Below are 114300 nucleotides of genomic sequence, written 5' to 3' on the forward strand. Positions count from 1 at the left end.
GGTTTACGGCCGTGAATCTATATTTACGAGCGTGAACCTACGTTTACGAACGTTAACCCAAGTTTACGAGCGTGAGCCTAGGTTGATGATCGTGAACCATAGTTTATGGACATGGCATGTATAGCAATTGTCCAATAATTACATGAACCCAGGTTCACGGTCGAAAAACTAGGATTAACGATAGATAAGCTAGATTTTTCGAACGCAAACGCATGTTAACCTATTCTTTCGAGCGAAAACATAGGATAACGTCGTAAACCATAGTTCACGCTCGTAAATGTAGGTTCACGTTCGTAAACCCAAGTTAAAGTTCAATCGAGAAACCTAGTTTATCGAACGTAAACATGGGTTCAAGAGCATAAACTATGGTTTACGCCAGTTATCCTATGTTTTCGCTCGAAAATATATGTTAGTATTCGATAATCCTAGTTTTTCGACCAAGAACGTAATTATTGGATAATTGGATTGCCGAGAACCATTGTTTACGTACGTGAACCTATTTTTACGACCGTGAACTTGGGTTTACGAGCGTGAATCACAGTTTACGAACGGTAACCTAGGTTTGCGCTCGATAAACTTATAAACTTGGTTTCTCGAACAAAACTGTGATTTTCGGTCGTTATCCTATGTTCACGAGCGTGAACCTATGTTTACGGTCGTAAACCCATGTTCACGGTAGTAAACCGAAGTTCACGGTCGTTAACATAGGTTCACGTTCGTAAACTATGGTTTACGCTTGTAAACCCTGATTTACGCTCGTGAACTTAGAATAACAATGAACCGTGATACTAGTGTACCTCCTTTTCTGAAGAGTATTCAATTCCTACCATAAGACTACTTCAACTAATTTTTCAGGAGGGCGTAGGTTTAAGCCCTACTAAGACCAAACTTTTTTTATTATATTTCTTTTATCTAGAAAGATAAACTGTTGTTTTTTTCAAGACTTATTATCATTGATTTGTAGTACAAAAGCTGAAATTTTTCATTTGATTAGCCATTTCTTGCTGTTTAAAATGAATTTAACCTCTGATACAGAAGGGTGACGGTTTAGAAATCTTTGAAAATACTTTGTTACATTTTGTAAAAGTTCTTGATTTTGCATTTATTTTTTAGTTTACAAAGTTTGGAAGAAATGTAGGTAGGTTTTACTTCTGCCCTATGGTTCTTTTTGAATGCAGAGAGCAAGGCCATCATTTTTCAGTGTTGGAGCTTAATTTCTGTCCGATTAAATCCTTTTACTTGAGGCTCCCAAGAAACGTTGTCATCGACAGTTTTATTTTGTGTTTTATAATTGTAACGCAATACTGTAAGGTTTCTTTTAGCAAAATATTTGGTAAAATGAATTCTCTGCGATCGTTTTGCGCAATGGTTATCACTTTGAAATTTGTCTCTGTTTGAGCTGGAGTGAAAAACATAATTTATACAAAATTATAAAAAAGGAAGAAAAAAAATCGACACGGTAATTTAAGTTGTTTAAAAATGCAACATAGTGCGAAACAATGTTAACATCAAGACTGTATCAAGTTAATGCAATTGTTAAACATTACCATTACGGGTCCACTATCTTAATATAACCTGAAATACAGTTGAAAACGTGTGTTTGAACAAAAATCGCTTACATCTACGCACCCACCACTTAAGCAAATTGGAGGCAAAGCACTTTTTACAATATATCTTTCAGCATTCGTCAGAATGTTTCTAAAATAAATTTAGAATAAAAATAGCCAAAAAAAACAACAAACAAACAAACTGCCGTTAAATCAAATAATATTATAGTTTCTATTGTAAATGTAAACATTATTTCTGTAGGAAAATATAACATGTGCGCCATTTCGGTATACAAATCGTAGAATGTGGTCATTTGTTTCTTCCCACGTTACAGTGGCAATTCCACGCAGCGATTACTGTGGCAATTCCACGCAGCGATTACGTCCCGTAGAACTTAGTCCTAAATATAAGACCTGACTTAACTCATATCACTTTATAAGTTCGTTTTAATTGATATTTTTTTATTTTCCATTTTATGTCAGGTCGTCGAATAATGCGCAGTATAACTCATATCGACATTTGTTTTACGGAACCAGCGTTTGTTTAATGAGCTATTTATAGACCGAGGTCTTAATATATAACGAAGCGGTCAACAGTGTTGAGTTTTACATTACCAAAGACGAAAAAGTTCCATTCATACGGACATTTCATTCATAGGGGGCGAAGTAATTTACTATCATTATGTGATAATTTCTAATGTTATCTTTCAAGTATTTTCCGTTAGTAAAATAAAACATTATTATAACATGTTTAAGCAAAAAGATTTATTGAAACAGGTAAATCTAACAATCTTAATACAACTCTATAGCAAAACTGATAAACGTGGCGAACTATTTGAATTGCGCATGAAATGATATTTTCTGTTGTCAGTCTCAGCACATGTTGATCTTTGTGGCATCTCGATTTATGGTTATAATAGTCTGGCGAATAAATCGCCAGCCAAAAAAATGGTGAACTGTTCAAAACTTCTCCATTTTAAGCTGATATTTGAAACTCTTTTACTGTCTTTGTGATTGAAAAAGATCTATCAGACAAAATCAATATTGGTTCAACGTTGCCTTTCCCTTTATAGAAGCAAAAGTCTTTAACTCGTTTTAGTGCTACTTTCAGACTGCTGGTTGCTTTCTTCGTCATCTGATAATTCTTCAGATTGTGATAAAAAGAATGCTGTAACATCTTTAAATACAGCTTGGTATCAGTATTTTTCATATTTCTGTAACGAAATTCTTCATTTAAAGTGAGTTTGGTGATATATTTGTTCTCTAATTGATCAAGATAAAGGTAGGACTTTAAAAAATAGCCATCGAATACACTTTTTTAAAATATAAAAAAAACAGCTAATTTTCGCAGTCGGAGATCTTCACTCAATATTAGTGATATAAAGGTAAGATTTATCCTATGTTGAGGACTAATAAAGGGTGCAGAGAAATCAAACGCTTGTATTTAGTCGGTATATAGCGCCTAGTTAAAAAGGTGTATTACTCCAAACAATTTATATAAGAATGATACCATAGCAGCAAAAACTGCCCACGATTGTTCTCTCAATAAAGGAAACTGTATAAAGATGGAAGAGAAAGCCAACACTTTATGGCGATTGAAAAATCTCGCTGTTTCTGTAAATGATTAGAGGCATGAATCAGTACCTTAGATTAGAAATTATATTCACTCTTATATCAATGAGTTACCAAACCACAAAATAATTTTTCTTGAAATCCGAGACAATCACCTCGATATTCGCATTAGCAAAAATTATTATGAATAATCAAAGAATTTAAGTGATTTGTGATTTTATTCTTTTAAATTATCATTGAAGCATATTTTATTATTTAGTCAAAGATACCAATTCATCAAAAAAATGATAACAAAGAATAAGTGTATTTTGATTTTTTCTTTTGATTCCTTAAAATTTATTGGGTTTTTTGTGTGTGTGTATATTTCATGTAATTATACATGATAACTAGCTTGGCCTCCAAACACGAAAAACACCTATTGACATCTGACCTCCAAATGTGACCTTGACCTTTAAGCTAGGGGTTCGGGTCTTGCGCATGACATCTCGTCTAATCATGGGGAACATTTTTCCAGATAATATTACAATCCCTTAATGAATGAGTTATAGACCGGGTACGAAATTGCGACAGACGAATGGAATGACGGGCGCACAGCCGGGAGGGTGCAGTTCTATAGTCCCCGAATCAGGCCATCATGCATGCCCCTATATATTTCTGGTAAGTCCACCTACCGTTAATATTTTTCCTTACTTCAAGAAACCCTTCTTGGCGTTACGAAAAGACAGCCAATGCATTATTTTTGATATCTATGCATGTATAGAATTTTGTTTTGTATGAAAGCGTAACGTTTTATCTTATCATGATTTTCTGTTTAATATGCATTTAGAAATGTGTTATGAAAAGTTGGTTACTGAATATGCTGAGTTTTCTGCTGCAGGAGCTATATAAAAGAAAAAAGAACGAGACGATCGGACTTTTCATCACAGTTACTGCCTAGCTTTCAGTAAAATCTGTGAACAATTAGTTTTCCTTCTCTATTTTTCATATCCATCCCTGATCAAGTACAAGATGAAAGCTATCCGGTTTTTTTTGTCTACTTGTCATACTAGATCCCTGTTCATTTTTAGATATACTCGAAGACATAGAACAAGACGATCAGATATGTTTAATACAGTTATACATTTTATATATCATTGACCAGGTCGGTAAAGAATTGAAAACAATCGAACAAAATCCATTTCTGTTGCTGTTTGCATTACAGCTCTATTCCATATTTTGTTTGCCAACTCGGAGTACACTAGCTCTGAAAACAATCCGAATTTTGTGATCTATTTGTCATACTCTATCCCTGTTCTTGCGTGTTCTCGGTTCTATCTTATTGGCAGGTTCACTACAACATCTAGCCTATTTCGAATGCCATTTAATCTTGACTAGTTTTCTTTTTAATTTCGAAATAATACAAATGTTGAGCTACTTCCAAGATGGCATTAATTCGACATCCTTGTAGGTAGGACTGGTAGCAAGTAAACTGAGGACTTAAAATACAAGTGTTAGATTTTGATAGTCCTCACTGTTAAGATGTCATTCAGATTTACCTTAAAATATATCTCTAGCGTTGTCGTATATAACGCGGTTGTGTTTCAGGTTAATCGAAATGTGATTATAAAGTAAAATGCTTCACTGCACGTCAACTTTGAGCAATTAATCTCGCATTACTTACTGTTGCTAACTGTATCTTCATAGACGAATGCATCAACACGATCAGCATTAAACGCTAGACAACCATTCCCACTTGATTTAAAGCAATTATTCAAAAACAAAGATATAAATCATCAAGAATAGGTACATCGATAATTCTTGAGTATTTCAAAGAAGTGTACAAAACATATATTAATAAACAATTAATCATATTTTTGTTTCCATCGTGACTTAAGTCCGTTTTTTTTCAGTCTGTAACTTTTAATTGTCTTTCTGATCGAATGGGTTTGGTTTGTAAAACGCTCATACAGTTCGACTATTTGTGGAGGTTTATATTCTAATAGTTTTATTTTTAAGTATTGTCTATACGTGTATTTCGTCAGTGGCAGAATAAAAGCATTATTATCGTTTGTCATTTTATTCCGAAACGTGTTGTTTTATGTTATGCACATGTGTAAAGCACCCGTGTAAGCCAAAATTCACGTGACAAAGATATGCAGTCATTTTTTTGTTCTTAAGTCATTACTCTCGTTCTTGGACATCAAAATATGTTGTAGACGAGCATGGTTCGTATATTAGTATAATACCGTGTTCAGACTACGTTTTTAATCCTACATTAACTTGGGTTTATTTTTTAAACTCGTTTGCGTCCACACTATATGTGGTGTAAAACGTGAATTTTGTAAAGGTCAAGTGGTTTCTGTAATGTAGCATTAAAACTACCTCGGGAGGTGGTTTTAATACTACATTAAAAAGTAATGCTACATTATTTTACAAATGTGAACGCAAATGTGGGTTATAACTGGTTTTACAATCCCAAATCCACAGATCTTACCTTTTGGAGGAAGAATACCATGTGTTTCTCTTTTGTATCAAACAATTGATGCTGTGGCTGGCAAAAGTAATTGGACTGTTGTTGAAACAAAAACATTAAATTGCGATATGGAGTCATGCTGACGCTCAAAATGGACAATAGATGGAATGAACAGAAATTCTTAGATGAACACAGAAATTTAAATATTGATGACCCCTTCTTGTTTCTGTTAGCCTCAATTCTTTGTAACCTTTTTTGCTTATTGCAAGATATTTGTTAACTTCCAACATTACATGTATATATTTAAACCACATTTCTTTGCCAAGTGTGGACGCAAACTAGATTATATTTTGATGGGTTTTGAATGTCAAATACCAATTATAGCCAATTAGTGCCTAATAAAAATAAAACCATTCTGCTAGTGTGAACACGGTATTATAGAGATATCATAGGAATATATGGCATGCTGTCGAGGAATTTGTCTGACAAATAGATCCATGACATACATAGACCAGTTACCTTCAATATAGGTTATAGATATATCTGTAATATTTTCATCTTATATTTGCCCAAACTAAAAAGCCTGAAGCAAGTATACAGTATGTTTAAACAAAATGTGAAACAGCAGGTTTATACGATTTTATTCTCTTCCGATCAAATCAACAGGAAGAGCTGACTTGAAACAAAAGCAATGACAATTTGATGTATGGTTCCAGACATACCGAAAATGTCATTATATCAGACATCTCTCATTTAACACTTGATAAACATTTTTCATAATGATAAAGTGTGTCTGCTTTTCAAGATAAAGAGATGAATTCGATTACGCTGACGTGCTTTCTAAAGGGAGTAAACAAATGGAAGTAAGTACATAAATAGCGCAGGTTTAAATCTTATGTTCGATGTACTAGACGGTACCTCAGTGATGTTGAAGGCATATCATGGGATGAAATATGTCTGCATCCAGTGAAAAATACTTTTAGCGTTTCTAACATGGTCATATGTTCATATGTCTCTACGAAATCTTAGAGACATAGATTTTCAATCTTAGTAGAATATGTTTGATTCTAATTAAACATGTAAATGGAAGAGAATGCAGCATTGCTATCAGACACAGTTATATGACTACCTGGGCATATTAATACGTCGATAGTATAACACTAACTCGTACTACGGCTCCCTACACCAGAAAATACAACATATTGCCTATAATGATCAATACTGTTTGGATACCGTACAGTTTGGATACCGGTTTTAATGATCAATACTGTTTGGATACCGATTTTAATGATCAATACTGTTTGGATACCGGTTTTAATGATCAATACTGTTTGGATACCGGTTTATATACATTCTATGTAAAACGACAATGATAGAAATCGTTGAAGATTATAACCTCAAATAGCGTTTGGCGCTGAGAAACAAGAGTTAAGACCAATCAACACTTTTCATAGAAATACCTCCGGAATTCTGATATATGTATTAACTTGTTACCAGACATTGATTGTGGTGATAAACTAATTTTCACCATACTTGGTAAAGTTGGCATTGATACTGAACTTAGATGTATGTGATAAACAACTTACTGTATCAATTTTGTAATGCCACCCTCAACTCCAAAGCGACAGGTTCCGAATACACAGAACCTAACAACTTAATTATGGATCCATTTCCCGGATAATAGTTTTTCATATAAATAGTATCTTTTGAACAAGCACTTTACATTTTCGTCTGTTACAACATCAAATTAATACATTTTATTTCACAATATCTTGAGTCGTACATTTGTTAGAGATATTGTTTGTTTTTGTTTGATTTCGATTTTGTTAATTGTTTTTGTGATTCTAAGACATTCGTTAATTCGATTTATTATATAGTACAATAAATTTTTCAGCAGGTCTTTCGTTGTTTTAAATTGAATTGCTCTGACCCGTTTCGTCGGGCACTTATTGGTATTTCTCTGTACGCTCTTTCTTCTGTTAGGGTATTGAGTATACTCGTTTTTGATTTTGAACGTTTTCTTTTTATACAAAACAAAAGGATTTACGCCATCTGTTGCAATTGTGCGTAAAGAGATTCCCCTTGAGAAGATAACTCTTATTTACAATGTCGTTGACTTTGGAACACATTGGTGTGTGGGTGGGGGGCGATAAAAGTGCGGTATGATGCGCACCATAAGCCGGTTTGAGTTCCCCAGTGGTGCTTCTGCTGTTGGCCGTTCCATGGCGGTGCCCCCTTGTGTTCCTTGAGTTGTTTGTTTTTGTCCTCGTTGTATATGTGTTTTGCTTTTTCTACGTCTTTCTGTGCAAGCCAATATGACATTTGTACCTTTGTGTGTTGGTTGTGTGCGCGTCGGCGCTGTATGTGAGTCCATGCGTGTACTACTGTGGATTGTAGTTTGAACAGGCTGCGTTTTTGGAACTTGTCTTTTCCTTTAAGGTATTTATCAGTTTTTCTTTTATTAGACGACCACCGTTACATAATAAATATATTACGTTCGATTGAAATCCTCCACATGACTACAGGCTCTGTGAATAAATATGTAACCTGAGTACATCCCCATCTAAATTGGGGGAATATACTGTAAAGTACTAAAATTAAAATTGCATCCATCGTCTAATAAATTTTGATATTAATAATTTTGTTATATATAGATATAGTCTAGTCCAGATTTCAATAAATGTGAGAGGTACAGGCATTTTGTTAGTATTTGGTCCCGTATACTTTTTTTAGTATAATTTGGGTATGCTGAATTCAAAAATATATGTAGGCCATCTGACAAATGATTTTTGTAGGTCAAAATGGCGGAAAACAAAATGGCTGCCAAATTAAGATATTTCTAATATAAGTATGTAATAGTACTACAATTATCAAAAAATATCTGGGGTTCTTTATCAAAGTTATGTGCAACATAGTAACATATTAAATGCACAACACTTTTTTCAAAGATAAATAACTTTTAATCCAATTGTGTGCTCAATTAGGAGAAAAAAAAGCATTTAAAAACCCACTCTAACTTGACTATTTTGCCAAAAAGATGATTATTAAATAATTCATGTTGGTTATAATTGCAAAGCTATTGCCGAATACAGTACACTAATTATCATTCCAAATATAAAATTATTCTATATTTGGAATGATTTTATAGCACAGCAGCTAAATTCATAATCTGTTTATCATATAATTATTTCAAAATAATATAGATTGAAATATTTGCATTCACAGTCCCATTTCATGTCAATGTCATGTTCATTTCATGCCTCGAGTTCATACAGCTGGTAATGCTTTTATCGCATATACATAATTTATATATGTGCTTAAGAGCCCAGTCTTTTACATTTACAACTGAGGGTCCTACATCCAGGTGTACCCTTGCAAGCAATGAACTCAATACAAGCTTGAAGAATTGGACCACGGGAAATAAGAACTGGCTTAAGTGTGTCATCTGCAACCTTCCATCCCATGTCGGAAGGTGCAGGCAGGTCTGCATTGAGGACAGTTGATTGGTTCCATACCTGGGCTTGATAATGAGCTCTTCTAATGTGAAATGAGCAAGCATCATTGGTTGGAGGTATGTGTTCAGGACTTATAGACCTGCCAAACATTAACATTTTGAGCACTGTCAGTACTTACAGCATCTTGGCCATACATTTTGCAAATAAAATATTCACAGTTTTTCATTACTTCATCAGACAGTTGTCCATATCCAATACCTTCTATCAGTTTTTCACTGGCTGTAAACACTTCAAATACAGATTTTTAGAGATTCCACTGAAATTTGACGCTGTTCCAGCCATCATCCATACTGTTGCATTTATTTCCTGCAAGTGGCATAGTCAGAGCAAATACGTCAGTATCTCTGGCAGAAACAACAACAGTGTTACAATTTGATCGTTTACTGCAGTGAACAGCATGGAGAATGATTCTTGTGTCAGCTTCTTTGCGTTTAGCCTTTAATTCTTCCAAATTAAGTTCAATGACAGTGGTTTTAACAGTTTCTTCTTCCTAAAAGCCGACGCAAAGAACCAACGTCCTTTCTGTAGGCGATTGCATGATCAGCTTCTGATAAAAATCTATTATGTCAGTTTTATTTGCAGGAAGTCCTAAAAAAGTCACACCAGATTTCAAATAATTCATTAAAATTTAAAAAACACCCATTCCAGGGCACTGCCCATTTCAAATCTACAAGCTTAAAGTAAAGAGCCTGGTCAACAGTTATAACTGAATGCGATTGTCCCAGTCTTTCTGATATATGCATACATTTTTGAACCACAGTGTTTAATGTGTCTATATGTCATTCTCAGTAAGATTCAGCGGAATAACATGACCAGTTTCAGGATCCATTAATTCCATGTTGTTGTTTTTTTTTTTTCAGCTAAAGATGTATCTACTCTTAGTATGTCTTGATAGCTCTATGTGTGTCCTGCACTTTAAAATAGATTAATTAAGTGTTTTAACCTAGTCATCTAGTGCAATGTACTTGCAAGATCTATGTGTTTAGGGTTCCATTTTTTACCATCACTCACTCCATAAACAATATCTTGTGCTACACTTATTATTTTTGTTTGCCTATCAGATTCAGGACCTTTGTGGTCATATTATTCATCTAGAAGCTCTTGGCCACAATACGTTAAAACAGAAACATGAACAGACACTCCTGAACACAAACACAGTTTACTGAATCATTTTCAGTCACAGAATGTCCTTCTAGAGAGAACAACTTAGCCATTAATTTAAGTGCTACGTGTACTAATGACAAGAAGTCGTCACCGGAATTATATTTCTGTACTGTCAGCCGTTCATCACTATTACCAGTAATATTATAATAGGCATCTCTAAGCACTGACGCAGCACATTCATATAGAACAAGAAATGCATTCCTTTCATCAGAAGATATATGTAGTGGAGTTACAAACTAAATCTGGCTTCTCAGTTTACGTTGTAGGGCTTCTTTGGAAGTTGATATTCTAGAATTAAATGACAAAGAATTGTTGAAGAAGTCTCTTCAGTACGTATGCGGTATCTGTTCCAACTGTCTGAAAGCTGCAGTATTTGCGATTTCATTGCAGCATACCCACGTTCATGTATAAGAAACATTGTGGCAAGATCTGTATTTGAGTTGTCCGACTTGGTTTTGCGAACTCCGTTTCTAAAAGAATTTAAATATTTTTTTATGTTATTTGCCCTCTGTTGACCTCAGAGAGTCATAATCGCATCCTTTAAATACTATCACTGACTAGTTATGCTTTTCATGTTTATTTTTTTGTTGTTGTTTTTTTTTGTCCCGATAGAACATACCCATTTCCCAATTTAGTAGGGGTATATGATACGTTTGATGAGGATGCAGTTTTATCTGATGTTTGTTCTATATTAAACTTAGCTTTGACTGAATAGTATGCATTAGTTCTTTGTGGACAAAATTAGAATAACACTTTCTATGGCAACGTATTTTGTCATTTTCATCTATTTTTTTCAATTCTACCAATGGCTTCATATTTAGAAAAAAATCTCTAAAAGAAATCTTGATTCAGCAAACTCTTTTAGAGATGTTATGCCTTGAGACTGTTTAGTTTCAAGTTTTGTCAGATTTTGCCTCCTGACAAATGATGCACCATTCTGTGCTATCTTGAAATGGTCTCTTGAGATGTAAAGTCTTGTCCATTCTTACTTTGGAATATTTTAACACCTATGAAAACAAAATAATATTCATTACTTATCATTCACAAGCAATTATAGTATATAAAAAGCTAGCTTTAACAGATTCTTACAAATGAACTTATCACAGGTACTAAAAGTCAAAATAAATACAATTTCACCAAATTTTAAAATATAAAGAAGTATATGTATAAAGCAAAGCATCTCTAAAAATTTTAGAAATAAAATATACATGTAAATTTGTCCTACCTGTAAATAATCCTTCGAAAAGTCCTGATTTCATGAAGTATTCTTGACACCTCTAAAACCTTAATGATCATGAAAGATTGTGTTCTTGTCAGAGTTAATTTGCGTTAAATAACAGGTAAAACACAAGAGTTCAGATAAGGACTTTAACAAAAAAATGATTTGACTCAGATTGTTATTGAGATCATAGAGACCTGGTTTGTTTATACTAATTAAGTTCACATTAGCCCTGTCACACTTAATTTTCATCAATTATTATGATGCTAAAGTATTAAAAAGTTGATTACTAAATAAAATGATCTTACTAGGATAAAATACGTTCTAGACGGTATTTTGTTCATTACAGACAATGTCATGTTAATTAAGTTTTAACTTCCCCATTGTTTATTTTTTCTTAAATGACTATTTTAAAACTGCAAAAACCATTTCATCAAAAATATCATTTTCTTTTTGACATTAAAATTTCAGCGGAAGTTTTCAATCTAATACTTAGTCTCATTTTTCTATTCTATAAATGATGTTGGATATTTCTTTTTCTAAATTGTCTTCAAATCCCCTTTTTTGAACCCGTTTTATTGATAAATATTTACTCAATCATACTAATAACATGAAATAATTTGTTGAAACATATCTATAGATAAAGATCTGTATTATAAAGTAACACCGATGGAAATTTTTTGTTAAATACAGTGGTCATTTTTGCCCCCATTTTTAACCCTTTCAGAGGCATTTGCCAGATTGCCAACATACATTTTTGGATTCCGCATACCCAAAATATGTTAAAAAAGTATGTTGGACCAAATACTTACAAAATGCTTGTAACTTCTTAAATAAGCTTATGTCTGCAAAATCGTACTAGACTAATAGGTGTAAATCTAAAAATGTTGCAGTGGTATCCGAATTGATAGTTTTATTTCACTGGAGATCCCGGAAATCAATAGTATTTATCATATGAGCTAAAATATGTTATCTATATTACAAATATCATCCAGACTGTTGAAGTAATCCTGTGTATTTGGAAAATATCCTCGGCAAAAATATTTTCCATAACAATATCAGGCACAAACGTTCAATTAATTTCCCATAGAGTTACATACAAATACATCAATGCAATGCTTTGACACAATAGCAAATATCTTCTAAGAAATCTATCTGAGAGAAACACAAAAATCCCTATTAAGTGATATGATGACCTGCTTCTTTTCTCCTCACATCTGTCAGAATGTATTGCATTTAACCAGAGTGAAGCGGTTAAACCTACTTTTTGTACAAATCCACAGACAGTCATTTGCAAAAGAAATCTTTTTTTTTTCTAGCAATTTCTTACCCCTTTCTCTTCATTCACATCGGCTCTATAAAATGTGGTTACTTTCAGAAGCTCGGGATATCTATTTTCAAACAAATCTATCGTGAAATGTGAGACCTCATTTCTCCCGGATACACTTCCTTTAACGAGGGGCAGATAGCTGTACCTTATTACCTATTAGAGCAAATCTACGCCATGGAGTGAGTTGAACAATTTGTTTCATTGAGAATACCAAATGCTTGTTGAAAAACTGCATTCCCAAATCTGAAGGACTTTACAAACTTCCTCATATGTCCATATCGCAATTTTGAACATTGGAACTAGTTAGAAAACGTTTACAAAAATTGCATGTGACAAATATAGCATCCTCACTGGCAAAGTTTTTCGGCGTCGCTGTATATGCCAACATTTGACCTACTTAAAGAACCAATGAAAGTTGTAAATTTATACTTCTTCAATCAATAAAAACAGCAGGTCTGGACAGAAATGAATACATGCATACTTTTCATTGGCTGAAATTAATAAACTGTTTCACAAAATGTTTCGTTACATTTCAATAGATTATTACATAGTATGTATGTGTATAGGTTGGCGTGGCACTTAAAAAAGTGTTCTTTGCAGCTGTATTCATGAGTCACGCAACATCAAGCTGTATTAATGAAATGAATGAACAGGCATGCAGAAAAGTGCCATTCAAATATTCCACAAAACTACTGTGTTCAAAATGAAGTAGGGATAATTTCATTTCAGTTGAACACAATCACACACATACATTAAGCCCCACCACAATCCGACAAATATTAATTTAAAATAAAATGAACAGTTCCATCATGTCTATGTTTACTGTATTCTTCAAGATTTTAAAGGTGTATTCATATATCATTGAAAACATTTTTAAAAGCCTATCATGGTAAAACGGATTTTCTTCATACTTTTACAATTAGATTTTACCTTATTAATATTTTCAGGTAGTTGTTTAATTTCTAAGGTAGCAGTCCTAAGGCAGCGACTTGTATATATTTTTAGGTATTAACCTTAATATAAATTGAAAATAAGGTGACATACATCCTTAGCAAGCATTACAGACATTATCTATCGGTTTAGCCTGTGCTGGGACAACTCAAGCATATATCACATTATACATTCCTTGTGAAAATGTACTGGCACCTTAAACATGTTTTATTCAGCTGAAACACGCGGCACTCTAATGTCACATATTCCAAAATGCAGCCAGCACACCAGACATCACTGACTAAGGAGAAGACACAAACAAAGGATAATGGAATATTTTATTTCAAAGATTTAAGCTGACGAAAATATATATGTTACTAATATAGACAGTTTGGTGGCAGAAGTACAACAGCGATGAAACGAAATTTATATGGTTGTTTGTGTAGTTTAGAATCCAATACACGGTTGGAGGCTTATACTACTGGGTCATCTATAAGAACTTTGAATTAGAAACTTCCATCATGGGATTAGCAAAATATTGTTCAACACAAGCCTTTCGCTTCATAAAACATTTATATAGTGTAGGCGTCAAATGATTCCGCCTTGTCTGCTTGAAAGAATGAAATTCTTGGATTTCCTTTTGAGAGGTCTAAAAGTAACCTAAGATAAGGTGGAAGTAGGTGTTCATTTGTTACGAGAACTGACAATGTCAAAAATATCACGTTTCCAAAATAGTCAATATCTGAAGGAAGTTAGGTCTTGTAAAGAATTAATTACAAATAAGTTTGTATTTCTTGAGCTGAGTTCTGTTCATCCCAGGGCTAGGGGCCGTAGACGGTAGCATGTATTCCCAGTTCACCCGACAAAGAGGCTCAATCAAACCGAGCCTGTGACATTTTACTTTTTCTAGTGTTTAGCAACGTGTGGAGTTTCAACATTTTCTATTTTGATAATAATAAAACAACTAATGATGTCATGACCTAAATCTGAATAGCAAAATTTTGAGATATTTTATAGTCACAGTAAATAGATGTATTTAGTTTATTTTAGGTCGACTGTGAAACAAGTTCTGCAACTTATATTAATCACTCTCGACACCTCATTCCTGATGTATTTCATCGCTACGAGGGTATGAGAGAAGACGCCAGTTTCCCTTTTAATGCTGAGCGCCTAGCAAGAGAGCTACTAGTACCATTTTTCACGTCTTTGGTATGACACGGCCGAGGATCGAACCCACGATCTCCCGCACTCGAAGCGGACGCTCTACCACTAGGCTATCGAGGCGGTGTATTTGACATTATTTTATGGTCAATTTTATGAATTGAATATAACAGTCCTTACATGTATTTATCTTGGTAACAGTTATTTGCAACTTGCTGAAATATTAAGGCACAGAATCATTGACACGTTTATCCAAACAAAAACAGTTGTGTCAGTGTTCTGTTAAATCAGTGCTCTGGTTTCTACGAGTAAATGACACTATTCTAGGTTCATGCTGAACGGCGTCACATCTTTTTCTTCAGTCAATTCATCGCACAGAACAGTGTCTCGCTCCGACCTCTTGAGTGGTTGATTTTGTCTCTAAATACTGAACGAACCAGGCTGAAAGTAAGAGATACAGATACCGCAATATCTGATTTAGAATTAAGACTCTATTTGTCACTGTCGAAAGAGGTCATCAGACTCGAGTTTGTACACATACATCCTTAGCAAGCATTACAGACATTATCTATCGGTTTAGCCTGTTCTGGGACAACTCAAGCATATATCACATTATACATTCCTTGTGAAAATGTACTGGCACCTTAAACATGTTTTATTCAGCTGGAACACGCGGCACTCTAATGTCACATATTCCAAAATGCAACCTGCACACCAGACATCACTGACTAAGGAGAAGACACAAACAAAGGATAATGGAATATTTTATTTCAAAGATTTAAGCTGACGAAAATATATATGTTACTAATATAGACAGTTTGGTGGCAGAAGTACAACAGCGATGAAACGAAATTTATATGGTTGTTTGTGTAGTTTAGAATCCAATACACGGTTGGAGGCTTATACTACTGGGTCATCTATAAGAACTTTGAAATAGAAACTTCCATCGTGGGATTAGCAAAATATTGTTCAACACAAGCCTTTCGCTTCATAAAACATTTATATAGTGTAGGCGTCAAATGATTCCGCCTTGTCTGCTTGAAAGAATGAAATTCTTGGATTTCCTTTTGAGAGGTCTAAAAGTAACCTAAGGTAAGGTGGAAGTAGGTGTTCATTTGTTACGAGAACTGACAATGTCAAAAATATCACGTTTCCAAAATAGTCAATATCTGAAGGAAGTTAGGTCTTGTAAAGAATTAATTACAAATAAGTTTGTATTTCTTGAGCTGAGTTCTGTTCATCCCAGGGCTAGGGGCCGTAGACGGTAGCATGTATTCCCAGTTCACCCGACAAAGAGGCTCAATCAAACCGAGCCTGTGACATTTTAATTTTTCTAGTGTTTAGCAACGTGTGGAGTTTCAACATTTTCTATTTTGATAATAATAAAACAACTAATGATGTCATGACCTAAATCTGAATAGCAAAATTTTGAGATTTTTATAGTCACAGTAAATAGATGTATTTAGTTTATTTTAGGTCGGCTGTGAAACAAGTTCTGCAACTTATATTAATCACTCTCGACACCTCATTCCTGATGTATTTCATCGCCACGAGGGTATGAGAGAAGACGCCAGTTTCCCTTTTAATGCTGAGCGCCTAGCAAGAGAGCTACTAGTACCATTTTTCACGTCTTTGGTATGACACGGCCGAGGATCGAACCCACGATCTCCCGCACTCGAAGCGGACACTCTACCACTAGGCTATCGAGGCGGTGTATTTGACATTATTTTATGGTCAATTTTATGAATTGAATATAACAGTCCTTACAGGTATTTATCTTGGTAACAGCTATTTGCAACTTGCTGAAATATTAAGGCACAGAATCATTGACACGTTTATCCAAACAAAAACAGTTGTGTCAGTGTTCTGTTAAATCAGTGCTCTGGTTTCTACGAGTAAATGACACTATTCTAGGTTCATGCTGAATGGCGTCACATCTTTTTCTTCAGTCAATTCAACGCACAGAACAGTGTCTCGCTCCGACCTCTTGAGTGGTTGATTTTGTTTCTAAATACTGAACGAACCAGGCTGAAAGTAAGAGATACAGATACCGCAATATCTAATTTAGAATTAAGACTCTATTTGTCACTGTCGAAACAGGTCATCAGACTCGAGTTTGTACTTTGGTGAATGTCAGGTCGATGCCACTGAAAAACATTGGTAAACGATCGTTAAATCCAGCATTTCTGTTTAAGTATGAAAACGCCATGTGTTAAATGAACTCTGCCTTGTTTTATTGGGAACAAAAACAAATAGTGTGATCAAACCAACGGTCAAAACAGAATGTGGCGTCACGCTTATTATGATGTAACATTTGTAAAAGGCGCACAAAAACAAAAGTGTTTCGTACTTTATTCGGTTTTCACATGATTTTATAAATGTTACACATGCATAAATCCAAGAAAAACAAAAAGCAATCATAAAATTCAGTCTTATTATCAAATATAGAATACGTAACTAAACAAAATCAATTCTTTGGTGACCTTGGTTATAACAGTTAAAATAATTTGATTTCGTTTTTTATTTATTTTTTTTTTTATTTTTATTTATTTTTTATTTTTTTTTTTTTTTGGAACGTGACTTTACCTTTTGGATATTTATCCTTGTTTTTAGTTTAAAAAGAATACTTTTTGTGTAAGTGCAACCAAGTATGAATTGACCATACTCTAAGTTCAACAACAACAGCAACAACAAATCAAGTGCAATACTGAAGCACATATCGCTTATTTAACGATAGCAAGATATTAGCGATAAGGTCGGAAAAGTTTGACAGCGACACTGGCTTCTCTGTTTTTGGAGGGTTTGTCACAGAAAAGTGACATTTTTAACTAACATTAACCATTTGTTTGCATTGCATTATCAGAAGTTCCTATTACTGAAGTATCGCAAGATCGATATGCAAAAAAGGTACATTTGTACAAACAAAATACCTTCTTTCATGTTTTGTTGTGGGCCAACTTTGCAAATGCGTGGCTCTCGGGCTGTGTTTGTGGCACTCTGTGCTCCCGAGAAATCTACCCTTACCTATTATCTTTTGAACAACAGGTGTAAAGATTGGTATTGACCGGCTAAGCGGTTGATGTTAGCAAAATATTTCTGCAAGACATTTTACAATTTCCAGCATCAGACATTCAATTGTCACGAAGTTAAAACTTGCAGTCTGTTTAATATGACTAAACACTGTGCTTGTAATACACTCAATAATTTATAAGAATTTTTATACAAGTTTTGCTTTTATAGAATTGAATTTACAGTGTAATACTATCCAACGTCTGTGCGTGTTTAGCGATGTGTGTGCTTAGATTTGCTTTAAAATGTTAAAGCTTTAAGGAAATGACAATTTGCAAGTGTAATCATGTAAATATAGGGTTCGGTCGCGCGACTTCCATTCATACCATGTCCTAATACTTTGGTCCGTACCGAGGTAGCACGGCTTTGCTTTTCAGATCTAAGCCTACAAAATTACCTCTTACTTTTACAAGAAGTTGGAATTCAATCTTTAAATTTTACAAGTTGTATGGTAGCTGCAAAATAGATCTTGGGTAGTGTCGGCAATGTTTGAAAGAAAAGGCCACAACACGGAAAGCGGTTACTATATTTAGCAACTTCTTAAAAAACATAATATTTGAAAATACTTCCTTCCTTATCTGTCGGTTAACAGTCATAGTCCAAATATACCGTTAAAATGATCCACGTTACGGTACATGTACGTATAAAACCAGTATATCGGTGAAAACTTCACATCCATATTGTAAGAGTTTAAGAAAATGATTTAAAAGTCCCGCATAACAGATACTATCACATGTTCTCTAGTCTAGATACTTTCGGAGATAAGATATCAAAGAAATCAGCATTTTTCGGCTGTTCATTAAAAAGGTTATTTCATGAATGTCCGGAGTCTTTTAAGAGGTATTCGATTTTCATTTACATTGTATCTAAGGAAGGTAGTTCTTTCTTCCCAGTTTCAATCCGTTTTTACTTTCTTGTCTCCATTCTGTCAGCAGATAAGCGGAAATATCGAATGAAATATATACATGTTAACAAAAATCAATGGCAAAAGTCATGTAGGAAAAAACCAAAAGCAGACAAAAATAAATGAAACACTGCATGTCGGTATTGAGCGATTAATCAAAATTGCATAACCATTAAATGTGTTGTCAGTCACGTAGATTTGCTATAATGACCTTCAAAGTTCTATGTTTGTAATCTTTTATCGTTGCTGATTTCAATCTTCTTATAGGAACTTGATAACCCCGATATGTCCTCATTAGAAGGTAAATTATCTTACAGTTTGAAAACGACAAACTGCGCAAAATAATGTGACGTTGGTCAACAACAGCAGGTACATAGATAAATCTCGATAATTCCTCGGAAGCGCATTAAGGAATTATTAATGACTGATTAATCATAATGTTATTTCGAATCTCAGTTAAAAGGTTGTCAGTTTCTTTTTCCTCTCTGTAACCTTTTCTGATGAAAGAGCCTGATCACGCCCATTATATTTCTAAATATATGTTAACATTATTTAATTTTGAGAAGAGTCTTCAGTGTCAAGGGAAACAGTGACAACATTTGTAATTGTATTTATTATAAATTATCATGCTGTCTTAATAAGTCTTAGTCCATAGCATGCTGGGCACGATTGGTTCTGCCTTTGCGACCAGTGTAGAGATCCGTGCAGTCTAATCATGATCTGTTCGCCATTCAGTCAGTTTCATTTTGGTAAGCATCCATTTTTACAGTTAATCGTGTTGTCCAAATTGAAAAAAATAGCAGGGTAAGGGTTAAACTGAAATAAAGATTGTGGAGAGGGAGAATTTATCTACAGAGAAGTCAGAATCTTGCGCTTGAGATTTAATTTCAGTAAAATCTTTGTTAAGTATCATTAATTTATTTCGATTTGTATTATAATGTGATTTAAGAAAACATCTAAACACGTGCTATATTGCTTACTTAGATATGTAATTTTTAGTCTCAACAGACGATTTCGACATGAGTGATATTTTTATGTATTTTCCATTAACAAATATCATAAACCGCGCCTAGAATAATATTTTAAGTAATTTTGACTTACCCTGGTTCAAGATGTTTTTTACAGCATGCGTTACACTTATTGGAAATGCACACAAGGTCTGAAATATCAGTGGATATCTAATATCATAAGTAATAGTTTCGTACTCTAACGGTTATTACGAAAGACCTGTGGTGACATTTCAAATTCAATATTTCACGATTTCAACTTCACGATTGTTCAGTTTCACTGATGATAGAAACACTGATGATAGAAACTTCTCAAATTTTGAAGATATCTCTAACAGTTCGAGAAAAATATAAAAAGATATTTTGATATGGACACTTCAGGCCTTTTGAGCTTAAAAAATCATATAAATCTGACATTGTTTCCGGATCCTTAAACGCATTCATGTCTGCATAAAAGCAATTTTATTAATATGATCCTATAAAAATGTGTAAACTTTTGAAAACTGCTCTCGTTTAGGAACTTCCAAATATGTGGTTATTGACCATACCTCTCATATGAACATATCGCAATTATACATCTTTTCTGTAAATGATGACACATTACTAAGATAGGTCTGCATGGCGTGGTGTCGAGGAACGTCTCCGATACAAACCCAGGTATTAACTCGCTGATAAATATGACATATGAACTAGTCACAACCTAAATGCAAAACTGCCTCCAATATAGATAAATAAATCCTTGTAATGTTTTCATTAAATATTTGCCCAAACGACACATTTCTTTTTTTATTATCATTAATATGATTGTTGTTCTTTTTCCTCGTCAAAGAAACAGGCTGTGGTGTCTAGAAGCAATATCAATGGTCTGTTGTACAGTTAATATACACTTTTTTCCTCATTCTTGATGTCAGAAGACAACAGGACAAGTATCAAAGAAGACGCGCTGCACATCAGTTTTAATAATACATACAGCTAGGTAATAAGTAAAATATAGACGTTTTATTAAACATTACCTTAGTTTCATTCCGATGTTCCCAACAATATCAGCCCAGTTTGATACATCGTTGTATAATGGGTTTTGTTTCTCAACTTCAGTTAAACTTTATTTCAACAAAATGTATACAATGCACGTTGGCCCTGAGCAATCAATAAAAACTGCATTGGCATTGAAATACACATTTGTAAATGTGGATACAGACAGTGATATTTTTGAAATTTCCTGTCCGCTATAACTTTCTGTTGGCGAGTTTTATCGTCTAATAGAAACAGGATTACACGATTCATAATGAAATACCATCATTAGAAGATAGACAATATGGGGTAATTATTGTAAACCTATGATCTAGCCAACAAAAAAATGAAACATTGATAGTCAATAGTTCTTCGGCACGTATTAAAAAACTATTTGTAAATGATAAATCATATTGTAATTTTCGACGGCAGTATAAACAAGGTACATAAATGTACGTTAATTTTCCTGTCATGAAAGAGCTTGAATATGTAAAACGCCCGTAATAGTTCTAAATATAATTCAACAGTATCTATTTTTGAGGAACTGTGTATTCTTATAGTATTACTGTAAGTCTTATCTGTCATATTTCTTCCTTCAATGTCAACCGATTTGTCCTTTTATCTCAAAAGATTGTGCTACGTTCATACTAGACTATATATTATGTGTGCGCATGCGTAATTCATACGTTTAGAAATAAGTGACAACGCTATTTTGCGGTCCATGTGATCAATTGTTAAGTTTTTGTTCTTGTTCTGGGACATGCAAATATGTTGTCAAGGACCATACTTATTGGACTGAACAGTCATTTATTAATAACTAAAGAAAAAATATTGAGTATTTGGACAATAATATTCATTTCCGGATGACAAAAAGAAGTGACGCATATACACTACAAGCTACAAATGCATTGGATAATATAATGCTTCCTTCTTTGAATGTACATTATCTTATTTTTTCTTCTATTTCTGTTATTAATTTTGTGTATCAACAACTGCCGTTAGAACGATGCTATCAGTATAATTATATGTCTTCTGAAGATGTTAATAGGCAAGATGTTAATAGGCATACAACTTTACATAGATGATAATTTCATGAACTACTATTTATCATTCTGTTGTTATGGGAACAGTCAACACGTAGATATTAAAAAGGAGGGCACACATATAAACAGCAATTTCAAATGCATATATTCAATATTTATAACGAAACAAACGTAACAGTACTTTAGAAGTACAAAAGGTATCTGGCTATTTGGCTAACTGCCCACTTTTTGTAACAGTTGAATTCTGACTGATACACCAATTATCAAGAACAAGTTACCTAACCAAACAACAATGACATGTACTTTAATTACAACAAAGTGTTGTATCAAGATATAATAGTATCTTGTGAATTATAACAGGAAAGATGAGAAAAATATCAGAATTAAATACACTCTGTTAACTAAATATTGCTGCTAGGCATCACGCTTGCCACATAATGCTTTCATATCTGTAATTAATAGCTTTGCTATTATAATTGTCACGATTCTGGTATAACAACCTGTTTATTTTGCTTGAAGACCTATATGGTTTCATGATTGTTGTCTTGAAATTACGTCTAATGCTCAGAAAAATAACACTGCTCTTCTGCTTTCAACGCTTTCAAATGTGAATCGGGCAGGCAGTCTTCACTTGCTGTTAACAAAACATTCGAATACCTTTTCTCTTCTTTAGACATGAACTGGATTCGGCAGATCACACTTTATACAAACAAAAAAAATACCATTTCTCATTTAGATATGAATTGAGTTCATTTTATTACACTTTCTGTAAACAGCAGCTTGGATTCTGAACTGAATTGAATTCGTAAGCTTATAGTTATCCAATGACTAGCTCTTGTAACTGTTTCGGCAGTAGCAAAGCTCTGCCGAGTTACCGCCAAAATCAGTTTCCCTCGAACCGGATAGTCCCATCCGCATCAACAACCAGTGACAGATTATCATAAGAAAAATACTTTTGTTATTATATCTGATTTTTGTTTTACACGTATTTCTTTATTTCCAGTCTTTATCCTGTGTATTTTTTTTCGTTATATAAGCACGCAACAACGTCTGAAATTTTATTTTGTGCAAAAAAGATAATCAAGTTTAAAACAACTTGTACACAGGTTATCTGTGATTCAGCTTGACTGTCACGACAGCAAAAGCAGAATTCAATCTCATTTATGGACAGATATATTGAAGCCGCATTCCAACAACAAACAATTATCAAAATATGTCTGCAATTAAAAATACGAGGCCTGTAAAAATAACGCAGACTTTGCCTATCAAAAACCTCCTCTTGTGTGTAATGCATTGTAAAATACGTCATTATTATTCGCAGTTTTTGTATCATTCAGTCATGCATTTTTCTCAACATTTTACTTATACCAGTACGGTCGCTGTTAAATCTCACCTAATTACAATTCGCCTTGTAATGTTCTCACTGATAGTTAACCAGACACTACAGCAACATATCCAGGCGACATAAACGGAAAATATGCCGTCATTCGGACCTTTGCGGCGTAGTTAAACAACGTTTAAGAAAACAAAAATCAGCGAATCAACGTTAACGTCAATATATCATGTCTTGGATAAAAAATCATAACGACTACTTACGGCGTGGAACCAGGCTGAGATGTAGAATATAAGGATTGATATTGCTTACAGTTTTCTTACCGAAAAACAGACTATGGCTTATGTATTGCTCAACAAAATGAAAAGACATAATGGCTATGCAATTTAAAACAAATCTATCGCCCAGCAAGAAAAGTCCGCTGTCGGAAAGGGCATTTTGTCATATTTGTTACCATAGGAACCACATTTTTTAAAATTTAAACTTATTTGAAAAAAATGTATATTCTCCGGATAACCTACCATGTGTAAGTAATGTTTTATGAAGTTATCTTTCGTGACCGGCGGATGGGCAGACAGACGGACGAATGAACGAATATCGTGACTGGCGGATGGGCCGACAGACGGACGAATAGACGAATAAAACGACAAAATAAAATGATCTGTATATTCTGCATATTGCTTTCTATGCATGTTCTAGGTTTCATGAACATATCTCTTGTACTTTTAAAATTATAATAGAATCCATCTTTTGTGACTGGCAGAAAGACAGACAGGTGGGCGAACAGATAGACAAACAGGGAAAATAAAAGATCTCCTACCTACTTACGATGCTTCACGAGAAAATCACCGATAGTGTTGGCTTAAAGGTAATGAAAATATATTTTGTTCTTTTTAAGTTATCATAGGATCCTTCTCTGACACTTTTTCTCGTATTTTCATTATTTGTTCCCCAAGCAAGCACATTTTGCCATAGGAACACAAAGGACAATAGAAAACATTGCTAACTAACAATATAAAATTATATTTTACTTTGTAAGGTATCATAGGTTCCCACTTTGTGTGAAGCACCGGTAGAGAGCTAATAAGTGCAAAATAAACGGAAGCATGCTACTGTAGTAACGACGCTGAAATATGATGACCAGGCGCCTGGTTCGTGTTTTGTGAATATTTGCGAAAAGGATTAACTTTAAAGGTAAGGTATTATTTTCTTAAAATACATTAAAATCAGAGGCAAAGTCTAATGATCCTCGTATAACGAAATGCAAGAACGACATAACGTAATTAAGCTTGCCATTTAGTATTCGTATATTATTTCACAATCGGCGGTTTCAGTTAATGAGCATTTTCTATACATTTGCTTAATAATCACAGAAATATTATGTACGTGTCGCATTACTGAATACAAGTTTTCTGTGATTTATATTTACGATTTTGAGTTTGAGTTTAACACTGTGGTTATTACATTCCTTGCTGTCAATTTCCGAATAGTAAATAATTGTACATAGTTCAAGCGTAATTATCGATGATTTTTTTACCAAGTAAAGTACAGTATAATGTCTTAGCGTACACATGTATATCCTAGCAAAAAATATGTACACATACCAGGCTTTATTTGTCATTTCAGTGATAAAATTCCATGTCACGTAGTAACTATTGTCTTGTGTATCTTGTATTTTTATTGATTATTCGTTTGTATCTGATTTACCTCCCTTTCTAAACAAAGTAAAACAACTTTTAGATCTGTTCTAGATATGTATAGCATTTTCTCTGTTTGTTTATGTAACTATTTACGAGTCCTTAGAATTCTTCTAGTAACTATTTCTTGTGTAAATTCGATGAACTTATTACCAATTAAAGTACAGTATACTGTCTTAGCGTACACATGTATATGCTAGCAAAATATGTATACATACCAGGCTTTATTTGTCATTTCAGTGATAAAATACCGTGTCACGTAGTAGCTATTGTTTTGTGTATCTTGTATTTTTGTTGATTAATCGTTTATGTCTGATTTACCTCCTTTCCTAAACAAAGTAGTACAACTTTTAGATCTGTTCTAGGAATGTATGTTTGTTTATGTAACTATTTACGAGTCCTTAGAATTCTTCTCGGAAGGCATTACTATATCCGCCTTTGATTTTTTTTTGTCTTCTCGCTCTAGACCTTTTTCTCATCAATTGCAACTATCTCAGCATAAAATTGTGCACTAACATCAAATGATAAGTTATTTCTATTTACGTTTGCAGCCTTCATAGTTGTATATTACTCGAATCATTATCACATTTTTAACTACTGTGTAACATCACGTATTTTACCAAATGTAAGGAATATTCATCACATCATAACTTAACATGAACAGTAAATCATTACGGTAACGCCACATCTGTCCGTATTCATTTATTTAAAACATTGTCAAATGAACTTTTTAATGTAATTTTGTTGAATCTGTCCCTCGTAAAATCCCTTCATCTATTTGATACCAATGCTTTTCTATTTTTCTTTCTCACTATATTTTCTCTATTCCATCACGATCACACCTGTCTCGTTTTCTCAGCCCAAACCTTGCTGGCAATTCCTTCTCACGTAACATAGTATTCCTGGTTTAGTTGTAATGCTTGTGGCGGCTTCTCAAGTCTTCCTACTGTTTGGACTGTTAATTACTTAGTTACATGAATAACAAAATCTCAAAAGAAGCCGTCATGCATTCATATAGATTCCAAGGGCGCTTCCCAATGTTTATGCATATCTTGTTTTTGATGCATTTTTCTAGTTTACCTGAAAATTCGTTCTCACTTTACACGTATATAATATATTTTCAAAAGCAGAAACACAACAAGTATCACCTAAGAAAAGTCTCTGTGTACACTAAGAATTTTTATACTAACCTTCGTTTTACACAATTCCTTCTCAAGGTTTTGTTTGTAGTAAACTTTTACACATGGTTATCTCTACTTCTGATAACTGCTGGAGATGTTCCTCTTACTCATCGGTGTCTTCCACATCAACAGAAATGATAAACATTCCAAATCATCTCTCTTTTATCCACCTCAATGTTCAAAGTATACAGCACAAACTTGATATCCTTTACACAGAACTATGCGACTTTGACATTCTCCCCTTTTCAGAAACTTCGCTTAACAATTCTGTTCCTACCGAAGACCTGCTATTATCATCTTTACATACGCCTGAACGCATAGAGCGGGTGGGTGATACCCACGGCGGTGTTATCTTGTATATTAAAGACAGTCTTCACTATCGGAGAAGGCTTGATTTAGAGTTGAATCGTTTGGAATGTATATGGGTGGAAATAACGTTATACAGTAACAGACATATTCTCTTCGGAGTGTTTTATCGTCCTCCAAATTCTGATACTATTTACAACAATCTTGTTGAGGATTCTATCGGTCTTGCAATTGATACAAATATATCTGATGTCATAATAACCGGTGACTTCAACTACAATGTATTCAGTCCGATAACAAATCGCAAAATTACTTCAATCACACAACAATTTAATCTTGAGCAACTAATTGATCAGCCAACTCATTTTACCGAACACTCCGAATCTTTGATTGATCTTATTTTTGTTTCCAACAAGAACAACGTTCTCTATTCTGGTGTTGGTGAACACTTTCTTGACCAAGAACAAAGATATCACACTCATGTATTTGGACTTCTTAAATTTCAAAAACCAAAACGCCACTGCTTTGACAGACTTATTTGGGAATACGGCCGCGGTGACTATGATAGTTTGAGAGATGCTGTTAAAAATCATCCATGGGATAACTACATTGATGTAGATATCAACACATATGCCAATAAAGTAATAACAATTATATCTGACCTTGCAAAACAAAACATTCCTAACAAGACTATTAAAGTAAGACCCCTTGATGTACCTTGGATGACAAATGACATTCGAAGAAATATACGTATACGCAAACGTTTATACAGAAAGGCCAGAATAACATCAACACAACACTACTGGCAAAAATTTAGAACAGTTCGAAACGAAATAATCCTAATGATACGCGAGGCCAAATCAAATTATTTTCTTAAACTTTCTGACGAACTCAAACGCGGTTCTCTATCATCCAAGGATTGGTGGAAAACTCTTAAATCCTTTATTTCTAAACCAAATAAGATAAACATTCCCCCTCTTCAAGACCTTATCACCACCCAAACAATATACTCTGACCTTGATAAGGCTAATCTTCTTAACGACTACTTTGTTCAACAAACAAATATTGACGACGACAATAGAGAAGCACCTGACCTTGACCCTCCCAACTCCTTGTCTTTTCTATCTGATCTAATTCTACGCCCAGTCGAAGTTGAAGATGTCCTCAAATCATTACAAGTTGACAAAGCAGCTGGACCAGATGGTATCAGTAACAGACTCCTACGAGAAATTTCACATGAGCTCTCCTTCCCTCTTTGTAAATTATTCAATGCATCTTTACAATCTTGTACACTGCCGTCAGCTTGGAAAGAGGCCCATATAACTGCTATTCACAAGAAAGGCGATGCATCACTTCCAAGCAATTATCGGCCAATTTCTCTTTTAAACACAACTGAAAAGGTGTTCGAACGATTGGTTTTTAAGCACGTCTTTAATCATCTTCAAGATATCAACTTTCTAACTACAGCTCAGTCCGGTTTCATTCCTGGTGACTCTACTGTCAATCAACTGGTCCTCATTTACGAAACACTTTGCAAAGCTCTTGATGATGGGCTGGAAGTTCGTGTCGTTTTCTTTGACATAAGTAAAGCCTTTGACAAAGTATGGCACAAAGGTCTTTTATCCAGACTAGAATATGCAGGTATTACTGGACCCTTGCTCTCTTGGTTTCAAAGTTATCTATCAGATAGGCGTCAACGAGTTATACTTCCTGGCACTCAGTCATCATGGGCTCACATTAAAGCAGGAGTTCCCCAGGGGTCAATCTTGGGTCCTCTGCTATTTCTTATCTTTATTAATGATATTGTACATGAAATACGATCTTGTATAAATCTCTTCGCAGATGACACTAGCCTCTATGTAATAGTAGAACAGCCTGATTCAGCCGCAACTCTTCTCCAGTCAGATATCCAGACAATCTCGTCCTGGGCCAACAAATGGTTAGTAACATTCAATCCATCTAAATCTGAATCTCTTCTTGTAACCAGAAAACGTAACCGTCCGCAACATTCGCCTCTACATATGTTTAACCAAGAAATACCTGGGGTCCTTGAGCATAAACACCTTGGTGTTTTTCTTTCTAGTGATTGTACATGGCATAAACATATCGACTACATCACAGACAAAGCATGGAAACGTGTTAATATCATGCGTAAATTAAAGTACTCACTAGAACCGTAAATCCCTAGAAGTTATATATACATCTTTTATTCGGCCAATATTAGAGTATGCTGACGTTGTTTGGAGCAATTGTGCCCAGTACGAATTCGATCAACTTGACAAAATTCAAAACGAGTGTGCACGTATTGCTTCTGGGACAACAAAACTCATCTCTTTGGAAAATCTACACCAGGAAATCAATTGGGAACCCCTATCGGAAAGAAGATATAAGCACAAACTCTTTATATTCTATAAAATGCAGGCAAATCAAACACCCAATTATCTCTCATCTTTGATTCCCGACGCTGGTAACCCACGATACTCACTAAGAAACTCTGATGACATACATAATATACATGGCAAATCTGCTTTATATTACAACTCCTTTTTACCTTCAGTCATTCGTGATTGGAACCAACTACCAGCAGACGTTCGCAACTGCTCAACTTTGTCAGCCTTTTAAAGTCAAATTTACAAGAACAAAACGAAAACGCCACAGTATTATTACGTTGGTAGCAGAAAACTCCAAATTCTTCACATACGACTTCGCACTAAATGCAGTTCCCTCAACCATCACCTCTTTATGAAAAACATTTCTCCGTCTCCTTTATGCACGTGTGGAAAAATTGAATCAAACTTCCATTTCCTTTTCGAATGTAGATTATACAGTGCTTGCCGTAACGTCTTACTTCTTAATCTACAAAACTATGAGATTGATCTCAACACATTGCTCTTTGGAAACCCATTCCTTTCAGACCAGGATAATACTATAATATTCACGCATGTTCAGAATTACATATCTGAGAGTAAGAGATTTTCGTGATGCCTTTCCTTTCATTCCGAGACAATACTCCCCTCTACCTTTCTCTGCCTTTCCTCTTTCTGATTACTTCAGTCTTTAGTACTTAACGTTGTTCTATTTTCTATTTTTAATTATCATTATCATTTTACACTATACAGATACTTGTATCACGACCTATTCCCACTACGAGTATAATATGATATAATGCTCTTTTGTGTTTACATACAAACTTTATTGTCCGCCTAATGAGAAGAATTCTATAAGACATGTCTTTCATGTTTATCCTTTCCTTAGTATCATGTTAACTTGTTGTTGTAAATATACAAATCTATGTTATGTACTCTTGGGAATAAATATGTTTAAACTAAACTAATTAAGCTTCACCACATACTGTCGTCATCCGGCGCAAAAACATGACAAAACGAAATACGCTAGACTACAAATATTGTCTTTTATATGTTCTATCACGGACGCCAGAACTATGAAAGCGAAGTCGGCGAAATTAGCCACCATAGCTCAGTAAGAAGACAGCGCACTATCGGGAGTGAAAGTAAAATGACTAGGGTTTCAACCGCTAAACAACTGTAACCTATATGGGGTAGGTTCTAAATTATTTTCTAACCAGTTTGTCTTAAAGAAGAATTAGATATTTTCTGCTAAAGTTTGCTCAGTGTTAAGTTCGAAATTAAAATCTTTGAAATCAATATTCTTTGCGCTGGATATCCCGTCTGTTTACTTGGAGTAAATCCTTCAATACACATTCAAAATGTTCTTTTAAAACCTATCCTTGTCATTTTGAACGTTAGAGAGACGAAAACTATCAGCGGACAATTACTACTACATATAGGGTATTTCTACACGAAGACGTCTTGAAATATCAATATCACTTTTAAATAGTACAATAATGTTCACTTCTGTGAATCTTCGCTGCTTCGGTTGGTTAATGATCTTCTTAGTGGTATGGAGAAACAGGAAGTCACGGCCCTTATTGCAACGACATTCTGCTACATGTCCTAAAACACAGTATGGTGTTTTTGAAACAGCTCTTCAATGGGTAGACTCCTACTTAAGGCCTCGTACTTGTAAGGATAATATCAACAGCGACTTACTATTCTTAAAGCCACCATCCAAAGAGAAATACGCAAATCTTATTGGGAATATTTAGAATCGGTAATCTTTTCTAATGACTCAGAATCTGGTAAAAAACAAAAAAATCTATTCTTTTGTAAAACATAAAAAACAGACAATCATGGTGTAGCACCTTTAAAATCTGAAGGTAAAACTTATACCAAACCATATGATAAAGCAACAATTCTTAACAAACAATTTGAATCTGTTTTCTCAAAACCTAAACCAGTCAGTCTTAAACAACTTTGTGAATTAAACCTCTTTGAAAGTGACAAATTTCAACAAGTTAATAAAATGTTTGACATTGATATACCTGTAGAAGGTGTTTTGAAAATGCTCAAGGATCTAAATCCAAACAAGGCGTCTGGTCCGGATCAGCTTAAAGAACTTTCTCTCGAAACAGCTCCTTTTCTCACTAAAGTCTTCCAGAACTCCCTGAGAACTGGTATAGTTCCAGAGGACTGGAAAACTGCTATTGTTGCACCTGTATATAAAAAGGGTCCTAAATATAAAGCCAGCAACTATCGACCAATTTCTTTGACTTGCATAGCTTCCAAACTAATGGAGCATATCATGGTCTCAAACATCATGCGCCATCTCGACAATAACAATCTTCTCACACCTTTCCAACATGGCTTCCGTTCTAAACATAGCTGTGAGACTCAATTTTTATACTTCACACAGGAAATTTTCGACAATCTCCAATCTGGAAAACAAACAGATCTCATTGTAATGGATTTCTCGAAAGCTTTCGATAAAGTCGATCATCAACTTCTTCTCTATAAACTTATGAAAGTTGGTGTCAACAAAACATCTTTATCTTGGATTCAGTCTTTCCTTAGTAATCGTTTTCAGTATGTAGTAGTTGAAGGCTCACACTCTGATTCTTTACCAGTTCTTTCAGGGGTTCCCCAAGGTTCAGTGTTGGGTCCTTGTCTCTTCCTTTGCTTCATCAATGACCTTCCCGACTCTGTTAAAAGTAGAATACGCTTATTTGCTGATGACACCATCATATACCTCACTATCGACTCATTACTAGACTCCTATAAATTTCAAGATGATCTGACAAAATTAGAAGAATGGGAACGTAAATGGTTTATGGAATTTAATCCTGATAAATGCGAAAACATAAGATTCTCCAAGAAAAAGAAAAAATATCATCTTTCCATATAAATTACATAATCAAGAACTAAAAACCATAGAAAATGCTAAATATCTTGGGATTACTATTAGTGATGACTTTAGTTGGAAGAAACATATTGAATTTACATCTTCAAAAGCTAGTAACACCCTCAGATTTATAAAAAGAAATGTACAATGTAATAACCGTAATATCAAAGAAACTGCCTACAAAACATACGTTCGCCCACAACTAGAATACTGTAACACCATATGGCATCCATGGCAGAAAAACTTAACATATGAAATAGAAAAGGTACAAAGAGCTGCAGCCAGATATGTTATGAATGACTACTCATACCAAAGCAGCGTAACATCAATGCTTGAAACTCTTAAATGGCAGACATTAGAACAAAGAAGAATACATGCATCTTTAATTATGTTGTATAAAATATCACACAACCTCGTCTCTGTAGATCATAACCACCTGACAACCTCTAGAAATTTAAACTTTATCATTCCATCTTCAAGAACACAGTATCATATGAACTCCTTCTTTCCCCGCACAATCAGATACTGGAACGCCTGCTGTGTGGCGGCCGTAAAGAGTCGCCCCGACTTCATCTCAGTGTTGTTATATTTTCTGGTCCTTCGGGATCACTGATTTCAACTCATTTAGATTTGAAGATTGAATACTGCTTAAGCCGGTGCTAGGGGCGTGGGCAGTGTTGCATTTTCAATTACTGCTCATGAACAGACTCAGTCAAACCGAGTCTGCAATTTTCACTGTTTGTCTTGTTTTCGATGCTTCCGAGGGATCTACTTTTCAGATTTTATTACCTTATAACATAAGGGACAGAGTGAACCTTCAGTGCTTCACATCTGACCTAGATTCGTATATGTACTAATGTCATCATCCTGTTTTTATTTTTAACAAGCTGTATATTTTACTGCTCTCACTCTTTTAACAACATGAATATCATGTATCATGTAATATAGCAACATGCTTTTAACAACTGCCCCGACCTCCCAGTTATGATCAGAGATTGATTGTTGGGAGTATCTCCGTAGATGTAGATGAACAATGCACATTCATCAGCCCGCCATCTTGAATGCAGTGTGCCCCAAGGCAGTTGCCTTGGTCCGTGGCTGTATCTCACCTATGCTTGAACTATTTTTGATGTCATTCCCTAATCCATATCAGTATACTTTTTGCTGATGATCATATAGCAAATAAAAGCTTTCGTCTCACATCTGCTTCCGTAGAATCACAAGCGGTCGAAGACCTCGAACGATGCGCAGTTATAATCAATGACTGGATGTATAGAAGCAAACTGAAAATGAACACTTCAAAAACTGAATTCATTATGTTTATGTAGCAGACCTCAATTGAACAAATGTTTTACAATTCGATTAACATTGCGGGTGATGATATCAAACGTGAAAGCACAATTAGATATCTTGGTGCATTTCTTAAGATCATGTAAATCGCAAATGTCGTACAGCCATATTGACTTACCTACGAAATAAGAACATCCGAAAATATTTAACAAAAGCAGCCACTGAAATTTTAGTTTTGTCTTTAGTTATTTCATATCTGGCTTATTGCAATGTTATACTGTATGGTGTAGCTAACGGTGAGGTTCGTAAGATGCAACGTATTCAAAACATGTGCGCAAAACTTGTCCTGAACAGGAGGAGATTTGACAGTTCCAAACAAGCATTGCATGACTTACACTGGTTGCCGGTGAAAGCAAGGATTGATTTTAGGGTTCTTTCATGTATAGCTGTCACATTGGCAGAGTACCTATGCATTTAAAAGAATTGCTTACAGAGTATGTTCCTAGTAGACAAGGTTTGATCGTCAGAAAATTCTGAATGTCGTTAAGTTGTCCCATACAACAACTGCAAAACATTTAATGACAGAAGTTTCTGTGCTATTGGTCCAAAAACTGTGGAATGAACGGCCGTTAGAATTACGCAAAAGTAAATCACGATACATTAAAATAAATGACACTGCATTTTAGAGACTTCATGGGATTGTTTTAAATTGTTTGATAATTGTTTTATATGCGATGACATAAGGTGTTAGTCTTTAAATTTGTTCGAGTTTTTACGTTTCATCATTTATACAGTTAAGATTTGTTAAATCAAATGTACAACGTCATTGAGTGTCATTGTACAGAAATAGTGTTTAATCAAATTAATCAGTTTCAGTTTCAATATTGTGTTTTGTCAATTACGTTTTATTTAGATTTTTCATGATCGCAGTTGGAAGTTAGAATGAAAATCGTTCGTGCCAACTTCTTTTTTAAATAATTATTTTCAACCTTGTAATATAGGGCAACAATACAGGTAAATTAATATTTTATTATCAGATTTTGTATTCATTGATGTAGAAGAAACAAACATGTTTATGGCTTTGTGACTTTATTTTAATTTCTACTATAAATGTTGGCAGTGCTTTGTAGATTCTAGATATGTCTATTAATTTCCCTGTCTACACAGCCATTTCCCTGTCCGCAACAATTACAAGGAAACTCAGACAAATTGTAACATAATGTTCTAAATATGGAGAAAGCCAACTACCTTAATTAATTGTTTTGTGAGAAAATGTTGTTATATCAGCTCATATATTTCAAGGCATGAAACGTTAAAAGCAAAAGCTAAAACTAATAACAATACACTGTTGTATAAATTTTGCTTATAAAGCTTTTAGGTAAATTTTATGCAAAAGTGTTAATTAGGCCTAGAATACAGTTGTTTGTTTCCGCCGACCGACCGACCCTGTCTTTTTACCACTGTCCCTAAAGTTTTAATTGAAGAAACGTATCGGATAAAAATGTAGATTTATCTTAAACTAGATTATTAGTGAGTAAATCCAAGGCACGTCCCTAATGTCGGCCCTTAAGTAAACAGAGAAAAGTTGGTGAAGCGCGACAGTGCGATGGCGAAGCGCGACTGTACGATGGTGACAGTACGATGGTGAAGCGTGACAGTGCGATGGCGAAGCCTGACAGTACGATGGTGACACTACGATGGTGAATTGCGACAGTGCGATGGCGAAGCGCGACAGTACGATGGCGAAGCGCGACAGTACGATGGTGAAACTACGATGGTGAAGCGTGACAGTGCGATGGTTAAGTGCGACAGTACGATGGCGAAGCGCGACAGTAGGCATACAGACACTAAAAAGAAAAATGGCGCGAAAAAAAATGGTAGTCGCATAATGGCGGATACAAATAGTCCTCAAATTTTTTGCTCTGTAGAGCTATTTTCCTTATTCTCTTTGCAATTTTTTTGCTAAAATCACATGACAGATCTATGCTTGACATGTAGGTAGCATTTTTCATAATGAAATAACAACATTACAAAATTTTTCATGGAAACTTAGATCATACACCACCAGTATAATTTGGGGTCTCTTTTTTAGCTGATTTTGCAGTTTATGTGTTTGACTGAAATTATTTTTCTTGCATCAAACATGACCCCCACTTTTCTTTTGATTTTTAGTTAGTACTGACAATATTCTTCAAGAAAATGTAGGTTACAGACATTTAAAATGGGTCCTGATGTGTGCTGCGGTCATTGGAATTAGATCAGTTTTATATAGAATAAAGAACAACAATTATTTAGTGTGTTATAACCTATAAGATGACATTGGTGAAAATTGAGATCTGGCCAGATAATGGTGGAAATGGGTTACTTTGATTAGAATTTGATAGAAAATGACAAATCTATTGCAATTTCGTTGAAAATGAGGATAAAACCAAAAAATATCACATTTTCACTGTTTTAAGTGTATTTTTTTCAAAAACTGCATATCTATAGCCTACTGATTGCTATTTTCTGGCCATCAGAGGTATAAGTGAACATATTTAACAGTTTAAATGTGTAATTTGCATGCAGATCAGAGCAGAAAATGTCAAAACAGGGCAAAACAAGGCTGCATTTAGGGTAACTGCTTCAAAATTATGTCGCGACAGCTATTTTTGACAAAAGCTGACGCTTTGTCTTATGGTATTTAAAATGCCCTAAAAACTTGGAAACTGTTGATATCAAGCTAAAACCTTGTATTTTTTCATGCATTTGGGTTTCTTGTACATTTCAAATGAAACTGGCATAGTGTCAGAGAAAAAAGTTTTTCTTATAAGATGACATTGGTAAAAATTGAAATCTGGCCAGATAATGGTGGAAATGGGTTACTTTGATTAGAATTTGATAGAAAATGACAAATCTATTGCAATTTCGTTGAAAATGAGGATAAAACCAAAAACAATATCACATTTTCACTGTTTTAAGTGTATTTTTTTTCAAAAACTGCATATCTATAGCCTACTGATTGCTATTTTCTGGCCATCAGAGGTATAAGTAAACATATTTAACAGTTTAAATGTGTAATTCGCATGCAGATCAGAGCAGAAAATGTCAAAACAGGGCAAAACAAGGCTGCATTTAGGGTAACTGCTTCAAAATTATGTCGCGACAGCTACTTTTGACAAAATCTGACGCTTTGTCTTATGGTATTGAAAATGCCCTTAAAACTTGGAAACTGTTGATATCAAGCTAAATCCTTGTATCTTTTCATGCATTTGGGTTTCTTGTACATTTCAAATGAAACTGGCATAGTGTCAGAGAAAAAAGTTTTTCTTATAGGCATACAGACACTAAAAAGAAAAATGGCGCGAAAAAAAATGGTAGTCGCATAATGGCGGATACAAATAGTCCTCAGTTTTTTTGCTCTGTAGAGCTATTTTCCTTATTTTCTTTGCAATGTTTTTGCTAAAATCACATGACAAATCTATGCTTGACATGTAGGTAGCATTTTCATAATGAAATAACAACATTACAAAAATTTTCATGGAAACTTAGATCATACACCACCAGCATAATTTGGGGTCTCATTTTTAGCTGATTTTGCAGTTTATGTGTTTGACTGAAATTATTTTTCTTGCATCAAACATGATCCCCACTTTTCTTTTGATTTTTAGTTAGTACTGACAATATTCTTCAAGAAAATGTAGGTTACAGACATTTAAAATGGGTCCTGATGTGTGCTGCGGTCATTGGAATTAGATCAGTTTTATAAAGAATAAAGAACAACAACTATTTAGTGTGTTATAACCAGTACGACGGACTGTCACCATCGTACTGTCGCGCTTCGCCATCGTACCGTCGCACGTCACCATCGCACTGTCGTGTTGTCACCATCGTACTTTCGCGCTTCGCCATCGTACCGTCGTACCTTCGCGCTTCGCATTCTCAGGGAACAGGCGCTGGCCCTAACGGAACACCGTACTTGTGCGCGAACGCAGAATTAGGTGGCATCTTATAAAAGCCCAACCAAGTTTTTGTTCTTAGTCTATATTATTGCAAAAAATATATAAATACAGCAAATCTTAGAAGAAACAAGCATATAGAAACACAACAGATCATGCCTATCTTAAAGACAAATATTCGAATACCATTTGAACTTTGTCGGGTCTTCGGACTTTTGAATAATGGAAATGAACCAGTTTGACGTTAGATTTTAATCTGTAATTCACGCCGGTATGTAATCAGTAAAATGAGGATTTAATGTATGGATGTATGATAATTCGGCGTGGCATAAAGTTCCCTTCGTGCTTTAAATGAGTTTGATAAGAATGTGTTATCATATTTGATATTGTTTTTAGGGTCGAGTTCAATGTAACTACATAAAAAATCGTTCTGCAAACAGAAAATGACTGAAACGCTGCACGACAATCCTGAGCGATCAATCAAACTGTATTGTCGTTAATATAGATTTAGTTATCATTACGCTCAGAGTTCTATTTTTGAAATTTTCTATCCCCTATAATTACTATTGCTGATTTCCATCTTCTTACTCGAATATGATAACCCGATTTGTCTTTAAAAGCTAGACAGCCGTTCCTATGTCTTAAAAACCTTACGTAATGAAAGAGGTCAGTCAAAAAAAGAAGATACACTAATACATTTCTAAGACGATTCCTCGGAAGCGCATTTTTGTTATTATTTTCAATTATTCTTATATGTACTAAAATGAGCTGCCTCAAACCTTTAATTAGAAATTTCTGTTGACAAAGTTTAACTTCTACTCAAAAGTGGAAGAATAAAAAACTGAACATAATAATAAGTTAAAGTAGAGACAAGAAAGCAAATTCATTGAATTTATATACACCCGCCAAATATTTTGAAAGATGCAATAATCAAAGGGCAATAACTCTGCAGTTAGTGAAGAGATTCTGAGCAAGTTGTGCGTATACCACCACTCTATAGTGTCCTATATTTGAATTGAATTTCATGAAGATCAATCAATGGATTACTTTGTGTGGGATTTTATGGATTGTAAAACAGTTAAAGGGCAATAACTCTGGAATTACTGAAGTGATCCTATCAAAAGTAGTGATCTACATTCCCTTAAGTTTCATGAAGATCCATCTACAGGTTACTTACATACACTCAAAATCTATTTTTTTTTTTACCAAATCAAAGGGAAACTATGTTAAAGTTTACCGGTTGAAGTGGGATAATACTATGTCTGTGCAAAGGTCATGTGATAATTAATAATTAGTTAGGTTTGATGATTCTAGCTAAAATACCTTTTGCATTAAAAGTTTAAAGTCGAAGTCGATTACAAGAATTATTACAATATACTCTGAGCAGCAAATACATATTTTTTATAAACAACAATTCTCTTCATGTTTATTTCAAAGAAACGTGTAAATAGAGATTGCACTGACAAAGTTGTAAAAAGTCTCCCAGCTCTTGGACTTCAAACATGTTTTTGTGCTTTTGGATCATGAAGTCCATAAAAGGTTCGAAGAATTCCGCTCAGGCCCCATGAGCATGTTGCACTTTCCATTACCTCTCATAAACAGACTTTATCGAATCGAGACTGCTGGTGGCAAGTGATTCTGCCTTTGCGACAAGCGCAAACCAAGATCAGCCTGCACAGTAAATTTTCAGTGAACATCCCTTCAAATAATAAATGATATTGCCCAAATTGAATGATGGACCAGTCCATTTTAGAAATTTAGCAGGCTAAAGGTTAATCAAATCAAGACTGCTATTAGTGTTTGGCTGCGTACTATGCTACTTACAGATTTTATTAACTATCATAACAGCAGTTTTAAGTGCTATGCTATGCTATGCTGCTTGCCTTCCCGATTTTGGAGTCAGTGTTGTTATATTTTCTGATTCGATGTTATTGTAGAGTCCAAACAGTGCTCCCTTAAGCCGGTGCTAGGGGACGTGAGGGCTGTTGCACTTTCCTTTACCTCTCATGAACAAACTTGGTCGCATTCCGTGCTTCTTCAGGTACCTCTTATAGATTGAATTATAGTTTAAACAAAGATGAAAGTCTACCGTTATCCTCTAAGACACTGAAAGCATTGAATGTATACAACATTGCGAGTGTTAGATCGAAGGCGAAAGTATAGAATTCTCTTATACTGAATAAAGCAGTAATAAATCAGCAATCGTTGTCTTAGCAATCGTGATATAGCTTAACCTTTGCCTAATTTCTGGGTTACGACTTTCTGTTTTTTTTTTTTGGGGGGGGGGGGGGGCCGACAGACCTACACTTACACCAGATTTCCTTGTCTATTAGACGGAAAGGCAAAATACCTTTGCAGGTGTTCCCTCGGGGGAACAATAGCTGCTTTGTTTCAGCGGATAATCGTGTTATAAAATAAAATTATTCTCTGGTGTTATGGTGTTACTTTGAATATTTTAATGAGAGATCAGCACAGAAGTTATGAATACCTCAGAGATCCACACACTTAATAGATCTACAAATGCAACAATTAGGGTTTTGCCAATATCTTTTAATTTACTCAGTTAACTCTTTTGAAAATTTGCAAATGTTTAAAAACGTATACTGTTGATAATAAAATGTCTGTCACAATTGCAGCAAAATCTTTTAATGCAGTCACATTATTTTATTTATTTTAATACCTCGGTCTATTTTGCAGATGTCGCAAATTATGAAAGAATAAAGACATTGCATTATTTAACTTGCTCCTACATCACAGATCGTGTATGGTAATTTGTAGTCTTCGAAAATGCATTTTGAAAGCAACATGCGAGATAGTTCTTCAATTTGTCCCCGTTAACGTTAAAATATTTCGAAAGGGTGATAACTCATCCCCAGACACTTTTGAAAGCATGAATAAAATGAACATTTGCGTAGGATTAATTTCACAATTTGACATCTTTTGTTATTTTCTAATGTCAGCTATACATTCTACATCGTATTACGAGTATATGAAGATTTTCACAATAGTACCCGAAAGTGTACTCGAGCAGTTCTAAATGAACGAACCTTTACTAGATGTTACGGAGACTTGATGACATTCATGGCGAATTTGTTTTCTCTCAAACATCTACAACATGTGGGTACTGTGAAAATGACCAGTGGTGCAAACTTACTGGCATATGATTTTTGCAAGATATCCTACCAAATATATTGTGCAAAAGGGAGTAAACCGTTGCCACAGCAATAAATGAGCAAATCGTCATTTTTTCTTGCCAATTACCTATATTTTCACCAATATCTAACACTTATTACATACTCGTTTCTATTCCCCGTTAAATTACACTGGTATCGGAAACGTCAATATTTTTCCATACACTGACGCCTGAATTTCATATCGGGTGCGTGACGTAATTCCGTGTGTGTTGTTGCACTAGTTTTTCTATTTAGTTCAGTATTGTTAGTCCTATTCAGGCTATTGAACAAATTTATGATACTTACATTATATTTATACGTGTAGATGCGTATGTAATAAAAAGGTTATTATCTTTGCATCGGGAAATATGCACTCGTTCTTCAGCGGAAGAATATTGCGCTCCTAAAGTCGCGCAATATTTCCGCTGAAGAACTCGTGCATATTTCCCGAAACAAAGCTAATAACCTATAATTATTTTCACTCTTAATCATTTTTAGCGTAATATATACACCCAATGCCAAACTTGGTAGATATGAGCATGTTAAAATATTTCAGCCAAACTGTGAGCAAGTAGTTTTAAATAAGTAAAATTGTGAAACAGCTTTAGTAAACGGATTTAAAGTATTTATTGAAATATCTGTATGACATTCACACTACACTTGTCAAAACGTATACCAAATGTAAGAAACTCACTTTAGACGACTTTTCAACATATTGACAAAAACTAAGTGATGCGTTAGATTTGTTAAGTGTAGATTTTATTTCAGCCTTATTTATAAAGTGGAACAAAATAATTAGACATTCTATTTGTATCTTATTTGTATCATTTACTTAGGTTGTCAAAATATGAATACTCACTCTGTGCATTGTCGTTCGTCTGCATTATATGCTCCTCGCGTATGGTAAAATTTTAACTAAATGCTATTGCTTGTCATAAAACGGCAGTGTTCCTCTTGCTTTTATATATTTAACTTGTCATTAATACTGGATTTATGGTATGTATTATATAACAAATTCTAGATTGTACACTTTTTACACTGTCAATAAGAGTTATAGTATTTTGATAGATATATCTATGAGTTTTTTTCACGCAAACTAACTGAACTTCAGTTAAAACAAACACTTTAGTAGTAGTTACTGTAACGAATGTCACATTTTTAGCAATTTACAGCTAATGTTAATTTTTGCATTATTATTTTGCAGTACATCTAAAAAATTAGTTAGGTATTGAGTAAAAGCAAAAAAAAAAAAAAAAAAAACATTCATATTTTTTTTGTCTTAAACAGTGTCACGCATATTATCAATAGCTAAAAGTCGGAGAACAGACTATTATCTATTTCTGACCTCCGAAACAGTATTTTAAATTATAATAGTTTGATGTCCACCACTGTTTCCCTATGTCTTGTATTATGTAAATGGTACGTTATCATGGTTTTTGTAGCTATTTTTGAAAGTAATAAAATCTATATGTATATATGCATTTGTTGCAATCTTTCATACAATTAAAAGAACATAATTTGACTATGTTTGTGTGAAACCACATACCACTTCGAGTTTGCAATCTATCAACGTTTTTAAAATAGTGTCATAATAGAATGCAACCAAGCAGAATAACAGGTCACGGCAAAAAATCTTCTAAAGGACTGTTTTCACCACTCTCATTGTTACATTTAAAGTAGTCCAAATGTAGTTCCATGTTGTTGATAAAAAATATGGTGTTATTAGACATATAAGGATGTTGCAGTTTTATTTTTTAGTTTTATTGTTTATTGTATTGCGAAAACATCCAGACCACTTTCAGTGTGAATTTGCACGTTTTAGAAATAATAAGTTCCCAAACGTGGTTTATCGCAGAATAACTCGAGTTTTGAGTAAGAATATATCACGAAGGCCGTAGGCCTGAGTGATATATTGTTTCGCATAAGAACGAAAAACACGGGTTATTCTATGATAAATCACACTTGGGAACTTATTATTTCGATTCTAACACGACATACTAGTATCAACAGTGTTAGAAAAAATGGTATCTACTTTAAACGTGGATCGGATGACGTCATTGCACGCGAGTGGTTTATTGCAGAATAACCCGAGATAGATTTTGTTCTAGATGTATGTAGGTTATTTGCTGGTCGTGTTTAGAATAAAGGATAAAATGTCTACATACGCTTAATTGCTGAACAGCAAATTTTATAGACGCATTTTCAGATGGTGTAGTTTTTCAAATCCGATTATTTTCTTAAAACCTTTGCAATATTAGTGAAACTGTATCTAAATAAAACAAGTAATTGATCAAAGTAAGAATGTCGTTTGATATAAAATTGTGCTATGATATATTTTCTATTGTCTTTATCCCAGTTTAAAACGTTTTTATCACTCTGCCAGGCAAAATGAGAAAAGTATACTTTCTGCCAGCCAAAACGCACGTATACACTTAATTACTCATTTATGGACACTACAAAAGTATTAGACAGACACGTCAATGCAAATTTAGTTATCACGACATTCAAGGTTCTATTTTTGAAAGTCTTTTATTAGTTTCAAGCTTCATTATCTCGCACGAACAACATGAATTACAACATGAAAACATCATTGGCAAAGAAAGTTCGTCAACCGCTCCCATTTCACTTTATGCAATAATTTCAAACTTTATAACACAGGATGATGTCATGTAACTGTAAAAAGCTTATATAGTTATTAGATTATTTCTCATTATAGCATAAACTTCTCTTTCTTTTTGTTTTCAGGTAGAGTAAACGTATATTAACAAGGAAATGCCCGTTCCATTGCCACACGTGAAAAGCCCTGTAACGTATTATTAAAACAATCGTAAGAAAAAATGTACGCTTAGAAACATAACATTCATGTAGCTCTAATTTAGCTTTTTGAAACGTTTTTGCCAGAATACCATTTACGCAAGTTTTTTTCTGTAATAGCACCACGGGTAAATGGGTATCGGGTATGTTGGTTTTGGTGCAACTACAAATCCCGAAGTAATCAGCAGAAGTTATATAATAACAAGAGGGTCGAGATGACCCTGGATCGCCCACCTGACCTGAGTAATATGAGCTGTGTACATGTTTCAAATGTCAAACTGATGCTAAAATATTAAGAAAGTATGTCAAATTCATGGTCACTGAAAGTCAGTGTAAAGATCGGTGTGCAAAACTGTATATGTCATCCAATTTCAAAGCTGTATCTTAAAAAAGCAACAAGAAAATAGGTCAGTAGGTCAAGGTCACAATCAAGTTACCCTTAATTACTTGGGGTCATCAGGTAATTATAGTTAAACAGTCTAGAAAATATAATCAGATAATTTTTGAAGTATTTTTTCCTATATAACTCGTATACAAGTGATCCCCGGGACAGGGCCTCTTTCACCCCAGGGGCATAATTTGAACAATCTTGTTACAACTTTCAGACAAGAAGATTTTTAAGGGTTTTTCCTATATAAGTCTATGTAAAACTTGGGACCCACAGGACAGGGTCTCTTTTCGCCCGAGGGATATAATTTGAATAATTTTGGTAGAGGACCATAAGGCAATGCTACATACCAAATATCAAAGGCCTAAGTCTTGTGGTTTCCGACAAGATGATTTTTAAAGTGTTTTCCTATTTAAGTCTATGTAAAACTTGGGACATCCGGGGCGGGGCCTTTTTTCACCTCAGGGGCATAATTTGGACAGATGATGTCACATGCCAAATATCGAGGCTCTACGCCCTGTAGTTTTGGACAAGAATTTTTTCATTTCGGTTGCCATGGCAACCAGAGTTCCGTGTAGAAATTAATTCTTTGAACACTTTTGAAAGGAGCTACCCAAAAATCATTCCTGTGAAGTTTGGTGTAAATCTGCGCAGTGGTTTTGAAGAATAATTTTTTTTTAGAAATGGTTGACGGACGGACGACGCACCACGGACGACGGACATCGAGCGGTCACAAAAGCTCACCATGAGCCTTTGGCTCAGGTGAGCTAGAGAATACTTGCATTATCGCTATAACATAAAGCATTTACAAATATTATACGATGGTGTTTTCAATATCAATGGCATAAGCCATTAGGGGATCCGTTAATGTCAGAATATATTACTGTCTGTGATCTCTTTACTCTTAATTTAACAGTCAAAATGTTAAATGGGAAGAAGTCTGCTAGGCTTTTAAATGTGTTCCAGTATATAATTTCAAAGATATTAATACCATAATTGGGGCTGATGTAACTTCCGATTTGTATATTTTTATCCTCCATGTCAGTATAGGCATTAAGATCGTTTGCTATTTGAAGCTGCTTTGCATTTGTATTTTATGATCTTTTCAAAACCGAATTTATTTAACAATGTAGTACGGTGTTCCGTTAGGACCATCGTGGTTTCGCGCTGTCGTCCTAAGGGCGAACCCTCGATCTCCCATCGTGTTTTCGTGTCATCACTTTCATGGTGAGTAGGGCGAAACGCGAAAACACAATATCAATAGCGCGAAAACGCGATATTTCCCTCTCAACCGCGAAGGCGAAACCGCGAAAACACGATATTAGAACTTTACAGGCACCCTAAATGTATGATATGATATGCAGAGTGATTGCCGATTTGTCGTAGGTAGTATGATTTATGGCTCTATTGTTTTCAACCTATAGCGTAAGTCTCATTGTATGCTTGAGTATGATAATCAGAATCACGTATTGTCGAACCTTAGTTAAAAGGTATATACCTTCCTTTGATACATATCATTTGGCACATTGTACCACTCAGCCCTTGATATGCGAATGATTCAGGGTATGGGATCACGTGATTAATGTAATGTTAGAATTTGGATACCATACACGGATACAGATGTACTGATACGGAAATACACTAAGCTAAAAATGATGCATGTAAAAGATGCATTTACTCAGATGAGCGCAGGACCAATAGGTCCTCTTAATTATTTATTGCGTGGCGTTTATTCTTTCAGATAAACCGAAGTCTGGAGCTGTTTTATGCTGTTTCTTTAGGTATATCGCTTTTTAGTTTAAACGTCCTACTTAGTCCAAACACCTCAAATAATGTAGAGGCGATGACTATAATGTGTTTGAACGAAGTAGAAAGATTTAGCCAAAAAGATATATCATCAGAAACAGCATAAAATAACTCCAGACTGGGACATGTCTGAAAGAAATTTAAAAAAGCCAAGCAACAAAATTTCGACTTTTACCTCTGTGTATTTCGGTATCTGTATCTGTGCATTTTCATCACGTGATCCCATATCCTGGAATTAAGTCCAGTCAAATACAGGAGGAGAATATTTGATGTTTGACCTTAATCAGGTGATATTCCAAGACAGAAGACAAACAGGATCCAGTTTGCAGATTTAATGAACTAAAATCTCCTAATTCCTAATTAAAATTCATCATTGCTCTGCTAAATCGATGCATGTGCGTCAGTGTTTTAACATATGCATATACTGTTTAATATGGAAGTTAAGCAAAATATCCCAGGATCTCTTGAAGAGAAGACGACAAAACCGGCTGAAAAATACTCCCTGATACCATGGATACGCGAGTCTAATTCGTCTTCCATGTTTATGCACCAGAAGGCGAAAGGGCGATGTAAAAATATCGTGTTTTCGCGTTTTCGCCCTCGATCTCCCTTCGTGTTTTCGTTCTAGGATTTGTCGGTGTTTGTCGAGGAACACTTATGTTTTTGAATGTTTACTGAAAACATGTTTTGTTTGCAAAAGATATTTCTGTCATCTGCATACTTTCCACAAAATTGGAATGAGTATCATTGAAGAAAACTTTTTCTAGTATGGGATTGTTCTTACCAAATTTTGCTTTGATAATACACCCATGCAAAGCAAAATCACAGGACCAGTTCTGGCAGATGGCAGAATTTATATATCAGAAAACAGTGATAACTGTTCTTTTTTACATTCAGGCATGATTAAAGGAGCATCTCTGATGAAATACTACGCTATATACATATGTGGCGGTTCATGCAGCGATAAAATGAAAACGTATAATCCGAATAGAACACTATTTGAAATTTGGCCGGAAACGTCAGGAGCTCCATTAATATATCGTTATGGATTTACGAGGTAAATCTTCGAGACTGCCAAAAGGAGTACTGTACGACCAGAAATAACACTTTGTGATTCAATATAGAATTTAGGTATTAAGCTTCATTTGAGTTAAAACGGCATGAAAAAAATATCCAGAATCTAAGTTTTTGATACTATTTTAACTCGACTTTTCGAAGAGAAATGTAGAGCTATTGCACTTGCCCCGGCGTCGGCGACGGCGTCGCCGTTGGTTAAAGTTTTTAATAAAGTCAAATATCTCTGTTACTATCAAAGCTTTTGACTTAAAACGTAAAATGATTATTTACTTTCGAAGTCTTCACCAGGAGAAACAATCCCCATAACTCGGATTTTAATTTTGACAGAGTTATGTCCCTTTTTAACTTAGAATATTTGGTTAAAGTTTTTGATGAAGTCAAATATCTCTGTTACTATCAAAGCTTTTGACTTGAAACTTAAAATTCGCTATTTAGCGGGGCCGCGGAGCGGAAAAACCGATAATTAGTGCTGCTTAAACGTCGAGTTTTCGCACCGCGCCCCCGACATTCCAGTTTTTAAATCTCGACTTTTCGTCCCGCGACCCCGCTAATTATCGTGTTTTCGCTCCGCGTCCCCGCTAAATATCGAGTTTTCGCCCCGCGCCCTGCTATTTTAACCATCTTAATCTTCGTGTTTTCGCTCGGCGAGATCGCGAAATGGCACAAATCAGCCACATAGATAATTGCAACACGTAGCACCATAGGTAGCACAAAACGAAAATGCAAAAAGTCGCGCTGCGAAATGTCGAAATTAGAGAAATAAAACGGCGGGGTCGCGGGGCGACAACCCTCTAATTACTAAAATGGCGAGGGCGCGGGGCGAAAACACGATAAGTAGTGCTCTTCAAATATTGAGTTTTCGCACCACGACCCCGCCATCAGAGTTACTAAATGTCGACTTTTCGCTCCGCGACCCCGCTAATTATCGTGTTTTCGCTCCGCGCCCCCGCTAAATCGCGAGTTTTTGCCCCGCGCCCTAGTCATTTTAACTTGTTAATTCTCGTGTTTTCGCCCGGCGTGATCGAGGGGCGAAAACGCGAAATAGCAGAAATCAGCCACCATATATTTGTCTATATTCGTTTGACAACAATCGTAGCAATTCCTGATAAAATGCCAGCTTCTGTACTCGGAAGAGGAAGTTGAAATTCAAATGAAATTCAATGCAGAGACATTACCAATAACAAGGACAAAGGTATCATAAATAAAAAATCTAACAACGCATGTCAACCATAGCTGTGCATATAACTGACATGTCCTTACAGACAATGAGAACAACGCAAAGAAATGCCTTGGAATGGTTGGAACAATATATTTTCTATCTAAAATATCTGTAGTCCATTGTCCGTATCTTTATGTTTGTTCCATTTGGAAAAAAAAATAGTTCATTTTTGTGTATGCTAATGATACGGTGCGATGATTAGGAATAGTGACGAAATGAATTAAGTCAGACGCACATTTAAAAAGAAAAAAGAAAAAAAATCTATAACGAACCATACTCAATGATTTTGAATAACGGTCAGGGGAGAAAAGGAAAAAACAAAACAAAGATTAAAGTGTCTTTTTTATAACCACTCATAGAACTCTCTCCCTGTTTTGTCAGGTACAATCAATGACACCTTACTGTAAAAGAACAGAACGTAGATTGCCCGGTGATCTAGTGGAATCACGCTAGACATTTGAACTATGTAAAGCGCCTTTGAACGTGAAATTGATCATGAAAATGGCGCTATATAAATCTGGTATAATAATAATAATAATAATAATAATAGACTCTCAATCCAGAGGTCCGGGTTCAAATCCCGGTCCAGGCACTGGAAATTTCTGAGATGCTCTTAAGTGTCTCCCCCAGTACTGGTGTTTCCCAGGTAAGACGGCTTAGCGTGTATCGGCGCTGTTCACCTGACACGTTAAAGAACCAGAATGTCTATTCGCAAAGAGCTAGGCTAAGTTAGCCGGACAAGCCTGCATCTAAAAGAATTTCTCTCTCTGTACTTGGGACTTTATCTCACCCTGTCCCTCTGGTCAGATCACTATGTGTCTGTTCTAGTAGAGGATGAATTTGGAGCCCTGGGTGACTGTCTTTGTGCTTTTGTGCTATGTTAAGCGCCTTTGAACGTGTTTATCATGAAATCGGCGCTTTATAGATCTGGTATAATTAATAAGATAAGATTAACAACACACATGTAGTATGTCCCGTAACCTCTTTAAATAACCATTTACAAGTTTATCGAATAAACATAAGGTAATTACAATGACTTAAAGTCTTGCCAAATTTAGAGAAATAAAAAAGACACCATGAAAGTTATACCGAATACAATAGGAAATTTGCAATGACTTAAGGTTTCGATGGAGGCCTTGAGAAACAAAAATCAAACAACACCAAATCATAGAAAGAAAGAGTTGTTTAACATGAAAATTGAACAGCATGTAAAACATGTATATTATTTTACGAAACAAGTGTCAGTATACTGATATAAACATTGAATTCCGGAAAAGGGCTGCCTAAAGGGGCTCCACTTCCGGACAGTTAAACGCCTTTAAAAACTCACCATTTTCAAAGAACAGTTACACATGTTCGTTTTGATGCATTTGCAATAGCGTGCGAGTGGTGAAATTTCGCATAACAAGGTGGAACACAGTTTTCAGCAATTGTTTATCTTTATTTATTTACAAATGACATTCATTTTCAAAGGGAGACAACTGTTCCCGATTATTTTAAGTACAAATGACATTCATTTTCAAAGGGAAACAACTTTTTCCGATTATTTTAAGTAATCTTTGAGAAAAAGTCGTCTCCCTTTGAAAATGAATGCCATTTGTAAAGAAAAAAAGATAAACAATTGCTGAAAACTATGTTCCACCTTGTTACGTGAAATTTCACCACTCGCACGCTATTGCAAATGCATCAAAACAAACATGTGTAACAGTTCTTTGAAAATGGTGAGTTTTTCAAGGCGTTTAACTGTCCGGAAGTGGAGCCCCTTAAGGCAGCCCTTTTCCGGAATTCAATGTTTATATCAGTATACTGACACTTGTTTCGTAAAGTAATATACATGTTTTACATGCTGTTCAATTTTCATGTCAAATAACTGTTTCTTTCTATGATTTGGTGTTGTTTGATTTTTGTTTCTCAAGGCCTCCATCGAAACCTTAAAATCTTACATAGTTTGTAAAAATCAAGGTAACGCTTATAAGTCCCCTATACTGGTTGTATGTGCAGATGAGAATATCCGGTAATTGTTTATGCGGTAATGAGACCCCAAGAGCCGAATGTTCCCGTCTGAACCTACAACCAGTGAATCGTATTTTCTTGCATACATTATTGAAAAAAAAGTAGTGAAAGACTCATATTACAAATGTAGCGTAGCATTTTTGCATTTTATATAATATAACTTTTCATGAATTGAGAAATAAGACACGTTTGCGGCAAATGTTTTCCTGCATACTGGAGACGAGTTCAATTGTTTTCATCAGTTCTAGATATTAAACTCTTTCCTACAGTACGATGACTCTCTTGCTGTAAACGAATTTTCATTCTTTTTTGTGTAGGTGTATGTGGGACAGAGGGGAAAGGCGGCGGGGTCTTCATCCATATGAAACTATTAACAGCATAACAAATTCAAATGTATCATACTAGGATTTTAAAATTAGTATAGATAACAATTAAACATTCATTCACATGTAGCAATGCATCAGGAATTTCTTGAACATTGAAAATGGAAATATATAAAACTAATAAAAATTGTTGTCTTTGTTTTATTCTCAGAATTTCTAGGTCTCTAAAATTAAATGTTAATCAAGACGCTTGCTATGATAATATCACTCCATATATAGTAATTCTGCAAATAGCATAATATCAGACACTGACCGTAGCAGTGTTTTGAAAATAACTCATTATCTTTATTCTGTGGTGCCATCAAAGCTTAAGACAGCAGGTCTTGATACGCCTGTACTATTAATTTAGAAATAATACAGCTTTAACCCTTAGCCTGCTAAATTTCTAAAATGGAATGGTCCATCATTCAATTTGGGCAATACCATTTAATATTCGAAGGGGTGTTCACTGAAAATCTACTGACTGAATAGCGAACAGTGCAGACCATGATCAACCTGCACAGATGTGCAGGCTGATCTTGGTCTGCACTGGTCGCAAGGGCAGAATAACTTGCCGCAAGCAGGCTAAAGGTTAATAGATTCCACGAGATATCAAAATGAAAATTCAAAGAAATGCATTATATTGGATCTATTTTGTACCTTTTTCTTAAATTTCTTTTTATCCCTTTTCTCGCCAAAAGAGACATGTTTTTACGCTATGCATTATAACTAAATTGAAAACAAATTGATGTAAGAGGAATGCAAATGTTTCTTGTCACATATATCCTCTCCGCTTTTATTTTATTATTATTTCTCTTTTGGCATTTGAAAGAGATAGTGCAGCTCTGTAAAACTATTCAACTATCAGCATCTAATAACGAAGTATATCTAATCGTATCGCCAAGTGATCAGTGTTTTTTGTCAGATTACTTATGACTTCAAACCAAATGTATAAAAATGTGTCGTTGACGCCAGATCAACAGTTAACGTTTTGTCTTTTTTCTGGAATTGTGTCGGGGCATTCCTTGTTCCCTGTCTATTGTATCTTCTTAATATTTTGGAAATAATATTCGTTAAACAAATGATCAGATATATACTTGGATCATTTTTAAACTAAGTTATAACCATTGAACATTTTATCAAGTTTTTTGTTCTGTACAGATAAATGTAACATTATTTTGCTGTAGTGTTGCATCAGTTCCACCAAAGCATTAGGTGTGCTATTCACTTATATTCTGAACATAGTCATGGTCGTTGGATCGCTCTGTTTCAGTCAAGTGTTGCTACATGTACAAACGCAATCTTGAACAACTGCACGTAGGCCACGTGTATTTAAAAAAGTAGGGATTAAATTATGGTATTTAAGTGCCTGTTCTGTGTCATGTTATCACTTCATGATATTACCAGACCATCAGCTTTTCCACATGAAAAGCTTTTTGTATTGCCTTGAACTTCTCGTCTTAACAGTTTTTTGCAAAACGCATTTCGATATTACTGCTTGGAATTTAAAACGTTAGTTAACAAAACAGAAATTTGTCATTTATAATAATAATAATAATAATAATAATAATAATAATTAATCATTGCGTCAAAACGTCATTAAGAAATAGTTTCTATACATTTTCTCTGCCAATGTCAACAGCGATCTCGTGTCTCCTAATATCAGAATGATAAGAGCTTGAAATGTTCATCAGTTGTCTTAAGACAGAAATCCAAGATTATCGAAGCTGTAATCATTACTGACATTTTTCTTTGTTAAGCCGTTTTTGTACGTGTTTGTAACCTTATTTTGCCTTGCCCTTGCAATAAAACGTTCAGCGGTTCAAGAACGGAGAATTTTCATGGTCATCTGCTTGAAATGTCATCTTGAGAAATATGTTTCAGGTGATTGATCCAGTTTTGAGCCATATCTGTTACTGTTGAAGAGCATTCACGTGTTCTGACACACAGAAAAACTGTTTCTCTGTTATGCAAGCAGAATTTCTGTACATTAGGCTTTGTCGCGTTTTCTTTAAGAACAGTTGAGAACTATATTATCATATTGCCGTTGATCGGTACAGCTTGCATGAACTGCCTAATCTTGTACGTGTCTAAATGAAATACTGACTAATGACACTCATTTTCACCAGGACTGGCATCCTTAAATGATTGATCCTAGATAATATTATATAATACTCTCAGAAGCCAGCTTGCTCTGTGTGAGCACGGCATAAATTAGTTTTAGAGCTACTTGAATTAGTAAGCTATGCGAGAACTTGATTTTTAGAAACTTTAAAACTGTTACTTATTCTTGAGTTATTTCAATGTTGTTGGTAAAAAGTAATTATTACTCGAACTCCGCGTAATTTTTTTTCACATAATTTTATACGTTTTACTTATGTATGTTGTTTTATGCCAGTTAAGACATTGTTTCATATTAGTGTTAACCAGATGATTCCAACAATCTATATAAAAAGACCTTGAATGTCGGTGAATGTTTCACCTTGGTTGCCAACAGGTCTTTTCAATAACTGCATCCAAATGCCTTATCCATCGAGTGTTACCTTTTTCATCACAATAATTTGTAATATCCTCAAATGTTTTGGACAAGTAAGATAAGTAAATTAACTTATTTTTCTACATATGGTTTTGTAGTGCTTTATTTTATATTAGAATGAACATTATATTTAATATTTCTAACTTGATCTGTAATTTGTACTTCAAGTTGACAGGAAGTGGCTTTCATATCTAGTCTTGTGATGGTATGTAATTCAGAAATGCGTCACTCTACAAAACTTTGTGTTTCTTTTTGTTTCATCCCCAGTCTATGATATGCGGGGTTTGATAATTGCAATATTTTGAAATTCGCACTTGAATTTCAACATATTTGGCTCACCAGTTGTTGAGATATGGATTGGTACACGTGTACTGCATTGCTTACAATGATCCATGTTGGTCAATAGCTATACACTGCTATTGTTTTCTAGTTCTATACTCCCGATTTTAATTAAGATCTGTATCGGTATCACTCTCCGTAATTAAATGGTAACAGATGATTAAAAGCTAGTATGGATGTTGATTATGTTAGTTCATCTATGTCCTTCACTTAATTATTTTGCGTATTATTCTGTTTTTCGTCGATAATTTCGCAAACGTATCGTTGCTTTTTTCTAAAATTCTTATAAAATTATATTCTATTGTTTGTTTAATTTGTGTTCTATGAGAATGAAATAAAATCTAGCCCGCATCTTTGATAAGATGGGGAGTATGCTTATAAATGAACTGTTTCATCCACCCACTGACCTGAGAACGGAAACGCCTTAAAATCAGCTGGCCTGTCCACTCTATCATCACCACAAGTGTCATAAACAAGTACTTGATACTTATATGACTTAATAAGAAATAAATTTGCATAGATTAAATGAAGACGCAGTTTGAATATCAATTATAAGTACAAAGTTTCTATTCAGTGTTAAAAATTGCACCTCAAGTTCTCATAATTATGCATGACCTCAACAAAACAACGTTGAAAGCATGAGAAGGTTAAGAAACATATTTCTGCTATTTACTTTATAGAAAAAATACATATAATCAAATGAACTCCACAAAGTATATGTCCATATTTGTAAAAGTTGTACAGCCGTCATGCATCCTGCTGTAACTTTTAATTTTGCACAAGTGGTTGGCCATAAAATTAAAATCAAAGTGTATAAACATGTTAATGAAATCAGCGGTTTTTTTTTATATTAAACGTTCATGTAGAATGTTCAGTAGAAATGTCTATTATTGTAGCTTGTGTCAACTTTTTAATTTCAAGCAGTGTGCATTCTAATTTTCGCAGAAGTGATACATATAATAAAAATTAATGACAAGTACATTGGAACATAATAATTTCTGTATTTTATTGTAAATATTTGTGTGTATAATATAGTGTGCAATTCATACGTATGTGTAATGCATAGATCTATATTCTCCTTATCTAAAGGAAATATGTTCATATTTATACTTCTAAGCTGAGATGTTATGTCCATAGATGAAACATGTTTTTCTCTTAACAGCCATTGATGCCACTTAATTTAGACAATAACTATATACCATATTTTGTTGACATAACAAATATACATGTATATGTAAGCTTTATTTTGTTGACATAATAACCACATATTCTTCAAATTGTTGATATAACACATTTATACATCGTAGATGCTATACTTTGTTGACATATCAGACAAATGTACTATATATTCTTTACATTTACTCCATATGTGCAACATTTTGTTAATATAATATCCCTGGGTGTTATATTTTGAAGATGCTACAGTTTAAAAGTGGATACATTTTGTTTCTGAGACAATGCACTGGGACTTCTATCAGCAGATACAAAATAATAGGATCCTGTTTGATTGAGTCTCGTTTTAACAAACAACCGTGGAAGCTACAGTTTTCCCTTCATACCGCTGGCCTAAACGTTTCAATTTTTATACTCCTCGTTAAGAAGTATCATCCATGCATAAATTAACCTCAACCTCAGTATCAGCAACCATTCTTGAATCATCGACCACAGTCTCTGATTCGTCTACCTCCGCTTTTGAATCATCAATAACTGTTGATTCATCGTCTTCAATGTGTTTACACAATTCTTCCTGAATAAACTCGTACAGAAGTTTGTAATTGTTTTCAGTTGTTTCAGTAAACCTGTCTGATCCCAAATGTAATCTGATCGTTTCCATAAACGCTCCTTGGTAGTCCTGAAATTAATAGGGTGCAGAATGAAGTCTTAATAAGTCGAACATTATAAACCGCCATATCTTTTAAACATGTCACATTTTATTCTTTGCTCATTTTATTTTCTGAAGCATTTACCTTGCCATAAAGAACACAGAAGTTGAAAGTTTATATCCCAAGTCGGCCATAAGTTCCCCGTGACAATTTGACTAATGACACTGCACACGTATGTGCTTCCGACATTGCATATGTGCTGTTTCCCTGCGTGAAGATTTGTCATTATTTACGTGATTAAACATGTTTGGTATTGAAACACGGGCGATTTCACAGACGTAAAGACGCCAGTTCAGTTTAGAGTGGTTTCCGGGTTAGAGGGGTTCGTATTAAGGAGGTTCCATTGTATATTAAGAAAGGTCAACAAATACCAAATGCATATCTTTTTTGACATGTTACAGAGGCCAGTTTTTAAAACAAAACAGTTTGTCTCCGTGTCTAAACAAAATATTTCATGTACAATTTTATATAACAGAACTAATAGCTTTTGTGGTTGTAACAAAAATATCTGAGGGTCATATTTCAGTGAAAATAAAACCACAAGGAGACAGTGACATTGACACTGAAATGTGATGATAACTGTGACAAAGTCACCTTTGTCGTTCTCATGTGGTGTAAAGTGTCACGTTTCTTATCAGGTTCAGAAATTCCTCTTTGGAACTTCAGTTTTATAACTATAAATGTCATATTTATCGGAAAAGTTATCACCTCACATAGATTTTCATACGAAACCAATGATTTAAACTTTTTGTAAAGTAATTATCTAAGTAGACCTAGACGTTATTGTTATTCTTGAAATATTTATGTATTTCACAATTGGTAAAGACAGCATGTCGAAGGTTATTAAGCAAACAGAAGCAATACATGTGCAATAAAATCAGTAAGAAGATCCTAAAACGTAAAAATGTAAATTGACATGTTTTTAACAGCTGAATGTCGTTGTAGATTATGTTCGTTTCACTGACCCTATGAAATGGTTAATTCAGCGGCAGTTGAAGGGCTTTTTTGCAACTTTCATATTGATTGTTTTCGTCTCAAAAACGCAAAACAAATGCATTACTTCCGCTTTTTTCTTCTCAAAAGAAAAAGAGAAGCAAACGCAGGAAAATCTCGAATACAATGCAACAGCAATATATCATTAAAATGCATTATTCATTACCTCTCTTTTCTCTTTTCATACAAATAAATTGTGATTAATGAACAAAACCAGATTTGAAATCGAAATCAATTAAATTTGAATGGTCGACCCTCTAATGTTGCAACAAATTGTGGCCAAACTCTTTTGCTTTTGATATCATGTTGTTAACAAAATTGAATGTGCGTTATATTTATAATTATTGTAATAATTGTATAGATATGTAAATATTTTATATTGACATGTATTATGGGAAAGTTATTAAATATCATTGAATCACGCACGTTATGAATTTATTATTCTTTTTCAAATGCGTCGACTTTCATGAATGGTCGATTCATGTTAAATTTCTAGGTTTTTTCAAACTGTTATATATCCTTTCCGCAGCCTTAACGTACTAAAACGTATTAGCGTCTGACGGCCCTTTCACGCTTCCGTAGAAACAACATTTATTACACGAAACTTATTTTGAAAATATTTCTGAAATGTCTAGGTCTGCAGCTCTTAAATACGGTTATATCTTACATCTGAGGCATATACTGACACTCTCAGACAACATCAAAAATGACATTTTGAGCGATTTGATGAAGTTCCAAAATTATCAATGTACCCTTGATCCATTACGGACCACTGTGGGATTTCTGTTTATCCAGACCTCAAATATTTTTTCATAGATTAAAAGTTGACATGCTGTACTAAAGCCCAGGTAATTTCAATTCGTAATAAATTGCTGAAAATTGGCTCCCCAATAGCAAAAAAGAAGTCCACGCGCATACATTTAGACGGGGTGACCCCTGCGCGTGACCCCTGACAATCTACGAATCAAAATGCGGCTTTCGTTTTCAAGTTTAGCATTTCTACTTTCATTTTATTTACTTCCGGAAATAGCTGAAGGTCGAGTGACGTCATTTTCTGTGTTGTCAAAAACATACATATGCCTGGCGAGATTGCATAAATATGTGCTGGCCGTCCTAAGGTTATATACACAAAATATATGCTTTAACTGCCTGTTGTATGAGATAAGCAGGCGTCTGTGCCCAACCCACAGATACTCGGTGTTTGGACCAGCTACGACCCTGTCCTGGTCTACAATTTGGCCAAATGCAACAAAGATCATTGCACAACAAAATAACAGCTCCAAAATGACAGTTTAATCAAAACCAATCTACTTTTTTTAAAATCATAGAAGTACCTGCTGACCTCTAATCTAATCTTCTACTAAAAGATGTAAGCATGTGTAAATGATAGACATATAAGTAATACGGTATGCAGGTATCAGACAATCATTTTAGAGTTAGATACGTTCTTGCTCCTTATAGTCGAAGATTATGTATGTTTCAGTAACTTTTTGCAAGAAATATTACACAAAAACTATACAAAGATTTTATGAACAGCATATGTAACATGCTTAAATTGTAAGATCAAAATCTGACTTTCTTACTTGATTAGGAGTGAATCACAAACCATGTCTATTATTTTGTTTAGTTTTTTAGCTGAACGAAATTCATGGACTCTTTGTTAAACAGTTAGTTTGAGATTTTTGTATGAAAACTGGAGTTGTGATTAAACTTATCTTATGGTAGAAAAACTCTGAGATTACCTACTTTGACCATTTTGTGTGAAAACTGTGTAGCAGGAGCCCCATATTGTATCTCTTGCAAGGCTTTATCAACGTCTTCTAGATTTGCTATGACGCCATCAAATATAACATAGATATCCATTGCTTTATCTTCAAAATCCTGATTCTTCCTCAGTTCTTCGAGGTCTCCATCTTGAATCCCACTTATACTTGCATACTTCTCCTTGTAATTTGTATGGTTGTTTAAGAATCTGAAATTAAAAACAAGTAAAAAATACCAGTTATGCTTTTGTAACTATGCTTGTAATTTGTATGGTTGTTTAAAAGTCTGAATTTACATGTCAGTAATAAATACCAGCTATGCTTTTGTATTAAAAGTATGCTTGTAATTTGCACGGTTGTTTAAATGTCTGATTTGACATGCCAGTAAAAAATACCAGTTATGCTTTTGTAATTATGCTTGTAATTTGTATGGTTGTTTAAAAGTCTGATTTGACATGCCAGTAAAAAATACCAGTTATGATTTTTGTAATTATGCTTGTAATTTGTATGGTTGTTTAAAAGTCTGAATTTACATGTCAGTAAAAATTACCAGTTATGCTTTTGTAATTATGCTTGTAATTTGTATAGTTGTTTAAAAGTCTGAATTTACATGCCAGTAAATATACCAGTTATGCTTTTGTAATTATGCTAGTAATTTGCACGGTTGTTTAAAAGTCTGAATTTACATGTCAGTAAAAATACCAGTTATGCTTTTGTAATTATGCTAGTAATTTGCACGGTTGTTTAAAAGTCTGAATTTACATGTCAGTAAAAATACCAGTTATGCTTTTGTAATTATGCTTGTAATTTGTACGGTTGTTTAAAAGTCTGAATTTACCTGCCAGTAAATAATACCAGTTATGCTTTTGTAATTATGCTTGTAATTTGAAAGGTTGTTTAAAAGTCTGAATTTACCTGCCAGTAAAAATACCAGTTATGCTTTTGTAATTATGCTTGTAATTTGAAAGGTTGTTTAAAAGTCTGAATTTACCTGCCAGTAAATAATACCAGTTATGCTTTTGTAATTATGCTTGTAATTTGAAAGGTTGTTTAAAAGTCTGAATTTACATGTCAGTTAAAAATACCAGTTATGCTTTTGTAATTATGTTTGTAATTTGTATCGTTGTTTAAAAGTCTGAATTCACATGTCAGTAAAAAATACCAGTTATGCTTTTGTAATTATGCTTGTAATTTGTATGGTTGTTTAAAAGTCTGAATTCACATGTCAGTAAAATATACCAGTTATGCTTTTGTAATTATGTTTGTAATTTGTATGGTTGTTTAAAAGTCTGAATTTACATGCCAGTAAATAATACCAGTTATGCTTTTGTAATTATGCTTGTAATTTGAAAGGTTGTTTAAAAGTCTGAAATTACAAACTAGCAAAAAGTACCAGTTATACTTTTATACTTCTACTTGTAATTTGTATAGCTGTTTAAAAAATCTGAAATTACTAACTAGTAAAATGCCACTCATGTTTTTATACTTCTGTTTGCAATTTGGTATCTGAAATTGCAAGCCAATTGGAATACCACTCATGTTTGTGTACTTGGATACCTGTTTTAAAATATAAAATAACGAAACACAGCAAAAAAAGATGGTTATACATGTAATTCCAAGTGTGAAATAGTACAACAAGGGCGCTTTCAGAATGACCATTGTAAGTCTGATGTTCGGAAGCAAAGACTTCTTGAATGTGACCAAAATTGCAAGTCTTATGAAATAGAAACACGGTCATATTGAATATGTTCATTAATTATATTGTAAGTAAAAGAGGAGCATGATCACTAAAGCCATTGCATGATGATATAATAAAGGCATTGACATCTCGAAGATGATTACTGCAGAAACAGGAAGATATTGAAGGCGATCATTGAAAGTCTTTTGTAGCAGCAACAATGCCTTCTTGAAGTTGGTCATTGCACATCTGATACACATGTTGAAGGTGATCACTGCATGCCTGATGTAGTAGAAATATAGGAGAAACAATGACCATATTGTAGGTGGTCATTGATTTTTTTTATTATAATAATAATAATAATAAAGAGGATACTGTAGGTAGTTATTAAATGTATGATGTAATAGGAACAATGACGTAATGAACAAGCTTATTGCTTGTCTGGTGTAGTACAAACAAACACTGTTGGAAGTTGTCATTACTACAAGGGCGTATTGAATAAGATCATTAAATAATACCTGATGTAGTAGAAACAATAGAATATTGCATTACTGTTGTATTAGAAAAAAAACACCTACTGAACAAGAGGGCCATGATGGCCCTATATCGCTCACCTGAGTTTAATTGCTTTCTTGAAAAAAATCTTTGCTAAAGCTAAACAAATAACCCCATGGGGTGGGGTCAATTTGACTCCGGAGGTAATGATTTGAACAAATTTTGTAGAAGTCTACTAGGCAATGCTACATGTCAAATATCTAAGATCTAAGCCTTCTGGTTTATTTTTAGATTTTTTTTGAAGATTTTCCTATGTAAAATCAAGTGACCCCTGGGGTGGGGTCAATTTTAACCCCGGGGGTCATGATTTGAACAAATTTTGTAGAGGTCCACTAGGCAATGCTACATATGAAATATCTAAGCTCTAGGCCTTCTGGTTTATTTTGAAGATTTTTCTATGTACAATCTAGTAATCCCATGGGGCGGGGTCAATTTGACCCCGGGGATCATGATTTGAATAAATTTTGTAGAAGTCTACTAGGCAATGCTACATGTCAAATATCTAAAACCTAGGCCTTCTGGTTTATTTTTAGAAAATTTTTGAAGATTTTCCTATGTAAAATCAAGTGACCCCTGGGGTGGGGTCAATTTTGACCCGGGGGTCATGATTTGAATAAATTTTGTAGAGGTCCACTAGGCAATGCTACATGTCAAATATCTAAGCTCTAAGCCTCCTGGTTTATTTTTAGAAATTTTTTGAAGATTTTCCTATGTAAAATCAAGTGACCCCTGGGGCGAGGTCAATTTTGACCCCGGGGTCATGATTTGAACAATTTTAGTAGAGGTCCACTAGGCAATGCTACAAGTCAAATATCTAAGCTCTAGGGCTTCTGGTTTTTGAGAAGAAGATTTTTTAAGATTTTCCTATGTAAAATCAAGTGACCCCCAGGGCGGGGTCAATTTTGACCCTGGGGTCATGATTTGAACAAACTTGGTAGAGGTCCACTAGGCAATGCTTCACACCAAATATCTAAGCTCTAGGGCTTCTGGTTTTTGAGAAGAAGATTTTTAAAGTTTTTACTTTTGGTTGCCATGGCAACCAGAATTCTGTATGGAATTCAATTCTTTGAACAATTTTTAAAGAAGACCATCCAAGGAACAACCCTGTGAAGTTTCATCAAAATTGGCCTGTTGGTTTAGGAGGAGATGTTGTTTAAAGGAAAGTGTGGACGGACGGACGGACGACGGACGGACGGACGGACGGACGCCGGACGGTGAGTGATCACAATACCTCACCCTGAGCACTCTGTGCTCAGGTGAGCTAAAAATGTAATTGCATATCTGACAGGGTTGGCGTCTACCCGCTCAGGGTGGGTAAACCCGCCCGAGAAAACCCGAGTTTTCCCGGGTTGGGCAATACTCCTAAAAATGAATGAAGTGGGCAATACTGGGCAATAAGAAGTGTTTTCTAAAAAAAAATTACCGAAACAACTGAGTTTCTATATCATAAAATGTGAGCTAATTAACTTACTTTGAAATCATTGTTGAAGTGATAGGTAGCTGACAGATCAGTTTTATTAACAAAATTGTGGTTTATTTTCACAACAAAATATTTTTATGTGAAAGTAAACCCCCTTCAACATTTATAGTTACAAATACATGAATTTATAAATGACACAGTATTACTTTGTATATATAATCTAGACACTGTCAATGATCACATACTGAATGATCTTTCTAGGTCACAACTAGATTTTGCGTAACATATGATAGTCTACCAGTCTAGTTCTTCTGTATCACGAAGCATTCTGTAACAGAACACAAGTTTTGCAGTTTTTTCGATCCCAAGTCTGTTTCTGAGTTTTGTCTGAATAATGACAAAATTTGAAAACACTCTTTCAATTGACGCAGGAAATGCCGGCATATCTAGTTGTCTTTTTTTGGCTACCCTACAGAGTGGTTCCCTAACTGCCTTTGTTCTCTCTACACAGCACCATCCCACAACATATTTTGTATTCTCAATTGTTACAGCATTTTACTTATACAAATTAATTTTGTCACTTAGAAATGATGACAAGTCCGGCACTGCAGCTGGAGTCTCCTCAAAAAGTAGGTTCTGTGCTTCAGTAATTTGATCTAGTAACAGTTTCTTCCCACGATACTTGGGGTAGAGTATATTTTCTAAATAATGGCATGGTTCTATGGCTTGGTAAAAACATTTTTCCAGTTTTTCTTAATAAGGCTCTAACTCCTTCAAATTAAGCAGATCTTACCATATTTCACATGCATCTGCAATGGTGGTAGAATCTCGGTAATTGAACAGTCATCATCATAGTAATGTCTATTCGATAGATTTTATAGATAATATAGCATTAGGCATACAGGGGTCACTGCATGGTTGTAAGTCAACTAAATTGTTGACATATGTATTGAAGTATGAACTGAAATATCATATTGCCCAGTATTGTCCAGTCATACCCGGGTTTTCCCAGTATTAGCCTCTGGGCTGGGCAATATGCTTAAAACCTGGGGTTCAATGTAGTAGAAACAAGCACCTATTGAAAGTGATCATTGCAGTTCGAATATAGTAGAAAAAGGGACATGTTGGAGACATTGCGAGTGGTTTGTTGTTGAAACAAGCACCTATTGATGTGATCATCGCAGTTCGAATGTAGTAGAAAAGGGACATATTGGAGACATTGCAAGTGGTTTGTTGAAGAAACAAGCACCTTCAGAAAATGATCATTGCATATATTTGTTGTGATGTAATTGAAACAAGGGCCTATTATATATCTGTTGTGATGTAATTGAAACAAGGGCCTATTATATTACAAGTGACCGCTACACATGGAGATCTGTTGAAATAGAAACAAACACCAAGTGAGGTTCCCGCAGTAAACATGGCTTAGTAGAGATGCTAGTAAACTGGCGGGTTCTGGTTTTTTTTCCTTGCAAATATAACATATAGCACTGTTACATATCTTAAGAAGTTGTTGTTAACATTTTAGATCAATAACATATATATGGCCTGTGATCTTCCACAAATGGCACGTTTTATTTTCATCCTCAAATGAACATTTTATTTTTCTTGTGGACTATTCATATTAAGTAACAGAAAGATTGTCCATTACTGTCCTATGTTTCAAAGTCTTTAATGAAACACACAAAATTATTCAAAATTAGAAATATATATATACAATTATATAAAAGTAGTAAACCACCATTTGTCCTATACTGCAAATACAGCGGCTTTGCTTGACATCGTGACAGTAGATTATTCACTTTTGTATTATATACTAAAGCAACCTGCAAAATGCTTTAAAAGAATGGCGAGTTGAGACCTGTTCAAATCAATAATCAATTGATGAATTCGACTTGACTGACACAAAAATGATATATACATGCTTTAATAACAATTATTTTATGATAACTTAAATAACGCCGATTTTATTATTTAAAGATGAATTGCGCTGTCACAAGTGTCACAAGTGCCCCAAATTTATCATATTTGATAGGGAATACTAAGGTATTATTCTGCTGTAATGGAAAAAAATCTAAACTTTGCTATTGAATTATCATAGATCCATTCATTTTAACTTTAATAAATACTTTGTATACATATTGCGTACATCAGCGTATAGTGTTGGATCAATAAATGTATATATACATTTGTTCATATACTTAAGTTATAATACGCCAATGCCCGTTATAATACAATGTAAACCACAATAACAATACGGGCTAAATCTAAGACGAACCTATATAAACTAATTAAATATTAACTTTAATCTTATTATTGTCTTGCATATAAGTAGAAGAAACGGGTAATGCGTGACCTTAAAACTTGGACAGTTTACATATAATGTTCGTCAATAAACCTGCTGGAATTAAAATATGAAGCGTGTCAGGTGATTATTAGAACAAGAGAGGTCAGTTGCGACCATGGATGCATCATACACTTACTTCTTCAAGCCCTGACTGTGGCCAATAAAAAAAAAGAACAGAGTTGTCTTTCTTTACCTGATAAATGTTTCTGTAGCACATTCTTCCATGGATCGCTGAATGGCCTTCCATGCATTGCGTATACTAAAAATCTGCCTATAGTTGGAGAAGGGCAGTCTAGGGTCCACAATCTTCCTCGCAGAATGGGAGTCTGGAAGATTAACTGTTTTCTTTTGCTTCTTTTCTTTCACCTTTTTATCTCCCTTTTCCTTTCTGGATCCTGATTTAGACCGAAAGAATTTTGATTTTATTGCACCCATTATGTCTCTAATCCAAAAAAGAACACTTTCAAATTTATTTCAATTGGAACAGCAAAATTTATTTGCAAACATGCATTCCATACAAAGTCACTTTTCCCTTAAACGTTTTAAAAACTTTTTCTCACCGAATTTCCATTTAAGTATCTATTTAGTACCAGTGTTCCTTTTGATATGCCAAAATTGGAAATTAAGAATGCTTTTCATATAAGAAACTTTTGCCGTTCCGCACTTTTCAACAAAATAAATATACGGTGTATAAAATGGTGGCTTTAAAATCCTATTGATCTACCTATAGTAAATATACATTAGAATTACAAAAGTGAGATTTAATGAATGCAAATTGACAGTCGCAGGTAAGGTGGATTAAACATATCGAGTTCGCTTTTGTATTCAACTTAAGAATTATTTACTTATATCGGCTCGTAAATTTTATCTTATTTTGAAAAAGAAAGTCTTAAAGTCTGGGAGACGGTTTAACGGGTATGGCCTTTAAGGCTTTTCGGATGAACATATAACATGTTTAAACAGCGGAGTGATATATATGATGTGGTTTTTAGTTCTTGTACATTTATATCTTGCTATAAACTGCAGTAAGTTTTGAAATTTATGTTTGTAAAGAATAGGAAACTATAATTATTCAGACAGCAAAAATGTATGCATCGCTAGTCAGTTATAATTCAAGTGTATTTTCCGATATCGTGTGTCGTTTTTGTATTTTTAACAATTAAATATTTGAAAATACTCCGGATATATATATATGAATGCCAAGTTCGGTATTTTATGTTTTGGCTCTTAACCTGCTAAATTTCTATAATGAACGTGTCCATCTTTCAATTTGGACAGTACCATTAACTGTTAAAAGGGGTGCCAAAATTATACTGACTGAATGGCGAACAGTGCAGATCTTGATCAGACTGCACGGATGTGCAGGCTGATCATGAGCTACACTGGCCGCAAAGCCAGGTTCAGTCATGTCCAGCATGTGAAGGGTTAACATGAAATTGTTCAGAGCGGACACAGTGGTCCAATGGTAACTCTGTTTGACTACGAAACCAGGGCTCGTGAGTTCGAGCCCCCGCTCCTCCAACTAAAAATTACTAACATTGGGATAAGAGTCCCGTGTATAGGTGCTTTGCACCTGGCACGCTAAAGAACCAGGGAAGCTTCTGGAATTGGAGCGTATTCTGTATCTTATACTATCCTCCTACTAACATTACTAACAGTCTTCTGGAGGAGTCGCCCATATGCGTTACTGGTGGCGACTATAAATAAGCTTACATACACACACACACACAATGAAATTGTTCAGACGTCAGAAATGAATGCTTGGCCAGTCAGACAGTAGAAAGTTGTTTCCGAATGTGTTGTTCTATAAAATATGTCATTTTAAAGTTTATAATAAATTTTGAATTTAATGAGACAATGAAACAGAATTTCTAATGTCACTCGTACTATATACTCATTTAAAGGATTGGCCAGTTTCTTGGTACTGCTTTTATGGAAAAAAACTGTATAAGCTATCAGTTACGACATATCGAGATAAAAGTTTCATGACCATGAAGTACTAGGGAGTGTTGACTCTATCCCCAGTCGTTATCTTTGATTCACTAGACCATAATAATTACTACAGTTAAAGTTCCATAAAGCTATAAATTTTATGTTAAAAAGGGATAAAACAGCTGTTCAAATAGATGTTATTCAAACTTATTAGTTTTAATACTGCAAATGAGAATGTACAGTTAGACGTACAAAGGGAGGAAATCACAGCCCACAAATTCAATAAAGCCTTCTACTATATGCATCAATATGCAAACTTTTGTCAAATATTATAGAAAACAATTATCATATGTAGGATTTAACAAGAAATTAACATACCTTATGTTGATAACGAAAAAGGTGGCAGCGACATTTGAAACAAAGGCATAATGAGCCTTTAATGTCGACTTTATTTCACTGCGTTTCAACTTTTCATTATCCCAACAGAAGGAAATACTAAAATTACCATATTGTAGCACACTTATTATTGAAAATAACTACAAAAATTCAGAACAGTCGGTGAGCATATTGTGGCGTTTTGTGCAGAATAGTGCTTACATAATCTGTTGTACTTTTATCATACTTACTGCGTTCCATCTCCTTATAGCCGCTTTATATCTTAAGATTAGATGCGGCGACGAACTGCACCGTATTCTGCAGGTCGCTGGCATCTCCCTACAGCTTGGTCTCAAATGTGATGTCTGTGGGCCAAACTTTCTGGCGTGCTTCTTCCAGATAGGAACTGCTCTGCAAGATGTGGAATGGTGTTTGTTCCTCTGATCCGCACTGACACTTAGCTGTCTCTGCAAGACCTAGCTTCTTCATATGTTTTCTCAGGCTACAGTGTCCAGTGCGCAGACGGAAGATAATTTTTTTGACTGTGCCTGTTTAGCTTGTATAGACTGTCATGATTGGGCAGGTAGCCCCCATTTATGTTCTTCCAGTCTGACGCAAAGCTGTTCTTCAGCAGAGTCTAAGCTTCTCTGTATGATGTTGGAGGTTGGGGCTGTATTTGCTTGGTTGCTTCCTTTGCAAGTTTGTCCGCAGCTTCATTTCCAGCTACGCCCACGTGTGCAGGAATCCATTGTAATGCTACATTGTTGTTCTCAGACAGGAGATTGATGTTTTCCAGCAGCTGTCTGGTTGAGTTGTCTGCTGGACCTGCTGAGAGAGTCTGAAGAGCTGACTTGGAGTCTGTTAGAAAAACAATATTTTGTCCCTTTTCTCCTCGCTCAAACAGTTGGAGTATGGCCGATGTGAGGGCTTGCATCTCCGCCGCTCTGTAGTTGGAGCATCTCTTGCCGACTGAATGAGAGAGAGTGAGAGTGGAGTTGACTGGAAATTTGATGTAGACACCATTCCCAGCATTCTGAACTGCCTTTACGGCTGATCCATCGGTGTATGCTTGGATCCAAGAGTGTGCTGGATAGCGGTCATGGATCATTTCTAGCGTAAGAGATTGTTGGTGAGCCTGATGTTGTTTTCCCTTTTCTTCTACTCCTGGCACCTCCAATCTGATCTTGGGAGCACATGGCTAGGAACCCAATCATCGGGCACATGCGGCTCTGCCTCTGTGTCCAGAGCTGCTGCTTTCCCTCTTTGTAGTTCTTTTACGATGTGGTTGAGACTCTGTCGTTTCAGTCTGTTCTTGGTTCTGCTCTCGAGTTTTGAGTGGAGTGGGTGGGGTGGTAGACTCTTTGCCTTCTCTGCCTGCACAAGGGCTTTATACTCTCGTCTTGTGTGTAATGACTCAAGGTTGGCTGTCTTTTCCATTTCTTTTATTGGAGTGGTTTTCATGGCTCCGAGAATTATCCTCAGGCCCGAATTTTGAATCTTGTCCAGTTTATCTTTACTGGTTTTGGAAGCAGTTACCCATGAGATGGAGGTATACTCTGCTATGGGCCGTCCGGTGCCTGTGTAGACTTGCCGTAGGATCTTTGCATTTGCTCCCCAACTTGTTCCGGCCAGTTTTTTTCATAATTGTGAGTTTCTTGAAGGCCCTCTCATGCAGGTTTTCTATGTGTGGTTTCCACGTTGGGCGAGAGTCAAGTGTTGTGCCAAGGAAGGTTGGTGTCTCTACCCGGGGCACAGGATGTTCGTCCAGTTTCAGGTTGACTCTCTCCTTTGAAGTGGACAAAGAGAAGAGTGTGGAGACAGTTTTTGTCTTGTTGATGTTGAGCGCCCACATTTCCATCCACTTAACTACATTTTGGATGGTGGTCTGGATTCTAAGCTTGACTGTGGCTGTGCTTGTCTCGGAACACCAAATGGCAAGATCATCAGCATGGAGGGTATTTTAGACATGTCTTGGAAGGCTGGACACTAGGTCGTTGATGTATACTAAGAACAAGGTGGGCGAGATAACTCCGCCTTGTGGAACACCTCCTCTCATTTTAACCAAGTTGCTGAGAGTGTCATCTAGCTTGACTCTTGGCGTTCTGTGGAAGAGGAAGTTCTTGAACCAGCTGAACATATTTCCTGTGACATCATTTTGTAGAAGCTTTAGAAGTAGATCCTCTTTCCAGACTCTGTCAAAAGCTTTGGACAAGTCAAAGAAAACTGCCAGAACCTTTTTCTTCTCTTGGAAAGCGTCTTTAATATCTTGGGTGAAGTATGCCAGTTGGTCTTCTATGCTGCGATTCTAGCGGTACCCAGTCTGTGTGGGAACTATAAAATTGTTGGACTCCAGGTGCCAGGTCAGTCTCTTGTTAATAATTCTCTCTAGGAGCTTTCCAGTGCAACTTTTATCTTAGGCAGAGAATATCATTTCATTTCCGATGCCCCTGTGCAATAAAGTTATAAGTTGTAGATAAAACTTTTACACGTTTACCGTGCACTGGGTAATATTCTCAATAGTTTTAGTTTTGCTAATATTAGCGAATTGAGCGACGCGGGAACTCAAACACGAATATGTTTGTTGTCTGTCAAAAACGCGAATTATAATTGACGCGAAAAGCATCCAGTCTAGTAATATATTTAGAAACTAAATCGCAAACGCATGTCTCTCCAAGGGTAACCTTAACTATTTTTTGTTTTAAACGGGAAAAATATGTTTTTTACTTTGTATTTCTATTCTTACCATGTGTTAGCAGGTGCGCTCTAAAATTAACATAATTATGTTAAGAGTTCAACAACCCTTTCGTGTTTATAAAGTCATAATTGATAAAAGGATTTTATATGGATGTCGAGTTCTCGTATACTGTATGCCAGTTACGACTTTCTTTTCAGTACCTCTCAATTAAAGGTTCCAAACATTTTTTATAAAAAACGTTATCAAAAGAAAAGTCTTTTTGCTGGTATTACTCCTAGTCTATACCATCTTTAAAACTTTAATGATGAAAATATACCATATCATGTGCGATGTTTCCAGGCACTGTTGACGGTAGGGAAACCTAATCTGACAATTTTTACAGGAAAGTCTTCTGATAGGATCTTTAATTGGAACTTGTGTTATTTCTTTAAGTCAGGTTTCAAATTATTTTACCTAGATCTTAGTCAGGTTTTTAAATCATTTTCACTTAGATCTAAGTCAGATTTTAAATTCTTTTTAGCAACTGAATTCCCCTAAATAAATATCTTAAGGAATATCAAGGCAAAATCTATTGTTAAGACTTTTGTATAAAAAATATCCATAGTTTAAAACTCCAAGAATATAACGTCTCTCCACAAATTTTAAAGTGTACGCTCCTTTCTGATTGGCAGAAATCAGACTGTAATCTGTGATTGTACCTTCACCTCTGGTGTTCCCAAGGCTTTGTTCTTGGCTCCGTCTGCTTTCTCAGTACTATTAAGCAGTTTCCCTCCTCTTTCTGTACCTTTGCTATGGTGGCTGGTTAATGCCATTTCATTATTTCGTTCTAAAGCTGCGACACAACGACAAACGCCGTTATGGTGCCCCGCCGAACGTCGCCGAATATCGCCCCGCCGAATGTTGCCCCGCCAAACGTCGCCCTGCAAATATCAACCCGCCTGACTTGAGGGCCCGGGCTTTGCATGGCACTAGCCGTACAATGGAGGAAATAAAAAAGTTTCTGTACGAGTGTTAACATAACTGCCGTTTCTACGTAATATTGTTGAATCCCCTCTCTGTCAGTGCGATGAAGTAGAAAACAGTCACCGCACTGACAGAGTGTATTTGTATGTAGAGCTTATGACAACTGTCGTACCTCACTTCTGACTAGTCTTGTCCCTATCACTAGAAATATTTGTGAAACTGCCCTGCTCTTTGGTGACGACTCATTATCTGATGACGATAACATAGAAATATTTGCAGCTGTCCAAAAGTATACTTTTGACAGTGGAATGTTCACTAATAACTAACATTGACTTCCATTGTGACACGTGCTGTTATATCTTGATCACATCTGACACCCCTCTACGTTTTAACTAGTTCATCTGCAGGTGGATTATTTTCATTTATTAATTTAATCCTTTCGTTCTCTACATATTATTTTCTTATATCACTATTTGAAATTCTTTACTTCTCTTACTAGCAATTATAGGAATAAAAGAGCCCCATATGTTAAGTGTCTACGATTTTCAAAAACATCTCTTATCATATATTTTCTTCTAAAATTGGATGTGTTGCACAAGAAATATTTTTTTTGTAAATTCAAGCCATGTTTTTGGTGTATATTTTATAATAGAAGATTGACTTTATAAGTACAATCTGCTTTCGTCAATATTCATTGCATGCAAAATTGTTATTGTATTATTGTAATTTGTAGAATTCATGCAATAAATATGTTTAAACTAACTGCCTGGAAAAGATCTGACATGTCCATTTTCCGACACCTTCAGCCAAGTGTGACATTGACCTTTCAGATAGAGATCTGGTGCCGTATTCATAAAGCATCTTAAGTATAAGTATAAGACATTTATTTTACTTAAGTATATTTGTTATTCATAAAACAACTTAATAAGTAATTCTTAGCTTTTATTGTGGACAAAAACATTAAAACAAACAACATTAATTTCAGACAGATACAACATGTACAATTATGTTTAAAGTGCTTTTATCTGAAATACAACACTTTACTCGTACTCACGATGCCATTTTGTTTTCTGACTTAAGTCATTTCTTACGTATCTTACGTTTAAGCTGTTTTATGAATAGGACTTAAGTTTTTTACTTAGACTTAAGCTGAAATCACCACAAACTTAAGTAAAATCTTCAACTTAAGTCAAAACTTATACTTAAGATACTTTATGAATACGGCCCCAGATGTTTGCTCGCAAAAATCTATTTCACTGAGACAAGCATAAAGTATTTTTCCAATGTATGGCAAAGTTATAATCTGGACAAAACTGGACGGACGAGCAGATGCACGCACGCATACACACATGCCATGATGACATTCGGCGGGGGATGACATTTGTCGTTGTATCGCTGCGGCAGAACGAAAAAACGAAATGACACAAATCAGCCATTGTTCTTTGCCGATGGTGCTGTGGTCTACCTATTAACTCACTCTCAGATTTCCCATTCTTGCAGCAAGACCTCGACGAGAAACAGGTCTGAGAGAAGCAGTGGGACAAACAAATTAATCCTTCGAAATGACAATACTTGCACATATTTTCATGACCAAGTCCTAGAATTTGTCCCTCTGGCTGAATGCTAATACCTTGATCTTTCTTCCGACCAAAAGTGTACTCACATTTCAATAATAGCAACAAATGCTATTAAATCCCTTGGTTTCATAATGCGTAACATTACCATCAACTATAAAAAAGTAAAATACCATGTATACAAGGTTTTGCTCCGACCAAGCTGACGCCTGAATTTCATATGGGTGCGTGACGTAATTTAATTTGTGTTGCATTATTTTTTTTAGTTCAGTATTGTCAATCTTATTCAGACTATTGAACAAATTCACAATATTTACGTTATTATCTTTGCATCGGGAAATATTCACTCCTTCTTTAGCAGAAGAATACAGAACTCGTGCATATTTCCCGATACAAGGCTAATAACCTATACATATCGTTATCGTTATCGTTATCCAAGTCTTCTCTGCCTCTGTAGACAAAAAACAAAGACAAATATCAAACAGGGAATGCCACGCACCAAAAACGCAGCCTCCCCAAAACGAAACCTACAGCACGCAGACGTGCACACCACCCGCACACACACACATACACACACACAGAGCCAACACACTAGGACAAAACGAACAAACAAAGGAACACAGTGGGGCACCGCCTTGGAACGGTCAGTGGCAAAAACACCAGCTTAAACCGGTTTATGGTACGCACCCAACCTCACTCTTACCCCCCACCATGTTCCAAAGACACGGGACAGTGTAAATAAAAGTAATCCCCTCCAGGTGAATCTCTTAAACACGTAATGGAAACAAAAAGGCATGGCATGTAAAACACAAAAATGCTCGTGTATAAATATATAAAAAGCAAACCTTTAGAACCAAAATCGTATGTACTCAATGCCTTTTCAGAAGACAGTGCAACAAGAGAAACACCCTTAAGGGCCCGACGAAACAACAGGCCAGAAGACAGATATCAAAACAGTTCAGTCCTGGTAGGATTTAAAAACTGCTTATCATAGAGTCCCCTCCCCCCCCCCCCCCCCCCCCCCCCCTCTTCCGTCAGACACAATCAAAGAGGAAAAGCGTGTTCTAAACACGTCACAAACAGTTTACAATTTCTGATTTATGGACTGTTCTATTATTAACTAGAAACTTATTTTATATCGGTGGCCGTCGCCGTTTTGTGCACTTTAAAGTTCTCTGATTTTTTAACTGCGGTTAAGTATCTATATATTTCTGTATGTAAGTTAAAGAGCAGTCTTCTACATTGAAATTCGACTTTTTCTAACACAAGCAGCCTTGAGTGTTTGATATTGAGTCTTTGACACAGGTGGGTACAGTCTATTATAATTTGCACTTGTTCTTTCGGTTGAAGTTGATCCCAGAATGTAAAATTTATCACTTTCAGTTCATGCACTATGTCCAATAGAATGGGGTCTCAGGAGAAGGTATTTCACAGCGCAGGATAAAGTGTTCCATAGTTTCGTCTTCTAGGTTGCACAGTTTGCATGTTTTGATTAAATGCGGCTCTTACGGACTGGAGGGTGTACATTCCACACATAAACTTTAGTTTTACAACAAGTCTGTTTGTATCACGAGAAGAAGTTGGCTTCATTTGAATCTACGGATGTAGTTCTTTTGGTTTCACAATTTCAACATTCAGATTTTCAAGAGTTTTTGAGTTAACAATATTTTTCTTAATTTCATTTGCCCAATGTTTGTTAATAGAATCATGAACTGTTCTCTTCCAGAGTTCTTTTTTAACAGGTTTATCTAGCAACTCTTCGGAATCCTGCAGGTCATATTTCCTGAATAATCGCTTCACTGCTATGAACCAGCTAGCACTGGACGGGGATTTCACTGTTAACTGTCGGCGTGCCACTCTCTTTTCTACTGCTTTTTCAGGTTGTAGACAGATGTTGTTGAACAGTACGAGCGCTTTTTTATCGATATGTGCTACTACAGGTAGAAAGTCTGTTCAGGTATACACCGCTACATCAGAAGTGTTTTTCTGAAGTGTTAATGTTTGTTCAGCTGTTAAAGAAGACTGTTTTGATATACTTCAAGTTTATTTAGAAGACCTTTGTTCGGAAGAATGGTTTCTAAACCGTATAGCAAAATTGGTAATACATAAGTTTCAACAATGTGGAGCGCTGTTTGTACATCTAACTCGCCTGTACCATATGCACTCCCTCTGACATGAAGCTATAAACAGTTCTTCGTGCCTTCTAGATATTCTGGTCTATATTTGCTTCCGCAGTATTTCGAAGAGTTGTTGATCTTTTGAGTCCAAGGTGTGTACTTGTGTGTGAATTTGTCACAGGATTGTCATATATAAAGTATGTATCAGGACTGTAAGTTTTCCTTGAATTTGGCGCTACTTTCAGAGCTTCTGTTTTCTTTGGTTGGAGCAAATAACGTTCTAGATTTGAAAAATCCTCTGCCATGCTAATCAAGACTTCTGTTTCACTCTTCAAGTTTGAGTTCAATGTAATATCATCTGCACATGCACTGGCGTTGCATTTTATATTGCCTATCATACCCTTGGGAAGAAGTTTCTAACCTATCTAATAGTGGATTTACGTACAGCTTATACAAGTCGGTGCTTAGCACACCACCCTGCCGGACTCCTCGAAAGATATTGAATGGTTTAGAGACTGTATCTGACCATTTGACATAGATATCATGCCGTCATATTGTATTGTCGCGTTTGCAGATCGTATTATCTAGCCTTCACATCGTATCTTTGCGTCTTATCTTCGTATTATCGCACTATCGTTCTTACCAATGTACAGGCGAAGGGCCAGACAACGATTTTCCTAATGGAACACAAGATAAGATAAGTCAGCAAGACATATACACACTCAAATTGCTGTGCTCCCGCTATTTTCATACAATACAAATAAAACATAATTAAGCTCTGAATGAGCTTTTTTAACTGACTACTGAAAAAAGTATATCTATAACCAAATGCTACACAGAATATTTCAGGAAATGTGACAGGTGTACATTGCAGAGATTTGCAGACTCACCCAATCTAAAAAGATTCTCTATGAATTAGTTTCCTTTTCCTTCATTTACTTCCTTTGGATTGATAAAAATATCACAGGTAACCGGAAGTTGACAAATTTAATCAACAGGTGTGATAAAACAGAATTTATCTGATAGACAATGAGTTATGTCATTTATTGTTAAAAATACCTGATGTATATTTGTCGCTTATTCAGATATAAGACAAAGATTTATTTAAGGTTTGAATTTTGTGTTGGAATTTGGATAATTTCTTTTAACATCTTGACATAATTTACCAACAGTTAAACAGAAAAAATTAATTGATTGTTTATAATGAATTTTTTAAGGCTAATAGTTAAACTAATCTGTTTTGAGAAAGCTGTGTAAATTTAATTGTAGCAGTAGTTATTCTCGAACTTTGTTATGCACCTAGTCCAAATAATTTTATACATAATGGGCATGACTAGATACCGGAAAGGGCTCTTTCCGTGATATTTGATCGGAAAGGGCCTAACATCTATCTATCTATAAATACTGCATGACACCCTTGCGAGTATTTAATGCAGGTGCGCGTCAGTGCATAAGAGTTTAAAAGCAAGAATGTACAGGAGAATTAAAGTAATACATAAAGTATTTGTGAGAATTTGAGAAAAAGCTGATAGTGCTAATAAAAAGGCGAAATGTACAGTAAAAGGATTAAAAACAGCCTGGTCACTCAGAAGTCCTGGCCCAGTTTGGTTACCCCTTGCCTAAACTGGTCTAGGGTAGGTGCTTGAGCAATGTCAGCCGGCAAAGAATTCCAGAGAATGATGGTAGCCGGGTAGAAAGAGAACTTGTAATAATTACAGGGTGTTTGAATTTGCTGGAAAGATAGGGAATGCATGTGTCTAGTGAGCCGGGTAGGAGGTAAAATATAAGATGGCATTGGAAACATGATCGGAAAGGGCCTGCCATATGTTTATTATTGGAATTTATTTAACTATTTCTTCGTATTTCATTATGACATAATAAAAGAAAATAAATTACGAATAAAAAGTTATCAATTTGTTATTTTTAAATGAAAATACGAGTCATGGCATAAACCGCGCTGATCGGAAAGGGCTTAACATGATCGGAAAGGGCCTGCTATATGTTTATTATTGGAACTAATTTTATTATTTCTTCACATTTCATTTAACAAATGAAAAAGGAAATTATTTAAGATAAAAAAAATTATCAATATTCGATTTTTAATTAATTATGATAATTAAATAATTTCCAATAATAAACATGTGACAGACCCTTTCCGATCATGTTAAGACCTTTCCGATCAGCGCGGTTTATGTCATGATCCGTATATTGTCTATAATTCATTTAAAATTCGAGTACTGATAATTGTTTTATTTTAAATTATTTTCTTTTTCGTTTGTTAAATGAAATATGAAGTAATAATTGAATAATTTCCAATAATAAACATGTGACAGGCCCTTTCCGAACATGTTAAACCCTTTCCGATCAGCGCGGTTTATGTCATGACTCGTATTTTGTCTATAATTCATTTAAAAATAACAAATTGATAAAAAAAAATCGTAATTTATTTTCTTTTATTATGTCATAATGAAATATGAAGAAATAATTAAATAAATTCCAGTAATAAACATATGGCGGGCCCTTTCCGATCATGTTAAGTCCTTTTTGCGGAAAGGGCCCTTTCCGGTATTTAGTCATAGCGATACATAATAGGACGTTTTGGGAAAGCATGATAACTTTCGACTTTCGCTGTCCCGTCACGTCCAAACTTATTCTGCATATTTCTGCAAGGAAATCCCCAATGAAAAATTCAAATCCGTTGGGAACTTTTTTTCTGCTACATGTACAATGTATTTGTAATGATTACATCTCTGATAATGAATTTATATTGACATTAAAGCATAGAATTGCCTCGCTGACATTTTTGAACGTGTGTTTTGTTTCTGCAGTTTAGTGTCATCGGCAGTCCGCTGTGTATATAGAAACTGGTGTTAGGGTAAATATCTCCTTGCACCTATTTACATATATTTCCAAATATTTAAGTTTATTTTTTTAAATTATGGGTTATATTCAACTCATTTAAAGTTTCTACTTGAAGCAAGTAAGTTTGACCAGTATTTTATTACTTTTTTGGCTTTTTTAACGTCTTCGTTTTCCTAACTGTAAAATGGAGATACGGGTAAGGCTTGGAGGGATGACAACTATAAAATAACAGATCATAAAATATGTCATCCCGATAAGCCAAATAAGTAAGGCTAGTATGCACCCATCAGTAATTGCGAAGGATGCCTTATATCCTAATGGTAAATGGCATTGACCTTGGGCCTTGGCCGCACTGCTAAGAATAATTACTATAATATATAACCACTAAGTGACCCTTTAGTTGTCCAAATTGTCGTGCCTTTTTAGCTATTCTACTCACCCCGGCGTTCAACTTCACAGCGTCACACCTTGATTAAAGTTTTGCATGCAAGTACATATGGCTATCATTTAAAGGCATATAGCTTTGAAACTTATTTTTTCTTTTTCTAGGTCAATTACCAACCTCACTGGGTCAAGTCCCATAACTCTGACATGTATTTTGGCCAATTTATATGCCCCCTTTTAGACTTAGAAAATCCTGGTTAAAGTTTTACATGCAAGTTACTATCTCCAAAACTAATACAGATATTGAATTGAAACTTCACATGTGTCTACGGGGTTATGAAACTAGGTGATAGCATCAAGTCCCATAACTCTGACATGCATTTTGGCCAAATTATGCCCCCTTTTGGACTTAGAAAATCTTGGTTAAAGTTTTGCGTGCAAGTACATATGGCTATCAGTTATTTTTTCTTTTTCTAGCTCAATTACCGATCTCACTGGGTCAAGTCCCATAACTCCGACATGTATTTTGGCCAAATTATGCCCCGTTTTGGACATAGAAAATCCTGGTTAAAGTTTTACATGCAAGTTACTATCTCCAGAACTAATGCAGATATTGAATTGAAACTTCACATGACATTGTGTCTATGGGATTATGAAACTGGGTGATAGCATCAAGTCCCATAACTCTTGACCTGCATTTTGGCCAAGTACATAATTATGGCTATCATTTAAAGGAATATATAGCTTTGAAACTTATTTTTTCTTTTTCTAGGTCAATTACCAACCTCACTGGGTCAAGTCCCATAACTCTGACATGTATTTTGGCCAATTTATATGCCCCCTTTTAGACTTAGAAAATCCTGGTTAAAGTTTTACATGCAAGTTACTATCTCCAAAACTAATACAGATAATGAATTGAAACTTCACATGTGTCTACGGGGTTATGAAACTAGGTGATAGCATCAAGTCCCATAACTCTGACATGCATTTTGGCCAAATTGTGCCCCTTTTTGAACTTAAAACTTCTGGTTAAAGTTTTGCATGCAAGTTACAATATCTTAGAAAATTCTGGTTTTATGTGCAAGTTACTATCTGCAAAATAAATGCAGAAAATAATTTGAAACTTCACATGCGTCTTTGGGGTTATAAAACTAGTTGATTGCATCAAGTCCCATAACTCTGACATGCATTTTGGCCAAATCATGTCTCTTTTTGAACTTAAAACTTCTGGTTAAAGTTTTGCATGCAAGTTACAATATCCATAACTAATGCAGATATTGGATTGAAACTCTATAGATGTTTTAACATTTAGGGTAATATTCCCGCTTCTGGGACAACGATTCGAATAGTCGAGCACTGGCTGTCTTACGGACAGCTCTTGTTAGTGTCCTTAGCACCTCCTTAGTGGTCCTTTGTGCACTTAAATGGGAAAAATACTCGAAATAATTCACTCATATCTTCCTTATTTTCGCATTTTTTCCTTAGATTTTTCTTCAGGGTCCTTCTTGTACCCTTGGTGACCCCTTAGTGGTATATTGTATGACCGGATTTGGACACTGGAACAGGATGTGAAAAGTATTTTTATTTTGAGTGACATTATTTCAGATTGTGTATTTTATTTGCCAGCAAATGAAGCATATTGTGAGTGATATACTTTTTCAATAATGTATTATTTGCAGTAAATAAGAATGTTTGAATGAAATTCCAGTCATTGTGTCTATAAAAAAAGAACAAAAACAAATGGACAAGTGACTGAGGATCCTTTATTAATCCCCCACGACGGGGTTATAGGAATGGTCTCCGTCCGTCCTTCCGTCTGTCCGTAACATTTCATGTTCCCTCTGTATCTCCTAAACGGTAAACCCCTTGAAGGATTTTCATGAAACTTGGGTCAAATGATCACCTCATCAAGACAATGTGCAGAACCCATGAGTCAGCCATGTTGGCTCAATGTCCAGGTCACGACTCCAGGTCAAAGGTTTGATCCTTTCATTTCGTGTCCGCTCTGTATCTCCTAAACGCTTTGAAGGAATTTCATGAAACTTAGGTCAAATGATCACCTCATCAAGACAATATGCAGAACTCATGAGTCAGCCATGTCGACTCAAGGTCAAAGGTTTGAGCCTTCCATTTCGTGTCTGCTCTGTATCTCCTAAACCCCTTGAAGGATAATCATGAAACTTAAGTCAAATGATCAGATCACCTCATCAAGTAAATGTGCAGAACCCATGAGTCAGCCATGTTGGCTCAAGGTCAAGGTCACAACTCAAGGTCAAAGGTTTTAGCCTTCCATTTCATGTCCGCTCTGTATCTCCTAAACCCCTTGAAGGATAATCATGAAGCTTAGGTCAAATGATCAACTCATCAAGACGATGTGCAGAACTCATGAGTCAGCCATGTCTGCTCAAGGTCAAGGTCACAACTCAGGGTCAAATGTTTGAGCCTTCCCTCTGTATCTCCTAAACCCCTTGAAGGATTTTCATGAAACTCAATGGGTCAGTTGATCACCTCATCAACAGGATGTGCAGAACTCATGAGTTAGCCATGTTGGCTCAAGGTCAAGGTCACAGCTCAAGGTCAAAGGTTTGAGCCTTCCATTTTATGTCTGCTCTGTATCTCCTAAGCCCCTTGAAGGATTTCATATGACTTGGCTGTAATATTTCCCTCATCAAGACAATGCGTAGAATTCAAAATTCACCCCTGCCAGCTTAAGGTCAAGGTCACAACTCAAATGTTTAATGGTTCCATCCAATACCGTCAACCCTTTCACTATTCCATAACAGTGGCGGGGGATATAGCTGTATTTCAGACTCCCTTGTTTCTTTTAGTTTATGTCCTACAATTTTATCAGTGTGTGTCAAAAGCACAAAAAAATTGACAAGCCCCCATTGAGATGCATGCATGATATTTAATTCAAGTTAAAATAACTGGGTAACTTGTTTTAATTAGAATACCCAATTCATTTTAGCCAACATTCAATTCAGACGAAAACAAAGGGTCAACACCAGTTCACACTGAAAACTTATCTGTTGCTCTAGTAGGTACTATATATACAATTAATTTATGGCTCCTTTCTGGGTCCCATATTGTCCTTTCTGGGTCCCATATTGTATACAATATGATTTGTTCAGAGCTACATGTATTCTGGAAATTCTGGGCCCTACTTGCATGAAGTTGTTGTCACAGCTTCTTTGTCAAGGCTTTCTATATTAATTAAAGTAGAAAAAGTAATGTCAGTACATGTCAATAACAATTAAGACTATTTTATACAAAATACCATGCAGTTTTCATGTTGCTAAGAAAATAATTAAATGACAAAACTAAACTACAAAATTAGAAGAGAGAAGATTTCTGTCAAACAAGAAAAAAGATATTAAAATGCCATACGAAATACCTTCTTAGACTAAGACTTCGGGCCTGTATGGTACATTTGCCCAGATTTGATCCCCGATATAGGCTTACCACATGGGTCGAACAATAATTCAGTACATTTATCAAAGTTGTATCCTACATTAAAGAAAAACAGCAATGCATTTAGCTATTTATAGTAATTAACCACAACACAGTTATATTGCCAAGCATTAATGTTAGCTTATTAATTTTGTTGTAAGCGATCGCTAACCACGGATAGTGTTTGTTTACTCGTGTTAAAAAATAAAAGTTTAACGGATTTGAATAGGAGTTGTCTGTTCTATACAGTTGGACTTCAAACTGGACTATTTTGTGTTTGTATTGTTGTAGAATATTGCCTAAACAGATTAACGAAATGATTGGTAACAGTGATTTTTATAATCAAGACAGTGAATTGATTGACCAATATGGCGGACCGCCCATTATATTTATGCAGGAATCATGTGTGTTCGGTAGCCAGAAGCCGAATAAAGAGAACTGGTTGACTCATACAGAATTATATGAGGCCTTATCAGAAGTCATCGATGCTTCCCATATAACAGGAATTCAGAGGGTTAGGGCAATGTGGAGAATTTACGTCGAAAATCTTGGTGACAAGGTAGCTTTGTTAACCGAGGGGGCCCTTTTAAGGGGAAAACGTGTTAAGTTCCTCAACACAAACCCTAACAGGCTGGACGGAGAAAATACCACCAAGGTACGCATTAAAGACATTCCTCTTTCGGTGCATGATGATACAATCACGCATGCACTTGTGTTAAAAGGCCTTGATATAATATCTACAAAACGTGAAAAACTTCGCTTTAAAGGAAAGCTCACGAACTGCGACACAGGTGATCGCCTATGCATTGTAAAATCAAGTACCCTTACTGTACCTCTACCAAAGTTCATGCCATTTGGACATTTTACAGGTAGAATCTTCCATCCTGGGCAGAGTGCAAGTGACACAACCAAGGTTGTGACATGTAAGAAATGTCTTCAGGAAGGACATAAGATATCCGAATGTCAAAATGACTGGAAATGCTTAGACTGTGGTGAAACTGGACATAAACGCGGTCAGTGCGAAATACAAAGCACACTACCGGAACCCCTACGTACCGATAGTGAACCTGGCCCAAATACTGGCGATACACAAATTTGTGTAAGGAATAACGCGGAGTCCGAGAATAATGGTCCATCAAGTGACCACGAGGATGTTCCCGTTATAAAGAAACGGCAAGGAAAACATAATCGTAAAGCCAACAAAGAACCCATGAGTGGTCAGAAACAAATCGAATGCTACATGAAAAGCATGGATAGTAATTGTGAAACGCCGAACAAGGGCAAACAGGGTCATGCAGTAGATCGGTCACCTCCCACGCCGGCGGAGGTTTTAAATGACGATGCTAAGAAAATCAGAAAGGACCCAGATACTCGTCTATGATTAAAATGACTCGCAAAACTGCCTTCATTTCATTCCTTAGACACATGTATGTGCCTTTATGGACTATGAGTAACGTATTAACGGACATGCATTACGTAACGGATCTTCATCGTGACCTATATGATAGGTACGATATATTGAAAGCTATGGTATAAATAAATTATCTATAGTTATATAAATGGACGGTATATAAAAAAAAAAAATACGTAGAAAATATAAGTACATTTGTATCACAAAATATAAGAACATGTATTGCACTAATATATGAAAATGGCGCAAATAGATAAAGATTTTGCTTAACACTTGTTAACAGTACTGATTTTCACGATTATATCGTGCTTTGCCATACATAATCTTGTCAATTATGTGGATCTGTGTTTTGAAAGAGTACTGCCATCTTTATTAACTGAATGGTCAGATATTAAACTTGACAACTGCTTGAAGTTTAAATCACGTGTTTTATATACTGCGGTTCTATTCTTTGCTAAATACTGTTATCGGTCAATGTGTTTATATAAGCAGGACAATAGAAAATTATGCTATATACTTTGCACGGAAATTTTAAGACTTCGTGTGGACATAAGACATGTACTTATCATATGAAATTTATATGTTATAACACACGCAAGTTACTTTATTAAAATTTAGTATGTATTTTATAAATTTAAATGGTATGCAAAGAAGTTGATATGTGTTTGTATAATTTTTTTGCACATGTGTTTTTCTTTATATTATAGTGCGCGCATGTTACTTCTTAAAAAATACAGATGTATCTTTTTTTTTTTTTTTTTTTTTTTTATTTAGATGGTTATATAGTTATTTTAACTATTTTGTTAAAACTCTGTGTCACAATTTTTTAAAATCAATTACACAAACATTATGAATAAAAGTACTGACACATTACACATGATATCTCTAAACTGCCAAGGTCTTAGGGATAAAAATAAACGCAGTCGTCTTATACAATGGTTAAATCATCAAAAGTGCAAAGTTGTTTTTTTGCAAGAAACACACTTCACAGTAGATTTAACTAATAGTTTAAAGAATGAATTTGAAGACTGGGAATTTTATAATTCATATGGAGAAAGTAATGCTAGAGGTTGTTCAATTCTGTTTCATAGACAGCTTAATTATAATATACTAGACAGTTGCACAGACACAAATGGACGATACGTTTTGGTTAATGTGGATACGCATTGTAATATATTTTGTTTTTTAAACATATACGCTCCCAATGACAAAAAGTCACGTACTCTTTTCTATACTAACTTAGCTGATGAGTTATTTGTAAAAGCGCAAGGCATTAAAATAATTGGCGGAGATTTTAATGATATATTGCAGGCAAATGATAGAATAACAAATGCTTCGAATTCAAACAAGTTTACAATTAATTCAGGTTTACTTAAACTGCTAAAAAGTCATAATTTAATAGATATTTGGAGAAAATTACATGAAAATATAAATCAATATACGTGGCGAAGAAAGAATGGTACAGAAAAAAGTCGTATAGACTTTTGGTTAGTTGAAAATAACCTTTTTCCACTTATATTCTCATGTGATATTAGACCAGCAGTTATACAAAGTACTGATCATTTAGCAATATCTATTAAGTTAAAATCACCATTTAAACGAGGTCCTGGTTATTGGAAAATGAGTAATGCATATTTGAATAATAAAGAATATTGTGAAATTATTTCAGAGATTATCGAAAAATGTGAATGTTTAGAGGTCGACAGTATTCTAAAATGGGAAATATGTAAATATGAAATAAAAGAAGCATCTATAAAGTATTCGATACAAATGTCACGTAAAAGGCATAATAGATTACATCACCTTCAAAAACAACTCACCCAACTCTATTCTGAAAATAATGAAACTTTAAATAGTAAAATAGCTGAAATAGAACATGAAATATCTCAAATATATGATTTCCAAACTCATGGAGCCCAAGTTAGATCAAGGGTACAGTTTTTAGAAGAAGGGGAAAAAAATTCCAGATATTTTCTAAATCTTGAGAGATCCCGTCAAAATAGGAAATTAATTTCATCTCTAAAGATTAATGGAAAACACGTTACAGACATAAATTCGATATTACATGAACAGGTAAATTTTTATGAAAAGGTATACAAAACACAATCTAAGACATACGACGAATCAAATTATTTAAATAATATTACACTAGAAAGCAAATTAACACCGTACGAAGCAAATTTATGTGAAGGACCTATAACCATTCAAGAATGTACTGACGCTATAAATAATATGAAACTTAATAAAAGTCCAGGGCTGGATGGACTCACAGTCGAATTTTACCAAGCGTTTTGGAACAAAATTGATAAACTGTTATTAAATTCCTTTACACAGAGTATGAATGCAAATAGGTTATCAAGGAGTCAAAAACAATGCATTTTTTCACTTTTATATAAGAAAGGTGACCCAGAAAACCTAGAAAACTGGCGCCCTATTTCTTTATTAAATATCGATTATAAAATACTTGCAAGAGTTTTGGCAATGCGTCTACAGAAAGTATTGCCAAAAATTGTTAACCTAGATCAACAAGGTTTTATAAAAAATCGTTTTATTGGTTACAATATTCGCCAAATTCAAGATGTTATTGATTATGTGGAGTTTTTAAATGAAGAGGGCATTGTTTTATTTCTCGACTTCAAGAAGGCTTTTGATACAATAGAATGGAATTTTATGTTTGATGTTTTGCGTAACTTTGGCTTTAAGAATACTTTTGTTACATGGGTTAAAATACTTTACAATGATATTTATTCTTCCGTAATTAACAATGGCTGGAAGTCTCGCTTCTTCTCAGTTACACGTGGTATTAGACAAGGATGTCCATTATCTGCTCTATTGTTTATTTTAATTGCTGAAATTCTGGCGACTAAAATTAGATCATCAGTTTGTTTATCTGGCATTAAAATCGAAACAGGCACACAGATTAAAAGACTTTTAATCAGCCAGTTAGCTGACGATACAACATTATTTTTACACAATACAGATGAAATTCCAATTGCACTGAAAATTCTGGATACCTTTGGAAAACATTCTGGCCTTAAGCTAAATCGGTTAAAAACAGAATTAATTCTTATCGGAAAATGCAAAAATGATAACAAAACTGAAATCTATGGAATAACAATTAAGAAATATGTAAAAGCACTGGGTGTCTATTTTAGTACAAATAAGACTGAATGTGAAAAACTTAATTGGGATAATAAATTAGAAGACTGTCAGCTTATGATAAACAAATGGAATAGTAGAAACTTAACATTTTATGGAAAGACAACTGTAATAAAATCGTTGTTTTTGCCAAAACTAACATATCTAATTCAATCGTTACCGACACCAAAATACGTCATTTCAAAAATTAACACAATGATATTTCAGTTCATTTGGTCAAATAAAAAAGAAAAAATCAGAAGATCTGTCTTAATTGGGCCTAAAGTTAATGGGGGTTTAGATGTACCTGATATTGCATCCTATAACAAATCTCTGAAAATGAAATGGATCCAAGCATTGAAACAAAACAACAACGCTAACTGGAAAGTTATCCCTAATGTAATTCTTAACCAATTTGGTAAAAATTTACTGATTTTATATATGAATATTGACTCTATAAAATCCCTTCCAAAAACTAGATTACCATTGTTTCCATTTTATTACGAACTGTTAGAGAATTACATAGAATTTAATAATACTCTCAATTCTCAAAAGCCAAAGACATATTATGATATTAGAAAAGAAATCATATGGGGAAATAAATACATCAAATATGCAGGAAAACCACTATATTTTGAAAGCTGGATTAATTCCAATATTGTATTTATTAATGATATTGTAAAAGATGGGAAAATTGACGAAAATGTTATTTTAAATAAATTGCAAAATAAAGTGAACTGGGCAGCTGAAACTTTCAAAATAAAGAAAGCAATACCTAGAACATGGAAAACAATTATAAATACTGATGAATCAATAAAGACAAAGATCAGAACAAATTTATCGTGCATAAACTCTAAAATAGATGCAATGACTAATAAAACTATACGTGCAATTTTCCTGGAGAATAAAATAGAGAAACCCTACCAACATAATTACTGGGAGCAGTATTTTAAAACAAAAATATACTGGCAAAGTGTTTACTATATAATAAACAATGTAATCGTCGATAACAGGGTCAAACAACTACGAATGAAAATAATTCATAGAATAGTACCAACAAATGAAAATCTTTATATCTGGAAAATTCTCGATAATCCTTACTGTAACTGTTGTAACAACATAGAAACTGCAGAGCATTTTTTTCTTGACTGCCAGTATGTAAAACCTCTATGGGAAAATATTCAAAACACTTTCCAAAGGCTACACATCAATCACTCATTTAAATGTATGAAATATCTTGTTATTGGTTATAAACCGACATATCATAAATACGCAGCTATTAATATCATACTCAGTCAGTTAACCTATAGTATTTACAAGTCGTACTTTTTAAGTAACAGGCGTTCAAATTTTATTAATGTGACTAAAATATTTTATGATGACCTCCTTGTATTAGAACAATATTACAAAAACAAAATGTCACGTAATTATCTGTTGTCCAAATATTTGCATCTTTTTAAAGATATTGTTTGAGTATCCACAAAATATAAATACATCAAACAGACCTATTTTTTTTTCGCTTTCAACAATAGGTATGTTATATGATGTCTTTTATATAAAGTTATTTCTTAATTTTATGAATAATCGTCGCATAAAGACAACTTCAAAATTATTTTGAGGCTGTCCAGATATTGTGCGCAATTTAAAGATACAAACTACATACCGGTTTTGATAATGTTATGTTTATTTTTTTCTTTAAATAGTTTGACAAGTATGAGAATATCTTAGAAATTCAAATGTATTATGAAACAATAACGATTGTTAATGATATATATTAGCATACCTTTTTATTTGTAACTATTATTATTGTACATTATTGATGTTTTAAAGAAAATAAACGGACTGCTTCAGTAGTTCCAAAAAGAAAATGTTAGCTTATTCAAAATTGCACCCAGTTAAAATAATTTCACAAGGTTTAAATGTTTGTTTTCGAAAATTTCTTCTTTTTGTTAACTTCAATGTATGGACCTATAATGGTGTACATAACAAGTTAAGATATGATTGTCAAATTATGACTATATTTTTAGCTCGTATTCTATTCACCCTGGCGTCGGCGTCGGCGTCACACCTTGGTTAAGTTTTGCATGCAAGTACATACAGCTATCATTTAAAGGCATATAGCTTTGAAACTTATTTATTCTTTTTCTAGGTCAATTACCAACCTCACTGGGTCAAGTTCCATAACTCTAACATGTATTTTGAGCAAATTATGCCCCCTTTTGGACTTAGAAAATTCTGGTTAAAGTTTTACATGCAAGTTACTATCTCCAAAACTAATGCAGATATTGAATTGAAACTTCACGTGTCTTCGGGGTTATAAAACTAGTTGATAGCACCAAGTCCCATAACTCTGACCTTCATTTTGGCAAAATTATGCCCCCTTTTGTACTTAGAAAATTTTGGTTAAAGTTTTGCGTGCAGGTACATACAGCTATTACTAAAAGGCATATAGATTTGAAACTTATTTTTTCTTTTTCTAGATCAGTTACCTACCTCACTGGGTCAAGTCCCATAACTCTGACATGTATTTTGGCCAAATTATGCCCCCTTTTGGACTTAGAAAATTCTGGTTAAAGCTTTGCATGCAAGTACATACAGCTATTACTAAAAGGCATATTGATTTGAAACTTATTTTTTCTTTTTCTACATCAATTACCTACCTCACTGGGTCAAGTCCCATAACTCTGACATGTATTTTGAGCAAATTATGCCCCCTTTTGGACTTAGAAAATCCTGGTTAAAGTTTTGCGTGCAAGTACATACAGCTATTACTAAAAGGCATATTGATTTGAAACTTATTTTTTCTTTTTCTAGATCAATTACCTACCTCACTGGGTCAAGTCCCATAACTCTGACATGTATTTTGAGCAAATAATGCCCCCTTTTGGACTTAGAAAATCCTGGTTAAAGTTTTACATGCAAGTTACTATCTCCAAAACTAATGCAGATATTAAATTGAAACTTCACATGTGTCTTTGGGGTTATAAAACTAGTTGATAGAATCAAGTCCCATAACTCTGACATGTATTTTGGGCAAATTATGCCCCTTTTTGGACTTAGAAAATCCTGGTTAAAGTTTTGCGTGCAAGTACATACAGCTATTACCAAAAGGCATATAGCTTTGAAACTTATTTATTCTTTTTCTAGGTCAGTTACCAACCTCACTGGGTCAAGTTCCATAACTCTTAACATGTACTTTGAGCAAATTATGCCCCCTTTTGGACTTTGTAAATTCTGGTTAAAGTTTTACATGCAAGTTGCTATCTCCAAAACTAATGCAGATATGGAATTGAAACTTAACATGTTTCTTTGGGGTTATTAGACTAGTTGATAGCATCAAGTCCCATAACTCTTATATGCATTTTGGTCAAATTATGTCCCGTTTCGAACTTAAAACTCTTTTGATATTTTACATTTTGGGTAATAATTTCCTGCTTCTGTGACAATATTTCGAATAGTCGAGCTTGGCTGTCTTAGGGACAGCTCTTGTTGAACTAATACTAAGAAAATTGATAGATACATGTACATACACAGCCCGAGCGGTCACAATAGCAAATATGGGACGTCCTTTTGGGAAACATATTTTTTGAGACAAAAGAAATATATTGAAATTTAAAAGAAAACATACAAAAACTATTTTTTTACTAAACTTTAGTGACAATACTTACAAGATAAAAATCAATACAATTGTACATTACACTGCTGAGACATTGTATATAGGTCCCATATGGGTCTGATGTGGGCAAATACTTAGACCCATATAGTACATTTGCCTAGATACAGCCCATATAGGCATGAGTACTAGGCTGGGTAAAGAGGTCCTGTTACCAAAGTAAACCTGAGGGAGAAAATACCAGGGTCCCTACCACAGATCGAACCCAGACCTAGTGATCTGTAGGTGGACACTCTAACCATGTCATTTAAGGGTTAACCCAACAGCAAGGTTGTTGGAAGTAGCCTATAAACCTACTATGTCTACTCTTCTCCCTGTTTACTTTTCAGAACTCACTAGTTCTCCAGAATGACCCTCCATGCCTGCTGCCTGAGTCTGTCAAACATTTCTGACACCATTAAAGTAAACCTGAGTGAGAAAATACCAAGGTCCCTCCCAGGGATCAAACCTCAGACCTTGTGATCCATAAGCAGACAGCCTAACCATGTCGCTAAACTGAAGAGTGTACCCAGTAGCAAAGCTGTTTAAAGTGTCCTACTATCACTACACTTCTGTGTCTGTAGGCAACCAACATATATTGGTTGGGGGTCTGGTACTAGATATGATTATTGAAAATGGTACTTGTGTAGAGAGGATACTATAATTAACTGTCAAAACAATTTTATGATTTTCAAAATGAAAGAAATGTATGTTAAGTTTTCGTAAAAAAAATATCTCCAGTTTGTTCTGTTGTTTTAGTATATTGCAGGTTATGGGATACGGAAGTAATTAGAACACTTCAATCCTTAGAAAAACAAAATATTGCAAAAAATCTTAAGTATCCATTACGCTAAACAGATCAATTATCATTGTTTACTTGAAATCTTTACTGTTTTGGCACTTGTTTTGTTTGTGTTATTTGTTATAAATTTCTTGATTTGATTTTTTTAAATTTTGATTAGGCGTAAAAAAAATTGTTTGTTTCCAGTAACATGCTAAAAAAAATTAGGGTAGGAAGGTCAGTAACTTTTTTTTTTGAATTTTTTTTTATTAAGTGGGACTTTTCAGAAATTACCTTTGTGTCAAGAAATCATAATACAAATAAGAGGTTATGCCTTTAGAGCATCAGTAAGTTGATTTCTAACATCTCTGACCATGTTTACAGCATAAAAAGTGCACTTTTGAAACTATTTGGAAACAGACAATTATTTTTACGCCTTAAAGTATCATTGGAAAGTTTTGCATTCGGGATTTCCTTCAAGATAACTACTGCTAAATAGAAACAACATCTGAAAATATTTAAACTAAACAAATGGAAGTGTTAAGAGCTGTCTGATTATACCATTCTCCCTCCAGTTACCATATAATGCAGTATTAATGTATCGGTTACTGGACAGCTAGCAACTTCCAACCATATCTTCATTTGGTTTTCTGGTTTGAGCCATTTTATAGACTAATATTTTTACTTGTTAACTGGCTTTAAGAATTTTTGTTGTGAAAAATGAGTGATAAGTTTTACTTTCATTGTCACAGGACACTAACATTGGAGACATGTGCTTATTTAATGTTATTCATTTTTATTTCATACAGAGCGAAACACTGCTTGCTTGACTATTATGTTCCGAGTACCTGTGAGCCACATTCTATGTTTTGATTGCTTTATACCATGGAAACCATTATGCATTTTGGTCATCATCTTGTAACATTTAAAGCTATCAATGTTTTACTGTATGAAATGAGGTTTTATGGGAGTTTCCTTAGTACATACATGTATATAAATTTGTTGTGACCTAAAGTTTTTTTTCTAGGAAGATAAACAGCTGGGCCCTGATTTTTGTTGTTGAAAACTGTCTCATTCAGTAACTTGTGAATATGTAAAATATGTTTTCAGATGTTAATTCTCCTCTACATTTTTTTCAGTGTTTACATAGTAATTCAGAGATGGTCTTCTCAAAGGTTGATATAGTGGTATTAATTGGACTGTTGCTGTTAGTTGTGTCTGGTGTTGATAGCTCAACATCAACAGCAGTACCTGGATCAAAAACTGTCAGTAATTCTCCATCAACAACAAACAAGCCAACCCCAGTCTCTGACAGTAGTAAAGGAAACACTTCCATTAGCAAATCTTTGCCAACAACTACAGGAAAACCACCATCTACAGCAACTTCTCATACAAATACTCCACAGCAGTCTGGAGTCACAAAGTCTCCTTCCACGGGACCTAACGTAACTTCAAGTAAAACAAATACATTAAAGCCAGTAACAAGTTCACCAAATGATTCTTCAGTTACAAAAGTACCTGTTACAACTAAAGCATCTACAAGTAAAGGATCAAAACAACCTCATTCCATCAGTACTGTTCAGCCACCTGGTAAATCTGAAAATGGTCCATCATCACAGACAACAGAATCAGTTGGAAATGGCACAACCAAGGCCCAAGATCAGTCTACAACTTTGAAACTTTCCACTGCTTCAGCTTCAACAAGGACTCCTCAGTCAACAACACAAAGCTCTGGGAGTACTCCACATGTAACTGTAACTCCTCAGACAACACATAAAGCTGTTACAGATACAAAGAGTAATACATCGCTTACAACACAAAAACCAGAAAACAGTCCATCTTCTACACAGAAGGCAGCCAGCACAACAAACAATACAACAACAGCTCCAACACAGAAACCAGGCAAAACATCTAATCCAACACCAAAGCCAGGTACTTCATCTACTCCAACACAGAAACCGGGCAGCATATCTACTCCAACACAGAAACCAGGCACTACATCTACTCCAACACAGAAACCAGGCACTACATCTACTCCAACACAGAAACCAGGCACTACATCTATTCCAACACAGAAACCAGGCAGCATATCTACTCCAACACAGAAACAAGACACTACATCTACTCCAACACAGAAACCGGGCAGCATAGCTACTCCAACACAGAAACCTGGCAACACATCTACTCCAACAAAGAAACCAGGTAACACATCAACTCCAACACAGAAACCAGGTAACACATCTACTCCAACACAGACACCAGGCAGTACATCTACCCCAACACAGAAACCAGACAATACAGCTACTCCGACACAGACACCGACAGGACAGCAGTCAACAGCACAGCAGTCAACACAGAAACCATCAACTGTACAAACAGCCAAACCAAGTAAGATATTTTCATATTCATTGTTGCAGAGTCTGTGATCCTTTTTAGCTTGACTATTTGAAAAATAAGTAGAGCTATACTACTCACCATGGCGTCAGCATCACACCTTGGTTAATTTTTTCATACCAGTCCACATCTTGACAAAACCTTTTGAGATAAAGCTTTGAAACTTTCGACACTTATGAACCATCACCCTAACCAGTTTTAGGCAAGAGTACTTAACTCCATCAAGGATTTTGGCTGAATTATGGCCCCTTTTAACTTGCACATCTTGGTTAAGTTTTTCATACCAGTTCATATTTTGTGTAAACTGTTTGACATACGGCTTTGAAACTTTTATCGCTTGTTTATTATAACAGTCTCTATCTGTAGGCAAGAGTACATACCTCTGTCAACTATTTTGGCTGAATTATGGCCCTTTTTGACTTGGAAACTGGTACAATTTTTGTACAAGTCCATGTTTTGTCAAAACTATTTGATGTGTTGCTTTGAAACTTTGAACACTTGTTTATCATCACGATTTCCATCTGTAGACAAGAGTACATAACGCTGTCAAGTATTTTGGCTGAATTATTGCCCTTTTTGGACTTGGAAATCAGTTAAGTTTTTCATACCAGTCCATATTTTGCCTAACCTGTTTGTCATATGCTGGCTTTGAAATTTTGACCACTTGTTTACCATCATAGTATACATACATGTATGTAGGCAAGACAAGGGCTATACCTCAGTTATTTTTTGACATAGAAATTAGTTAAGTTTCGCATACCATTCCATATTTTGTCTAAACTGTTTGATTTATGGCTTTGAAACTTTGAACACTTGCTTATTATCATGGTCACACATTGCCATATTGTGCAAGACTTATCAAAATCCACAAATATAGGTACAGTGTCTTATCTATTTTTCTTCTTCTGTCTGAAAATCTCTGGTAGTATTTTGACTCCATCCTTCCATCGTGTCTTCGAATAGTCAAGTGCACCGTCAACAGACAGCTCTTGTTTGAAAACTTTTAATGTTTACTGAAACTGAAAGTAGCTATTGAACAGCTTATTACAATGTTGTCCTGTAAGATAACAACCTTGATAATGTAATTAAGCTCATGTCAATTTGAGTAAATTAACTTCTGCCCAAGTTAGAAAAGTAAATGATTGCGAATGTATGGAGGGGTGATATTTGCAATCTTCCTGTACAAAGAAAGCTAATTGTCATCCTCTGTAGATCTATTTTTTTGTACTCACTGCTAGCAAATAAGAAGGGTAAGAATAATTAAAAGACAAATACACTCAAACTTTGTAAATTTATCAAATGTTGATATATTTGTTTATTTAGAATGCACTCTAGATATTCATTTTCTTTATTAACCGCAAGCCTGCTGGCAGCAAGCGATTTTGCCTGTGCGACTAGTGCAGACCAAGATCATGATATTAGCCTGTATGTCCATGCAGGCTGATCATGGTCTGCACTGTTTGCTGTTCAGTCAGTAAATTTTCAGTGAACACTCCTTTGAATATTAAGTGATGCTGTCCAAATTGAATAATGGACCAGTCCATTTTAAAAATTTAGCATTATTTATTGTTGCTTGTACCATTTATAGTAAATGTTTGCTTTGCAGCACTACCACCAAGAGATGAATTTGTTTATATTAATGAGATAATGTTGGACAAGAATGGTGGATTCCAGAAAGTAGAGCTATTGTGTAAGTTTGGTTATTGTAAATTAGTAAAACACATACACATACACACACTCCTGTCTCCAGGAAATATTATAGCCTCTGCTATTGTTTGAAGTCGCATTTAGTTATGATTTGTGGTTATTAAGATACTATGTCCCTTACAATAATGCAAACAGAATTTTGTTGAAGTGTATGTCTACATACAGAAAGGGACATAATTTCATCAAAATGATAGTGTCATAGAATCTGTTATATTGTAATTATGAAGGGGAAGACATGTTAAAAAACTTTGCAGTTTCATTCAGTTGAGATATGTTTTTAATACTAAGAAATTCATTTGCTGACAGTCACAAACATAATTCTGATGGGAAAGTTGAATTGCAAAAATAATTAGTTTGCCATCAATTATTTAAAAGCTGTTCTTTGACTTATTGCATGAAATTTGAAATTAACATATTATGTGATATTATACCCCCACCAAACATGTTTGTGGGGGCTATATAGGAGTCAGTTTTGTTGCGTCGCGTCCCGTCCTGTACTGTCGCAAAATCTATTATCTCAGTTATTACTAAATGGATTTGATTCAGACTTGAAATACATGTTCCACCTTATCACTCATATCATGTGACACAAGGTGCATACCGGTAACTCTGACACCAACTTTTCATGAATTATACCCCCTTTTACTTAGAATTTAAGGTTAATTTTGATGCATTTTCACTATATCTCATTTATTACTAAATGGATTTGATTCAAACTCAAAACAGATGTTCCACCTCATCACCCACATCATGTGACACAAGGTGGATAACTTTGACACCAATTTTTCATGAATTATGCCCCCTTTTACTTAGAATTTAAGGTTAATTTTGATGCATTTTCACTTTATATCATTCTGATTGGCTTAGAGCCAAAGGGAAGTAACCTTTTCTTAACTTTTGTACTGAGTTACTTCCCCTTAAATTCCAAGAATAAGTCTTTTTTTAGAAATTCTATTTTTAGATCTTCAATATTTTAGGTATTTTTCTAACTTTTTTATTATTAGTCCTATGTAAAAAGTAAAGACATTTTTTTGTGGTAACATGTGTCGATAAGACACTTTTTTTGTATTCATTTTTAGTTTATCTCTAATGTTAGAGATTTTTATATTTACCTCATCCCTCATCCTGGGCACATATACTAGTATTACTTATATGTGCTGCGGAAGCCCAGGATGAAGTACTCCAAAGACGAGTAAAATTTTCTTTTTAAGTATTAAGTTTTTTTATGTTTCATATTATTTTAAGTATTTTTAGAATTTCTTGTGGTTGCCATTCTGTGACAAGACCGTATGGTGGGGGTATAAGTCATTCCTGTGATAGTTCTAGTTTAATTTTGCAAATGTATGCTTTTTGCAAAAAAAATCAAATATTTCCATGTTGCAATATTAACCTCCTTTACAGTAGGTGTAAGAAAACTTAATGTTATTTCAGTATCAAAGAAGTTGGATGTCCAACACTATACCATGGTAATGGTGGATGGTCAGACAAACAAGATAATGTTGACTGTTTCTCTCAAGGATATGGTTATACAGAAGAATGGTCTTCTCCTTGTTGTCACATTCAATACTTCACAGACTTCGGTATGTACTTTTATAAGTTGGGATTTTGTAATCAAATGGTTATAGTCACTAACTTCAAAGCATTTGCAACTCACTACTGTGAACTAGAATGTTCCCAAAGTTAAATCCTTTCATGGGAGGAAGTCATTTAGAAGGCTTGTAGAAGGTTAATGGTTCTTGCTATGGTACTTGCTCTTTACAACTTTCTTTATACCTAAAGTTATATATTTACAATCCAAATACATTTCCTTTAATGAAACTATATACAGGGATAGTATACTGACTTAATGAATTATTTTAACCAGAGAAACAGAGCTTTTAGCCTTAGCACTTTATATACATGCAATATATTTCATACTCTCGCCCCCTGTTTAAAATGGCAACAAACCACTATTCATTTCTTATATCAACAATTTGTTTAAGTTACACCCATGTTAAAGAATTATACTATGGAAATAATTGTTTTCAGCCAAGTATGAAGGATAAAGGTACTGGTGTGGCAATCTATGATACAAGCAGAACAAGCATGAAAGGTGATTGGACAGTGAGTGAGACTGGTCTAGTTGATGCACTGGTGATTGGGAAAACATACAAGGGAGTTTCAGAGCATCTTACAGATATTCTCACACCAGGGGTCAATCCATTCATTCTTGACCCAAAGTAAGTTGATTCTAATAGGAGTTTTAATTTTAATTATATGTGTGCGAGGGGATGTATTATGTGATATTATTTGATCTGCATTCCTCAGACTTGGCAAGCCAGGCAAGGACATTGACAGTTGGCAGTAGATAATCCCTGTTCATTATGTAGTCAAACATCAAGGTTGGATAAGTTGGACATAGGAATTCCACACCCCTGGTGGTCATCAAGAAGGCAGTTTCTGCTTTATAATTTTAGTTTGGACTTAACTTTGTGTACAGCAAGCTTATCTGAAAAATTATTTTGGGACACTGTTACTAAAAATAGAATAATGTTTCCACTCAACATCTTTCAATAGTTTGGGTACACTTATTGTCAGTATACTTGGGTGTGTAGATAGATAGCTTTTATAAAACACAAAAGGTTGGGGATGTATCTGAGGTCACTGGGATCAGGGTCAAGGTCAGTGTAGCTAAAAATAGAAAAATGGGGTCATATTTGAAATAAAAAAATAGATTTTTGTGCTGTGGAATTGAAGGACCATTTTTTTTCTTTTTTCGTTCTTTTTTTGGTGACAAAAAGATCATTTTAATGCCATTGGGTAACTAAAAACAGAAAAATATGGTCATAGTTATAATAAAAGAATATATGTATAATAGAATATGGCCATTTTCAGCTCACCTGAGCACAAAGTGCTCACGGTGAGCTTTTGTGATTGCCCTGTGTCCGTCGTCAGTCGTCCATTGTCCGTCTTCAACAATTTGACTGTTAACACTCTAGAGGTTACAGTTTTGGCCTAATCTTAATGAAACTTGCTCAGAATGTTACCCTCAATAAAATCTTGGACGAGTTTGATATTGGGTCATCTGGGGTCAAAAACTAGGTCACCAGGTCAAATCAAAGGAAAAGCTTGTTAACACTCTAGAGGTCACAATTTTGGCCCAATCTTAATGAAACTTGGTCAGAATGTTACCCTCAATAAAATCTTGGATGAGTTTGATATTGGGTCATTCGGGGTCAAAAACTAGGTCACCGGGTCAAATCAAAGGAAAAGCTTGTTAACAATCTAGAGGTCACAATTTTGACTCAATCTTAATGAAACTTGGTCAGGATGTTACCCTCAATTAAATCTTAAACGAGTTATGGGATCAAAAAACTAGGTCACCGGGTCAAATCAAAGGAAAAGCTTGTTAACACTCTAGAGGTCACAATTTTGACCCATTCTTAATGAAACTTGGTCAGAATGTTACCCTCAATAAAATCTTAGACGAGATTGATACTGGGTCATCTGTGGTCAAAAACTAGGTCACCAGGTCAAATCATAGGAAAAGCTTGTTAACACTGTAGAGGCCACATTTATGACTGTATCTTCATGAAACTTGGTCAGAATGTTAATCTTGATGATCTCAAAGTCCAATTTGAATCTGGGCCATGTAGGGTCAAAAACTAGGTCACCCGGTCAAATCAAAGGAAAAGCTAGATATCATTCTAGAAGCCACATTTATGGCCATATCTTAATGAAACTTGGTCAGAATGTTAATCTTGATGATCTATAGGTCAAGTTCAGATCTGGGTCAGGTGGGATCAACAACTAGGTCACATGGTCAAATCAAAGGAAAAGCTTGTTAACACTCTAGAGGCCACATTTATGACTATATCTTCATGAAACTTGGTCAGAATGTTAATCTTGATGATCTTTAGGTCAAGTTCAAATCTGGGTCAGGTGGGATCAACAACTAGGTCACAGGGTCAAATCAAAGGAAAAGCTTGTTAACACTGTAGAGGCCACATTTATGACTATATCTTAATGAAACTTGGTCAGAATGTTAATCTTGATGATCTGTAGGTCAAGTTCAGATCTGGGTCAGGTGGGATCAACAACTAGGTCACATGGTCAAATCAAAGGAAAAGCTTGTTAACACTCTAGAGGCCACATTTATGACTATATCTTCATGAAACTTGGTCAGAATGTTAATCTTGATGATCTGTAGGTCAAGTTCAAATCTGGGTCATCTGGGGTCAAAAACTAGGTCACAGGGTCAAATCAAAGGAAAAGCTTGTTAACACTGTAGAGGCCACATTTATGACTGGATCTTCGTCAATAACTAGGTCACTGGGTCAGATCAAAGAAAAAGTTAGTTAACACTTTAGAGGCCACATTTATGACCATATCTTAATAAAACTATCTTGATAATTTTTAAGTCAATAGGTCAGGTGAGCGATACAGGGCCTTCATGGCCCTCTTGGTTTTAAGAACCTGTTGGTTTTCGAGAAATTTCCATGTTTTTTGTTTGCTCAATGTTTTGAGAATGATTTGATCGAGGACCCTCCAACTTGGCAGGAACATTGCCATTGACCACTAACGATTATAATAATAAAACAATGCAAGTGGGTCTTAAGATTATACCACACTGACCCAGGGATCATCCTAGGTCAAAATTTTAGGGAGAAGTGACTTCTCCCTCCACAGAATTTAGGGAGAAGTTGAGGAATTTAAGAAAAATCGGCATACTAGCATTCAGTTTCCTGCCTATATATATCCACTTTCTATGGGTCTAGCTGTAACATAAACAGTAATTATTTAAGGAAATTGATTCTTGCATTATCATTTTCATGAATTTCTAAATAAAGTATAAACTTAGCTATGAAAAAGTCGCCTTTAAATTTTTATCCGAAATTTACATGTCCGAAACTCCGTGAAATTTTTCATTCATGTTTGATTCTCGTGCTTTTATAATGCCTGATTTTTGCATCAAATTGTTCAGATTTATACATTTAATTTAATTTTTTTTTTTTTTCGAAACTCGTAGGTAATGGCGATCTTTTTACAATATTTTGTATGGCAGTTCTGACGTCCGCGAAATCATTTTTTATCCACAGTACTCGAGCAATTCATTTACAGAAATTGACCGTAATCATGGTAATTGAAATAAATTTTGAAGTAATCTTTAATAAAATGAAAGAATAATGTACAATTGTTGCATAAGATCATGCTCTCGTTAAGTTTATCGGCTTTTTACACGCCGATTGAAAATTTTCAAAATGGCGGCAGCTTACAATATTATTGATTGACACTGTGGGATATTAACGCTACAATTGGCTGAAGTTTGACAGGCAAATAGGCAGGGTTGACTATGGATTTATCGATAATTTAATCTAGAATATGCATCAAGTTTTACAACTTTAAGGGGACGCATATTGCTACATTCACAGTTCATACAGAAATGCGGAAGGGGTGCATATTCAAGAAATCAATGGTGGGAAAATAAAAAACATATTCCTAAACTGATATAATACTGATGGACACCTGTAATATTCAGTATTTTGTGGATAAGGATGTGGTACTATGAATGTAATAGGAAAACAGAGGTCTTTGTGAAAGTACATTCAACACAAAATATTAAGCTTTTGTGTAAGGAAAAAACAGGTTTTTTACAATAACAGTGTTCCAAATAATGTTGAAGGGATGAGATTTTCTTTCTAACACACCAGGTTTGCTTAAACATGTAAAAATTTAACGCCACGTCAGTTCATTTCGGGATGGACGCCATATTTCTCATTGATAAAAAATGTAAACAAACAAATCAGAGTGGGATTAGCATTGCAAGTGCATAACATGACATTCTACACAATGAATACCTTAGAACAGATATCTAAGATGCTACACAGGTCAGGCGGGTTAAATGCATAATGTCGATCACTTGAAATTCATCTTGAAAAGGTGGTTAATTTTAGTTTATTTACATGGTTTTTAATTTTCCCACGACTTCTCGGCGATTCACTGCAAATGTATTACTGCGCCGGACGAAAGGTAACTCTAATAAACAACGGGAGACAACTTAGGTGTCAGCACGTGTACGATTTTTAGCTCGACTATTCATAGAATAGTGAGCTATTGCACTCGCCCATGCGTCGACGTCGGCGTCCGCGTCCGCGTCCCGATTTTGGTTAAGGTTTTGTATGTAAGCTGGTATCTCAGTAACCACTTGTGGGAATGGATTGAAACTTCACACACTTATTCACTGTGACAAACTGACTTACATTGCACAGGTTCCATAACTCTATTTTGCTTTTTTACAAAATTATGCCCCTTTTTCGACTTAGAAATTTTTGGTTAAGGTTTTGTATGTAAGCTGGTATCTCAGTACTTACTAATGGGAATGGATTGAAACTTCACATACTTGTTCACTATCATGATCTGACATGCACTAAGCAAGTCCCATAACTCTGCTCTCTTTTTTTTCAAAATTATGCCCCTTTTTTGACTTAGCAGTTTTTGGTTAAATTTTTGTATGTAATCTGATATCTCAGTATCCACTAATTGGAATGGATTGAAACTTCACACACTTGTTCACTGTCATGATCTAACATGCACTGTGAAGGTCCCATAACTCTACTTGGCATTTTTACAAAATTATGCCCCTTTGACTTAGCAGTTTTTTGTTAAGTTTTTGTATGTAAGCTGGTATCTCAGTATCTACAAATCGGAAAGGATTGAAACTTCACACACTTGTTCACTGTCATGATATGACATGCAGTACAGAGGTTCAATACCTCTACTTTGCATTTTACAAAATTATGCCCCTTTTTCAACATTTGTATTCATTCAATTGACAAGGCTGTTGAATAGTCGAGCGTTGCTGTCCTCCGACAGCTCTTGTTAAAAAAACATGTCGATGATTATTATTTCTCATCAAATAATGAATCCTATTCAGATATTCGTCTTTAATATTATAAAATTATTAATTTCTGTGCACATTTGTCAAAAAATATTACTTACAGTGAATATCATAACTTTATCATGACATCACAGAATATTAGGGGTTCTAACTGACCAATCAGAGAGCTGCATTTTTGAGTACCTGCCAGTTTCCACTTGGGTATAACGAAGTATATTTACAATGAACATATAGTGACTTTATAAATAAATATCACACTATTTTAGAAATCAGATCAGGATTTTTCACTGCACATGCCCCAGATGATGCTACAAACAACAAAACTTTGAAGTTTCAATGAAATATTATATTGATTTAATACCTTTATTTTAGTTATAAGTTTCAGATTTTACACAGAGAGTCTATGATAAAGTCCGAGTAAAATGTAATCAATACCCAAGTGAAATAAGTATCATTCCACAAAGTTTTGGACATGTTAAAATTATGAATTCGTCCAGTTTTGATCATTGACGTTCCTGCTGTGTATTAGTATCTTCTGTGAACAAGATTAGAATGTTACTTTTGCACATATACACATTGATTGGACCTCTCAACCAAATTTCATACCTTATTTTAGGGATTTTTAAGACAATACATTTTCAAAAGTTTTTTGAATGTGTTTTGATATTTAAGTGCATTGTAGTTCATGAATACCAAGTTAAAAATTAATAATGGCATCATTTCTAGGCCTTTATTGTAAGCCACTAGACTTCTGTAACGATAAATGTTTAATGTATTAAGGGGAATATACTCTTTCAGTCTTGGAATGTGGCATTCCTTGACCACCGTATCTTTTCTTATGCACTACTTTGTAAACAAACTAAATAATGTGTTTTAGCTCACATATGCTAAGTGAAAAGCAAGACAGTGAACTTATTTCACATTCTTTCTTAAAATTAGAATCTGTAGGACATTGATAAATGTTTGGACAAGGTGAAGCACTATTATTTTCGCACCAAAATGTCTTAATTGTTGACTTTGAATGTACACAAGAAGTCTTATGTAATTCTACAATAACTTTCTTGTTTCAGTTTTTCTCATTTTTATTTTAGTGAGCAATCCTTTGTGTACTTATAACAGTTGAAACAGTATTCATTTCATTTACCAAAACCTTGTACTTTTTTGCAGGTAAATTTTATAATACCCCACCCACTTTTTTCTAATTTCAAAGTATGCGTCCCCTTAAGTAAACAGATAATAACTCGCTGAAAAACTTGGCGATTCGGATTTCGCCCGGAGGCGACTTTAAAGCGACAATATCACTCAAATCGCCTTGTAGGATGATCCCTGTGACCATTAGTTAAAAAAGTCCATTCACAGTGTATCCTTCTTGATTTTAAAGTTTCTTGGTCAAAGGTCATGGTCACTGTCAATACGAAGTGATCATACAGACATGTTCTGTGATGGTGATGGTTATTTGTCCGTCTTTTTGAAGCTTAGTTTACACTCAATTACTTCACAATGATTTGATTCTCAAACATGATACGCACATTGCTTTAGGTGTATTATGCTCCACACAGTGGAACTCGTGTTTCACAAGGTCACCTGATCAGTTGTTAGGTGTATTTAGATTTAGTCTAAGACTAAAAAGGGTCAAACATTGAATTAGTCATAACATTGTTGGTGGTTTTTTGTGGAGCCCACTTGCGGAAGCAAAAACATAGCCATATAAATGGCTGTTCGGTGTATGTGCGTGCGTGCGTTCGGCTTTGTTTGTCTGGACCATAACTTTGACATGCATGGACCAGTCTTGTTTATATTTGGCATAAATGTTAATCTCAGTGTGGCAGAGTGTCTTGCGCAAACCCCAGGCTCCTGTCTCAAAGGTCAAGGTCACAGTTGGAGGTTAAAGGTCATGTCAGATCTTGTCCAGCCCGTAACTTTGACATGCATTGAGGCATCTTGTTTATATTTGGCATGAATGTTTAACTCAATGAGACAGAGTGTCATGTGCAAACCTCAGGTTCCTATCTCAAAGGTCAAGGTCACATTTAGGAGTCAAATGTCATTTTAGAGCTTGTCCAGGCCATAACTTTGATAAGTATGGAGCAATCTTTTTCTTCTTTGGCGTAAATGTTCACTGCTATGAGACGGAGTGCCGTGTGCAAACCTCGGGTCCCTATCTCAAATGTTAGTCCTTTTGACAGTTGGCTGCCCGTGGACATCTAGTCTTTATTAGTCAGAATTTTGTGAAGCCATCTTGAATTGTTACAAGTATATTCAGACAAAGTTTTGTTAAAAACTGTGCAAATTAGTACTGACAGTTATGTACTAACACGAAATAAGAAAGAACTGCTTGAATGAGTTCGTAGTGTTGGTAATAATCCAATTTGAGAATCATATTTTTCATCTAAGCACAACACAAAAAGTCACTTAGTATTTGACGGTTTCGACCTCAGCTGAGGCCCTCATCAGAATGTTGTACTTCGCGAGATCAGTCATGCTCGATGAGATAGATATTTGTATCCAACATCAGAGAATGTGCTCCGGATGTACTGCACCCCGATAATCCACAAGGAAGGCAATCTGTTACATCCCATCGAAGATTACACTGGATCAGTAGGATACAACAGCACTCATGCATTAGCCAATCTATTAGGACCTTAAGTGGGACTATCTGAACATCATGTCAAAAACTCGAAAGACTTAGCTGGAAAGATGTGTGAAATAATGATTGAGGAAGATGAGATCTTTGCCTCACATGATGTTATCTCCCTATTTACCAACACCCCAATAGACTAAAGTTTTGGAAAAGTCATTCGGGACAGATTAGAAAATGACAGCACTCTGAAGAAAAGAACCTTATTGACCCCAATTGACATCGTGGAATTGTGTGAATTCATTTTGACGACTACCTATTTTCAATTCAGGGGTAACATTTTCCAGTAAAAGTTTGGCACTGCAATGGGTAGTCCCGTTTCTCCTATCGTTGCTAATTTATATTTGGAGTGGCTTGAGAAGAAGGCAATAGCAACAGCTCCCGTCAATTGTAAACCACAACTATGGAAACGTTACGTTGACAATATCCTGGAGAAGATAAATAGGGGAGAAACTCAAAACCTGACTGACCACCTAAACACTGGATGCCACAGACAGTATCAAATTCACACATGAGGAAGAGACAATGGAACAATACCCTTCTTAGACACACTGATTGTCATAAATCCAGATGGAAGTGTGAAATTACTTGTGTACAGAAAGAAAACGCACACGGGCCAATATCTCCACTTCTCCCACCATCCGTTGCAACATAAACTTGGTGTAATAAGAATGTTGTTCGACAGGTGCAAGGATATAGTCACAGATAAAGATGACAGAAAGAAAGAGGAAGCTCATATATAGTGGAGGCTCTGGGGAAATGTGGATATCCAAAGTCAGGTCATTTCAAAAAGTGAAAAAGCAGATAGAAAGAAAGAAAGACCTGAACACAAAGAAAAAAGGAAAACCCAAAGACAAGGACAATTTCAAAGGTTTAGTCATCCTACCTTATGTAAAAGGCTTAACAGAGGGAGTCACAAGAGTGCTAAGAAAACATCATATAGCAACTGCGATAAAACCCAAGCAGACAATATGCAACATCTTGGTACATCCGAAGAACAAACAGAATAAATTAGAAAAAACTGGAATAGTGTACAAGATTCCTTGCAAAAGTGGTAACAAAGTATACATTGGAGAAACAGGAAGGAAATTTGGAACTAGAATTAAAGAACATGCAAAGGATGTGGAACAAAATAGCAAAGGGGCTTACACAAGATCAACAAGAAAGCAATCTTTAACTGAACTAAACAAAAATGCAATCACAGACCATGCTAATCAAAATAACCATGAGATAGACTGGGAGGGGGCGGCAGTAATTGATCGGGAGCCGGATTACAAGACCAGGGTGATTAAAGAGGCGATACACATACAAGTCCATAGAGAAGTCATGAACAGGGACGAGGGGGCCCACCAGCTCTCACGAGTCTATGATTCGGTTTTCATCACAGAAAGTGACGGAAATCATCGAGCATGACCAATTTCGCGAAGTTCGGCATTCTAATGATTGCCTCAGCTGAGGTCAAAACCGTCAAATAGTAAGTGAAATTTTCTGTTGTGTTTATATGAAAAATATTATTCTCAAAAAGAAAGAACTGCAATTATGGACACCAAACAGTTCTTAAATTTCGATTTTGACTTCATAGATCTGTTGCTTTTTAGTGAGCATAAAAAAGCAACAAAGTGATTTTTACCTTATATATATTGGAATCTTGCAAAATGGAGCCATAATTACTGAAGAAACATGTGAGTCAAGATGTAGGGGTGTTTTCTAAATGTTTTATTTCTGTCATGCCTAATTATAATACACAGTCACAGACGTCTTTGTTCCACTTGTACAGAAATACTTCATCTTATAAAGGAATTTATTGTACTCTGTATCTGGTGATGAAAGAAAAGGACTTTTTAAGGTCAGATATAAAAATCATTATTGTATGTATACTGTCTGTATTACAGTAAATATGGAATGACCAAGACTATCAGCCGTTGCTCATCAGACCAGCTTAGAAGTACAGATATGTATGCCCTTATCAACCCATCATTTGGTGTGGACAACAGTAAGAAGTGCAGGGAACGACTATTAACTAGCAGTGATTTTGCTATCAAGATCAAAGGTGTAGATTGTGAATCTCTTCAAGACACAAATGAAACTGCTAACAAATTCCAGTTGACTGTGAAGAAATTGATACATTATATTGTCAGAAAGATGAACACAGAATGCCAGTGTGGGGTTACAAGAATGCATATAATTGGTAAGTCAAACCTGTAGATATATTTAATTGTGAGGCAGGTGAGTACAGTCCTGCTGTTGGGCCTCTTTGGGTGAATGGTCAAGGTTGCTGACTTCAGATATATTGCCCCCTCACTGGTGTGGGTTCAAAATCTTGCTTAGGGTGTAGCATTCTTCATGTGAAGAAGAAATCCAGCTGGCTTATAGGACAGTGGTTCTACCCAGGTGCCCGCAAGTGATGAAATAATGCCCAGAGGGGCACCAACCTCCAGTGCTGGAAAAGTCCCAACATGACCTTAATTATGTTGGTATTGTCTTAAACAAATTGAACATGAATCAAGATTGCATAAAGCTGTTATGTCGAACCTAAAACAACCATTATGTATGTAGCTGGTTGTCTTTTGGTAAGTTGGTTCTTGGTCCTATCATCAGTCAGGGGTGTAACTGTTTCAAGTTATCGCAGTTTATAACCCATTTGAGTTATTGGTTAAACTTTCATAACTTGTTTCAGTTATCATAAAATATTAAAAAGCCCTGCTGTGCCAATTCCTCATTTTGAATGAGACTAATGCAATTATTTCCTGAATCCTTGACCTTTTATCTTTCCAGCTATGCAGTATTTTTTTTTACGCAAGGCTGATAAAGTTTTACGCAAAAGTTTTAAAGCTATAAAACTCTTAATATCTCATTATGCTTATCAGGTCATGCTCTCACTAGAAGAGAATTTGATTAACCACAGTTTGCTACTAATTTTACTTTAAAGGTCACTTTGTGAGAACAACAAAAAGACTTTTTTTGAATAACTTACCTGAGTTAACTATATTTTATAACTAATACAGGTTATAAAATACCTGAAAATGTAACTGAAATAGGTTACATAACTTAAAACAGTTACACCCCTGACTGATCATCTGAGAAAGCTATCTGACTTACAGGAAGTCTATGTTGCAGTCCAGATATGTTATCACATGATGGAAATGATGCCTTTGCCTAGATGTGCAGTGAAGCAAGCTCATTAGATAATCACTTACATTGTAAATTTATATATTTATACCCTGATGTCATACTATTCCTCCAGTAAACAGAGATTAATAAAAAAATAATCATAATTACAGGCAGAAAATTCACTGTAATTGATTACATTACATTACTAGATTGAGGTGAGTAATTAAATACATTTGAATACGTGTAGTTTAGTAATCAGTTACAGGTGATTACAATTACTATATTCGATTACCCCAAGCCTGATGTGCACCCAGGGTCTTCATTCAATGTTAAGGCTTGAAATTGGCCACAATATCTTCCCTGTCAGCATGACTTTAAACTCTACATGTAAACTTTCATCTAATATTTTATAGATAAAGTCATCAGATTATAGCCATTAAACAGAAAATGTCAAAACTACTCTTCTGAAAGTAAACAGAAAAGTTGGCAGTGGTCATAGGTTTCAGACAAGTAAAAAAGCTGTAAAATAACAAAGATTTGAATCTCTCAAAAGATTAAATATCTTCTGTTTATCATTATTTCTTTGATTTAATTTAGATGTGACAATTTGCCTTAAAAAAGTGGGGGAAAACTATTAAGTACCTTTTTGTAAAATGTTCCAAAAAATAAGGTTTTTATTTATTAAGCATTGGTCAATATACAAAATTATTCAGAGTCTTTAGACAGTAAGTAGTATGTGCCAAAGTACAAGAAGAATTTCTCAAGTTGTTCTCGACGGTCAAGACACTGATGAATTATATGTAATAGCCATAGGTGTTTCACTATACATTTAAACAGCTATTCATGACAGTCTAGACACTGATGAATTTTATGTAATAGGTGTTTCACTATACCGGTACATTAAACAGCTATTCATGGCAGTCTGTATACTAATGTATTTTAAGTACATGTAAAAGGTGTTTCCCTGTACTTCAAATAATTATTTGCTGTTTCAGATCCCACAATACATTGCTGTGATGGTGCCAGTGTAGATATGAGATTTGTCGCTCCCAACAAAGACCAGCTTACAGAGCTGAAAGACAGCTATATATCATTCCTAAAGAGGACACAGCATGTAAATGTAGAAAACCATTTATATTCTGTGAACAACAATTGCTATGAAAATTGCTGTAATGTGACTAAACATCCCAATCCCAAACCTCAGGCAGCTGATGATACAGCTAGTAAGTGTTTACACTTTATAATACAATGTACAAACCTTAGTTGTTTCTTTTAAGACCTCATGCCAGTGTCTACATTGATGGTACATGTAGTTGAATATCTTCTATTTTAGTTCTAGACAGTCTATGAATTACACTAGGTCCTTTAAATGCCCCCGGCATCTACTTATGCGGGAGGCATATAGTGATCGTCCTGTCCGTCCGTTCATCCGTCCGTCCGTACGAGGTTAACCAAATGGGACCGTTTCGTCTAGCATCAATACCCCTTACTAGAATGACTTGATACTAATGCAGATGTAACCTGTGACCATTCCTCATCTTCAAACATCACCTGACCTCAGTTTGACCTTGACCTCATTTTGGACTTGGGTTGCTTTATATGGGCCATCTCTTGGTTAACCAAATGGGACCGTTTCGTCTAGCATCAGTACTGCTTACAAGAATGAATTGATACTAATACAGATGTAACCTGTGACCATTCCTCATCTTCAAACATCAGTTGACCTCAGTTTGACCTTGACCTCATTTTGGACTTAGGTTGCTTTATATGGGCCATCTCTTGGTTAACCAAATGGGACCGTTTCGTCTAACATTAATACCGCCTACAAGAATGAATTGATACTAATACAGATGTAACCTGTGACCATTCTTCATCTTCAAACATCACCTGACCTCAGTTTGACCTTGACCTCGTTTTGGACTTAGGTTGCTTTGTACCGACAAGGATGCCACCGGGGGCATCAAGCGTTTATTGAACGCAGCTCCTTGTTCACAATGTAATATCACAGAATAATATCATAGAGACAAGAAACGCTGAAAATTAAACTTCCCATTCATTTTATGTTCATTTGAAATCAACAAATACGTATCCGGTTTGAAATAGGTGATAAAGTATACACCACAAAATTTCAAGCCCATGCAGTTAAAATGATTTCCTAGTAAACTAGATTTCCAAGAACTGGCTCTAAACTCGGCACTAGTGTTTGCTTTAAAATGTGGTCACACTGATTTGTACTTTGAGTATTATTCAGGAACTACTTTTTATTAGCTCACCTGTCACGTAGTGACAAGGTGAGCTTTTGTGATCGCCCTTCGTCCGTCGTCCGTTCACAGTTCTTGTGAACACGATAGAGACCACAGTTTGCAATCAGTTTTAATAAAACTTGCAGACAAGTTGTATTGGCATAATATCTCGGTTCCTTTCGAAAACTGGCCAGATCCCATCATGGTTTCCAGAGTTATGGCCCCTTAAAGGGCCAGAATTTGCTATTTTTGGCTTGTGAACACAATAGAGACAACATTTTGCAATCAACTTCAATCAAACTTGCACACAACTTTATTGGCATAATATCTCAGTTCCTTTTGAAAACTGGCGAGATCCCTTCATGGGTTCCAGAATTATGGCCCCTTAAAGGTCCAAAATTTTCTAATTTGGCTTTTGCAGCCATATAGAGACTTCATTTATGGTTTGATTTGATACAAACTTGCAAAATATCTTCAAAAACAATAAATCTTGGATTCCATGACGAATCTGTCAGATCCAATCATAGGTTCCGGAGTTATTTTATATCTGATTACCTCCCCTGGTTTTAATCAGAATGGATTTATATCAGTAAGTACTTATAGGACTCATTTGAAATTTCATTACTGTCATTAGTTGGACTGAGACAATCAGGGTAGATAACTGTGGACTGATTTTATATCAGATTACCTCCCTTAATTTCAGATTAAAATGGGAATATCTCTGTAACTAATGAAGATACTGATCTGAAATTTCATTTATGCCATCAGATGGACTTGGACAATCAGTGAAGATACATATTGACTGAATTTATGACAAATTACCTCCCTTTATTTTTTATGTAAATGACTATTCCTTAGCAGCTTCTAATGAGATTGGTTTGAAACGTTATTTATGTCTTCCATGGTAAGAAATAGTCATGTTAGATAACTCTTGATTGAACATTTATCAATATGAATACTTTTCTAATATATTGTTGTAAAGGCTTGTACTCTGTATCTTCTACATGCATGTACCAATGCATGATTACCTCCCCTGATTTTAATAAAAATGGATTTATCTCCATATAAATAAAGTATTTATAGGACTCATTTGAAATTTCATTATTGTCATTAGTTGGACTTAGACAATCAGGGAAGATAACTATGGACTGATTTATATCAAATTACCTCCTTTTGTTTCAAATTAAAATTGGTGTATCTCAGTAACCAATAAAGATACTGATTTGAAATGTCATTTATGCCATCAGATGGACTCGAACAATCAATGTAGATAACTTTTGACTGAATTTATGACAAATTACCTCCCTTTATTTTATGTAAATGAATATACTTCAGCAGCATCTAATGAGATTGGTTTTAAATGTTATTTAAGTCTTCAGGTGTAAGGAATAGTCATGCTTGTACAAAAATGCAGCATTTGAGCCTAGGACCCTCAAACTTGGTATGGAGATTGGCCCTGACTAGTACATGACCCATAGGTCAAAAGGAACTGTTACAAGAAAATATTTATCCTGATGGTATTTAATGTGTATGCCTATGTGATCTATGTCAAAACTTGATCCTATAATTAAGAGCAATGGTACTCAGGTGAGCGACATAGGGCCATCATGGCCCTCTTGTTGTTTCTTACAGAAAATGTGAAGGTTACAGTTGCAGTGATTGTGAGTTGTCTCATTGTATTCATGATCATTGTAATTGTTGTTATAATGTACATGCGAAGGAAAAAGAGTGCAGTATAGTAAGTATTGAGTGCTACATATAGGTATAAGTCAAGTTAAGCAACCTATTTCCACCTTGAACAGTATTCACTAATGCCTAAAGTTCATGCCTTAAGCCTGAAATTTAGACTTTGACTTAAAAATTTGAATTTGAATAATGCACTACTTTCATCAGACAACAACCGCTTTCACAATATTGCATGTAACTTTGATATGATTGAACTTTCCTTGACCGAACAGTAAAGACTGAAGGGTAAAGGCTGTGATGTTTCTTATGTGACAATGTAAGCAAAATTTATAGTAGTCTAACCCTTATCACGCTGGACTCGATTGATTCTACCTTTGCGACCAGTTTAGATCATGATCTGCACTGTTCGCTATTCAGCCAGTATCTTTTTGGTAAGTACCCCTTTTAACAGTTTATGGTACTGTCCAATTTGAAAGATGGACAAGTTCATTATAGAAACTAAGCAGGGTAAGGGTTAAACATAATCTTAGGTGAAGAGAATTATGAAACAAATGATTTGCAGTACATAATGGAAAATTATGGAGAATTTTAAGCATATAAGTATTTGATGTGCCACTTTTTATATGCACTTAGTTAAAATGTGAAATTTTTGTTTCAGTCAATTCCGAATGTCCAGATTGGATGAGGAAGATGATTTGGTTATAGATGGTCCAGATCAGGATGATTTTGTTGGAGGTCAAGAGGCGACATTTGATGTCCATAGTCGATATCAGTAGTCATCGTCAGTAAATAAAAGCTCAGGAGGTGTTTCCATGACAACCATATATCCTGTGATATTTATAGTCCATCCATGACAATCATCCCACCGACGTTAATAATGTGATAAATAATTTATTTCTAAATCAGTCTCTAGCTTGTTTCCTATTCACGGAGGTTGCAAGTGTATAACTAATACTAGTGTCATAGTGCAAAATGAATTTATAGAAAATGTTATGGTCATTTTTTTGTCTCCAGTTGTATAAGAAGTCTACTGTTCATATCCTTGCTATAGATTCATCATAAATGAAATTCAAATATTGAAGAGTTTTAGAAGTGATTGATCAGGAAATACAATGTCATGCCCCTTTTCTGAAATAGAATATTTGTTAATAATACTTTAAAGAGGCATGCCTCAAGATGCATATTACAGTATTAGAATTATTAAAATATTATAGCAATGTCTATTTCTGATATTTCATGGGTATGATATAAATTGTATTCACGTTCTTTCTGCCAAACATGTTAGTTTTTCTACATATTTGAATTATTAGATATAAATTTCAAATATCTTAAGGTTAGAACTCACTAAATTACTGTCCTCACTTTTATTGACAGATAATTGTAAAGGGAAGTAAATCTGGTAGAATGAAGTAAATCTGAGTTACTGTGTGACCCTTCAAAGATGAGATCAGGATAAAGCTATATATCTAGATCCTTTCACTAAGAATATTTCAATACTGTATGTAGCTTTTTAACATAATAATCAGTCAATTGTTATCTTGTTTGTAAATATTCCAAAAAATTGTACCATTATTTCTGTTGCCGCAAAGTTTTTATATTAGGAGCATTTTTGTTATATGTAAGAGATGTTGTTTAAGTTCAGAACAAAGACATTGTGATAGACAGCTACTAATTCTACTGTTTTAATTTCATGGGCAAAAAATCTCCAATGTAAACATTTGCCCCTTGAAAACATTTCAATATTCCATGAAGCATGTTGTTGTTATGCTTGCTAAGATATTATGATGGTTTCATTTGTATCCAGTAACAATTTAAGAGACAGAATTGAATCTGCAGATATTTACTATTGAAAATACTGTAGATGGTAAAATTCAGAACCAGTCTAGGATATCTTAAAAACCATAAAGTTCCAGTAATTCACCATCAAAACTCTGTAATGATTTGTAGTAAAGGTGTTTTTGTTTTATATTTAAAGAATGTTTAAAGAAAAAACCATCGATATGGAAAAGTTGAATGAACTGTTAGATTTTTAGTATTGCCTGGTATGTAGATTTATGCTGGCTTGTGAAACCAGGTGCTCTACTTTTCTAGTCATTAAATTTTACTTTTGAAAAAAGTTCTATTTTGGCTAAATTGTTTAATGCATACATAAATAATGATTGTTTAAGATATTAAGCAATTAGTGTTAGATAAATAGCATTTGAGTGCAAAATTATATACAGGAATTTCATGGTCAGTAAATCTATATTCGGTTATAAGCCTTTTAATTTTTTCATCACAATTCTACATACCAAATATTGCAAGATACTATCATGTGATTCGTTTAGACATTTATTATGTATTTTATGGTTAATAAAACTCTGACATTTATGAATGAAGTGCACAGAATGTTGTGATGTTTCAAAGGGTTTCTGGGACAGCTTGTGTATGAAAAGAACTGGAATGACCGTCTTACCCTTTTTATGAATGTAGGAGGTCACTTAATAGGATTTTGATTCCATACCTCGTATTTTTTATTTTGATGTAAATGAAATGTGTAACCAAAAATGTTTAGTCCTGTTTGGTGCCATATAACCTGTACTTTTGGTGCACTGTAATACCAAAATAAGCAATTTTTCAAAGTTGCAAACATAGCGTTCAAAGTTGAATTATTATCTGTTAGCAAAGTTATGTATCTTTTATTAAGTAACTTTTTTAATCAAATACTACACTGTAAGGGACAGAACAGAACTACATGTATCAGATGTATTTGATTTTTATCAGGTTGTAAGTAAAAATTGGAAAGTCACTACGCAATGGTACAGACAATGATACAGCTTGGATTTAATTGTTCTTGTAGATTAACCCTTAGCCTGCTGGCTGCGATTGGTTTTGCCTTTGCGACCAGTGCAGACCAAGATCAGCCTGCACATCCGTGCAGGCTGATCATGGTCTGCACTGTTCGCTATTCAGTTAGTAAATTTTCAGTGAACACCCCTTCGAATAATAAATGGTATTGCCCAAACTGAATGATGGACCAGTCCATTTTAGAAATTTAGCAGGCTAAGGGTTAATGCTTTATTTAAATTGTACAAATATAAAAATTGCAAAAGAAATAGTACTACTATGCTTTCCTAACCATTATGATAATATACATCTTGTTTATCTGCATATAATCAAAAGTACAATGAGAAGTAACTTGCTTTTTCTGGAAATTGGTATATTGTTTATAAGTGATATATGTATGTAAATTACATTTGCTGACGGGCGGAAAATATCAACGTAATTATGTGCTGTCAGTTGTCCAAACTGATACACTGGTTGTTATCCCCCGCCGATGAAATCGGGAGGGGGGTATTGAAATGGCGTTGTCCGTCCGTCAGTCCGTCCGTCCGTCCGTCCGCAGCCATTTCTCAGTAACTACTTGGTAGAATTTCATGAAACTTGAAATAAACATGAACCAACATACTGCGATGATGCCCGTCAAGTTTTTTTTTTTGATTGGTCAATTTCCCTCAGAGTTACTGCCCTTGATTTTAAAAAAAATGTCCGTCTGCAGCCATTTCTCAGTAACTAACAGGTAGAATTTCATCAAATTTGAAATAGACATGAACCAAGATACTGTGCTGATGCCTGTCAAGTTTTTTTTTTTGATAGGTCAATTTCCCTCAGAGTTATTGCCCTTGATTTAATGAAAAATGTCCGTCTGTAGCCATTTCTCAGTAACTAGCAGGTAGAATTTCATCAAACTTAAAATAGACATGAACCAAGATACTGCGACGATGCCCTTCATGTTTTTTTTTTCGATTGGTCAATTTTCCATATAGTTATTGCCCTTTAATTGTTTAAAAATCCACAGATCTGTACATAACAAACCAACCAATTGGAAAAATTTCATTCAACTTCTTTCATTCTTTTCCATGAACATTTATTATAAACATGTGATGCTGTGTACCTGTACCTGGTCACCACCTTACCTTGGTCACCCCCCCCCCCACCCCACCAATTTTTTTTTTTTTTTTTTTTTTTCATTTTTCGTTTTTTATCAATATTTATAATCAACATGTAAACTGTTGTATCCTCACCCCAGCCCCCACCCCCCACCCAAACAAACCATTCATTTTCTTTTAATTTGATTTTGACTAATGAAATTATTTGCTTCTTGGTAACATTCTTAACTTTTTCCTGGATATATTTTTTTGCCGTTCCTCAACTCTGACCCTTTCGGCGGGGGATTCCAATTCATCGAATTTGCTTGTTTATGTACTAAGTTTTAGCATAATGTTCTAATTAGAGATTACATTATTACATATCAAAAATACATATCTGTTTTGTATCATTGGGATTATGTGGATGGTTGGGGTGTGACTGCCAATCCAAAGATATATAGTTAGATCTATGTAAAATGTTGTCCATTTTATTTGTTTGAAGTTTACTCACCAGAATTTATTTATCTGTCACCTCTATTGCATATGGAGAAGTTGTCAGGTACAATGTTATGTGGAGAATTGTCAGGTATGATTTACCATTTCTGTGAGGAGATGATGCCAGGTACAATGTTACGTTACAAACTGTCCTCAGAGTACAAAAATATTAAGCATTTTCCAGCCTTTTTAATGGTAAGTTCATATATACCACATGAACTATCTTATAAAATATATTCCAAAAGAAAATTGTAAAAAATATGTGTTCAGTTTTTTTTTGGCAGGGTGTTGTTGCATTGTGGTTGTATGTTTCCATCTAACAAGAAAACCATGTCTTTCTAGCAAATGTGACTGGTGTGAAATTTCATATAGAAATGGTTATTTCTTTTACATGCCATCATTCTGGATAAAGCTTCATTTACCTTGTCAAAGGGGAGCAAATGCTTGGAATTTTGATACACTAGGAAATTATATTCCATTACTCTTGTTGTAGTTAATTGTTGTGACAGGTGGAGTTTTTATCCTTATGATTTTCAGGTTTCATGAAATATTTAGTTTGGTATCACACCATTCACTTGTTGTTTCTTTTTTGTTACTTTCTTTTTAAGAATTC

At 34.9% G+C, this 114300-nt stretch overlaps 2 protein-coding genes across 2 annotated transcripts; one reads left to right on the plus strand and one right to left on the minus strand.

Annotated features, from left to right (window-relative positions):
* Nucleotides 1–53310: 53310 nt before the first annotated feature.
* LOC128547740 (uncharacterized) lies at nucleotides 53311–64025 on the minus strand. Its single transcript, XM_053520874.1, has 3 exons — nucleotides 63488–64025; nucleotides 57278–57503; nucleotides 53311–54507 (listed from the first exon to the last, which is right to left on the minus strand). The coding sequence occupies exons 1-3, from the start codon at nucleotides 63727–63729 to the stop codon at nucleotides 54250–54252; spliced, it is 726 nt and encodes a 241-aa protein (XP_053376849.1). The 5' UTR covers nucleotides 63730–64025; the 3' UTR covers nucleotides 53311–54249.
* A 9902-nt stretch (nucleotides 64026–73927) lies between these two features.
* On the plus strand, nucleotides 73928–113261 carry LOC128547743 (uncharacterized). Its single transcript, XM_053520881.1, has 9 exons — nucleotides 73928–73948; nucleotides 89768–91016; nucleotides 92629–92712; nucleotides 94161–94309; nucleotides 94758–94948; nucleotides 104137–104432; nucleotides 106351–106578; nucleotides 109231–109336; nucleotides 109943–113261. The coding sequence occupies exons 2-9, from the start codon at nucleotides 89789–89791 to the stop codon at nucleotides 110058–110060; spliced, it is 2400 nt and encodes a 799-aa protein (XP_053376856.1). The 5' UTR covers nucleotides 73928–73948; nucleotides 89768–89788; the 3' UTR covers nucleotides 110061–113261.
* The last annotated feature ends 1039 nt before the right edge of the window (nucleotides 113262–114300 follow it).

Source organism: Mercenaria mercenaria, chromosome 1, assembly GCF_021730395.1.
Source record: "Mercenaria mercenaria strain notata chromosome 1, MADL_Memer_1, whole genome shotgun sequence".
NCBI classification, from domain to species: Eukaryota; Metazoa; Mollusca; class Bivalvia; order Venerida; family Veneridae; genus Mercenaria; species Mercenaria mercenaria.

Bases quoted from the DNA above. Each gene is read 5' to 3' on its own strand.
- LOC128547740 (XM_053520874.1), bottom strand. From the start codon at position 63,729: ATGGGTGCAATAAAATCAAAATTCTTTCGGTCTAAATCAGGATCCAGA. The intron at 57,504-63,487 runs GTAAAGAAAGAC...TTTTAATTTCAG, and splicing joins GCTACAGAAACATTTATCAG to ATTCTTAAACAACCATACAA. The intron at 54,508-57,277 runs GTAGGTAATCTC...TATTAATTTCAG, and splicing joins TTTCACACAAAATGGTCAAA to GACTACCAAGGAGCGTTTAT.
- LOC128547743 (XM_053520881.1), top strand. From the start codon at position 89,789: ATGGTCTTCTCAAAGGTTGATATAGTGGTATTAATTGGACTGTTGCTG. The intron at 104,433-106,350 runs GTAAGTCAAACC...TTGCTGTTTCAG, and splicing joins TACAAGAATGCATATAATTG to ATCCCACAATACATTGCTGT. The intron at 106,579-109,230 runs GTAAGTGTTTAC...TGTTTCTTACAG, and splicing joins GGCAGCTGATGATACAGCTA to AAAATGTGAAGGTTACAGTT.